Below are 144,179 nucleotides of genomic sequence, written 5' to 3' on the forward strand. Positions count from 1 at the left end.
TAGAGGTTTTTTTCACCCTAACCAAAAAGCTGTATTTCTGTCCTAAATGTGACAGTCACTTATGCTTGTCTAATCCCAGATGTGCAGTATATTAGAGGGTTTTTTCACCCCAGTATGCCAAAGCTGTATTTCTGGATTTGCAGATAGCCTATGCTGGTGCACTATCATTGCATAAAATGACTGCCGATCAGGTATTGATATTGATGAAATGAAATGAAGAAAAAAAAGTTAGTTTTCAGCAGTAGTTGGCTCAGGGCAGGCTTAAAAAAAATTGTGCACTGCACCCACAAAAACTTTTTCTGTAGATCGTTGAGTACATAAACCAGTTCTTGATAAGATTGCTCTCTGATCTCTCCCTCACAGCAGCTGCAGCCTCTCCCTACACTAATCCGAGCAGAGTGATGGGCGGCGCTAAGTGACTTCAGCTTAAATAGAGGCTGGGTCACATGCTGCAGTTGGCCAATCACAGCCATGCCAATAGTAGGCATGGCTGTGATGGCCTTTTGGGGCAAGTAGTATGACGCTTGTTGATTGGCTGCTTTGCAGCCTTTCAAAAAGCGCCATAAAAATCGCCGAACACCGAACCCGAACCCGAACTTTTACGTAAATGTTCGGGTTCAGGTCCGGATGCCGAAAAACCTAAAGTTCGGTACGAACCCAAACTTTACAGTTCGGGTTTGCTCAACTCTAATGCTGTGCCATCACATTTGGTAAATGGTGGATAGTATTGTGGCGAAACCAACCTCGCCACGGTGTTTTGGAGGGGGCTGTTTGCCAGCCTCTTGCCTCAGGATTATGGCCCATACTAACTTTAAAGGAGAAGACAGACCGGCCGCACAGCTTAAATCTGTCTTTGGAATTGTATTTTATGTTATTATGCGTTCGGTTAAATTGTATGTTATGTGAGGGTACCCAGATAGCTAATAGTATTGTATTCGTGTATTCACCTAATGATATGCACTCAGACTTGAGCTATCTGGGGATATGTTAAATGTCTGTGTTTGCTGTGGGGGTGTGACATTGTGTGTTTGGGTGGTGATTCCTGTCCTGTGGTCTCCACATGTGTATTGGCGATTTCCCTTTGTCCTGAGACATAATTGGATTGCTCCTCGGGTGTCGCCAGGGCAGAGAGGAGGAAACCATGATGCATTGTGGGGATGTGTTGTGTCTGTGTATCCTGAATTGCTGCATATCTGTCCTGTGTCACAGTCTCCCTTCTGGTCCCCTAAGGGCGTGGCCACCAGATGGGGACCTGCATAAATACGGGCGAGTAGCCCTCAATAAAGTGTTCCTGTTTTATCCTTCATCATGTTGGGAGTGGTGTTTGGATAACTGATCAAAACTGGGGGATTACTATACGCTGAAGATTTGCTATACTCCCCTGGCATAACTACTAGCTCTTGTAAGAGCTGTTCCTGCTCTCTGGTTGTAGGAGAGGTTCACCCACTGGAGCCTGGAGCCTTGTCGTAGGTCCAGGGTGGGTAGGAGACGGTGAGACCTCAACCAAGCTACGGCGGTTCGTGGGGTCTGCAGTGCGTACGGTGTCAAGTGGAGTGCTTGGAGTCCTCGGACAGCACTAGGAGCATCTAGCAACGGAGGTACTCAGTCGGGGTGCCAGGTGATCCGTTACATTGGTGGCAAGCAGTGGGATGGCGTCCTAGTGTGAGGAGAAGCAGCTCGGAGACACCATTCGTGGAGTATATTGAGGGCAACGCTAGTATCCGTACAGCGCCCTTGGCTACAGCAGGATGGAATCGGCTAGTCTTCGAACAGCGTTCCACTACGAGGATGATCACCCGGACTGGAGGGATGCAGTCCGGAAAGGCGTCTGGCACGAGGCCCTGGAAGATGTACAGCGTCGGCGGGGCGAGTGTTTCCCCAGTGAGGAGCAGCAGTTGCGGATGCGAGTGGCTCTGCGAATGCCCCTTCTGGGAGAGAAGCCCCTGAATGAGTGGGTGACAGAACTGGAGAGCCTGGTATGGAAGGAGCTTTGGCTAGATGAAGCCTACCAGGCACTCTGGTGGTATGTGATTCGGAACTCCCCCAGGATGGCTGAGCACGTCAGACCCGAGGGTGAGGATTATGATGGCCCTGGCCTGTTGTTTGAGGCCTTCTCAGAACCGGAGTTCGGAGATGCTGGAGGGTCCCGGTTCTGGGATATCTATGACCACAGAGAGGCTATGCATGATTGGGCTACAGCGAGAGAGGTGAGACAAGACCTGGCATCTCTAGTGACAAAGGAGTGGGAGCTGGAGCAGGACTACCAATACTTCTTCAGCTCAATTCGGTCCCAATATACACTGCCAGAGAGCTGGGTGGCAGTCCCAGACCTTCAACTCTACAGCTGGGAAGACCCGACTGAAGCATCCCCTGCTTCAGTACCAGCTACAGAGGTAGGGGTCCTCATAGACTGGTCCTGTGAGAAACCACAACAGGCAGGTGGAGACGGGACCGAGGGATCTCCACCGGGATGCTGGGCAGCTGGCCCAGACCCTCAGCAGCAGCCAGAGTTGCCAGGTGTGGACGCAGGTGGTCCTTACTCGCAAATGTTGAGGGACCTCACAGACTGGTCCTGGGAGGACCCACAGATGGCAGGTGGAGATGGGATCGAGGTCTCTCTACCGGCCCTACAAGGATGCTGGGCCGCCTGCCCAGATCTCCAGCGGCAGTGCATATCACAGGGAGAGGAGACAACCGGTCTCTCTCCCCAGCCGCAACCTGAGTTCCAGGGGGAGGAGATGCGGGGTCCCTCTGCCCTACAGCAACCAGAGTCCTGGGGAGGAGAGGCAACCGGCCTCACCTTCCACCAGCAGCTGGAGATACCGGGAAAAGGGGAACACAAGCCCCTCTGCATGGGCGCAGATGAGACCGCGGGCTCGGTGCCAGTCCTACAGGGATGCTGGACAGTCGGTCCAGATCCCCATCCATCTCCGCAGGGATACCAGGAGGAGGAGGTAAGCGAGCCCTCCCCTTCCCAGCTACTTACCAACAGAGTTCTGGGGGCAGGGGATGAGCCTGCGCTACCCACTGTTCCCTTCCCAGCGGAAGAGCTGGCATCAGGGCAGAGAGCCGCTAGCCTCTGCTCCGCCGACCCCCTTGTTACAGGACTGGCTTGTACCCCCCTCACCCCAGAAGAAGAGCTGGCATCAGGGCAGAGCGCAGTCGGCCTCTGCCCTCCTCTATCCTCTTCTCCAGAGGCTGACTTTCCACAGGCTACCCCAGCGGAAGTGCTGGCATCTGGGCAGAGCGCAGTCGGCCTCTGCCCTCCCCTATCCTCTTCTCCAGAGCCATACTTCCCACAGGCTACCCCAGCGGAAGAGCTGGCATCAGGGCAGAGCGCAGTCGGCCTCTGCCCACCAAGTACCTACAGCTCCAAGCTAGAGAGCAACAAGGAAGCAAGGAGTCGCAGATGCCCACTCAACTCAGAGCCAGGCCCCAAGATTCAACAGGTCCAGTACTGGGTTGTGGTTGGACTGCCAGACTACCTCAGGTACTGACCGTGAGGTCAGGTATCTGGTTAGTCTTCCCTGGGAGGGGGAGAGGTGTGGCGAAACCAACCTCGCCACGGTGTTTTGGAGGGTGCTGTTTGCCAGCCTCTTGCCTCAGGATTATGGCCCATACTAACTTTAAAGGAGAAGACAGACTGGCCGCACAGCTTAAATCTGTCTTTGGAATTGTATTTTATGTTATTATGCGTTCGGTTAAATTGTATGTTATGTGAGGGTACCCAGATAGCTAATAGTATTGTATTCGTGTATTCTGAGTGCCATTCACCTAATGATATGCACTCGGACTTGAGCTATCTGGGGATATGTTAAATGTCTGTGTTTGCTGTGAGGGTGTGACATTGTGTGTTTGGGTGGTGATTCCTGTCCTGTTGTCTCCACATGTGTATTGGCGATTTCCCTTTGTCCTGAGACATAATTGGATTGCTCCTCGGGTGTCGCCAGGGCAGAGAGGAGGAAACCATGATGCATTGTGGGGATGTGTTGTGTCTGTGTATCCTGAATTGCTGCATATCTGTCCTGTGTCACAGTCTCCCTTCTGGTCCCCTAAGGGCGTGGCCACCAGATGGGGAGCATAAATACGGGCGAGTAGCCCTCAATAAAGTGTTCCTGTTTTATCCTTCATCATGTTGAGACTGGTGTTTGGATAACTGATCAAAACTGGGGGATTGCTATACGCTGAAGATTTGCTATACTCCCCTGGCATAACTACTAGCTCTTGTAAGAGCTTTTCCTGCTCTCTGGTTTTAGGAGAGGTTCACCCACTGGAGCCTGGAGCCTTGTCGTAGGTCCAGGGTGGGTAGGAGACGGTGAGACCTCAACCAAGCTACGGCGGTTCGTGGGGTCTGCAGTGCGTACGGTGTCAAGTGGAGTGCTTGGAGTCCTCGGAAAGCCCTAGGAGCATCTAGCAACGGAGGTACTCAGTCGGGGTGCCAGGTGATCCGTTACAAGTATATTATCTATACAGAAATGTATATTATTCTAATAATCTCTGTGATGATAATGAGACTGCTTGTTCTGCCCAGCAGGGTCAGGGAAAATGATTCTATTTCACATCTGCTTTAGTTTCGCTATTTCTGTGGTGATTAGTGTGGTTGTAGCACCATCTAGCAGTTTTAAATTGCATTACACTTTGTTTTTCTTGTTACAAAGATTGCTGCATTGTGGGTGGCACAAGGCACTGTAGGAGTGCAAAGCATCCTGGGAAAGAGAAGTCTCTAGGACACAATACAGAGCTGTCCTCCTGCATATCTCCTTCTTAAACTCCACCATCCTGGTAAAATCATATCTGATGAGAGATCTATCTTTGTTTCAGGTAAATTATGTTATGCAAATCTGTTCACCTAGTTATCATTGTTACTCAGGGACGTGGTTATAGCTGTTAGATGTTAGACATGTAATCTTATGTACAGGCAGCCATTTTACCATGTGTTTCAGTGTTAATGCAAATGTTATAGTACAAGCTATATATACTTTATACTGATACTTGCTATTTTTGTTCTTGTAGTTTTACCAATCAAATATTCCTGTGTTACCGATAAACAAGTTAGACTACAAAGAACAGTCCTCTTATTTGGAAGACAGGAATGGTTTATGCTGAATGTCAGACTGCACACTGTGTGAACGTGTATCGAGACAGAATACTGCTGAAAATCGATCCCTACGGAACAGGAAGAGCTTCCTTCTATAATTAGACTTAGGGCTTATGCACACGGCTGTTGCCTGGCCGTGCTTGTATTGCAGCCCGTAAACAGTGGGTCTGCAATATACGGGCACCGGCCATGTGCACACTGTATCACCTATCAGTTGAATGGGTCTGTAATCTGGGAGATACGGTGCGGAACAGAGGCACGGATTGGAAGCCCACGGAAGCACTACGGAGTGCTTCCATGGGGTTTTTCTCCGTGCCCCCGCACTGCAAAAAAGTAGTGCATGCGCTGCTTTTTTGCGGTGCAGACCATCGGATGCAGATTGAGGACCCAATTCAAGTGAATGGGTCCTGCATCCGCATACGGCAGCCCTACGGTCGGTGCGGTGCATTGCGGACTGTATTTTGGAGATTTTTTTTAAACAATAATTTTCTGATGACACATTTCATTTAATGCTGATCAACAGAGATACATTGGGGAGATACATTATTATAGGCATTGCTATTTGTAAATTAAATGTTTAATAATAGTGAATACTCAATATATAGCCCAATCGCAATTGTAATTCTGCTGTGATCAATAACATGGTGTTAATGGACTTGGCACTTAAGACTGTGGACAGAGAGATTTTTAATGAACTCATTAATATCAGCCCCCTGTCAGATTTGTTTCAATTGTATTCCAGGATACCACATAATGCATTTGGGAAAGAGGGTTGTAAAGATTAATTGCTTTAGCTTCATTTTGTTCTCATTGACAGGAAGAGCCTGCAAGGCGAGACTCTGTGGAGAATAGTTTTTATGAAGTTATGTCACTCACTGGAATTTCACAAGTTTACTTGTGCCCTGTCCAAGAGCATATGGTGCAGAGCCTGAAACATGTCACAAACAAGGACCTTAATCAACATTTATTTGCAAGTAATTATGCTTGTTTGCTGTACAGGTTTTACATAGACTCTTCAGTGTATATATGGTTATAATAACGAGGATAATTTAATACTTTATATTTAAATACTGATACCTTAAAGGAGTTGTCCCACAAATAATATACTGCACATTTCAAACCAGCACCTGGATCTGAATACTTTTGTAATTGCATGTAATTAAAAGTTTATTATAGCTACACAGTAATTCAATAAAATCTATCTGTATAGCGCCACCTGCTGTTTGCTTTTTTCTCCCCCCACTTTCTCTGTCCTGCTCACTGAAATGGAAGCATATGGTTAGTTCCATCCTTTAGCTGGCTTCAGCTGCAGCAGAAAAGATGCACCCTCTGAGAAAGGACACACACCATGAGCTTCCTGCATGTACCACCAGGCAAGCACACAGCTTTCCCACATCTTGAAGATGGGAGGGGGAGGAGCGCATTCCAAAGCCCTGGGTACAGGTCAATGTGGGAACTGCGCTGTTAAATTATTTCTTAAGTCAGCCTGATGAAAAAGAAGCCCATTGAATGCTTGCTATTGCTTCCCAGTAACCAATAAAAATGCACCACATTTCACACTTACAAATAAACTGAAGATTTACTTTGACTTAAATTTTCTACTAATTTGGAGTAGTACATCAACCTACCTGGTACCCTGACCAGATCCAAAACAGTTGGCTGCCCAATGTGGGGCTTGAAGGACATGACCCCCTGATCCAGTACCCCCAATTACCAGATGAGGAGGACCTCACTAACGGACACCGAGACTGTAGGCCCGTGATAAAAGGTAGGACAACGTATTATCTTGTCTCCATGTGTCCTTTGGTGTAGTCCATCCATGTCTGTCTAAGGGAAGGGTGCCGTGTCAGCTTGGGGCGTCCTCGAGGGCATGAAAGTAGGAACCCCATGTGTTTTAAAGTCTTGATGTTGTCGGGAAGTAATAATTCAATCAAGAACTATTAATTGTGGTCATAAAAATAATTAACCATAATAAAAAAAATGATAAAATTTGTCATAAATTCTTAAAATCATGACCTGGTGAATTGTAGACAATTCACATCTGAGTCTGACTATTCCCTCAGATAAATAAGTTCTTTTGACGTGAGATGACGCTAATGACAAACATGTAGTTCTGCATTATACAATAATACACAGGTTTATTGGTTACAAGGTTATAAACATATATAGGTAAATAAACACAATGATATATGCAAATGAATATATATAGCATTGATATAAAGCATTACAAGCTTAACAATACATGTGAGTGGAAAATAACTTGTCACATTATAACCAAGCTATTATTAGGTTAGGATATCAAAATAGGAACATAAGTTATATATATTACTTCTGTTCAGAGGTGACCTTATGATATCAGGATGGGCATGTCTAATCCTAGACATCAATATGGAATGTTAAATACATTCCACCCCCCTCTAACCAATTACACATCACATGACTTCAGGCATGGGCAAATCCATCCAAGGATATTACTTAGAGGAGATAACTGTATCCTTCCGCCCCATCCTGGACTATTTTCACACATATGACTTTGGTAAAAATATTAAGACAAATAACAGGGATCTAGGATCTTTGCTAGACCATATCTTAAATGGGAAGGACTTGAAACAGGTCTTTCCTGTGGGAATCCATCACTTAGCTTGGCAAAGAATGTTCTATCAATATATATATATTGTTTGATTGTATGCATGTATCCATGTCCATAGTTATGTGACCTGTCCATTCCCCATGATGAATGTGTGGTAACAGCTCCTTATTTTAACCAATTGTTTCCTGGGTCATTGCACAAGTGCACTTTACATACATGAATTTTGCATTTATTTAGATAATGTATTATGATATGCAATCGTATCACGGTTCTATTTTATGTCTAAGCACTGTGTTCACCTGATGTACACATGTATCATTATTATCATTTAATTATCACCTGTATAGGCATGGGTTAATGCTAATTATGTTTGATGATGTCACTTCCTCACACTATAAGTATGTTCAGTTGTATTGCCACATTGCTTGAGAAAGGCTTCATGTTGGAGCCGAAACGTCGCGTCACCACTGGGTGAATAAACCCAGTGGTGGAGTGCTGCTCTGTTTTTCATTGATATTATCCTGGGACGCTATTCCCACTGGAGCTTGCACCCAATCTCCAATATTCCAAGGTTGGTGCTGCCATTTATTATAATATATATATATATGTGTAACTATTTAATGCTTTGCTAGATTATGAGTCTTGATTATTCTGCAGGTAGAATGAAGCCTCACAATATCCTAATACTACATCTCAATATGAAGATGATCAATTCATTAATTCATTTATTTATTCGCCAATCTAGATGGTATAATTTCACCAATACTTATCAATTAGTATTAATAAAATGAAATATAATTTTCTGTGTCTCTTACCAAGTCCTAGTAGGAATCTTACTTCTGCTCCTAGGAAAGCTGGCTGGTCCATCATAGCACATCTCACCATGGCTTTCATCTTGATAGACCCCTCTACAGTGCTCAACTTTGTCTCTTTCCTCCTTTTATTTCTTTTTTTCTTTGTGTGGTTTATGACCACAAACTTATCAGTTAGGCACACCTTCCTAGTTTGGAACTTTCCAATCATTATCGGATGTGCGTGACCAGAATGCACTTTACTACTGTTGTAATGTCACCTACTCATACCTAGGTGGCACTGCTGTATAAGCTATTTGCATCAAAGTATAAAGGGTTAACTTATGTAAGTCTGAATAAAACATATTTTATACATTTGACCTTAAAAGCTTTAATTCAAAGCTATGCGGATTAATTCTGACACTTTTAGCAATTAGAGACAGACCTCTAGGCGTCTCTCTGAATGTTTCTCACACTGTTGATTTATGTACCATAATAATATGAATGGCCTTGTTTTCTCACAGAGATATCAGTACCTCCTGTCATACCAAAGATGTGATTCATTGTTACAAAAGACACATCTTTACAGACACTCTTTTAGAGACGAATATTCTCCTAATGAGAAATATATATAATATACTGAATACATTTTGTCTTCATAACATACAACCATATAATATAAAGTTATATATATATATATATATATATATATATATATACAGTACAGACCAAAAGTTTGGACACACCTTCTCATTCAAAGAGTTTTCTTTATTTTCATGACTATAAAAATTGTAGATTCACACTGAAGGCATCAAAACTATGAATTAACACATGTGGAATTATATACATAACAAAAAAAATGTAAAACAACTGAAAATAAGTCATATTCTAGGTTCTTCAAAGTAGACACCTTTTGCTTTGATTACTGCTTTGCACACTCTTGGCATTATCTTGATGAACTTCAAGAGGTAGTCACCTGAAATGGTCTTCCAGCAGTCTTGAAGGAGTTCCCAGAGATGCTTAGCACTTTTTGACCCTGTTGCCTTCACTCTGCGGTCCAGCTCACCCCAAACCATCTCGATTGGGTTCAGGTCTGGTGACTGTGGAGGCCAGGTCATCTGGCGCAGCACCCCATCACTCTCCTTCATAATCAAATAGCCCTTACACAGCCTGGAGGTGTGTTTGGGGTCATTGTCCTGTTGAAAAATAAATGATGGTCCAACTAAACGCATACTGGATGGAATAGCATGCCACTGCAAGATGCTGTGGTAGCCATGCTGGTTCAGTATGCCTTCAATTTTGAATAAATCCCCAACAGTGTCACCAGCAAAGCACCCCCACACCATCACACCTCCTCCTCCATGCTTCACAGTGGGAACCAGGCATGTAGAGTCCATCCGTTCACCTTTTCTGCGTCACACAAAGACACGGTGGTTGGAACCAAAGATCTCAAATTTGGACTCATCAGACCAAAGCACAGATTTCCACTGGTCTAATGTCCATTCCTTGTGTTCTTTAGCCCAAACAAGTCTCTTCTGCTTGTTGCCTGTCCTTAGCAGTGGTTTCCTAGCAGATATTCTACCATGAAGGCCTGATTCACACAGTCTCCTGTTAACAGTTGTTCTAGAGATGTGTTTGCTGCTAGAACTCTGCGTGGCATTGACCTGGTCTCTAATCTGAGCTGCTGTTAACCTGCGATTTCTGAGGCTGGTGACTCGGATGAACTTATCCTCCGCAGCAGAGGTGACTCTTGGTCTTCCTTTCCTGGGGCGGTCCGCATGTGAGCAAGTTTCTTTGTAGGCCTTGATGGTTTTTGTGACTGCACTTGGGGACACTTTCAAAGTTTTCCCAATTTTTCGGAGTGACTGACCTTCTGTCACGGCTGAGGATGGGGGAAATCCTCAGCCGTGCGGTGGTGGAGGATGTCCAGTCGCTACTCGGCCAGGACCACAGAATTAGGGAGCAGGTCACCTCCTATTGCGTCCCTAACGCTGACCCTGTCTCCTGTCTGTATGAGCCGACCTTGGTGGTAGGAGGGCTCATACGCTGGAACCTTATAGTCCCTACAAGCCCTCAAGTCGGCCCTGACCTAGAGAACAGAGTAAGACAACCCACTCCTCCTAGGCACGGAGGAGCAGGAGTCTCACTGGCCAAGCAGCATGAAGATGGGGAACATAAACAGGACTATGGATAAGACAGGTGAACCAAACAGTTCCACACAAACCTGTCTCAGCCTTGCTGACTGGAACCCGTGGTCAGAAAACGCTGTCCACACAACATAAGAGAAACAGCACACACATACGAACACTCAGGAACCAGGACATCCATAGCCGCACTAAAAAGCAAAGACATAGGACATCAACAACACATCACGGTGATAGAACTTATGACCGGAAGGGTGGCCCTTACAAGAAGATGGAAATCACAGGAGGCTGCTACAGCAAAGCATGACTGAAGCAACCTACTGAGCCATGCCAAAGTGAGAGGCTTTATAGGCCTAAGAGGCCACACCCAACGGTCAGACACACCCAGTGACTCACACTCACTGGGAAGGGAGTTAACCCTTACAGCACCAGGGAAGGGAAACACCAACATAAAGAGAAAGTGTCCAACACTAGAACACACTGTGGCTGTTGCCGCTGGCAACGACATGGGTGGCAACCGTGTCCTGGGAGTCATCCCAAAGCCCGGGACACTGCCACCACATGTACACAATACCAAACGTTGCCACGGGCAACACAGAGTGCACACAGACAAACAACAGTGCATACATACACGCACACAAACTCCAAGGGAACCGCACACATAACTGTTGTCCGCGGCAACCGCACCTGAGCCAAACAACATCATGCCTCAAGCTGCGGTTGAAACAACAACCCAAACCGCGGGCAACTGTATGCGGCTCCCAAGGAGTCACGGCCATAACCGTGGCCGTGACACCTTCATTTCTTAAAGTAATAATGGCCACTCGTTTTTCTTTACTTAGCTGCTTTTTTCTTGCCATAATACAAATTCTAACAGTCTATTCAGTAGGACTATCAGCTGTGTATCCAACTGACTTCTCCACAACGCAACTGATGGTCCCAACCCCATTTATAAGGCAAGAAATCCCACTTATTATACCTGACAGGGCACACCTGTGAAGTGAAAACCATTTCAGGTGACTACCTCTTGAAGCTCATCAAGAGAATGCCAAGAGTGTGCAAAGCAGTAATCAAAGCAAAAGGTGGCTACTTTGAAGAACCTAGAATATGACATATTTTCAGTTGTTTCACACTTTTTTGTTATGTATATAATTCCACAAGTGTTAATTCATAGTTATGATGCCTTCAGTGTGAATCTACAATTTTCATAGTCATGAAAATAAAGAAAACTCTTTGAATGAGAAGGTGCGTCTAAACTTTTGGTCTGTACTGTATATATGTCCTACCGATTGTTTTATGCTAAGGACTAACTAAGGTTCATTAAATGAATTATATATTTTGCTTCATTAATAAATACCTAATTATATAGGTAATTATGACCAGCTGCATAGAGCTTATCTTTATCTCCCGTCATAAATTTATGAGTAAACAAGGAGTATTCTTCTCAGACTGGTACATTCATGAGAAGAATAACACTAAAAAGTATAAACCTTTGTGCGACCTTACTTAGGCCTACTCAAGACTTACAAAATTGTAACTATAGTCAAGCATGGTGTCACGACCGCTATCCCAGCAGCAGTCGTGTCGCACCAGACGGAGGGGAAGGGGGACCCTTATCTACGGATGGGAAATAGAACGGTCACCCCTGACTAACCCTAAGCTGGCACCTGTCTGCCCTGATACCCTAGACGGGGTGTGAACCCGTGCGGCGAGCAGGATGCCTAAACCCTCAGTCACCCTAACAAGACTAAACTGGGGAAAGGCAGATGGGAGCACTAGTCACCATCACTCATGTCTAGGAGAACAACAGGGGAAGACAGCAACAAACAAACAATCTATAACATAGATAGACTTATTCAGTCACGAGCAGAGAAGGTGATCCCAATAACGACAGTCCACGCCAGACAAGAGCTCCACAGCAATACCGTCAAACGATCTCCTTCAAAGGTCAGAATAGCACTGGAAGTAAGGACTATATCTGGCAATGACTGCAAGTGAAACTGAAACTAATATAGTAGCTGGGAGTGGCAGACAGGACTCACCTGAGAAGGATGCCTACAAACTCCCTGTCAGGACAAAAAGGTTCACAAGGAAAAACCCGGATGACATACCCTGAACCACGGAGCAAACTCACAAGCTATCGCGAGTAGCAAGTCGCTGCGACCTTCTCCTCCCAGACCTGTCTGGATCAGTCACAGTCGTGACACATGGCTCTTAAAGGTAATGAACATCCATCTTGACTAGAATAATTGGATATCAATGCCAGTGGCGTCTTTACAGGGGGGCCATTGGGGCAATCCCCCCCCAGGTCATTCCTTGCCCCCCGGGTGCCCACCCCGCTGATTCGCTGCTGCACCCAGCTGCCCGTACTACTGAGTGAGTTTTTCACAAATCACAACACAGACAACATATACACAGACATGACAGATGGGGGTACGGGTGGCGTTCAGACCCAGCTGAGGCAGAGCGTGCAGGGCGGGCGCAGGCTGGGAGTGCGGCAGCTGCAGAGTTGAAGTCACGACTCACCACGTAAAGCTGCATGCCTGCCTGCCCGCGCGAACGCTTGCTTCTGTTCTGCAGCTCTGCTACTGCGTCTGCTAGTGTCAGTGAGCCTGTCTGTGCCCAGCCCAGGCCCCAGCTTCGGACAGTAGAGGTCCAGAGGAGGACTGTGTGTGGCTCACTGTGGCAACTTCCCAAGAACTCTGCCTGGCCGGCCGGCCCCTAGGCAAGCTAAGAAGAAAACAAAGTAAGAATAAAAAGTTTTAAAAAAGTATGTACCCCCACTACCTCGCCTCATGGCCTGCCTGCTTGCGCCCAGCCCCTCCTCAACCCTGATACCCCTATAACTTAGGGGTATCAGGGTATATTATACAGGGGTAATATAACTAAGGACCTCTGTATAATGTCCCCTGATAGCACTGAGTCCTCCTCAGTTATATTACCCTTGTATAATGTACCCTGATACCCCTTAGTTATAATATTACCCATAATGTCCCCTGATACCCCTTAGTTATATAACTGAGGGTAATCAGGGTACATTATACAGGGGGTAATATAACCAAGGGGTATCAGGGTACATTATACAGGGGGTAATATAACTTATATTACCACCGTATAATGCCTGATAGGCCTCCTGAGTAACTTATATTACCCCTGTATAATAATGTACCCGGATACCCCTTAATTATATGATCCCGGCGGGGGCATATAACTAAGGGGTATCAGGGTACATTATTATACAGGGGTAATATAACTCAGGAGGCCTATCAGGCACTATACGGTGGCAATATAGCTTACATTACCCCTGTATAATGTCCCATGATAGCCCTCCTCAGTTATATTACCCTTGTATAATGTACCCTGATACCCCTCAGTTATATTAGCCCTGTGTAATGTACCCTGATATCCCTTAGTTATATAATATATTTAAGGGGTATTAGGGTGCATTATACAGGGGTAACATAACTGAGGAGTGCTATCCTATCAGGGACGAAATACAGGGGTAATGTAAGCTATATTACCCCTTTATAATGTCTGATAGCCCTCCTCTGTTATATTACACCCAATGTACCCTGATACCCCTTAATTATATTACCCCGGCACCAGGGGCGTAGCTGCAGGGGAAGCGGCTGCTTTGGGGCCCTGACCTAGAAGGGGCCCATCCAGGAGGAGGAGGACTAAAAGATTTTGTCAGGGCCTCCTCAACAGTATTACACTATGAAAAAATATACAGATAGTACAGACAGAGTAGGAAAAGGATGGAACAGCTGCCGGGCCTGGTCTGAAAGAGAGATCTTTACTAGGCACAGGAATGGGGGCGGCATGAAAGGAAGGGGCTGCGAAAAAGTTAGTGGGGGAGGGGGGCCCCATTCAAAAAATTGCTGTGGGGCCCAGTCATTTCTAGCTACGCCACTGCCCAGCGGGGTCATATAACTAAGGGATATCAGGGTACATTATTATAAAGGAAAATTATTAGTGCCCCCCCCATTTTTGATGCTGTATCTTCTGTGTCCCCCTATATATTGATCCTAGAGTCGCCACTGATCAATGCATTTACCTATGAAAAGGCACAACAATGTGTTTAAAAACTGTAAAGACTCTGTTGACAAGTTTCACTGACTGAGAGACAAAGAGTTCTCCTATCCTGTATCGGAGTGCAGCCCGGTTGTCTGACTCGATCACAGAAGGGGGGAGACCGGACCACAGCAGTCCAGAGTGTCCTTGTCCGGGACTCAAATTTTCATCAGGTCCAGTGATTACTCTATACAGAGGTCTCTAGACAGCTCCAGTAGGTGTGAGAGACAATAGGACATAACGCAAGTGTCCCAAATGGTTACTGCTCACCTGAGCAGTACATGGCGGACAGGAGAGGAAAATGATTTGTGAAGAGTCTGAGCAAGCTAGAGAAAGAATACAGTATATGTAAAGGTGGTACTTTGTGTTGTACTACATGGTAAACTTTGCTGACAGAAAAGAAAGGTAGATTAGAAGATGAGAAGTTAGTGGATACAGTCCGAATGTGGCTGGACTGTAGCAAGGAATTTGAAGAGACAGGAGGAGAGCAAAATCTTGATGAAGCTAGTGGCAGATATTATTGTAAACCTGGTAATCTTGTTGGGCTGGGGCAGCCACACCCTATAATGGCGCCGAGAAGAAAAGAAGTGGGTGGGTCTGTAATGTATGTTGTTAGCAAAACCCCACCTCCCGAGAGACTTGTTTTGCCTGTGGTGCTCCACGCCCACATAATCACACCCCTGCAAGCCCCCAAGCATGTCCTCCCAGTCCCTGCTACGGCGCCATCTTATTCCCAGCTGACGCCCACTGCTGGACCATTAATCTTCTTTAGCCCTGATCCTCCTGTCGCCCCTGTAATCTCACCAGTGGCTCCGTTATATCCAATGATAAATTCCAGACAGCACGTTTATGGCCCCTAGCAATCCTATGCCCTTTGTCAGGAAACTGTGACAGGTACATCAAACGTATGGATGTACATGGTCAGACCTACAGAGTATTGTGGAAAACTAGACAGTAGAGTATTCTTCACTAATAATGGACCATATTCCCACCCCTATCCTAAGGGGTCTGACCTTCAACTTATTATGAGTCTGGGGGATACTTCATAGAGAGGTTACACAAATGGGCAAAAGCAAAGTAAGCTGATCAATCTACCACATTGCAGGACATGGCTCAGGAGAAAACCAAAACTGTTGAGAGATTGCACAGAGAGTCAAGCAGAATTACAAGGACATGGGTTTCAGCCAGAATGAAGCTGTACTCCTCAGACTCCTGGCCCGCTCATTTGTCGATGGTCTGCGACCAGAGATAAACAAAGCCCTTGTGACCTGTCGTCCTGAGTGGAAATCCCTGACCTGGAAGTCTTGGAGCAAATTGCAAAGGGCTTGGAAAGCAACACTAAGAAGACTTGAGCGGCTGTGATAGCCGCATTGTCAGGAGAAGATGTTGGAGAACACCCGCCACGTTGTGTCTTTTATGGGTGTGGCAAGCCCGCACACATCAAACGGAACTTCCGTAGCAGACATCTGTGGCCAACCAATCAACAGCGACAGGGAGACACTCTGCCTCCCTCATCACAATAGGACGCTGGCAAACCAGTGCAGGGAGGGGACACTCCATGTATAGCAGTCCCCCCCCCCCTCCTGTCGGTCCCGCCCCTCGAGTCACCCTTGAGGTGGCAGGGAAGGAACTCTTATTCCTTGTAGACACTAGTGCAGACCGCAGTTTTTTATGTAAGACTGCAGTACCTCCTTCCTGGCTCACTGACATTCAATTACCCTGTTCTGGACTAGAAGGGGTCATGCAGCATAACCCCGTTACCAAGCCACTTTCAGTCACTTCACCTGGATTCTCCTGGACCAAAACTCCTCGGCTCAATCTTCCAGCAGGAGTCATGTCGCAATTTTTTGTCAGCCAAACATGCCCCTTCAATCTGTTATGCTCTGATCTTCTTCAGAAAATCCAAGCTGATATCCAGTTCAGAGAGGATGGGATGGTCACCCTTGGTGCAGCCCTATACCCGGAAGAAACTTGCCTCTTCATGGCATTAACAACTCTTTAAGTCACTGATTCATGTGAGCAAGGGGATTCGCTGCAAACCATTTTGCACCTCATCCCCGATACCCTCTGGGCCAAAGGACCCCAGGATATCGGACGCCTCAATGTCCCTCCAGTCACTGTGACCCTGAAGGACCCCAAGCTTTCTGTCTCACAACAGGATGCGATTACACTCCAAGTGCAGGCCATCCTGCAGAATGGGGCAATCAAAGTACCTCTCCCTGTAACTCGCCCCTTTACCCTGTGTAGAAGAATAGGGAGAAGGGACAACCTCCCATTTATTGCATGGTTCAGGATCTGTCAATGAGGCCACTGTCCTGGAGACACCTATTGTCCCCAACCCGCACAGCCTCCTCGCTAGCATCCCACCCACCGCCCCTACTTTCACCGTCATTGATCTGGCCAATGCATTATTTTCTGTTCCCTTACACGAGGACTGTCAATTCCTTTTTGCTTTCACTCATGCTGGCAAACAGTACACCTGGACTGTTATGCCTCAAGGGGCCCAAAACAGCCCTTCCTGCTTCAGCAAGGCTATGTCCTCTGTTCTTCAACCCTGGCAGTCTGACCACTCGGAAGCGGAACTCCTGCAATATGTGGATGACCTACTCCTCTGTGCCGTTTCTCCACAAGTCTGCCTATCCATGTCTGTTTCCCTTCTCCAGTTCCTGGCTGTCGAGTCTCACAAGCCAAATTGCAGCTGTGTGTCGCCAAAGTTGTCTTTCTATTGTATCTCTCAAGGTAGCAAGCACCTCACTGATGCCAAGAAAAAGGCCATCTCTGACATCCAACTCCGGGACACTCCTCATCAGCTGCAAACCTTTCTGGGACTCATCTCCTACTGCAGACCCTGGATCCCTTATGCTTCAGTCCTAATGCAGCCCCTATATGACTGTATACCCCGCAATGCTACTACTCCTTTCCAGATGACAATGGAGGCCAGAGAAGCCTTTCAGTCATTGAATGCCGCCACTGCTTCTGCCCCTGCTCTTGGCATCCCAAACTACAACCTACCTTTCCGAATGTATATCATGGAACGTCAGGGCCACGTAACTGGAATCCTTACTCAAATTAATGGTGGCCGCAAAAGTCCCCTGGGTTAATATCATAAGCGCCTTGACCCCGTAGCCAGAGTCGCCCCTTCCTGTGTCAGAGGCATTCATGCTGCCAGCTCTCTTCTGGATGTCACATCTGACAGTGTGCTTGGTCACCCCCTCAGTATTCTCGCTCCCCATGACATTTCTGCCATCCTTCAGCAGACTCAACCAGCGCCACCTCCAGCTCTAGTGTAGTCTGCTCCTGACAGATAGTGTCACCATTCGGAGATGCCACATCCTCAACCCTGCTGCACTCCTTCCTCTTCCAAGGGGGGAGTATACTGGAGATTCTGAAGATTTAATGTATCTACATGCTGAAGAGGATCTTCAGGAATATGAACTATGGCCTCAACTGACACTCTTTACAAGGAACAAGACCATGATTGCATCACAATGATGGAAGCTGAAGTAGGAACACCACCATTAGTCCAAGACACTCCTCTGACAAACCCGCATTGGACTCTTTGTGGATGGCTCAAGGTATGACAAAGGGAAGTTCCATACAGGCATAGCGGTCACTAGTGAGCATGAGGTGCTGTGTGCAAGACAATTGTGCCCAGACCAGTCAGCACAGGAGGCTGAACTCATTGTCCTCACTGAAGCCTGCCTCATTGCAAAAGACTCTACCGCCAATATCTACACAGACTCTAGATATGCCTTTGGAGTGGTTCATGACTTTGGAGTAATACGGAAAGCCCGGGATTATATCACAGCTGCAGGAACCCCAATCAAGAATGCTTCAGCAGTAGCGGCTCTAATGGCAGCAGTACTCATGCCCACCCAAGTGGCAGTGATCAAGATAAAGGCCCATACTCGAACTGACACCTCTGAGGCCAGAGGAAATGCTCTAGCTGACCAAGCAGCCAAGAAAGCAGTAGTGGAAGGGAAAAGAGTCCAGTCTGACCAAATTATGGTAGCATAGGAAGACCTGTAACAGAAAGAAGTCACATGGGACCTACTTAAACAAATGCAGAAACAAGCCAGTCCCAAGGAAAAGGAAACCTGGTTGAAAGAGTCAGCCCTCGAAGAAGAATATGGACTCTGGACACAAGGAAAGAGAGTGTGCCTACCCAGAGCCCTCTATTCCTTAAAAGCCTCAGTGGCCCATGAGCCCACCCACCAATCCAAAACCATCATGAAATAACTAATTGACAAAATATGGGTGGCCCCAGGAATCACCCCAGTCCTGGTAAGACATACCCAGTCTTGCCTCATTTGTGCTGAGTGCAACCCAGGCAGGACTGAACCCACGCCCACCAAGTGCCTTTCCAGAGCTTTGTACCGATTCCAAAGGATTCAAATCGACCACATCCAGATGCCAATGTTCCAAGAGTTTCAATATGTGCTAGTAGTGATAGACTTGTTCTCTGGGTGTTCAGAAGCCTACCCTGTCTGAAACCAAACAGCAACCACGACTGCTAAGAAACTAATGCAAAAAACTGTTTGTAGGTTCAGGTTACCTGAGGTCATTGAGAGTGATCATGGCCCAGCATTTACTGCTAGTCTAACCCAAGAGGTCTGGAAGATGGTAAGGTCACACCTAGCGTTTCACACCCCTTACCGACCCCAAAGCAGTGGCAAAGTTGAAAGACTGAACGGGGTGTTAAAATCAAATATGCTGAAGATGACCAGGGAAACAGGGCTTAATTGGGTTCAGTGCTTGCCTATAACACTCTTTTCAGTTAGGCACACGCCAAGGCCCCCACACAAACTGACCCCATACGAGATCCTATTTGGGACAGGGCCAAGAATGGGACAGTATTTTCCGCAGCAGCTACAAATGCATTATGAATCTTTTGCAAAATATGTGATAGCATTGAGCAAACAATTGTTTAACATACATGCACAAGTGCTCTCTTCCATTCCAGATCCTGACTACCTAGAAGGAAGCCACACTCTTAAACCTGGAGAGAGGGTGGTAGCCAAGAAACATGTCAGAAGCACCCTTGAACCACGATACGAGGGACCCTACAACGTGCTGTTGACTACCCCAACTTCCATGAAACTTGAAGGGAAACCCACCTGGATCCATGCCTCACATTGTAAAAGAGTTAAGGCCGTCCTGATGCCCCCGGAACAATAAGCCATGAGGATCCACCTACTTATCATGACTTTGACCGTAGGGATATCTGCAGTGTTCACGCCACTGGGTGATGAATAGGTCAATTCACTGATACAGCACCATCTAATTCTAGTCCAGGGGTGAAGGAGACTGAAACTCTGAGAGATTGTTGGATCTGTACCTACAGTTCCATGAGCTCAGCCAGTATGCCTTATTTTGCAATCCCCCTTGACCTTTCTGAACTGATTGACCTGTCTAACTCCACTATCTTTCTCACTAAGGCTACTTTCACACTAGCGTTCGGGGCTCCGCTTGTGAGTTCCGTTTGAAGGCTCTCACAAGCGGCCCCGAACGGATCCGTACAGCCCTAATGCATTCTGAGTGGATGCGGATCCGCTCAGAATGCATCAGTTTGGCACCGTTTGGCCTCCGCTCCGCAGGCGGACACCCGAACGCAGCTTGCAGCGTTTTCGTGTCCGCCTGGCCGTGCGGAGCCAAACGGATCCGTCCAGACTTACAATGCAAGTCTATGGGGACGGATCCGTTGGACGTTGACACAATATGGTGCAATTTCAAACGGATCCGTCCCCCATTGACTTTCAATGTAAAGTCAGGAGTCCCTATTAATATACCATCAGATCTGAGTTTTCTCCAATCCGATGGTATATTTTAACTTAAAGCGTCCCCATCACCATGGGAACGCCTCTATGTTAGAATATACTATCGGATTTGAGTTACATCGTAAACCTCAGATCCGACAGTATATTCTAACACAGAGGCGTTCCCATGGTGATGGGGACGCTTCATGTTAGAATATACTGAGAACTGTGTACATGACTGCCCCCTGCTGCCTGGCAGATGCTGCCAGGCAGCAGGGGGCAGACCCCCCCCCATCTCCTGTAATTAACTTATTGGTGGCCAGTGCGGCCCCCCCTCCCTCCCCAGTATTAATTGTAGCCAGTGCGGCCCCCCTCCCTCTATATTCATCTGTGGCCAGTGCGGATTCCCAGTATTAAATATGATCAGTGCGGCCTCCCCCTCCCTCCCCAGTATTAAATATGACCAGTGCGGCCTCCCCCTCACTCTATATTTATTGGTGGCCAGTGCGGATTCCAAGTATTATGACCAGTGCGGCCTCCCCTCTCCCCCCCCCCCTAATTAAAATCACCCCCCCCCCCCCAATCATTGGTGGGAGCGGAGAGTACCGATCGGAGTCCCAGTTTAAATCGCTGGGGCTCCGATCGGTTACCATGGCAACCAAGACGCTATTGCAGTCTTGGCTGCCATGGTTACTTAGCAATAAATACAAGCATTATACTTACCTGAAGAGCTGCGATGGCTGACCGGCCGGGAGCTCCTCCTACTGGTAAGTGACAGTTCTTTAGCAATGCGCCGCACAGACCTTTCACTTACCAGTAGGAGGAGCTCCCGGCCGGACACAGACATCGCAGCTCTTCAGGTAAGTATAATGCTTGTATTTATTGCCAAGTAACCATGGCAGCCAAGACTGCAATAGCGTCTTGGCTGCCATGGTAACCGATCGGAGCCCCAGCGATTTAAACTGGGACTCCGATCGGTACTCTCCGCTGCCACCAATGATTGGGGGTGGTGATTTTAATTAGGGGGGGGGGGGAGAGGGGAGGCCGCACTGGTCACAATACTTGGAATCCGCACTGGCCGGCCAAAAATGAATATAGAGGGAGGGGGGCCGCACTGGTCATATTTAATACTGGGAATCCGCACTGGCCACCGATGAATATAGAGGGAGGGGGGGCTGCACTGGCTACAATTAATACTGGGGAGGGAGGGGGGGCCGCACTGGCCACCAATAAGTTAAATACAGGAGGGGGGGGTCTGCCCCCGGCTGCCTGGCAGCATCTGCCAGGCAGCAGGGGGCAGTCATGTACACAGTTCTCAGTATATTCTAACTTGAAGCGTCCCCATCACCATGGAAACGCTTCTGTGTTTAGAATATACTGTCGGATCTGAGTTTTCCAAAGTGAAAAATCAGATCTGAAATAAACAGTTATGCAAACGGATCCGTTCTGAACGGATGCAAGCGTTTGCATTATAGGAGCGGATCCGTCTGTGCAGACACCAGACGGATCCGCTCCTAACGCAAGTGTGAAAGTAGCCTAACATATACCAAGTTAAATCATGTAATGATAAGGACAGGGAAGTGCCCTTGCCTGTTGCAGGGTGGGCAGATGCCCCATGGCTCATGATAAACAGATTAGGACCCTCAATAGATCATAGCTCTACCCCCTGGCAAGTGGGATACTGGGCTAATGTCACATGCTTTCCTAGCTGGACAAACAGTTATCGTCTCCAAGTACAAACCAAAGGCATGACATTTAGTCCACACATACACTGAGGTTGCAGTGACTCAAAAACAGACAGCCACATGCAGTGTATTGGTGTAGATGCCGAGAACGGAAAAGACCTACCCATTAACCGACGTACTGTACAGGATCTCCTGACAGGCACATTAGCTAATAACACCGAAGATCAGTTAAAAGGATATGAGCTGGCGAAAGGGATAAAATTAGCCAAATTAATTACTCAATTATTCAATAGCACAGCAGTGGCAGTTCCAGAGGACATATACTTAGTTTGTGGACACAAAGCGTACAAATGGTTATCCGAGAATGTCACAGGACTGTGCACCATTGTCAGGCTTACTCCTGCCACTTTTATAGTACCACACTCTAAAATTGACATAAATGCTATTCCTAAAAACACCCAGACGAAATGGTAAGCCACATGTTGTAGAAATGAGCATTCCCAATAAAGTTCTCAGTACCCTTTTCATATATCCCATGGTAATGCAGATGTGGGATCATTTGGTGGTAGCAACTGATTATCTAGATCAGGGGTCAGCAACCTTTTACACACCGAGTGCCATTTTTGAAACCATCAGACAACCGGGTGCCAGTGAACAACAGCGCTCCATAGTGTTAGTTAGATTTTCATTTTTATACTTTTTATACAGTACAAGTACATAGTTGTACTGCTAATAGTAAGTTAAACTCACTAATTAATTAAAGGTGTTTACCTTGCCATTAGCAGCACAGCTATAAGTGAAAAAATTGAATAACTGGTGCACACACAAAACATGTTCATTTTTACATGTGCTGAAAAGTAAACAGGACTTACAGTTTTAGTGTGATCCCTGTGCTTGTATTTCACGGCTCAGTTGTGCTATGTCTGGCCTGTAGGATGTTACTTTCAGCTGCACACACGCCTCCGAATTATCAGTTGTGAGTCGGCTTCGAGATGGACTTAACACTGTCTTCATGTGAGAAAAAATCTGTTCGCACATATATGTGGATCCAAATGCAGAGATTAATGCAAAGGCCACCTTTTTTAAACATACAAATTTTTCTGGTAAACTCTCCCAACAAGCCACAATGGATGCTGCTTGGTCAGTGTCAGGGTTTTCAAGTTTTTTGCGGAGCTCTGTGAATTTACATGTCCACAGCAAAGAGGTTTTAAACTCAATATGCTGCATTTCAAACTCATCAATCCCCATCCATTCAAAATGAAGTAAAGACAGGTCTTTCTCTTCAAAATGTTCTGGATGAATCAAAAATGAAAACAATGGGCCATTTTGCTCAAAGTCCCTAAACCTGGTGGAGAATTCAAGCTCAAGTCCTTCAACGTACTGAATGATGGCATCAGGATTGACAGCTTGTCGTGACGATAAACTCTTTAAGTGGCTGAAATAACGAAAGCTTCTAGTTTGAATATCACGAGAGAATACTTTAATTTTCACCAGAAATGCCTTCCATGCATCAAACAAAGCTAACACAGTTTGTCCTGCGCCTTGTAATTGCCGATTGAGTGTGTTGAGATGTCCTGTAATATCTGTCAAAAACATAAGTTTTACTAGCCATTGCTCATCCTCTAGCTCTGGGTAGTGCAAACCCTTCTCTTTTAAAAATGTGTGGATCGCATCAAAACACTCCACAAACCGCTCCAAAACCTTCCCGCCACTGAGCCATCTTACAGGGCAATGTAGAGGCAAATCTTTATAAACACTCTCCATTTCCTCCAGTAGTGTTCGAAACTGTCGGTGTATTAATGATGAGCGAGCAATAAGATAGTTAACAATTTTAACTACTGTGTTCATAACAGCACTCAAATCAGAATGAGATATTTTGGCACATAAATTTTCTTGGTGAATAATGCAATGAAATTTCATGACTGGGTGACCGATCTGACTTTCAATTAAACTCACAAACCCCTTTTGCTTCCCCACCATAGAAGGGGCACCATCTGTTGGTGATGGCAAAGATTTTCTTCATGTCTATATTTTTTTTGTTAAAATGGTCAGTAAATGCTCTTGCCACATCTTCTCCTCTTGTAGTGTCATACATGGGCCTAAGGCAGAAAAGTTCCTCTCGCATTCTGTTTCCACCACAGTATCGTGCAACAACAGCCAACCGTGGGATGTCATTGATGTCAACACTTTCATCCACAGCCACACTGAACACCGGTGCATCTGTCAGTCCATCAGATTGCTGGGAACAGATATTTTCTGCCATTAGTGAAATCCTTCGTTCTACAGTTCTTGCTGAAGCTGGCAAATCTTTAATTCTTGAAATAATTGTCTCTTTGTTTGGTAACCCATCAAATAAAATGTCTGCACTGCTTAGGAAGGTATCTTTCAAGTACTCTCCATCTGTAAATGGTTTTCCATGTTTGGCAATACATTCAGAAAGTTTAAAGCTGGCTTGTGTAGCCAGAGTTCTAGTGTTGCTTAGGCCTTTAAACAAAACACTTTGCTTTTCATATTTTGCCACAGCTCTCCTGATACTTTCTGCTCTGTCTGCTTCATCTTTGAACTTTTTCTCATGCTTTGTTTCAAAGTGACGCCGCACACTCGATGTTCGGCACACAACATGTTCACAACATAGAGAACATATGGCTCGATCTCCTCTCTTAACAAAACCAAAGTCATTTGTCCACGCAGTTTGAAAAGAACGACTGCTGCACTTGGCTGCCATTTTTGTACTGTATTAAGGTTCTGGCTAGCTGGTTATGTCAGGACTTCCGGAGCCTGGAAGAGTTAGGAAAAGATTAGGAATTGCTTTATGTGGCCCATGCTCTCTGTATACAGCCAATGTTGGTCCTCAAACCTGCACACACGCAGATCCCCACAAATGCACTGCAGTATCTTGATCCACAAATAGCTTTGATTTTATTCCTGTCCTAATATATAGGACCGGAATAAAATCAATGCTATTTGTGGCTGATACAGCTGTGCACTTGTATGAGTCTGCATGCCAGGGGAGACTTCCTCCCGTCACCCTAAGCTCAGTATAACGCGAGCTACAGCTATGTGCATGTGTTAGCTCACCTCCCGATCTACTGAGCCGACCTGTGACAGTCTCATTGTCACAGGTCGGCTAGAACTATGAGGTGAGTGAAAAGCACTCACCTCATAGTTCTCCTTTAAGGCAGTGAGAAATTCTATTCCACATTACAAAAAGACCTCAGATCAGCCCTAAACACTGCACCTTCATAAAACACAGGGTTTTTACTTACCTGATGGAGAGCTGAGACAAAAGACCGGAGGCGTGTGGGCTGTAGGCGTTCAAGCTGTAGACTTCTGACTGTAGGTTACTGGCAGGTATTTTCTTCTGGTAGACTGGAAGAAATACAAAATAATTATTACTTACAGAAAATAATTTCTAACAGGCCTACAGCATCACCAAAAGACCTCACGTCAGCCTCAAACCTTTTACCAGACCTCAGACCAGCAGCAATACACAGGAGACCTCAGAACACCACCAATGCACAGCAGACCTCAGATTAGCAGCAATGAGTGGCAGACCAACACCAATCCACATACTTCAGGCTGCAACAGCCCCAATTTTGAAATGAAAAAGAAAACAAGTATTGTAGCAGAAGTCTCCCCTGGCATGCAGACTCATACAAGTGCACAGCTGTATCAGCCACAAATAGCATTGATTTTATTCCGGTCCTATATATTAGGACAGGAATAAAATCAAAGCTATTTGTGGATCAAGATACTGCAGTGCATTTGTGGGGATCTGCGTGTGTGCAGGTTTGAGGACCAACATTGGCTGTATACAGAGAGCATGGACCACATACAGTATTCCTGAGCAGTATACGGAGAGCATGGGCCACATTAAGTAATCCTGAGCATACAGAAAGCATGGGGCACATAAAGTAATCCAGAGCAGTATATGGAGAGCATGGGGCACGTAGAGTAATCCTGAGCAGTATATGGAGAGTATGGGGCACATTAAGTAATCCTGAGCAGTATAAGGAGAGCATGGGGCACATTAAGTAATCCTGAGCAGTATATGGAGAGTATGGGGCACATTAAGTAATCCTGAGCAGTATAAGGAGAGCATGGGGCACATTAAGTAATCCTGAGCAGTATATGGAGAGTATGGGGCACATTAAGTAATCCTGAACAGTATATGGAGAGCATGGGCCACAAAAAACCTGAGCAGCATACAGAGAGCATGGGCCACATTAAGTAACCCTGAGCATACAGAAAGCATGGGGCACATTAAGTAATCCTGAGCATACAGAAAGCATGGGGCACATTAGGTAATCCTGGGCAGCATACAGAAAGCATGGGGCACATTAGGTAATCCTGGGCAGCATACAGACAGCATGGGGCACACTGGGTAATCTGGGCAGCATACAGACAGCATGGGCCGCATTAAGTAATCCTGAGCATACAGAAAGCATGGGGCACATTAGGTAATCCTGGGCAGCATACAGACAGCATGGGGCACATTGGGTACTCCTGGGCAGCATACAGACCGCATGGGGCACATTGGGTACTCCTGGGCAGCATACAGACCGCATGGGGCACATTGGGTAATCCTGGGCAGCATACAGACAGCATGGGGCACATTGGGTAATCCTGGGCAGCATACACACAGCATGGGGCACATAAAGTAAAACTTGGCAACATACATACAGCATGGAACACATAAAGTAAAATTGGGCAGCATACAGACAGCATGCAGAAAGCATGGGGCACATACCGTAAACCTGCAGGGTGATCCACTGCGCTCTGGCTCCTGATGAAACTGGGCAGGGAACAATTTCTGCTGCTGTACGAGGGAACCGCCAGGCACTGCAGACGGGAGATCGGGCAGACCGCTGAGAGCCTCCTCAGCGCGCCTTTGCAAGCCAATGAAATGCGGCAATGTCAGAGCTGGGTGGGCGAATCACGTAATTGACAGCCGCTCACACGTGCCAGCAGAGACAGACTCGCGTGCCATGCCGGGCACGCGTGCCGGGGGTTGCCGACCCCTGATCTAGATGATAAAATATGGGAAGTGATGAGACTTATGAATACATCGAACATCGTGCAGAACCAGTTGATTGTTGTCACCAACCAACACACATTAGTTCTAGACTATGTTACAGCTAAAGATGGAGGTACGGATGTAGTAGGGTTAAGACTTATGCATTATGAGATGTGTTAACTAAACTAAAGTTAACTAAATGCGTTAAGCAATTTCTTTTCAATGGCTTTTGTTTCAAGATAACCCGATAGCATAATGAAATTTGAGTTAAGGGTTTGAGTGTTATCCCTGCTACATGTGTATGTGCCAGGTTGTGAGACCCGTTTGTTGCCATTACATAGACCCGCAGGGTAATTTGCAAGTTAAGGTGGGTCTAGAGAAAATCGCGGATCTAAGGGATAAATGGCTGGATGCACATAAAGCTGATAAAGATACATGGTGGTCTGATACCTTTTCATTCCTTAACCCCGCCAACTGGTTTAAAGGTATTGGGGGTTGGCTCATGGGAATTGTCCAAGGAATATTTCAGGTAGCCCTAATACTATTGGTGATATATATGGTAATTAAGCTTGTTCTACTTGTGTGACCCGCCTTTCAAAAAGAATGAAGAAAACTGATGAGCAACCTATCATGCTTGTCTACAATGAGTAAGAACAAAAGAAAGCCATTAAACACGGTTCCCCCTCCCAGCTATGATGCCGTGCAAAGATAGGGTAAGATGAATGCCTGGGTACTACCATAAGCCCTGTAACTGGGAGCTTAACTATTAGAGATAAGTTGTCACCACTGCAGGTGAAGAGGATACGAAGGGTATGCCCAGTGGATTAGCTATGCTTTAGGCATAGCCTACAATCAATTTTCCAAGGGGGGACTGTTATGGACTAATGAAACAGTATGGATATTCGCTTGTTTTATACACTTGCGTCACACTGCTCAGACACCGCTCAGTAGAAAAATCCCGCTTCCTGGATGTACCACAAGGTGAGCACACAGCTTTCCCACTATTTTAAAGATAGCAGGGAGGAAGGAGAGCATTCCAAAGCCCTAGGTACATGTCAATGAGGGGGCCGTTGAGCTGCGCTGTTAGATGATTTCTTAAGTCAGCCTGATGAAAAAGAAGTGTAAGATTAACCAATTGAATGCTTGCTATTGCTTCCCAGTAACCAATAAAAATGCACCACATTTAGTCACCTCCCACCAGAAGGGTATATTTTGTGTGATCACTTTTTAAACTAGAGATTTACTTTGACTCCAATTGGGTGTGTCAGAGTTTGATTTATCTGTGCACGTTAAGATAATTTTCTCAACCTACTGTCACAACCAGACAGCTGAGAAGCTCTGACAGAGGCCTTTCAGAACCTCCCCCTTGAGTTTCTGTGTTGTGGTATTCAGCTCCTCCTCTCGTTAGTCTCTCTCAGCTGTCATGTGTTGGACTAATTGCTTCCCTTTAAATTCTTCCCCAGAAGGCTTTTCTGGGCGGCTTATATTTCTTCCTGGAGTATGTGTGCATGCCCATCTGGTTCTCCTCTCCTCTACTAAGTTAAGTGTTAAACTGTTATCTGTTATTTTCTGTTTGCTGGATCCCAGGTGACCCTGACTCCCTCCGTGTCTGGTGTAGGGAGCTGGTGGTCGTGTCCCCTCACTATTGTAGGGTGCTCAGGGGTTATATAGTCAAGGTACGTGGATATGCATACCTCCACCATTCGGATCTATGCATAGGCTGAGCAGCCAGGGAAAGTGCCAGGTCTTCTACAGGGGTCTCCCTTTCGTTCCTTAGCTTTTGGATCCAGCGAGTCATTTATGCATGTTGTTTTGCCTTGTTACCTGTACACATTCCGTGACACCTACCTGGTACCCTGAGCAGATCCAAAACAGAAATATATTGTCTTGTACTAGATTATGTACGATTTTCATTTTTTACAGGAATCATGGGATAGCCACTTTAATGTAAAAGCTCCAAATTTATAAAGATTGCCCTATTTTTTGTCCTATTAGGGCACTGGATGTCATGGAGGGGAGTCCTCAGCTTGGGTCTCCCTGAATAAACCACAATGAAGAGCTAATAATGTGGATCTATTGTGCCCTTGTTCTGATGGACCTGGCTCATCAAGGTATTATATGGGCAGCAGTCCAGTATGTAATTATGTTCTCACCTTCTGAGATGGATCCTCTAAGCCTTTGGTCTGGATGAGCAGCACAGACAAGTAGCACTGGTGCAGCAGGGCTGAAGAACATATTTAGTAGACCTGTGATGTAGTAGATGTGACCAAAAAGAAGTTAAAAAAGTGCAACATAATGGGTTCATTATAACATAACTGTATCCATAAGTGTCGTCAGTTTTTTATTTTTATTTTTTCCCCAGAGGAAGCGCTAAACCCTTTTAGGAATGAAATCGTGATCCAAAGCTAATAATGTGATGTTTGACTGATTGGGTCTAAATAATAACAGAGGGATCTTAGTGTTAGTCTGATGTGTCACTGTGGGGTGGTCTGGGTTATAATCCTTTCTCGTATCAGACTTCTTACACGGGAAATTGGTTCTAAATAACAAGTGTTAAAATGCATAGGAAAACATAACATAACGTAGGATAAACTCAAGACACCTTGCACCCCCTTGTACCCCCCTAGCCAGAATCGCCCGTAGAGTGGTGGATATTGATGGCAGCACAGGCTCTGGTGGCTTCTAATCAATTCATTTATTTGAAGATTCTGCTCAGAGAATAAATAAAAAACTGACGAAACTTATGATTACAGTTATGTTATAATGAACCCATTATGTTACTTTTTTTAAGTTCTTATTGGTCTTGTTTACACGTAGATTGATATCTACGTTGTTACCCCATTAGCTGCCTCCCCACATATTTCTGTGTGCTTCTTCTCATACATATTTTCTATATACACTAAATAATAGGGTTGTCCGGGTTCAGAGCTGAACTCGGACATACCCATAATTTCACCAAGGCAGCCCCCCTGATGTTAGCATAGGGCAAGGGCTCTTTTATTTACAATAACATACTGCCGGGCGAAGGCTTCCGCCCAGCAGTGTGTTCGGTGACGTCACTGGCTCTGATGGGCGGGCTTTAGCACTGTCTATCAGTGCTGGTGACATCACCAGGCTTACTGCTGGGCGGAAGCCTCCACCTGGCAGCCCGAAGGAGAGCCCGGTACATCACGGGAACTCCACAAAATACCTTTGCCCTGCGCGATTCAGTGCAGGGCAAAGGAGAGCATCGGAGAATGAACTGCTCCGATGCTCAAGTCAGGGGTCCAAATGGACTAAGTGAACAATTGATTTAGTCTGTTTTATTTGAGGGCCAAGATCATTGGCTTTGTCCTTGGTTTGCAATGATCTTTGTAGGACATGGTTTACATTATCACTGTTTTTAATTCCATTACTTTGAAAAAGGATATCATGTGATGATTTACCACACTGAATCATCACTGATTGGTAACATAATGTAAAAACACCCCAGGTTCTGATTTGGCCCGCTAGACTGTTTGGACAGCATAAGGTTGGGTTGTCCAAGCTACTGTGTCTATACGGACCGATGTCTATACTTTATGTCAATACATTATCTCTCTTTTCTTTACCTCCGTTTTAGACATCATTTGCATAGCCTTAATGTTACCATATTGTACTGTTATTTGAGGATAGGCCGGTGTAAAATGTTTCTATTTTGCCTTAGAAATGACACTCCAATAGGAATAACTATCAAATTTTTCAGCGCTGCGCCGATCCAGCTGCTAGTCATAAAGTGCTCTCAGCGCATCGTCCAACAGTGCTCCAGACTAAAAAAAATACCTAGTATCCAATGGCTCCTGAACTGAAAAATTTAGGAGCCAAATCAAATTTTTAGTCGCCAAATCGAAACCGAATCAAAGTTTTGGTATCGTGACAACGCTACGCCGATCAGATCGGTATAGGGTTGTTTTGATACCAAAATTTTGATTAGCTTTCGTCACCATAAAAAAGTATTGCGATACTCAATACCGCGCAAAAAATAAAAAATAAAAAACACCAAAAAAAGCCGCGGGCATTTCGCATTTTATGAAACATTCGGCCCATAATAGAACAGTCCTATCTTATTTTTTGGGGTGACAAGGTGACTAAAAAATGGCGAATGCTCGCCGCATAGGAGATATTTTTTAATAATGTAATAGTTTGGACAGCGCTATGTAATATATTTATTTATTGTTTATATATTTTATATGTAAAATTGGGAAAGGGGGGATTTAAAATATTTTAGGGTACTTTCACACTAGCGTTTTTCTTTTCCGGCACCGAGTTCCGTCACAGGGTCTCTATACCAGAAAAGAACTGATCAGGCATATCCCCATGCATTCTGAATGGAGAGCGATCCGCTCAGGAAGCATCAGGACGTCTTCAGTTCAGTCATTTTGACTGATCAGGCAAAAGATAAAACCGCAGCATGCTACGGTTTTATCTCCGGCGGAAAAAAACTGAAGATTTGCATGAATGCCGGATCCAGCATTTTTTCCCATAGGACTGTATTAGTGCCGGATCTGGCATTCAAAATACCGGAATGCACCCGCACTAAATCCGGACCCATTCACTTCTATGGGGCTGTGCACATGAGCGGTGATTTTCACACATCACTTGTGCGTTGCGTGAAAATCGCAGCATGCTCTATGTTGTGCGTTTTTCACGCAACGCAGGCCCCATAGAAGCTAGTGGGGCTGCGTGAAAATCGCAAGCATCCGCAAGCAAGTGCGGATGCGGTGCGATTTTCACGCATGGTTGCTAGGATGAAAGTCTATTCACTGTATTATTTTCCCTTATAACATGGTTCTAAGGGAAAATAATAGCATTCTTTAATACAGAATGCATAGTAGAAGGTCAATATAATAAACATTGGTGGCGCAGTGCGCCCCCCCAACACCCCAGTATGATAAACATTGGTGGCGCAGTGTGCCCCCCCTCAATATAATAAACATTGGTGGTGCAGTGCACCCCCCCAACACCCCAGTATAATAAACATTGGTGGCGCAGTGTGCCCCCCCTCAATATAATAAACATTGGTGGTGCAGTGCACCCCCCCCAACACCCCAGTATAATAAACATTGGTGGCGCAGTGCGCCCCCCCCCCTCAATATAATGAACATTGGTGGCGCTGTGGGCAGTGCCAATGAGGGTTAAAGATAAAAAAAATTATTAACTCACCTCCTCCAATTGATCGTCTCCTGTTCTTTCTTCACGACCTGTCAAAGGACCTGTGGTGACATCACTGTGCTCATCACATGATACATCACATGATTCATCACCATGGTAATGGACCATGTGATGAGCTCAGTGACGTCACCACAGGTCCTGAAGAAAGAACAGGAGACCGGCAGCTACACTATCAACTGGAGGAGGTGAGTTAATTTTTTTAAAATTATTTTTTAACCCTCATTGGCACTTCCCACTGAGCCACCAATGTTTCTTATACTGGGGTGTTGGGGGGGCACACTGAGCCACCAATGTTTCTTATACTGGGGTGTTGGGGGGGCACACTGTGCCACCAATGTTTCTTATACTGGGGTGTTGGGGGGAGGGGGCACACTGTGCCACCAATGTTTCTTATACTGGGGTGTTGGGGGGGGGCACACTGTGCCACCAATGTTTCTTATACTGGGGTGTTGGGGGGGGCACACTGTGCCACCAATGTTTCTTATACTGGGGTGTTGGGGGGGGCACACTGTGCCACCAATGTTTCTTATACTGGGGTGTTGGGGGGGCACACTGTACAGGGAGTCTAAGAAAGAATCGAATGAGTCACTAAGTCGGATCTTTAGATTCTTTTAACCTGTGACTCATTCGATTCTTTCTGACTCCCTGTACTTGTGTCAGTGACTCAGAGCTGCTAGTGCTTGCCTCAGCTCTGATTGGTTGGTGGGCGGGGAGGGGAGGGGCTGGCAGAAGCAGCTTCCACTCTAGGATCAGATTACACTCCTCCCAGCCCCTCCCCTCCCTGCTGCCAGCGTCTCTGCTGTTGTCTGTGTGCTGTGACTCACTGACCCAGACTGAGAAGAACATCGGCGGCGGGGCAGAGAACTATCAGCTCCTGTGCCCGTCGCTGTTCAACGGCAGAGCTGCCGCGGAGGGTCTAGTCGCAAATGGCGACAAGACTAAAATGTCTTGTCGCCATTTGTAAATTCTAAGTCGCATTGGCGACCATTTTGGTCGCCATCTGGAGCCCTGTCCAAGCCGCACCCCCTCAAGTGTCCTCCCCGGCTGCCAGTAATGTTCGGATGACGTCACGGGGACTCCCGGCGAGAAGGAGAGGTTTGCGCCTTATTTGTGCGCTCTTATATGCTGAGCGGTGAGACACGCCAGCTCACACTACACATGCTGAGGACAGGTCATACGCCGTTCTCCCTGCTGATAGTAGACCGTCTGAGCAACCAGTAGGGGGAATTTCTTATGTAGCCATATGCTCCAGTTCGCCTCTCCTGTTCTACATATTGTATTTTTAGGTGTATTCAGTTTTGCTTTCTACATCAGGTATCATCCTTTATATACCCTAGTAAAAGTGGGGGGCACTTCTAGTATACACCAGTTATAGGTGGCCAGCCCTCAATCCCCTGATGAGTCTGGGGCTTTAGTGATTATAGACGAAACACGTAGGGATTCTACCTGCTTTAGCGGTCCTTGTTACATTAGTATCCTTAGCTAGGGACGTCCAGGGCCTCTAATACTTTAGTGTTAGGTTCCGGACGGGCCGCCGTTGTTTGGGCTATAGGAATTTCTAGGCCCGACAGGGCATTCTAGGGACAGTGAGTCTGATTAGAACCCTGCCCGTGCTTAAAGATTGATCACTGGAACCACAAGACGGTATCCAGATGACCCCCATCTACTGGTAAGATTGTTCCTTTTGCAAAGTGGAATACATACCTGATTGGGAAATTGAGTTATTTGGCCGTGTGGTTGTGACTATGAAGGTCTAGTCACCCATGGCAATGTTATTTGTTTTTTGTGGGTAATGTTTGTTGCATGATTGTTGTCGTGCACACACTTAGCCCTATACGTCATTTTTGTATTTTCTTATCTAAGTATCCAAAAAAAGTTATGTTTTAATATTTAGCTACCTACAGTCCTTTCAAGTTGAATTAATTGTGGTAGTTGGGGAGTTATTTGAGATATTTTCATATATTTTCTCCCTTTTGGGCATTTTTTGTTTATTTCTAATTTTCAGGTTAGTAGTGTCCATGGAATTTGGATGTCAAATGGAGAGCAAAAAACGGACACATGGACCAAACATTGATGCTTCACGGACATCTTGTCACGGATGTCATCATGGACACAGAAGTGTGAAAGAGGCCTAGAGCAGATGAGAAGATGCCATCATTTGAGGTCCATTATTAAGGACTCCCAGCGATGGATAGGACGTAATTGCTATGTTCCCCTTTGAGCATCTGGGCTTCTTTCTGAATTAGTAACGAGGCTCCTGGGCCCCCCCGGCCCAAAACTGTCGGGGGTACAGTCTTGGCAGCGAGACCACTGCAGCCAATCAGTAGCCATACTGGTCATGTGTGCCATGTCAATGCTCACTGCTCAGCATGGTGTGCAGGCCCCTTTATGCACAGTGTGAATGGGGGTTCATCAATTCTTATCTGAGCTGAAGAAGTGCATGTGCATGTATCCAATATGCCACGAAGAAAAGCATAGCACTTGAAATTATTTAAAACAATATATTTTGCAATTCATAAAATCTTAATTTGCTCACTTTATATAATAATTTCGATTGATTTGATTTGAATTTTGGACCTCAGTTAAAGGAGCATTCTATAAACAATGTGGCTGGATGTGGCGATTCAGTTAAGAGATAATAGATACTATAGTTTTGTTTTGTTAGAATTGGCTCCTCTTTATTTGCACAGACTAATTGAAATGTCCACTAAGCAGCGATTATCTGATAGAAACCGGCCTGATACCGCGCAAAAGTAAACATGGCTTGGCTTTACTTATACCAATGTGATGTATTGGCTCGGCAAAATAAACTTAAAAAGAATTAATGTACCATGAAGCATCCAATCTACTGAGATATCACAGAGGAGAGAAAAACACTTATGTCAATCACTCTGTATTGTAGGTGTAAACATAAGATTTTTTTTAAGGACCTCTAAACCTAACCCTTTAAGAGGGTTTTTCCAGCCTGGAAATATATTGATGTCCTATCTTTAGGATAGGTAGTCAGTAAAAAATTGGTGGCAGGGGAGTATCTAAAGTCTCTTGGGCCCTGGTGCAGTAGTTCAGCTTGGACCCCCTTCCCTTGTTGCCAGGGGCAGAGAAAGAACATAGCCTTCATGCTGCCTGAGGCAAAAATTGAAACGGCACATCCCCCATGCCAAATTCTTGACCTCACCCCTTCCCTCCAGCCAGAGGCGTACCTTGACCAGCATGCACTTTCTATAATACCCGTGTTTGCTTATACAGCACAAGGGTCTTTGGGCCCCCTCAGGCTCCTTGGCCCCGTAGCGACCGTTACTTCTGCACCCCCTATAACTACGCCCCTGATTGGTGGAGAGCTGGCACCCCAACTGTCAGCTGCTGGCACCAGAAACAAAAAAATGGATGGCCAGAAAAAAAAAACTTCATTCACCGTGCAATGTTTCCAGCTCCATCAACTGTTTAGTATCCAGTACCGGTGGCTGCAGAAATCAGCAGATCAGTAAGGGTCCTGGATGTTGGACCCCAACCTATCTGATGTTGCCGACCTATCTTGCGGAAAGATCATCAATAACTCCATGCTGAAAAAACGGTATAACATACAGAATTTGTTATTACATTAATAACCACTACATTAGCATTGTTGTAAACTTTTAGCTTTGTAAGGAACCCAGATATCAGTTTCATATACTTGGCTTCCTAAGTAGAATCTTAGAGTATGGACAAGCATAATGTGCACTGGAGGGTCAATACGTGGCCACAATGTACGGTAGCTGAAAATTGTGCTGTTATTTTCATGAAAATAAGTGCAGCCATTGAAGGTCAACTCTTTTATGTCCACGTGATTTTGCAGGTTAAAAATGATGTGACCAATAAAGTGATTTTCAACTTAGAAAATATGAGACATATTTATTAAGACCGGCGTTTTAGACGCCGATCTTAATAAGCCCCTTAGCTGGCAGTGGATCCGCAGAAGTTGTCAAGAGGAGCCGGCCTATCCTTAACTTTGGCATATCTTGCGCTAGTTCTAAATGTAAGCCAGCTTCCTAGCTGTCTTATAGTTAGATTATTTTGTACTCCTTAAACAGGCGTAGAAAATGATAAATGTGATTGGCCTGCCGGCTCGTTCCCTTCCCACGCCACACCAACAATTGTAGTCCTGGCTTGAGCGGGGAAAAGTCGTAGATGGCGGCACAACTAACCACTGCACCACCATCTGCACCTGAAATACACCTAATTTAGGCATATTGCAGGTTAGTAAATGACTCCCTATGTCCTTTTATGTGCTAAACAGCAAGTTATGAATCTTACTAATATAAGTACTTATTCAAGGTTCCCTGATCTGGAGATATCTGCTTAAGTACCAGGTTCTGGTACCTCTACTTTTGGCATGTGCTCAGCACAGGACAGCATTTCCTATGGCAGCACATTGTCAGTGGTGTGTGTAAAGGTGGCTGTCTGGCTGACTGGCTTATTTCAATAGCTAAGGCTACTTTCACACTTGCGTTCGGTGCGGATCCGTCTGGTATCTGAACAGACTGATCCGCACCTATAATGCAAACGCTTGCATCCGTTCAGAACGGATCCGTCTGCATAACATCTTTTATAGATCTGAGTTTTTACATCGTGAAAACTCAGATCCGACAGTATATTCTAACACAGAGGCGTTCCCATAGTGATGGGGACGATTCAAGTTAAAATATACTGAGAACTGTGTACATAACTGCCCCCTGCTGCCTGGCAGCACCCGATCTCTTACAGGGGGCTGTAATCAGCACAATTAACCCCTCAGGTGCCTGAGGGGTTAATTGTGCGGATCTCAGCCCCCTGATCAGGGGCTGCCAGGCAGCAGGGGCCAGAACCCCCTCCCTCCCCAGTTTTAAATTCATTGGTGGCCAGTGCGGCCCCCCTCCCTCCCCTGTATTAAATTCATTGGTGGCCAGTGTGGCCCCCCCTCCCTCCCCTGTATTAAATTAATTGGTGGCCAGTGCGGCCCCCCCCTCCCTCCCCTGTATTAAATTATTGGTGGCCAGTGCGGCCCCCCTCCCTCCCTCCCCTGTATTAAATTAATTGGTGGCCAGTGCTGCCCCCCTCCCTCCCCTGTATTAAATTCATTGGTGGCCAGTGCGGCCCCCCTTCCTCCCTCCCCTGTATTAAATTCATTGGTGGCCAGTGCGGCTCCCCTCCCTCCCCCCCCCCTGTATTAAATTCATTGGTGGCTATTGCGGACCCCCCCTCCCTCCCCTGTATTAATTCATTGGTGGCCAGTGCGGCCCCCCCTCCCCCCCTAATTAAAATCACCCCCTTTATCATTGGTGGCAGCGGAGAGTTCCGATCGGAGTCCCAGTTTATTCGCTGGGGCTCCAATCGGTTACCATGGCAGCCAGGACGCTACTGCAGTTCTGGCTGCCATGGTTACTTAGCAATTTTAGAAGCATTATACTTACCTGCGCTGTCTGTGGCCGGCCGGTCGCTCCTCTTACTGGTAAGTGAAAGGTCTGTGCGGCGCATTGCTTATAGCACAGACCTGTCACTTACCAGTAGGAGGAGCGACCGGCCGGCCACAGACAGCGCAGGTAAGTATAATGCTTCTAAAATTCGGAACTCTCCGCTGCCACCAATGATTGGGGGGGGGGGTATTTTAATTAGGGGGGGAGGGGGGCCGCACTGGCCACCAATGAATTTAATACTGGGGAGGGAGGGGGGGCCGCACTGGCCACCAATGAATTTAATACAGGGGAGGGAGAGGGGGCCGCACTGGCCACCAATGAATTTAATACAGGGGAGGGAGGGAGGGGGGGCCACACTGGCCACCAATGAATTTAATACTGGGGAGGGAGAGCCTTCAAACGGAACTCACAAGCGGAACCCCGAACGCTAGTGTGAAAGTAGCCTAAGCCAGCTCCCCTCTTTGATTTGGATGTGATGGAGAAGGAGGCTGGCTTAGCTATTCCCTTTTGCACATCTTACTCATGACATGTCGACACAAAAAGCTTTGAAGCACAAGCTGAAAGTAGAGGTGCTGGGACCATAGCAATATTTTCAGATCAGAGCACCTTGGATAGTTGAAATGTATTCAGGGGCGGATTGACCATAGACCTTACAGGGAAATTTCCCAGTGGGCTGATGCCAAAGAGGCAACCTGAGCCCTCCTGACGGCCGGCCAGTGGAAGTTTTGGGGGATGTATTTTGTGCTGCTGGCAGTATTTTGTTATGGATTGTGGTATTTTCCTCTTTTGAGGTGGTATAATTTGCCACAATATGGTATTGCTGGCCCTGCCTTCCATGAATTTGGACTTGACTACAAAACGGGGCCACTTTTACTATTTTTCCTATGCCACAATAAGTTCCCAGTCCGCCCCTGATTATATTTGTAAGTTTTATCACATTAAATATAACCTGTCACCATGAAAGTGTTCGGTATTATACAGGCATCTTGGTATAGACCAGGAGAAGCTGAGCAGATTAATGTATAGTCTTGTAATGTAGTGATTATAATTTCTGCTCATTCTGAGTTAAGGAGTCCGGTATGCAGTCTCAGTGATTGACAGAGTTCACTGTATAAGCATGCATGCAGAAATAGCTGTCAGTCACTGATGAGACCGCCCACTGGACTTCTAAGCATAGAAAGAACAGAGATTTAATTCAATATACTTCACGTTACACTGAATATTTCCTCACAAAACTATATATATATATATATCTGCTCAGCTCCTCCTGCTGTATACCATGACTCCTGCCGATTAGACAGCATGTTCAACATAACAGCTTTCCTTTGAAGGCTATGTATACCTTTGAGGGCATTTTTTTTTTATTATCGCATTGTACTTATTTTGAGCTAAAAATATCTTTTTTTAATTGGTCTTTATTAACAATGTGGAATCCTTTTTGTACAGAGCCAACATGCTCTACTAGTTGAATGTGGATTTTCTGTCATCTGGGGAACTGACGGACCCCTTATCTCTGCTCTCTGACATTATAAACAATTATTAAAGTTTAATCCTTATTTTGCTGATTAATATGTGGCTTAAATAAGTGTTAATGACCTCTTAGGAGTTTAGAGATAAGGGTTATTAGATGCCCGACATAAAGTGAAAGTACAAGTCAGTACCAGTCAACCCTTTGTGACAGAATGGCTCAATATTTGTAATAAAAGCCAATTGAAAATATGATTTTTAGCCAAAAATGAGTAAAATGCAATCAGAAACAAAAATTGCCTCCAATAGGTGTACATAGCCTTTAAGGATATGTTTAAGGCCTTTTTGCAGTCACGCTAAACAGCATGGTCTGAAGCACGCAAGTGATCCAAGAAATGGCTGTACACTGAGAGAAAAGAGTACAATGCAGTTCTGGAATTCTATTCATGAACCAGGATGAATAGGTCATCTACAGAGTGCTGCAGAGCATGAAATTGTGGGTGCACAAAAATTGTGAATTTAAATGGTAAATCTATGGCATAAATAAACTACACTTACTTTGAATTAGAGATGTTTTAACCACAGAAAGGGGCATGCAAATAAATAAAAGGCGCCTAATTATTTAGAAACTGATGCAGTTCCCATGACTTTTTATAGATCCTATTTAGAAATTTGCATTTCTTTGCATTCTGAGCGTTTCCGTAAGATCATTCAGAATTAAGGATTTTCAATATATGGGGTAAGAAAAGCATCAAATTCATTAGCATGAAACATGAGTCCTGTGCTGCCTTGAATGTCATAGCAAAAATTGTCCATATAGTTTATATTTATTATATGATGAATTCATTCCTGGGATAACATTTTATTAGATGACCTTGCATGACAGGGTTGAAACGATGGCTGTAAATAGAGTTATATATTGCATGTGCTCTCTCGACCTGGAAAAAGAGGATTCAAACCAACATCCGTGGACCTCAATAGAAGATATAAGTATGTCATCTATATGTACATGGTGGTAGTCACAATGCTCAGTGCCTTGAATATTTATTATAGGGAAGTCTCTGCATCCTTGAAAATAAGTGTCTGCCCTTTCTCAAGGAGCTTATTCAATTCCATCTTGCCTTCCCTAATGAATTTACAGTCGCTGTGGGTAGAGATAGCAAGTTTTGTTGTCTTATTACTTAGGTGGAAAGGAACGCTGCTTGTTAACCCATCTGAATGTGATATTGATTGCGCTTGTAATGGGGCACTAGTCCTCATGTTTTATCCTGTGCTGTTGGAGAGAAGAGATACTGTGGCTGTTTCTGTGTTTATTTCGGCATACTCGCTGAATAATGCCTGCATACGTTGCCTGAGTAATAGGCAGCTTTATAGCAATTCCGCAGACATTGAGATCACTTCACAAGACGCTCAATGTCCCTAATGTTTTCCTACGTTACGATTTTTCTTCTTAATCAAAGCAGAAGAACAACATATCGCTCCATTATCCCATGCTCTTATCTTAAGTATTGTTCGTATGATTGCCATGCCATTATCCAGGGCCGTGTTAATACATTAGTGGGCACAGGAAATTGGGAACTTCAATGGGAACTTGCGGGGATCTAGACGCTCCCCAGCATTTATGCCAGGATTCAGCCGGACACGCAGTCGTATTTGTCCAGTCGAGTCCCTTTAAAAATGCCAGGGAGTGGCCGGATTCCTGCTGGATCCCATTATAGTCATGCCCGAATAGTGAAGCCCCTGTAGTAAAAGAAAAAAATCACTCTTCACCTAGCCACGGAATGGAGCACTTTCTAACCAGGCTGGTGCTTTCTGCCACTCAGAGCAGCAGATGCAATGACATCACTTCATCATTCCTGCTGATGGAGAGAGCACAGGCCGGGGAATGGTGAAGCAGATGACTACTCCCTGCTTCACCATTGCATTACACTGTAGCTGAGTCCTCAGGATGCAGATGAAAGCTGGACAAGATGCATTGTCCCAACCGTTCCATCAGACCCGGGCTAGTTGCGAGGCAGGAGTCATATGTGCTGCCGGCGGTGGGCCTGGTGTAGTTGCACTATTCGCTCTATGGTTACAGTGGTCCAATGCTACCAAGTGGAACTGATAACTTCTAACATCTTGTTCTTGGTCAATTTAAGTAGTTGAACCTTCAGGTAGTGCATAATGCAGGTCATTTTCACATTGGGTCATTTAGTAGTTTTTCTGTAATGGTGAGCTATGCAATGTTAGTAAATGAGAGTTCACATAGTCCTTTAGTCCTTAGCAGAATAATCTAGTATAAAGAAAGTAATTACGGCACTAAAACATTCTTTAAAGAAGAACTCCCACAAAAAATGTTATTCTCTGACCTATTAGAAAGGTGCATGATGTAATCTGTAGTAAATGTAATCTTCTCACCGGTGACTGTAGTTGTGACTTAACCTCCCTTCTGATCCTCAGCTGTGTCATGTGACCAACTCTCTAATCTCCAACTGATGCAGGACAGGAAGTCAGTTACTTCTCTATTTATTCCTATGAGACTGAGAGTGAGGCTCCCATAGGAATACATAGCTTAACCGATTTCCTGTCCACACATAAGATCCTGTGTTATTTGGAAAGTCTGATTGCTGTTCACATGGCACAGCTGAGGATAAGAAGGAAGGGGATAGCTCACTGGTAAGAAGATTACATCATGTACCTTTCTAACAGGTCAGAAAATAACATTTTTTGCAGGAGTTCTTCTTTAAATTAAAGGGGTTGTCTCACTTCAGTAAATGGCATTTATCATGTAGACAAACTTAATACAAGGCACTTACTAATGTATTGTGATTGTCCATATTGTCTCCTTTGCTGGCTGGATTCATTTTTCCATCACATTACACACTGCTCGTATCCAGGGGTTATGGCCACTGCTGCAGTGCAGATATACAGGGAGTGCAGAATTATTAGGCAAGTTGTATTTTTGAGGATTAATTTTATTATTGAACAACAACCATGTTCTCAATGAACCAAAAAAACTCATTAATATCAAAGCTGAATATTTTTGGAAGTAGTTTTTAGTTTGTTTTTAGTTTGAGATATTTTAGGGGAATATCTGTGTGTGCAGGTGACTATTACTGTGCATAATTATCAGGCAACTTAACAAAAAACAAATATATACCCATTTCAATTATTTATTTTTACCAGTGAAACCAATATAACATCTCAACATTCACAAATATACATTTCTGACATTCAAAAACAAAGCAAAAACAAATCAGTGACCAATATAGCCACCTTTCTTTGCAAGGACACTCAAAAGCCTGCCATCCATGGATTCTGTCAGTGTTTTGATCTGTTCACCATCAACATTGCGTGCAGCAGCAACCACAGCCTCCCAGACACTGTTCAGAGAGGTGTACTGTTTTCCCTCCTTGTAAATCTCACATTTGATGATGGACCACAGGTTCTCAATGGGGTTCAGATCAGGTGAACAAGGAGGCCATGTCATTAGATTTTCTTCTTTTATACCCTTTCTTGCCAGCCACGCTGTGGAGTACTTGGACGCGTGTGATGGAGCATTGTCCTGCATGAAAATCATGTTTTTCTTGAAGGATGCAGACTTCTTCCTGTACCACTGCTTGAAGAAGGTGTCTTCCAGAAACTGGCAGTAGGACTGGGAGTTGAGCTTGACTCCATCCTCAACCCGAAAAGGCCCCACAAGCTCATCTTTGATGATACCAGCCCAAACCAGTACGCCACCTCCACCTTACTGGCGTCTGAGTCGGACTGGAGCTCTCTGCCCTTTACCAATCCAGCCACGGGCCCATCCATCTGACCCATCAAGACTCACTCTCATTTCATCAGTCCATAAAACCTTAGAAAAATCAGTCTTGAGATATTTCTTGGCCCAGTCTTGACGTTTCAGCTTGTGTGTCTTGTTCAGTGGTGGTCGTCTTTCAGCCTTTCTTACCTTGGCCATGTCTCTGAGTATTGCACACCTTGTGCTTTTGGGCACTCCAGTGATGTTGCAGCTCTGAAATATGGCCAAACTGGTGGCAAGTGGCATCTTGGCAGCTGCACGCTTGACTTTTCTCAGTTCATGGGCAGTTATTTTGCGCCTTGGTTTTTCCACACGCTTCTTGCGACCCTGTTGACTATTTTGAATGAAACGCTTGATTGTTCGATGATCACGCTTCAGAAGCTTTGCAATTTTAAGAGTGCTGCATCCCTCTGCAAGATATCTCACTATTTTTGACTTTTCTGAGCCTGTCAAGTCCTTCTTTTGACCCATTTTGCCAAAGGAAAGGAAGTTGCCTAATAATTATGCACACCTGATATAGGGTGTTGATGTCATTAGACCACACCCCTTCTCATTACAGAGATGCACATCACCTAATATGCTTAATTGGTAGTAGGCTTTCGAGCCTATACAGCTTGGAGTAAGACAACATGCATAAAGAGGATGATGTGGTCAAAATACTCATTTGCCTAATAATTCTGCACTCCCTGTATGGTGGCCGGGATGGAAGCTGCTGCAGATACCTGCCTATGTGCACTACTATGGTCCCAGCCACCAGTAAGGCTGGCTTTTTTTCCAATAGTGTGAAAGCACGGCCACCGCTGCTGGATTACAGAGTGGTCATAACCCCTGTATAATGTGATGGAAAATGAATCAAGCCAGCAAAGGAGGAAATATGGACAATAACACTACATTAGTAAGTGCCTTTTATTAACGTTCTTTACATGACAAATATTACTGATGCAACCGCGCCATTACACTAGAATATATATATATAAGAGGAAGATACAGAGGGAATCTACAAAAAACTGTAAGCTTTAAAGGCAATGGAGGTCATTTATTATTCAGAAATATTAGGCATATTTCAGGTGAATAGTGTGGTTGGTTACATAGTAACATAGTACATAAGGCCGAAAAAAGACATTTGTCCATCCAGTTCGGCCTGTCATCCTGCAAGTTGATCCAGAGGAAGGCAAAAAAACCCTGTGAGGTAGAAGCCAATTTTCCTCACTTTAGGGGAATAAAAATTCCTTCCCGACTCCAATCAGGCAATCAGAATAAATCCCTGGATCAACGATCTCTCTCTAGTAGCTATAGCCTGTAATATTATTACGCTCCAGAAATACATCCAGGCCTCTCTTGAATACCTTTATTGTACTCACCATCACCACCTCCTCAGGCAGAGAGTTCCATAGTCTCACTGCTCTTACCGTAAAGAATCCTCTTCTATGTTTTTGTACAAACCTTCTTTCCTCCAGACGCAGAGGATGTCCCCTCGTCACAGTCACCGTCCTGGGAATGAATAGATGATGGGAGAGATCTCTGTACTGACCCCTGATATTTTTATACATATTAATTAGATCTCCTCTCAGTCGCTAAATGCGACTTCGCCCCACTCACGTCAGGTCTACAATTGTGGGCGTGGCGTAGGCGAGGAAAGGGACAGCCCGGCAGGCCCGTCTTATTTACCATTTTCTATGCCTGTTTCAAGCATAGAAAAAGGTCTAAATGTAAGACAGCTAGGAAGCTCTCTTACATTTTGAACTGGCGCTGGACGAGACGAAGTTATGGAGAGGCCGGCGCCAGCTTTGGGCTTTATTAAGACTAATGTCTAAAATGATGGTCTTAATAAATGCGCCCCCACTTGCCTCCTTCACAACCATTTTAATGTGTCTAAATTGAAAATCTAAGCAATGATGTCTTCATTAAAATATCCTATTCTTTTTTTGTTGACAGCTTCTATACAGGCTTATATGTATCCATGGTGACAGACAATAAGCAACAAACCATGTAGTCGGATTTTGCAATAAGAAGAAGACAGGTGGAAAATAATGGAACCAGACTGATCACTCTGTTACCTCTAAAATCTACTGCTCAAACCTCCAACAAAGCATGTAAGAATGTCTCGAGCTGAAAAAAAATAAAATACACTCTATGTCACTGAATGTTGAAGAAATTAATTCTAGATAGCTGTTCAAACTTGAAAATTCATATAATTCTGCAACACTTAGCTGATTGATGGCGTTGCTGCTCTCTTCTTCCGGTTGCTGGGTACTGTTGCAATTTTCAGCAAGTCCCTGCTCCACACCTTCTGGATAGCTTCCAATGCACTGAAGAGCACCACTGGTTTCGACAGTCATGGCTTCTTCTGGGGCTTTCAGACTAGACACAGTTGGTATTGAATAATGTGGCCCTCACTCACTGGTGTGGGTCCAACACACCCCTTCAAGCTGAATGATGATCTATGAAGAAGAAGGTAAAGCAAGAAGCGGTTGCACAATGGCATGGAGCCCATATAGCAGTGCACAGACTTTCTACAGCCTTGTGCGTAGGAGGTCATTCTTGATCTATACACTACCTTCCATGACCTCCCTACATCCATGAACAATGCCACATTTGATTGTCTTTGGTCCCCTGGTAGATCACCTAACTCAGGCTCCACACAGAAGACTTTTGGCCACTCCTGTTTTAGAGTTTCATTTCTTACTCTAATGCAATTTTTTTTTTTCATTCCAACACCCTGCTCTCAGTCTCAAAGAATTATTAAAATTGGAGAACTTAAAGTGACTGACAAATGACAGGCGGATGGCAGCATAAATTGACTCTCTTCAGATGTATTAGTTGATGTCTGATTACAAGATGTTCCTCTACTACATTATTGTGTCATTTGCAAGTCTCATGTGGCTACAATTTTACTAGAGAAATGTAATCAGTGTATGTAATCGGGTTTAGGTCAACTGAGCCTTGTTGTCGTTGCGTTAAGTGAAATTACTTTCCTAAGAGAAGTTAGGCCTAATGAATTATTCAATCAATTAATCAAAGAATATCATTTGCACAGCAAAAATGCTTTTTGACCAATATAAACTATGGAGAATACATTTCAGCTGAAATAAAAAATTTGCCTCAATTGAAAGTGGATCTTCAAAACACAAACAATTTTCAGCCTAAAGTGAATAGATATGGTCCTTCTAAGGAAGCAATGAGGGACAATGTTTGGAGTTTGATACTCACTATTCTAAGGTACGATTTATTTATATTATTTGTAGAATTGCTCAATCAAGGTAAAGAGGAGCTGTCACCACTCCTGACATGTCAGTTTTACAAAGTATTTTTGTTCGCCATGCAATAACGATTCCAGTGCATCTTTTCATATAATTCTATGTTATTCTGTTTCTCAGTTATTGCTACTAGAAGTTTTTTAATTAATTTACAACTAGGTGTTAACAGTGTGGCAGCACTGATTGGATAGTATCATTTAGTGCGGGGACACACCCCTAACTGATAACACCCAGTTGCAGATTAATTTATAAACTTTTAGTGGCAATAACTGGGGGGAAAAAATAACAGAGCTGTTTGAAAAGATCTTCCTTGTTATTACATGGGAAATTAAAGTAGTCAGTCAAACAGACATGTCAGGGGAGGGGACAGGTCCTAATTAAAGAAATGGGCACAGTTAACCCTGAGTCATGACCCCCAATATCCTTTAAAAAAACTATTTTGCTGATGGGAATCACAGAGGGGATGACCTTAAAGAGAACTTCTTAAGACTATATAGAGCAGTCAAATGCTCCTGCAGGATCCTATTAGGCATGTCATGTGGCCAATGCACTTGCTTAAGATAACACATGATTGTTCGTCATTTAAAATGAATGTTATGGAATATGGTTGGGAAAAGCCATTCTGTTCATTAATGGTCCATCACATCACACGTGCTGTGCCATCACTTCCTAGGAAACATCCTATCATAACTTTGAAGGGTATTTCCAATGCTCTAAGGAGTTTTGTGGTCATCATAGAATTGCCTCGGGAATGGTGGTGCCTGATCTACCACCTTTGTTACCTTCATTAGAGTTCTACCTCTGGTGGGAAAGAAGAACATTAGTAAAAGGGAGATACACGTCCCAGACAACCCCTTTAAATACAACTTTTCTAAAAGTTCAGAGCCTAGCATTTGAGCTGAGCCATATGCTACATATAGAGATATCTTTTAGTGCAATATCAGCTCTTTCTGCTCTATGAACGTGGAAATAGTTTACTCTAATATCCAAAATGTCTTGGCAGTACCTCTTACAATTTACGAACAAATGTATTTGGCGCCGACAGCTGTCAGTCTTCAGCCCAATAGTCTGCACAGATTTTAAAAAAATCCATTGCTTTCATGTACTTTAGTTTCTGCAAATAGGTAGTGTATATTCAATGTGTATTTGCATTAGAACCAGATTGTCCTGCTCAATTCACTTCTTCAGTTATATCAGGTTGGTACTGCATGCCCTCAAAATCCACTTTGTCAGTGGCAAATCCAGAAGTTAATATGCTGGAACCTATCCAATCCAATCTGTACCTGGCAGATAAAGTAAATTTCTTTGCTATCATGCTGGTTGGCTAGACTTGTGAAAAGTTCATGGGATTTGCAGGCACATACAACTCAGAGACAATGTAGGAAAGCATACTGTACATAAACATTGCAGCATTTATAGCACTAGTGGCCTTTGGTGCTCCTCTGGGTCCAGGTATGATGGTTACTTCTACGCCCTATATAACTTTGTGCTTGATAAAGGCAATCAGTACAGTGATAGAATTAAACCCACATACGTGTGAAGCAAATAACAATTATTATATTATTACAGTGGCTTATAGAAAACATTCAGTTGTTAGAGTCCATGTGCTGGAATGAAAAGAAATCAGCAAGTGGTGGAAGTGAGTGATTCTAACAAGGACCAAATTGAGATGGCTAGATGAATGGGTCCTCAAAGCATCGTCAAAGCAGCTGGTCTTATGGGGTGATCTCTGTATGCAGTGGTTAGTAGAGATGTCCCGAACTATTCGCCGGCGAATAGTTCCCGGCGAACATAGCTTGTTTGCGATCGCCGCTGCGGGCGAACATATGCGATGTTTGGTCTGCCTCCTATACGTCATCATTGAGCAAACTTTGACCCTGTACCTCACAGTCAGCAGACACATTCCAGCCAATCAGCAGCAGACCCTCCCTCCCAGACCCTCCCACCGCCTATCAAAAAGCAAGGACAGCATCCATCTTAGATTCATTCTGAAGCTGCAGTGTCACAAAGTTGTAATCGCAATGCGATTAATACAGGTTATATTAATCGCATTGCGATTACAACTTAGAGCTGGGTTCCTAATGGTTATATTGATAGAATATAACGAAGATTGAGAATATAGTGCTATATTCGTTGTCAATTCTAGCAATACAACCATTAGGAACTCAGATCTAAGTTGTAATCGCAATGCGAATAATGCAAGTTATATTAATCGCATTGCGAATTCAAGCTAGCGAATGCAAGTTCCTAATGGTTGTATTGCTAGAATTGATGAATATAATGAATATAGCACTATATTCTCAATCTTCGTTATATACTAGCAATAAAACCATTAGGAACCCAGCAGCTCTAAGTTGAATTTGCAATGTGATTAATATAACCTGCATAAATCGCATTGCGATTACAACGCAGAAGCTCTAAGTTGAAATCGCAATGCGATTAATTCAAGTTCTATAAATCGCATTGCGATTTCAACAGAACTTCTGCTGACTTCCGTGCTCATGGAGCGTCCCCATCACCATGGGAACGACTCCATGCTAGAATGTACTGTCGTATTTGAGAAAGTTGAAATCGCAATGCGATTAATTCAAGTTCTATAAATCGCATTGCGATTTCAACAGAACTTCTGCTGACTTCCGTGCTCATGGAGCGTCCCCATCACCATGGGAATGACTCCATGCTAGAATGTACTGTCGTATTTGAGAAAGTTGAAATCGCAATGCGATTAATTCAAGTTCTATAAATCGCATTGCGATTTCAACTTTCCACACTCTGCGTCAACTACGTCATTTTCCATGGGTGTTTTGCCATGGATCCCCCTCCGGCATGCCACAGTCCAGGTGTTAGTCCCCTTGAAACAACTTTTCCATCACTATTGTGGCCACGAAGAGTACCTGTGGGTTTTCAAATTTGCCTTCCTATTGATGTCTATTGCGGTTCGCCCGGTTCGCACACATTTGCGGAAATTCGCGTTCGCCGTTCGCGAACGGAAAATTTTATGTTCGCGACATCACTAGTGGTTAGTTCCTCAGCAAAAGAGGTCCAGGAAAGACTGTCTGAGAAACTGGAAAAAGGGTGCCCAAGGGTTTTTTGAAAAGAGAAGGCTATCCAGACTGCTTCAATCCCACATCAGCGCTTAATTTCTGAAAAACTCATGGTGGATACGATAGAAAAGTGTTGCCACACAGGGCATTACTGCTTTCTATGTATGGGGCTTTGTAGCCAAAGACCAGTCAGAGGGTGTTACGATAAGTGTGTGGACCCACTATACCAGCTAAGCGGTTTGATTTTGGGCTAGTCCTGAGGCCTCATTCACACATACGTGGGCCACGGTCCGTGAAAACCCAGTCTGCCATCCTGCTGAGTGCACTAGCACACTGCATCATTGGTTGCTATGATGCTGTGTGCTTCATGCTGCTGCTGTACAGTAATATACTTGCATGATCTCAGCAGGATGGCAGGATGGTTTTCATGGACCGTGGTCCACGTATGTGTGAATGAGGCTTAAGGGTGTTATTTTAAAAATCCCCTGGTTTACACCTTTTAACCTATACAGGGATCTGGCCTTAGCTGCAGAGGACCCACCAGGCTGCTCCCTCTTGGAATAGTCCAAAAAGTTCAGTAAATGGGCAGAAAATCAGAATACCACCCCTTCATTGGTTAAAATAGTAAACTAGGAACCTAAGCTCAGGCAAGGAGTGAGAATGCAGCCAAGAATTTATAGCAGAAGCAATTAGACGCAGCTGTGCAACTGCACGCAGAGCAAAGAGAGGAGAGGAGTGATGGTGATGGCAAAAATAGGAGTAGTAGTTCAAGGAATAATGTTTCTAATAGAAGTAGCAGGGCACTGACGGACATGGGCAGCTTATGTAACAGAGTGCTCATTCTGAACCCTGTGCAACTTTGAAATTACCTACAATGGACATGCGAGCAACTAGACCATGGGGCAATGGAAAAGGTGGCCCGGCATGATGAAGGATATTTTATTTTACATTGTGCAGAAGGGTGGATTCATGTGCATCACTTACTTGAGGAAAAGATTAAACAAGTTTGCACTATGTAAAGAAGGCAAGATGGCGGACACAGGGTCATGCTCTATGTATTTTCTCCTGGGGAAACTTGGATCCAGGCATTTATGTGAATGTTACTTTCACAAGTTACACCTCCAGTACCAAGTGTAGGGGCCCAGAGCAGGAACTACCATTCCTTTACCCTCCTACTGTCTCTAATGGTTAACAATAATGTCATCTGTGTATTTATTTCAGTTCCTCCTACATTGTGCCTTAATATTGCTATGTAACTGTTATGTATTGTTATTTAATGCACTGTGCCTGGTTATCATGCAGGTGGCAGTGTATCTGACAGAGAGAGAGAGAGAGATCTTTAGATATAATGTAACTTGCTATTCCATTTGCCCCCTTATGGCCATATGTGGGGTAGTCTTTCCTACCAACGGAGTGGTTGCAGGAAGCTATAGTCAGTCTAGTCTAGTTTAGATTTGATAGTGGAGCTGAGAAGATGAAAGATAGCGTAGTGAGGGGAATGGCTCCACCCCTCCTGCAGCAGGAGTCTCCAAAGGGAAGCAGCTCATAGAGCACCATGACTCCTTACAGATACACATAGAATATCACAAGGGTGTCAACAGCCAAAGGCACCCCGCGCAAAAGGTATCAGAACTGTCATAGAGTCCAGCTACCAGACCACAGCAGAGAAAGATAATGCAAGGTATCAAACTTTGCCTGCCAGTTTACCCCAAAACCTGCTGGAGCCAAGAGAAAGACTACTTTTGTATTGTCTGGATGCAAGTTTATTCAAATAAAGTTGTTGAACTTTATAAAGTCAGGACTCAACTTATTTTCCACCTCCTACAACTCTCCCCTTTAGGTAGGAGCAGTGTGACATGCACAGAATTGTTAAGGCTGCATCAGCAGTCGGCATTCCTACACACTGGGACCCCGATCGTGACCTGGGGGGTGGCGCATTGCACATGTCCCCCCCCCCCCCCCCACCCCCAGTTCATGGCAGCATTATTCCCTAACTCTTTCAACAAGATAACACCGGCCACATTGCAAAAATTGTTCAGTAATGGTTTGAGGAATGTGACAAACTGTTCAAGGAATAAGAGTTGTAGGTGATAGATAACTTGGCCTCCAAAATCCCTGTATATCAATACAATCAAGCATCCAAGCATCTGTAGGATGTGCTGGAAAAAACAAATCTGATCCATGGAGGTCGCATCTAATAACTAATTTGATTTGGTGCCAGATACTGCAGGACACCTTCTGAGGTCTCGGGGAGTCCATACCTCTATAGGTCAGAGCTCTTTTGGCAGGCAGTTGGTTTTAATATTATGGCTCAATCGTATATTCCTTGCATAATATTCTTTGCAGCGACCAGACAGTAAATTTAATGTGAAGTATGAGGTGTTGCCCGTCACAAGTACATAGAGGAGAGCTATGCAGCTGTACCTATTTCCTGCAGACAGCCTAGGGAATTATTCCAGAGCATCTGGAGAAGAAGCAGATTTATGTGATATATAAACCCAGCCCTGACTTAGATATTCCAGCCTGTTTCTCCTTATCATGCACAGCCCCATTAATTTAGTAACAGTGTATTCTCATTGCAGAGATATGGCAGATAAATCCATCTTAATGTGGACCACATAATTTCCTGCAGGCTACAAAGCTTACCCAATGTTTCACTGAACATTTTGTTTTAGTAATTCTCACTGTTACTTTTTAATCATACTGTAACTCTCATGTTTTAACCCCTTGCATGGCTGCTAGCTTTCAACAGCAGTGGCTTACAATGCAGTGTATTGCTGCCCCCTCCAGCACTGCAGAGTTTAAAGCAGTCTCCTGTCTACGAGCTGATCCCTCTATAATTATTTTTCTAATAAAATTGTGAAATCCAGTTAATGTGTCAGATTAAGGCTAGTCGTATCCTCGCTGCTCAGAGTGTTGATGGATTAAGCGCCAGAAACAATTTATGTCACATGAGTTCATTGACACATAAGTTTGTTTTGCTTGAGCTTCTGAGAAAAGCAGTGTTTCAACATCAAAAATAAGATACGTCTTCCACATCAGCGGGTTTGGTATAAAGTCAGCCATTTTCTTAATGGGCCAATACTTATTGGGTTTGGCTTGTCCAATGCAGAAAATTGCTTAAATGTATATTTATTTATGCATTAATGTATATTTGTTTTAGTTTTATGAATTAGATGTAAGTATGCAGAAGAGAAATAATAGCCCTAATGTATTAAGACGACCTTGATGGGACCTGCACTTCTGGAGAAGGTATTTAAGTTATGGCAAGGGCAGGCTTCATTCTAAATTAAGTTAGTAGCAGCGGCATACATATACAAAGAAAAGATGTAGACGTGTTATATATCAAGAAAAAAATCCCATCACTGAACTTGGCGTTAATACGTAGTACAGTTCCCACCATTAGAAAGGGATTGGGTGAGTACCCATAATTGCTAGTGCAAACCCTTCCATACAAAAGTTCATTAAGGGAGACAGTCAAATTGTTATTTGATATGAAATTAATAAAATATATATTTGAATTAATTACATACTCTGTATTTACAGTTCTTGGCTTGGTGTGGAGATTCTAATGTGCTTTGCACAGTGGTTATCAAGTTGGAGCTATTCTATATTGGTGTAGATTGTAAATAAATTAAGAGCCTTCTGTGGCACCAGCCTGAAATCTACTCCAGCTTGTAGCTGGTAAAGGTTTCAGTCATTATTTATACCAGTTTCTGGTGTAAATATTGAAAAATGTGTTTGGGCGGATGGCACCACTGACAACCCACCCTCATCATGACCTCCTTTTGAAACTTTGTGAAAGTAGTGTCAAAATGTAAGGTGTGGTCACAATGTCATTTGAAAAGTTAAAAAAGTGGGATTTGTGACCTTTTCACGCCATAAAACTATGGGGGAATGGTAAACCCCCCAAAGTGTTTGTTGTTTGGCCAGTGAATGGTCGGAACAGAGGTGAATCTGTGTGTATAGTATAGCATTGCTAACCCGCTTTATGTAGGTTTCTATAAATATAACTCAGCTGCTATTTAAACACCTATTGTCTAATAATAACGAGATCACTCTGTTTACTCTCTCCCAGTCTACACAGAAAATCTAAGTGACTTACAGAAAAGGGGTGTCAACCTATAGTGTATGCTTCAGTGGCCAGTGTCAAAACAACATATATTTTTTTTATATATGAGTAATCAAGTAAAACAATAATAATAATAATAGTAATATCACCAACACTTGTTTTAAATAATATGTCATCTTTTGATGATATATTCTCTTAAAAACTGGTCTGACATCCAAAATTAAGGCCTTTTGCACACTACAATATGTATTTTTCATATTTTGTTTCCATCTGCTAATTATAAAACATGTCCTCTTGTGTTCTGCAAATTGCAGACCATGGACCAATGGGTTGGCAAAAAAAAAATCGGACGGCACAAGCACGGTATTCATATTTTGCGGAACTGTGGTTTGTGGACTGCAAAATACATATGTTGTGTGCACAAGGCCTAATATGTGGGCCCTCATTACCAGAATATTGGAAGAATCTTAACTTATCACTGGTCAGTATTCTACTACAGAGCGCAGCAGTTCTACTCATACTTACCAGCCTGTTAGTACTTCAGGTTTTAAAAGGAACTGTATGAGAATGGAAAAGTATAAGTGATTCTCACAGAAACAGCGTTATTAGTCTGTATCTGTTACTGCCCAAAAAAAAAAGGTTGACCTGCAATATCCGATACTTAGCCGTTGGACAAGAATATCGCTGTTCCTGGAAGACTTGCTTATGCTTTTATTATCCTAACAATGCCTTATGGAGAATCAGAAATCAGGACAAAATTTAAATATAGAAAATAGTTTTTTTTTCCAGCACTCCATGGCACAATATAAAAATCCAAATTATGTACAAAAATAGACAATAAAAAAAAAAAAAAAACAGTGGCTTATGCATTTCGAGCACACCGTGGATTCTTAATCATAGCATACCTTAAACACAGACCGTGCCAAAATACCACCTAACGAATTATCTTTTACCTGAGTGCAATACATCTAGCTAGGTATGATGAGTGCTGCAAGATCCAATTCTCATAAAGGTTGAAGGTTGGGTTTAAACTTTGCATTTTATTTTTTTAGCAAAACACTGCATCAAAAACTCTTTGCAAAAAATGCATTTTCGCAGTGATTTTGCAATTTTGCAAAGTTGTAATTGACATTAATTGAACTAATATGTCACCTGTAGTGTTGATCGAGCACCAAAGTGCTCAGGTAGAACACTTTGCGATGCTCGGGTGCTCTACACCCAAGCACAATGGAAGTCAATGGGAGAAACTGAGCATTAAACCAGGCACCCCCTGCTCTGAAGAGGGGAGGATGCCGGGTCCCCAGCTTAGAAGTCCCTGCTCTGATTCCATATATAGCTATGTCTATATATGGAGTCAGTGCATGAGGATACCCAGTGTATTTAAACCTAATTTAGCCTCTATTTCTGAAAAACTTCTGCCAGGATTTCAACTAACAACCTTCTACATTATAGGCAAGGACTTTAACCACTCAGCTATAAAGCTGAATGATAAACTATGTCAGAAAAACCTCATAGTAGTTTGACATGTAGTAAGTATTCCTATACAGCAGAAGTATCATTTCATATTTCAGTGCAGGTTAACAGGTAACTGTAAAGCATAGTGGTTAAAGTTATTGGCTCTAATGTAGAAAGTTGTGAGTTAAAATCCCGGCAGAAACATTTCAGAAAGAGAGGCTACATAAAATTTATATATTTTATATTTTTTTTAGTAATTGTAAAAAAAGTAGGGCACAAAATAAATGTGTAATTACTAGTTCGGCTCGAGCATCGCGATGCTCGGCACATTGCGGTGTTCGGCCGAATACTGCGTGTACTCGAGAGCGATGCTCGAGTCTCCTTCCCGCACGTTAGTTGGCTGCTACGAAGGTAGGTACTGACATTCACTGTAATGCCGTAGCCATGTTGGCTGCTGGCATTACAGTGATTGGCTGGCCGGAAAGCATCATCGGGTGCTATATATATTTTTAGCGCAACCTGCGCTAAATTGCTAAAACTTGTTAGAGACACAAAAGTCCTTTTAAGGACTATTGTGTGTGGCAGCAATATATATTTTTAGTGCAACCTGCACTAAATTGCTAAAACTTGTTAGAGACCCAAAAGTCCTATAGTTGTATCTGGCAGCAATATATATTTTTAGCGCAACCTGCGCTAAATAGCTTGCAATTGTTTGGCCGCTGCAGACAGCGACATTATCTGCGCTACATCTCCTGTCTAACGTGTGCGCAGCCTAAATATATCTGTGACATCCAGTGTCCTTTTTTGTAGACGGTGTCCGCTGTGGACAGTTATATTACCTGCGCTACATCTCCTATATAACATCCGAAATATCAGTGGAGGAGGTGGAAATGGGGGAAGAAAGTACACAGGGTGATAGCCAGACCACCCTCAGTTCGTCTTCTCAGCACCAATTGGATGATGAGGAGGAGGAAGAGGAGCAGGAGACTGTTGCATCTGCTACAGAGGGTAGTACACATGGAAGTTTTACTCCATCTATTCAGCTTGGATGGGTAGAAGAGGAGGAAGAGGAAGCGAGATTGAGAGTCATCCTCTTGATGAGGACAGCAAAGTCTTGTCTGTTGGGACTCTGGTACACATGGCTGACTTTATGTTAGGCTGCCTTTCCCCTGACCCTCGCGTTGTACGCATCTTGGCCAACACCGATTACTGGTTGTTCACCCTTCTTGATCCCCGCTACAAAGAGAACTTCTTATCTCTCATTCCTGTGGTGGAGAGGATGAGCAAAATGGTGCAATACCAGAAGGTCCTTGTGGAAAAATTGCTCCAAAAATTTCCAGCTGACAAAGCTGGCTGCAGAGTGCGTAGTCCCTTGGCCAACCGAGGAGGGGAGACGAGGGGAACACACAGCAGTTTCAACAGTAGCAGGGCAACACTCTCCAAAGCCTGGGACAGTTTCATGACACCCCGCCAGCACCCTCACCCTGATGCGTGGCCTAGTGTCACAATGAGGGAAAATTTGGGGAAGATGGTGAAGGAGTATATAGCAGAACGTGTCAGCGTCCTCAATGATCCCTCAGTGCCTTACAACTACTGGGTGTCCAAGCTGGACACGTGGCACGAACTGGCGCTCTATGTGTTGGAGGTGCTGGCCTGCCCCGCCGCCAGCGTTTTGTCACAGCGTGTATTTAGTGCTGCTGGGGGTATAATAACTGATAATCGCATTTGCCTGTCAACTGAAAATGCTGACCGGTTGACTCTTATAAAAATGAACAAGGCCTAGATTGCCCCTGACTTCTCTACTCCACCAGAGGAAAGCGGCTGAACACAAAGGCACTCTAAATGTGGCTTTTATGGTGTATTGAATACACTGTATTCCCATGCACCCCTTCCACCACTAAAAAGGCTATATGGTTCAATCTCCCTTTTCTCATCCTCCTCCTTCCTCCTCCATCATATCAACATGCTTATTAGGCTGCCCTCGCTCCTATCTGTTACAGTCATATCAGTGTAGCGATGATAGGGAGGGTCTTCCCTTTACAGAGAGGTATTCTGGTAACAGAAAACAAACATAAAACAGTATATTAACACTGCTTTGTTCTATGCATCTACTATTCGGGCCCGATGGGAAGAAGATGGAGAAGAGTATCAAAGAGACTATTTACTAAGTCAAAGTGTATACTGACCACTAATATGATTGAGTGAATACATATCTTGTAGTATTAGATTAGGGGAGACATCTAAATGATCTCCAATTTTCCCAGATAGGTCTAAATTTGTGGTGGGATCTGTTTTCCCAAGCCGCAATTTCCTTAAATCTGTGGATAGAGTCTATCTTATTGAACCAGTGTTCAAGAGAAGGCAGATTAGGAGACAGCCAATGTGTGGGGATTAGGAGTCTGGCAGTTATAAGTAAAATCCTAAAAAGAGGGGGAATTTTTGTTTCGTGATCTTGCGGCAAACTCAATAAGGCTAATGTAGGAGAGGGGGTGATGTTGGAATTGCAAATTTTGTTGCATTTAATAAATATACTATTCCACCAGCTAAGGATAGGAGGACAAGTCCACCAAATATGGAACATAGTTCCTCGCCCCTCACCACATCTCCAACAGACGTCCGATCCATTTCTATCATAAGGGCAGGTGATATCAGGTGTTTTGTACCATCTAGTTAATATTTTATATCCATTTTCCTGGATTCTGGTGCATCTAGAGGATGTATGTGGCGTTTTGAATAGGAGTGTTTGGTCTTCTGGCGAGAATATGGTATTTAACTCCTTTTCCCATTGACTTATAAAGGAAGGTTTTGGAGGTAAGATGGGTGTACTAAGATATTTGTAGAGTGAGGATATGGGTTTTTGTGGGGAAGAATGGTTGTGGATAAGGCTCTCGAACCAGGTGAGAGGTCTGAATAAAGAATCTAGTGGGATGTTTTTGTTTATGTAGGCAAGTAGAAAGGCTAACAAGTGAGGCTGGGATTTAATTCCTGGGAGGGAGGAGATAATGGAGTCCTGAACTATTTTGTCTGTCTTGTTTTTTGAAAAAATGGAAAGAATAGACACCTCAGAGAATCGAATGTTATGGGGGACACTTTGTCTGAGTTCCAGAGGGGCCAAACCGATAACATCTCTGACTTGGATCAGGGGTGAGGGAGATGGAAAACCCCATTTAGAGCTTTGAAGCCATTTCCAGGCCTCAAGGGTTGCCACCACCAAATTGTTATATTTGTGGGATGCGAAGATGTTGTGGTGAGGGTCCACCAATAAGGCTCTTAAAGTCGGGAGGTATTTAGGGGTTTCCATGGTGACCCATGATTTTTGTTCGGGGCATCTAAACCAGTCAAGGGTTCTGGAAAGGAGTATGGCCCTATTGTATAATAGGGGATTTGGGAGGCCTATTCCACCAAAGGTTCTAGGTCTCTGTAGGGTATTGATATTGATTCTTGCCTTTTTGCCATTCCATATAAAAGAGCGAATGGCTTGTTCCAAGGAATGAAAAAAGGAGTTAGGGATAGGGATAGGGAGGACCTGGAGAAGATAGTTTAGTCTGGGTAGGACCAGTGACATGACCATATTTTTACGACCAAACCAAGAGAGTAAAGGGGGGTTTAGGGATTCTAGCTGGTCTTTAATGGCGTTGAGTAAAGGGGGAAAATTTAGTTTATATAATAATGAGGGATCTGGGTGGATTTTTACTCCTAAATATGTGATATGTGGCGAGTCCCAATTAAAAGGTGAGGAATGAAGTAATTTAGACCTAAGCTTGTAGTTGAGTCCTATACTGAGAATGTGGGATTTTTTCATGTTTATTTTAAAATTGGAGAGAAAACTAAAATTGTCCAAGATAGTATATATGTTCTGAAGGGAGTTTTCAGGATTGGAGGACATTATTAGGAGGTCATCAGCGAAAGCTGCTATTTTATGCTCTTGATCCCCTAATTTAAGACCTGCAATCTCTGTCTCTGATCGTATTAGGGTGAGAAGGGGTTCAATTGTTAAGACAAAGATTAAGGGGGAAAGGGGGCATCCCTGTCTAGTCCCATTTCTTATGGGAAAGGGTTGTGAAGTGGTGTCATTAATCAGCACCGACGCCGAGGCATTGGTGTACATAGCTTTGATAGAACGTATAAAAGCTAAAGGAATACCCAATTGTATCATAGTGCTGTACATGAAGTTCCAGTGTATTCGGTCGAATGCTTTTTCGGCGTCAGTGCTGATCAGGACTAAGGGAAGGTGGTATTTTGAGGCGTGAAGTATGGCATTTATTACTCTTGCTGTATTATCCTTTCCCTCTCTACCCTTAACAAAACCAGTCTGGTCCCTATGTACAATTTTGGGTAATAGAGGTGCAAGACGGTTCGCCAAAAGTTTGGCCAGTAGTTTTAAATCTATGTTTAGAAGGGATATAGGGCGGTAGTTACTACAGTCGCTGGGGTCCTTTCCTTCTTTGGGTATAATAGTGATGTTAGCTTTTGTCATCTCTTGAGAAAGAGGATCACCTTGTAAGGATTGTTACATACATTAAGCAGGTGAGGGAGGAGGGTGGTTTGAAAAGAGCGGTAATAGAAAGCTGGGAATCCATCTGGACCAGGGGCTTTCCCTTTAGGAAGCTGTTTAATTGCCAGAAGAAGTTCGTCACTAGTGAATGGGGAGTTTAGGGCCTTTGACTGACTACTGTCAATGTGGGGTAAGTTAATAGAGCGGAGGAAGATATCTATCAAGTCCTGATGTGTATGATCCATGGTGTCGCTTTTCTGGGGAGGTAAGTTATATAGGGAACTATAGAAAGATTTAAATCTCTGAGCTATGTCTTGAGTGTTAGTGAGTGGGGTATTATCACTATTGCGAATTTTACAAATAAAGTTTTGTGCCTTTCTTTTTTTGATTCTAGACATCATAAATTTAGACACCTTGTCCCCATGGGCGAAGTATTTATATTGTGCATGAAGAAAATATTTAGCAGTTTGGGTGTTTAGATGGTTTTTGAGTTCATTCCTTAATATTACTAACTTGGATAAATGGGAGTCCAGCAGGGATCTCTTATGGAGAGCCTCTATATCTTTAATTTCCTTCAGGAGGGAGTCGATGCGGGCAAGTCTTAATTTTTTTGTATATGAGCCTAGACTTATCAATTGCCCCCTAATAACGGCTTTGTGGGTGTCCCAAAGGGTATATGGATGGATATCCGAAGTGTTGTTGGTTGAGAAAAAGTCATTCAGCCATTTATGGACTTTTTCTATATTTTCTGGGGTTTGGATTAGCTGTTCATTTAATTTCCAGTGGAACATTTTTAGAGGTCTATTAGGTATGAGTGGAAAAAAAGGTATAGTCCCTATCGTTGGGATGCAAGGTTCTCCAGACGTCAACCAGGCGCCGGTCATATAGAAGTTTTCTCAATTTGCTTAGAGCTTTATTAGAGATAGCAGACCTTTGAGAAGAGTAGTCAACCGGGGGGACCAAAGTAAGATTGAGGTCACCTCCTATAATAGTCACACCCTCTCTAAAGTGGTCAAACGTCTGAAGAGTTCTGTTGAGCCATGTAGCCTGGTTGACGTTTGGAGCATATACATTAATAAATGTATAAACCTGATTCTCTATATTACCCTTAACCCCTTAAGGACACAGGGCGTACAGGTACGCCCTTGTGCCCTGGTACTTAAGGACACAGGGCGTACATGTACGCCCTGTGCATTTTCGATCACTGCCGTGCGGCTGGCAGTGATCGGAACCCGGTGCCTGCTCAAATCATTGAGCAGGCACCTAGGCTAAATGCGCGGGGGGGTCCCGTGACCCCCCCATGTCGGAGATCGCGGCAAACCGCAGGTCAATTCAGACCTGCGGTTTGCTGCGATTTCTGCAGTTTCTGATCCCCGCGGTCAGAAACTTTAGGATTAAAAATTGTTTCCTGTATCCCTCCCCCCTGCACCCCTGAGTTATTCGAGCACGGTGGGAGGTGCAGGGGGAGGGTTGCGGGCGGTGCGGGCGATTCGGGAGGCGGTCGGTGCGGTAGGCGGGATCGCGATCCCCCGCCCGCCTCCCATTGCGTAATCGTTGGCGTCTAGTGGGTATACCAGGGTGCCAGCACATTGCTGGCACCCTGGTATAAACGGCTGACATCGGTGATGCGATGTCAGCCGTTTAACCCTTTCCATACAGCGGTCCGTACGGACCGCTGTATGGAAAAGGTTACCAGTAAGAGGGAGCTCCCTCCCTCTCCGATCGGGGGACTGCTGTGCCTTTGCAGTCCCCCGATGGAGAGGGAGAGAGCCCCCAGACAGCCCCCCAAGCCCCGTCCTTACCCTTCCCCGTCTGCGCAGTTCTGGCCACTACTGAGCAGACGGGGAAGGTTCCCATGGCAACAGGACGCCTTCTCAGGCGTCCTGCTGTCCATGGTTCTGAACAGATCTGTGCTGAAAGCATAGATCTGTTCAGACAAAGTGTAAGTAAAATACAGTACAGTACAATATATATTGTACTGTACTGTATTATGCAGACATCAGACCCACTGGATCTTCAAGAACCAAGTGGGTCTGGGTCAAGAAAAAAGTGAAAAAAGTGAAAAATAAAGTAAAAATCAAAAAACACATTTATCACTGATTAAAAATGAAAAAAATAAAATTCCCTACACATGTTTGGTATCGCCGCGTCCGTAACGACCTGATCTATAAAACGGTAATGTTACTTTACCCGAACGGTGAACGCCATAAAAATTAAAAATTAAAAACTATGATGAAATTGGAATTTTGCCCACCTTACTTCCCAAAAAAGGTAATAAAAGTGATCAAAAAAATTGCATCTACGCCAAAATTGTAACAATCAAACCGTTATCTCATCCCGCAAAAATCATACCCTACCCAAGATAATCGCCCAAAAACTGAAAAAGTTATGGCTCTTAGACTATGGAAACACTAAAACATGATTTCTTTTGTTTCAAAAATGAAATCATTGTGTAAAACTTACATAAATAAAAAAAAAGTATACATATTAGGTATCGCCGCGTCCGTATTGACCGGCTCTATAAAAATATCACATGACCTAACCCCTCAGATGACCACCGTAAAAAAATAAAAATAAAAACAGTGTAAAAAAAGCCATTTTTTGTCATCTTCCGTCACAAAAAGTGTAATAGCAAGCAATCAAAAAGTCATGTGCACCCCAAAATAGTGCCAATCAAACCGTCATCTCATCCCACAAAAAATGAGACCCTACTTAAGATAATCGCCCAAAAATTTAAAAAACTATGGCTCTTAGACTATGGAGACACTAAAACATTTTTTTTGTTTTAAAAATGAAATTATTGTGTAAAACGTACATAAATAAAAAAAATTGTATACATATTGGGTATCACCGCGTCCGTGACAACCTGCTCTATAAAATTACCACATGATCTAACCTGTCAGATGAATGGTGTAAATAACAAAAAAAAAAACGGTGCCAAAAAAGCAATTTCTTGTTACCTTGCCGCACAAAAAGTGTAATATAGAGCAACCAAAAATCATATGTACCCTAAACTTGTACCAACAAAACTGCCACCCTATCCCGTAGTTTCTAAAATGGGGTCACTTTTTTGGAGTTTCTACTCTAGGGGTGCATCAGGGGGGCTTCAAATGGGACATGGTGTCAAAAAAACCAGTCCAGCAAAATCTGCCTTCCAAAAACCGCATGGCATTCCTTTCCTTCTGCGCCCTGCCGTGTGACCGTACAGCGGTTTACGACCACATATGGGGTGTTTCTGTAAACGACAGAATCAGGGCCATAAATAACGAGTTTTGTTTGGCTGTTAACCCTTGCTTTGTAACTGGAAAAAAAATATTAAAATGGAAAATCTGCCAAAAAAGTGAAATTTTGAAATTGTATCTTTATATTCCATTAAATCTTGTGCAACACCTAAAGGGTTAACAAAGTTTGTAAAATCAGTTTTGTATACCTTGAGGGGTGTAGTTTCTTAGATGGGGTCACTTTTATGGAGTTTCTACTCTAGGGGTGCATCAGGGGGGCTTCAAATGGGACATGGTGTCAAAAAAACTGTCCAGCAAAACATGCCTTCCAAAAACCAAACGGCGCACCTTTCACTCTACGCCCCGCTGTGTGGCCGTACAGTAGTTTACGGCCACATATGGCGTGTTTCTGTAAACGGCAGAGTCAGGGCAATAAAGATACAGTCTTGTTTGGCTGTTAACCCTTGCTTTGTTAGTGGAAAAAATGGGTTAAAATGGAAAATTAGGCAAAAAAATGAAATTCTCAAATTTCATCCCCATTTGCCAATAACTCTTGTGCAACACCAAAGGGTTAACAAAGTTTGTAAAATCAGTTTTGAATACCTTGAGGGGTGTAGTTTCTTAGATGGGGTCACTTTTATGGAGTTTCTACTCTAGGGGTGCATCAGGGGGCTTCAAATGGGACATGGTGTCAAAAAACCAGTCCAGCAAAATCTGCCTTCCAAAAACCAAACGGCGCACCTTTCACTCTACGCCCCGCTGTGTGGCCGTACAGTAGTTTACGGCCACATATGGGGTGTTTCTGTAAACGGCAGAGTCAGGGCAATAAATATACAGTCTTGTTTGGCTGTTAACCCTTGCTTTGTTAGTGGAAAAAATTGGTTAAAATGGAAAATTAGGCAATAAAATGAAATTCTCAAATTTCATCCCCATTTGCCAATAACTCTTGTGCAACACCTAAAGGGTTAACAAAGTTTGTAAAATCAGTTTTGAATACCTTGAGGGGTGTAGTTTATAGAATGGGGTCATTTTTGGGTGGTTTCTATTATGTAAGCCTCGCAAAGTGACTTCAGAGCTGTAGTGGTCCCTAAAAATTGGGTTTTTGTAAATTTCTGAGAAATTTCAAGATTTGCTTCTAAACTTCTAAGCCTTGTAACATCCCCAAAAAATAAAATATCATTCCCAAAATAATTCAAACATGAAGTAGACATATGGGGAATGTAAAGTCATCACAATTTTTAAGGGTATTACTATGTATTACAGAAGTAGTGAAAATGAAACTTTGAAATTTGCTAATTTTTCCCAATTTTTGGTAAATTTTACATTTTTTTATGCAAAAAAAAAATTTTTTTTTTAACTTTATTTTACCAGTGTCATGAAGTACAATATGTGACGAAAAAACAATCTCAGAATGGCCTGGATAAGTCAAAGCGTTTTAAAGTTATCATCACTTAAAGTGACACTGGTCAGATTTTCAAAAAATGGCCTGGTCCTAAGGTGTAAAAAGGCTGTGTCCCTAAGGGGTTAAGGATTATAAATCTACCTTCAGGGTCTTGGATATGATCTAAGTAGGTGAACGGTGTATTCCTACTGAAACCTATACTGACTCCTTTAGAAGCCGACGATTCAGAACCACAATGATACCAAGTGGAGAAGTATGCATGGGAAAGATTTGGGTAATGGTTAAGTCTAAAGTGTGTCTCCTGGAAAAGAACTACGGAGCAGCCCCTTTTTTTTAAATCAGAGAAAATTTGACAGCGTTTAGAAGGGGCATTAAAGCCCTTTACGTTGTATGAGGTAATTTGTAAATCCGCCATTAGTTTATAAATTAGAGGCTACTGCACCACTGCTCCTTACTACAGAAGGCATACGTTCAAGGTTCTCTACACGGCTCGAAGAAGACACATAGTACCCCCTCCCTCTGTGGGGAATCAAGTAATCTATAGTATAAATTACATCCTGAAATAAAAAGAAAGAGTTAACAGAAAAAACAACAAGTAACAGTATTAGCAAAGCTAATTTGAGAGTAGGCATGGTTTGCCTGGGGTTGGTAAGGGGGGGAAAGAAGAAAGAAGTAATCTAAACCATCTAAATTGTTAGCAGAATGCTGTAGATCCACAGATGTGTAGCTAAAGTACATAAAATGCACATGACAAGTGTACTGTCGAGTCGTTCTCCCCTAAGTCCCCCCATTCCTAACCAAATAAAGACACAGCACCATAGGTGGCTTTTATTGGCCACAGCAGCCAATTTATTAAATAACAAACATACAATAAATAACATGACTAACCAACCCCAAAAGGCCTTCCCATCTGAAGGCCCGACCAAGGAACACATAAAAACACAGGGAGGGTCTTTGGAGCCCCGCAACCTGACGGGTAACTGACCCACCCCTCAATTAAATTAAATTTCCTCTAGCCGATAAACGCCAGTTTAGAGGCAGAAAATGGTAACCATGGGCAACAAACATGGGCAGATATCCGCCATATCACGCCTCAAATTCCAGTACCTGCGGAGTCTAGAGCCCACTTGGCTCCTACCCACCACGCCAGATCCACCATAACCACCAACTCCAAGGACCAACCACCGCCCCGGCCGCTATGATATTCAAAAACAGTCCCTGCTTGACCAAACCAAAATCCACCCATAACCACTCTACCATAATCCAAGAACCTCAATCACTCCAGGAAACCAAACTACCTCTTGAAAAACTAAACCCGAAGGGTGGGTGGGGGCTGCTGCAGATCCGCCGTCCCCTGCAAAATGGCCCCTTTCCCGCTCTTCCTACCCCATTTAAAACCTTAACCTCCCCCCCTAATGCAATGCCCACACTTAACCTACCAATTAACCCCATAATTCCCTAACCGCTCCACTCCCTCCAAGCCTCTGTCATGCCAGGCCTCCCCCAGGCTTGCAGCCCTAGGTCCGGCCTGTACTGGAGAGGCTATAGGCTGTGCACTGTGCAGCAGCAGACATGCCACAGGCAGTAGAGAAATTTCAACCTACTGCTGTGAGAGGCATAAATGGTTGTCTACCAGTGCATTTTTGGATCTTAGATTCTATTAATTACAATAAGACTCATGCACAATACTCACAATACTCGGGTGTTGTATGGCTGTCTTGACAATTGTACCACCTAGTACTCAGTTGCATCTCTCCATGTCCAATGTCAGAAGGAGTGGGAGAGTATCCCCGAAGGAACACTTTATAAGCAATTGTCAATGCAAATTGGTGTTGTTCTGTCCTCTTTTTACCTTTCTGTCTTAAAGCATAAGGGTTAAATAAGACAGCTTCACATGAAAATTAAGGCTTAATGATTAATGACTGAAGCATATGAAGGACATATTTGTATTTTTTGCTTCATTAGGCAAGAAGGGAGGGTTCCAATCTGATCCAACTGTGCTCTGAAGCCACCATAAGGTATAGCAACACTTGCAGGCTTAGAAGTGCAAAAGAGGGAATAGGTACAAGAAACCTACTTTTCCCAAAATAATTAAAAGTAAACTTGGTAAAAAATCCAAGGATCTTCAGCAGTAAGTAATATAGTTTATAAGTAAAGAGCAATCATTGTGTCAGCAGAAATCTCAGGGGTTTTCTTTAATAACAGAGAAATGAGCTACACAGAGTAAAGGCCAATATATGGTGCAAGTCTTGTTAAGACCCAAGCAAGCCTAGTATTGGTAAAGGAGGAACTTCCAGCTTCAGCTCAAAATCAGTTTGGGAAAAGTTAATTTGATTCCTTATTGACTCAATGCAAGTTTTAAGCCACATGAATGAACCTTTCTTGAGCGATTTCGATTTCACTGGAGTGTTATCGTTTTCTCTATCATGGTTTTGTAGGTAACACTTTAGTGATTTGGTCAGTAATTTCCATCAGTGATTGTGAACCAAAATCAGGTGCACTTTGACAACTCAGAGCAGGTGCAGATCTTTTCATTATACCTTATCTCTATGTTGCCTCCACTACTGATTTTGGCTTACAATCACTGTTGGAAATCACTGACCAAATAACTGAAGTTTGAACTAGGGCTTTTGTAGGATTATGGATTTTATATATAAAATATGTTGCTCACACTGGAAAGATGCTAGGACACGTGACACTTGAACAATTCCTACTTGTTAGAAAGGTTCTTACATAGTAAGTTGATCACAACATGTGCCATTGCTGGGACCCACAGAGGTTACTCATCCTCTGTGGGGAAATCTGGCAGTAAGTGTTCACTTTTCATACAGTGTCCCTGCAGAAGAAACAAAGCATTCCTCAGTTCCCATATAGATCAGTGGGAGACGTCTTCGGGAGGAGACAATATCTATATCCTTTGCTGGATATTGCTCACTGGTGAGATACCCCGCTATCAGCTTTAACATAGAAAGAATTGTTTAAACATGCTTAAGCACCCTTACAGAGGAAATATAGCATTACATAGTTCCTATTAAAATCAATGAACTGTCTCTGTAATGGACCTGACGAGTCTTCTACAGCAAGAGTTGCATGTTCCGCTTTGGCTAATTGAAGGTAGTCATGAATGACAGATCCTGATCTAATAAACTAGAATATCCAAATGAGTATTTTCAAATTTACTTAGTAGGAAACCCCTTTAAAATGTGTATTGATTGTCATTGTGCTAGAGGGGTTAAAGGCTATGGACAACTTTGTGCACTAAAAATCTGTAAACCTATATCTTACCGTAATGCAGCACGTAATAAAATTGCACTTGTTTGTTTACTGGTTTTAGCTTTGCTTCACATGCTCTCAGAAATGCTCCGATATGATTTTTGCTCAGTGCTATCATCTCCTGTGAGAATCTGTGGGCGTTCCTGTTGATTTCACATGCACCAGCACAAGCTCTGCTGCCCTGCCCCCACATCCTGTTACACAGCATAGCTAGCAGCCACTTACATATAGGCTGCTGGAACTTGTAAGATTTTATTCCAATCCACAACATGGTGAGTCTTAGGATACTTTCACACTTGCGGCAGAGGATTCATCAAAACGTATGCAAACTGATGGCATTTGCCAGACAGATCAGGATCCTGATCCGTCTGACAAATGCATTGAAATACCGGATCCATCTCTCTGGTGTCATCTGGAAAAACCGATCCGTCATATTTTTTTTTTAAATTTTTTGCGGTCTGAGCATGCGCAGACCGCAATGCCTGATCCGTTTTGCCGGAACACTCAGTGCCGGATCCGGCATTAATGCATTTCAATAGAAAAAAATGCCGGATCTGGAATTCCGGCAAGTGTTCCGGAATTTTGGATGAAGATAAAACCGCAGCATGCTGCGGTATTATCTCCGTCCTAAAAAGTCAAAAAGACTGAACTGAAGACTTCCAGATGCATCCTGAACGGATTGCTCTCCGTTCAGAATGCATTAGGATAAAAATGATCAGTAATTTTCCGGTATTGAGCCCCTAGGACGGAACTCAATGCCAGAAAAGAATAACGCTAGTGTGAAAGTACCCTTACAGAATGCTACAACCTGTAATCAGCAGATCTATTTCTCTCCATTCTGTAGAAAGTCAATTGTTTGTAGACACAATACATATTTCGGCTGATAATGTTAGTGCAGCGATCTACAGTCAGAACCATGGCGTTATAAGCAGAATATAGATCTCATTACTGACAGCTCTCACTACGTGCACTCTCTTCTGAATACAGTATTGTATGCAGTCCGCACAGTGAGCGGTCGCTTGCCCCACAGAGATTAGTACAGTGACGACACACAATGCTATGTACTACTGATGATCGAGCATGCTCGGCCAAACACCTGTTCTGCTCGAGCATCTTGATGCTTGGCACATGGCGGTATTCGGACGAATACCGATTGTGGTCGAGCTCAATGCTCGAGTCTCCGCCACGCATGTTTCTTGGCTGCTACGCAGCCAATAAACTTGCAGGTAAGAACTGCCCTCACTGTAATGCCGTAGCCATGTTGGCTGATGGCATTACAGTGATTGGCTGGCCGGAACACGTCAACGGGTGCTATATAACACCCGATCACGCATGTTCGGCTCATTCTTAGTCAAAGAGAGCTGTGCTGAGGAAAGGACAGACAGTGTAGGGAGTGATTTAAGAATATTATTACCACCAAAACTTTTCAGAGACCCAAAAATCCTTCTAAGGACTATTGTGTGTGGCAGCAATATCTATTTTTAGCGCATCCTGCGCTAAATAGTGTACAATAGTTAGGCCACTGCAGACAGCGACATTAGCTGCGCCACATCTGACATCCAGTGTACTTTTTCAATAGACGATGTCCGCTGCAGGGAGTGTGATATTAGCTCCACCACATCTCCTTTGTAAAGTGTGCGCATCCAAAAAATATCTATAACATACAGTGTACTTTTTCCGTAGACGGTGTCCGCTGCGGACAGTGACATTAGCTGCGCCACATCTCCTGTGTAAAGTGTGCGCATCCCAAAAAAATCTGTGACATACAGTGTACTTTTTCAATAGACGGTGTCCGCTCTGGACAGTGACATTAGCTGCATCACATCTCCAGTGTAAAGTGTGAGCATCCCCAAAATATCTGTGACATCCAGTGTACTTTTTCCGTAGATGGTGTCCGCTGCAGACAGTGACATTAGCTGCGCCACATCTCCTGTGTAAAGTGTGCACATCCAAAAAATATCTGTGATATAGTGTACTTTTTCAATAGATGGTGTCCGCTTCGGACAGTGACATTAGCTGTGCCACATTTGCAGTGTAACGAGTGCGCTTCAAAAATTTATCTGTGACATACAGTGTATTTTTTCCATAGACGATGTCTGCTGAGGACAGTGACATTACCAGCGCCAAATCTGCAGTGTAAAGTGTGCGCTTAAAAAATTTATCTGAGACATACGTACAGTGACATTACCGATGGTACCTCTCCTGTATAACATTTCCTCATCCCAAATACCTGTGACTTTCCCTGTAATTTTTCATTAGCCACTGGTGACAGCATTGACATTATCTGCGGGATATCTCCTGTGTGACGTTTCCACACCCCAAATACCTTTTTAAATACACTTCCAAATCCTAAACTACTGTACGTGTGACAGACTTTCCATCATATATAACATTTAATATGAATAAGGCGAGCAGTAAGGGACGGGGCAGTGGCTGTGATGCTGATGGTGCACGCAGAGGCCGTGGCCCTGGGAGCGGTGAAACTGTGCCTGCTGCCAGAGCACAAGAAAAACTATCATCCACGATACCTAGCTTCATGTCCCATTTTGCAGGGCAGTGCAGGACACCACTCTTGAAGTCAGACCAGTGCAGCAGATAATGCTTCCAGTCGGTTAAGCACCACCCTGTCTTCTACCAAGTCCAGTCTCAGTAGCCAAGAGTCTGGTCAACCCAATCTTCACCCTGATCCTCCTTCCTCCGTCTGGGCAAACAAGTGATCCCACATTCGGATATTCAGAGGAGCTCTTTTTAGCTCCATTCATTGATTTGGCCCTTTCGTCAAGCACGCTTGAAGAGGGACAGATCTTGTGCCCTGATTCTCAAACTCTTGAGCATCCACAATCACAAGAAGATGACAGTGGGAAACAGCAATTACTGTTTCATGAGGTGGATGATGATGAGACACAGTTGGCAATAACTCAATGGCAATTACTGTCTCAAGAGGTTGAGGAAGAGGATGAGGCACAGTTGTCAATCCCTGAGGTAGTGGTTAGGTCAACAAATTAGGAGGATGATCAGAGTGAGGAAGTGGAAGAGGAGGTGCTGGACGACAAGGTCACTGACCCAACCTGGGAAGGTGGCAACAAGCCGAGCGAGGAGAGCAGTACAGAGGGGGAGTGATCAGCAGCACTGCGACAGGCTGGAAGAGGCAGTGGGGTGGCAAAAGGTAGAAGGCGGGCACCACCGAACAGGCCTGCAACTGTTCCATGGAGCACCCCCTAGCGTAAATCTCCCTTGCCAAGCAGTAGGTGTTTGGCAATATGGTGCTTTTTTGAGGAAAGTGCGGACGACAAAAGAATAGTAGTTTGCAACCTGTGCCACATCAAAATGAGCCAGGACGTGAACACTAGCAACCTCACCACGACCAGCATGATCTGCCACATGGCATCAAAGCATCCTAATAGGTGGGCTGAACGCCTGGGTCCACAATCTGTGTCTGCGGGTCAACCACTGCCTCCTCTTCCCCTGTGTTACGTGCTGGCCAATCCCCTGTCGAAGGCGCAGGCCCGGATGCCTTCCACCCTGCACCTGGACCTTCACAAGTACCATCAGCGACCACATCCACTTCCGTGTCCCAACGCTGTGTACAAATGTCTTTACCCGAGGCATTTGAACGCAAGCGCAAATACCCAGCCATCCACCCACAGACCATAGCACTAAATGCACAGCTTTCCAAATTACTGGCCCTTGAAATGTTGCCATTTATGCTTGTGGACACTGAGGATTTCCACAGCCTCATGTCGGCGGCTGTCCTGCATTAAGCAGTCCCCAGCCGCCACTATTTTTTAAGGTTTGCCGTGCCCGCCTTACACCGACATGTGTCCCGTAACATCACACGTGCCCTGACCAACGCAGTTACTGGGAAGGTCCACTTAACCACGGACACGTGGACAAGTGCATTCGGTCAGGGACGCTACATTTCCCTGACGGCTCACTGGGTGAATGTTGTGGATGTCGGGAGCGAGTCGTACCCTGGGATGGCACAGGTGCTACCGACGCCAAGGATTGCGGGCCCTACATCGATCAGGGTTTCCGCCAGCACCTTTTCCGCTTCCTCCTCCACTTCCACCTCTGAATTCTCCGCATGCAGCACCAGTCAATCATCAGTCAGTAGCTGGAGGCAGTGTAGCACTTCAGTGGGGAAGCGGCAACAGGCCGTGCTCAAGCTGATATGCTTAGGGGAAAAACAGCACACCGCCGCAGAGCTGTGGCAGGGGATAAGAGACCAGACTGAGCTGTGGCTCTCGCCACTCAACCTAGAACCAGGCATGGCTGTGTCTGATAATGGCCGTAACTTGGTGGCGGCTTTGGAGCTCGGCAAGCTCAGACACATCCCATGCTTATCCCACGTCTTAAACTTAGTGGTTCAGCGGTTGCTAAAAATTTACCCCAATTTTCCTGAGCTACTGGTAAAGGTGCGCCGCATGTGTGCACATTTCCGCAAGTCATCGACAGCTTCAGCCGGTCTCTCAACGCTGCAGCAGCGCTTGAAATTGCCAGCTCACCGGCTGTTGTGCGACGTGAGCACGCGCTAGAACTCGTAGTTCCACATGTTGTGCAGCAGACTGTAGTAGTGTCAACTCAAACGCTCGCTGCTCACAATTAAGGACGACGCTTTGCATGTGGAAGAGGTGGAAATGGGGGAACCCATTACACAGGGTGATAGCCAGACCACTCGCAGTTCGTCTTCTCAGCGCGAATTGGACGATGAAGAGGAGAGGAGGAGATGCTGGAGACTGTTGCCTCCGCTACAGAGTGTAGTACCTATGGAAATTTAATTCCATCTGTTCAGCGTGGGTGGGCAGAAGAGGACGAAGAGAATGAGGAGATTGAGAGCGATCCTCCTGATGACAACAGCAAAGTCTCGCCTGTTGGTACTCCATTTGGCTGACTTCATGTTAGGCTGCCTTTCCCGCGACCCGCGCGTTATATGCATTTTAGGCAACACGGATTACTGGTAGCATGCTGCCTTGCTTGGAAGTGGTAGCCGTAGCTGTTTCTCAGGCTCCCTCTCTGCTATTAAACCCTGATTCCCCGTTACCCATGGTCACCGTGGTTCGCGCTGAAAATAACATCGAAAGTTGATAGGGCAGACATCCAAAGGGATTGTCGCCTTCACGGGAACATGCGATCGTGCCCAGGTTATCTAGAGTCACCATAGTGGCAGCAGGCCCTCGCCCATAATGTTTTAGATCAGGCATCCTCAAACTGCGGCCCTCCAGCTGTTGCAAAACTACAACTCCCAGCATTCCCGAACAGCCTACAGGTATCAGCCTACAGCAGGGCATTGTGGGAGTTGTAGTTCTATAACAGCTGGAGGGCCGCAGTTTGAGCATGCCTGTTTTAGATGGTCAGATCAGCAGGCCCTTGCTCCAAATGTTTTTGAGGTCAACAGCAGGCCATAAATCATAATTGTTCAAGTCTGTGTATGATGCCATCCTTTATGTGTAACAAAGGGTTTATTGTAGTGCCGATTCCTTGTAATTTTTGGCAGCCCTTTCATTTAGGGCATAGGCTTTCTGAGTGTAACGTATGAGTCCCACTACCTGAACAATTGTACCACAATGTGAATGAGGCCCTCCTTTATGTGATATACAGGTTGTATCGGAGTGCCTCTTTCTTGTAATTTTTGGCAGCACTTGTACTTTATATACAAGTAAATATACAGGAAATAATGTTTCCTAACAATTTTTCCTCTAAAATCAATTTTATCTTCGGTTTTGTGTGTATTATTGTCAGTCTGTAAAAGTGGCGTACTACTCGGACAACATCGTTCCCAGCAGCGACCTAGGAGTCCAAGATGCATCAAGACATCCTCCCCATGCTGTTCCCGAACCATTTCTGTGGTGTTTCCATCAATTTCTCACCTTTTCCTATGAACCAGACACCCTCTCCTCTTCAGAGCAGGGGGTGCCTGGTTTAAAGGGAACCTGTCACCGGGATTTGGGGTATAAAGCTGAGGACATGGTTTGCTAGATGCCCGCTAGCACATCTGCATACCCAGTCCCCATAGCTCTGTGTGCTTTTATAGTGTAAAAAAACTGATTTGATACATATGCAAATTAATCTGAGATGAGTCCTGTCCCTGACTCATCTCACGTACAGGACTCATCTCAGGTTAATTTGCATATGTATCAAATTGTTTTTTTTACACAATAAAAGCACACAGAGCTATGGGGACTGGGTATTGAGGATGTGCTAGCGGCCATCTAGCAACCCATGTCCTCAGCTCTATACACAAAATCCCGGTGACAGGTTCCCTTTAATGCTAGGGTTCTCCCATTGACTTCCATTGTGCTCGAGTGCTCGGCCCGAGCTTCCAAGCACCCGAGCGCTATGGTGCTCGATAAACACTACTATGTACACATATAAGTACATAGTGGGGGAGATTTATCAAAACTGGTATAAAGTAGAACTGGCTTAGATGCCCATAGCAACCAATCAGATTCATCCTTTCATTTTCCAATGAAGCTGTGAAAAATGAAGGGAGGAATCTGATTGGTTATTATGGGCAACTAAGGCTACTTTCACACTCACGCTTTGTGCGGATCCGTCATGGACGGATCCGTTCAGATAGTACAGCCATCTGCATCCGTTCAGAATGGATCCGTTTGAATTATCTTTAACATAGCCAAGACGGATCCGTCTTGAACACCATTGAAAGTAAATGGAGGACGGATCAGTTTTCTATTGTGCCAGAATCTGTCCCCATTGACTTACATTGTGTGCCAGGACGGATCCGTTTGGCACAGCTTCATCAGACGGACACCAAAACGCTGCAAGCAGCATTTTGGTGTCCGTCTCCAAAGCGGAATGGATACTGAACTGATGCAAACTGATGCATCCTGAGCTGATCCTTTGCCATTCAGAATGCATTAGAATGCAAACTGATCCGTTTTGGACCGCTTGTAAGAGCCCTGAACGGATCTCACAAACGGAAAGCCAAAACGCGAGTGTGAAAGTAGACTAAGCCAGTTCTACTTTACACCAGTTTGAAAAATGACTATATATATATATATATATATATATATATATAAAAAGAAAAAAATGTCCGCACCCTCAAACACTTTATTCACTCCTGTGGTCGCAATGTTTCCAGCTCATTCACAGAGTCTCTTTTCAAGCTATGCGCTAAAACGTTGCGACTAGTTTTGAGTGAACTTGTGTTTCAAGTTCAGCATACAAGGCTTAGGTCATCTAAGAATTCCGTTATGGATTCTGCTACCATGGACCATAAGGTTCCATTCACACGTCCACAACTTTTTTCAGTCCGCAAATTGCGTATCCGCAAAACACGGACACCGGCCATGTGCGTTCCATATTTTGCAGACCGCACATGGCTGGCACTATGATAGAAATGCCTATTCTTGTCCGTGGCTGCGTACAAGAATAGGACATGCTCTATATTATTTGCGGGGCTGCGGAACGGAAGTGCGGATCTTTTGCGGCCCCAATGAAAATGAATAGGTCCGTACTCCTTCCACAAGATTGCGGAACAGATTCAGACCTATTATGCGGACGTGTGAATGGACCCTTAGTTATGGTCCGTGGTAGCAGAATCCATAATGGAATTCTTAAAGAACCCGAACCAGAACCTTGTACGCCAAACTTGAAACACAAGTTCGCTCATCCCTAGTTGCGACCACAGGGGTGAATAAAGTATTTTTCTTTTCACAAATTTTTTGTGAGAGTGCTGTCATTTTATAAAATTCTTATATTGTCCTGGATTTGTTGCCAGATCCATTGGCCTGCACCTCCATATTGAGATTTGGCCTGATGTGCTGCCATTGTTTTATATATATATATATACACACACACTGCCTGTCCCAAAAAAAAAGTCGCCACCAAAAAAAAAGGTCACACACTCTAATATTTTGTTGGACCGCCTTTAGTTTTGATTACGGCACGCATTCGCTGTGGCATGGTTTCGATAAGCTTCTGCAATGTCACAAGATTTATTTCCATCCAGTGTTGCATTAATGTTTCACCAAGATCTTGCATTGATGATGGTAGAGTCTGACTGCTGCGCAAAGCCTTCTCCAGCACATCCCAAAGATTCTCAATGGGATAAAGGTCTGGAAACTGTGGTGGCCAATCCATGTGTGAAAATTATGTCTCATGCTCCCTGAGCCACTCTTTCACAATTTGAGCCCGATGAATCCTGGCATTGTCATCTTGGAATATGCCCGTGCCATCAGGGAAGAAAAAATCCGTTGATGGAATAGCCTGGTCATTCAGTATGTTCAGGTAGTCAGCTGAGCACATACTTGGAGCACATACTGTTGCTGAACCTAGACCTGACCAACTGCAGCAGATCATAGCCCTGCCCCCACAGGCTTGTACAGTAGGCACTAGCTCCCGAGCAATTTGAAGCCTTTTTTTCTGGTTTGCCTCACTGATTAGTAGTTTTCGAGTTCCCTTTGCATTGTGCGTGTGGAAATGCTCTTACTTTCACTATTAAAGATAGCCCTCAGTTCTACTGTTGTTTTTCTTCAATTTGATTTCACCAAACGTTTAAGTGATTGCTGATCACGATCATTCAGGATTTTTTTCCCGCCACATTTCTTCCTCGAATACGATGGGTCCCCACTATCCTTCCAGTTTTTAATAATGCGTTGGACAGTTCTTAACCCAATTTTAGTAGTTTCTGCAATCTCTGCTTGCCAATGATTTGACCCTTCTCAAATAGACTAACATATTTTTCACGACTACGAGATGTGTCTTTCGACATGGTTGTTTAAGAAATGAGAAGCAACTCATTGCACCAGTTGGGGTTAAATAACTTGTTGCCAGCTGAAAGATAATCGCCCATGCAGTAATTATCCAATAGGAGACTCATAACTATTTGCTTAGTTAAATCCAGGTGGCGACTTTTTTTTTGGACAGGCAGTGTATATAGGTTATTAGGTGTGTGTATATATATATATATATATATATATATACACTGTATACTAGCAGAAGGACCCGCAGTGTATATAGGTTATTAGGTGTGTGCATATATATATATATACTGTATACTAGCAGAAGGACCCGGCTTTGCACGGGTATATTTAATGTATTTCATTTAATGTTTGCGTGTGTCGTTAAAAGATATCAACAATATCCCCCATAAAAGTGACCTCTACAGCACCCCGCCTCTTTAACAGTGAGTTTCACAGCACCCCACTCCCTTGACAGTGACCTCCTCAGGGGCCCACCCCCTTTTTAGTGGCCTCCACAGTACCCCTCTGCCTTAACAGTGACCTCCACAGCAGTTGCCCCTTTAATAGTGGCCCCTGCCCCCTTAACAGTGACCTCCACATTGTCCTCCCTTTTAACAGGTACCTCCACAGCAGTCTGTTCCTTAACAGTAACATCCACAGTGCTCGGCCCTTTACCAGTGACATCCACAGTGCCCTGCCCCTTTAATTCTAGGGCTACACGACGCCATGTGTCACGCAACATTTTGTCTCAACAATTTTTAAATTGATATGCTATTGTGTCGCACTGCGACATGTGACATGCTGCGACTGCGAAACTAAAGTTGCAAAAAATCAATCCAAGATGGATTTTTCAGCGACTTTCACATTACAGTTGCAGCATGTCACATGCCGCAGTGCAACACCATAGACTATCATTATAAAAATTGTCGCGCGACATTGGTGCGACATCACTGTCGTGCGAAACATGTAGCAGTGTAGTTGTGCCCTATTTGTCATGCGACTTGTCGCGCGACACATGTCATGTAGCCCTAGCCTAAAGCTGACCTACAGCAGTGAAGCAAAATGGCTGGGTTGTTATGGAAACCTGGAGTAAAACTGTGTGTATGTGGAGACTAAGGCCCCTTTCACACAGGCGAGAATTCCGTCCGGGTGCAATGCGTGAGGTGAACACATTGCACCCGCACTGAATCCGGACCCATTCACTTCAATAGGGCTGTTCAGATGAGCAGTGATTTTCACGCATCACTTGTGCGTTGCATGAAAATTACAGCATGTTCTATATTCTGCGTTTTTCATGCAACGCAGGTCCCATAGAAATGAATGAGGATGCGTGAAAATCGCAAGCATCTGCAAGTAAGTGCGGATGTGGTGCGATTTTCACGCATGGTTGCTAGGAGATGATAGGGATGAAAGCAACCCGGGACCCCAATAAAGTCAATTTACTGTATTGTTTTCCCTTATAACATGGTTATAAGGGAAAATAATAGCATTCTAAATACAGAATGCTTAGTAAACTGTAGATTGAGGTGTTAAAAAATAAATAAAAATAACTTACCTGTTCCAATTGATCATGCAGCTGGCATCATCTTCTTGCTTCTTCTTTCAGGACCTGCAAAAGGACCTTTGGCGACGTAATTGCGCTCACCAAATGGTGAACGCGATGACCTCACCGAAGGTCCTTTTCCAGCCAGGTCCTGCAAGAAGAAGAAAGAAAGAAGACCAGCCCAACTGCGCGATCAAGTGGATGAGGTGAGTTAAAAAAATATATATTTTTAACCCCACAATGGACCTTTTACTTAGCATTCTGAATTAAAGAATGCTATTATTTTCCATTATAACCATGTTATAATGGAAAATAATAAAATATACAGAACACCGATCCCAAACCCCAACTTCAGTGAAGAAGTCCGGGTTCGGGTCTGGGTACCACAGTCAGTTTTTTATCACATTTGTGCAAAACTGAACATCGGGACGCAATCACAGTCAAAACTGACTGCAATTGCGTAGCTACTCGCATGATTTTCCCGCGACGCACCCACATCCTATCCGGCCCTCACACGCGAAGCCTGTGTGAAAAAAGGCCTAAGGGCCTGTGAGCTTCTATTGGCTGATAAGGGACATGTGACCGTGTGTATGGCAGTTGGGATATGAAGAGAAAGACTTGCAGGCTTGTATTGGCTAATGCAGGTCATTTTTTGGGAATATCTCGGGAACGGTACGTTCTAGAGAGCTGTGACCCCCAAAAGGTTTCTTTCCAGGTAGCAAGGGATGTGTATACCAAGTATCGTTGAAATCAATGGTTGCGTTTTTGAGTGATCGAGGAACATACATACATACATACACACATATATACGTCCTTCTTTATATACAGTTGCAAGAAAAAATATGTGAACCCTTTGGAATTATATGGATTTCTGCACAAATTGGTCATAAAATGTGATCTGATCTTCATCTAAGTCACAACAATAGACAATCACAGTCTTCTTAAACTAATAACACACAAAGAATTAAATGTCACCATGTTTTTATTGAACACACCATGTAAACATTCACAGTGCAGGTGGAAAAAGTATGTGAACCCCTAGACTAATGACATCTCCAAGAGCTAATTGGAGTGAGGTGTCAGCCAACTGGAGTCCAATCAATGAGATGAGATTGGAGGTGTTGGTTACAGCTGCCCTGCCCTATAAAAATCACACACCAGTTCTGAGTTTGCTTTTCACAAGAAGCATTGCCTGATGTGAATGATGCCTCGCACAAAAGTACTCTCAGAAGACCTGCGATTAAGAATTGTTGACTTGCATAAAGCTGGAAAGGCTTATAAAAGTATCTCCAAAAGCCTTGCTGTTCATCAGTCCGCAGTATGACAAATTGTATATAAATGGAGAAAGTTCAGCACAGCTGCTACTCTCCCTAGGAGTGGCCGTCCTGTAAAGATGACTGCAAGAGCACAGCGCAGACTGCTCAATGAGGTGAAGAAGAATCCTAGAGTGTCAGCTAAAGACTTACAAAAGTCTCTGGAATATGCTAACATCCCTGTTAGCGAATCTACGATACGTAAAACACTAAACAAGAATGGATTTAATGGGAGGATACCACAGAGGAAGCCACTGCTGTCCAAAAAAACATTACTGCACGTTTACAGTTTGCACAAGAGCACCTGGATGTTCCACAGCAGTACTGGCAAAATATTCTGTGGACAGATGAAACCAAGGTTGAGTTATTTGGAAGAAACACACAACACTATGTGTGGAGAAAAAGAGGCGCAGCACATCAACATCAAAACCTCATCCCAACTGTGAATTATGGTGGTGGGGGCATCATGGTTTGGGCTGCTTTTCTACGTCAAGGACTGGACGGATTGATATCATCGATGAAAAAATTAATTCCCAAGTTTTTCAAAACATTTTCCAGGAGAACTTAAGGCCATCTGTCCAGCAGCTTAAGCTCAGCAGAAGATGGGTGTAGCAACAGGACAACGACCCAAAGTATAGAAGTAAATCAACAACAGAATGGCTTAAACAGAAGAAAATACACCTTCTGGAGTGGCCCAGTCAGAGTCCTGACCTCAACCCGATTGAGATGCTGTGGCATGACCTCAAGAAAGCGATTCACACCAGACATCCCAAGAATATTGCTGAACTGAAACAGTTCTGTAAAGAGGAATGGTCAAGAATTACTCCTGACCGTTGTGCACGTCTGATCTGCAACTACAGGAAACGTTTGGTTGAAGTTATTGCTGCCAAAGGAGGTTCAACCAGTTATTAAATCCAAGGGTTCACATACTTTTTCCACCTGCACTGTGAATGTTTACATGGTGTGTTCAATAAAAAAATGGTAACATTTAATTATTTGTGTGTTATTAGGTTAAGCAGACTGTGATTGTCTATTGTTGTGACTTAGATGAAGATCAGATCACATTTTATGATCAATTTGTGCAGAAATCCATATAATTCCAAAGGGTTCACATACTTTTTCTTGCAACTGTATATAGATATATATAAGGCCTCATGCACATGGCCGTTGCCGACTGTGGCTCGTATTGTGGGCTGCAAACAGTAATCCGGAGCTACGGTACGGTAAAGAGGCACGGAACCGTGTTTCTGTGTGTGCCTTCGCAACGCAAAAAAATAGAACTTGTTCTATTTTTTTATGGTGCGGACGGATAACGGACCCAGTCAAGTTGAATGGGTCTTGATCCGCCCCAGTTGCTGCTTGGATGTTTCCCGTGCATTGGGGACTGCAAATTGCGGTCCCCATTGCACGGAATTACCGTACAACGGCTGTGTGCATGAGCCCTTACTCTTTTTGTGAGGCAAGGTAACCAAAAAATGGCTGTTCTGGCACAGTTTTTATTTTTAGTTTTTTACAATGTTCACCTGACAGAGTAGATAATTGTTATTTTTATAGAGCAGGTCGTTTTGACGCGGCAATACCTAATATGTTTATTTTTAAAATTTTATTTTGGATTTACACAACAAAAAATATTTTTTTCGTGTTTTCTGAAAGCCATAGTTTTTGGGCTCATTTTTTGCGGGATGAGATGACGGTTTGATTGGTACCATTTTGGGGCATATATGAATTTTTGATCGCTTGGCATTACACTTTTTGTAATGTAAGGTGATAAAAAATGGCTTTTTAGGCACATTTATATATTTTTTTATGGCGTTCACCAGACGGGTGGGATCACATGCTATTTTTATAGAGCAGGTTGTTACAGACACAGCGATGCCTAATATGTGCAGTTTTAAAATGTTATTTTACACAACAAAAGCATTTTTGAAAAAAAAATCATGCTTTTGTATTTCCATTTTCTGAAAGCCCTAATTGTTATCTTTTGGGCGATTGTTCTAGGTAGGGTCTAATTTTTTGCGGGATGGGGTGATGGTTTGATTGGTACCATTTTGGGGCAGATATGACTTTTAATCGCTTGATATTAGACTTTTTGTGATGTAAGGTGAAAAAAAAGGGTTTTTTAGACCGAATTTTTTTTTTTTAAAAATCCTGTTTTTGTGTCTATTTTCTGAAAGCCATATTTTTATTTTTTGGATGATTGTCTTATATAGGGGCTAATTTTTTGCAGGATGAGGTGACGGTTTGATTGGTACTAATTTTGGGTACATATGACTGTTTTGACCACATTCTATACAATTTTTGGGGAAGTGAGATAGACAAAATTGCAATTCCATCATAGTTTTTTTTTGTTAATGGCGTTCACCATAATGGCGTAACGTGATCCTTTGATAGATCAGGTCATTACGGACGCGGCGATACCAAACATGTTTAGTGTTTTTTATTTTAAAATTTTTATTTTAACCAATTATGTTATAATTATAATATATACAGTGGATGTAAAAAGTCTACACACCCCTGTTAAAATGTCAGGTTTCTGTGATGTAAAGAATGAGACAAAGATAAATCATTTCATAACTTTTTCCACCTTTAATGTGACCTATAAACTGTACCACTCAATTGAAAAACAAACTGAAATCTTTTAGGTGGAGGGAAGAAAACAAAAAACTAAAATAATGTGGTTGCATAAGTACATGCACGGCTAGCTGATCGGGCGGGCACCAGAGCGGTGCGCGCCCGATCACTGCAGGGGTCCGGTAGCCCGATGCCTGCCTTCTACGGGTGCCTCAGGCTGGGTCTCCTAGGCAACCTGTTTGTGTTCTACTTACTGTAGTACACAAACAGGCAATGCATTACAATACAGATGTATTTTAATGTATTGCAGAGGGGATCAGACCCCCAAAAGTTGATTGAAAAGTGTTTTCAATTTAAAAAAAGTTTTACGTAAAAAAAACTAAACACCCCTTTCCCCTGATTTTTATAAGAAAAAAAAGAAAAAACACATGTTAGGTGTCGCCGTGTCCGTAACAACCGGCTCTATAAATATATATTACATGATCCATCCCTTCCGATAGACACCATAAAAAATAAAAACTGTGTAAAAAAAAAGCCATTTTTGTCACCTTACAGCACTAAAAGTGCAACACCAAGCGATCAAATAGGTGTATGGCCCCCAAAATACTACCAATCTAACCTTCACCTCATCCCACAAGAAATGAGCCCCTACATAGGACAATCTCACCCCCCAAAAAAAATATAGCTCACAGACTATGGAGACACTAAAACATGATTTTTTTTGTTTCAAAAATGCTTTTATTGTGTTACATGTAAAAAAATAAAAATAAAAATAGTATACATATTAGGTATCGCCGCATCTGTAACAACCTGCTCTATACAAATACCACATGACCTAACCTCTCAGGTGAACACCGTCAAAAAAAGTGTAAAAAAAAAAAATATTTACTTCACAAAAAGTGTAATAGCAAGCGATCAAAAATTCATATGCACCCGAAAATTGTACCAATCAAACCGTCATTTTATCCTGCAAAAATGATACCCTACCTAAGAGAATCTCCAAAAAAGTAAAAAAACTATGGCTCTCAGACTATGGTGACACTAAAACATGACTTTTTTTTTCTTTCAAAAATGATATTAGTGTTTAAAACTTAAACAAAAAAATAAGTATACATATTAGGTATCACCTTATTCGTAACAACCCTCTCTATAAAAAATATCACATGATTTAACCCCTCAGGTGAACATCGTAAAAAATACAAATAAAAACGGTGTCAAAAAGCCATTTTGTCACCTTACATCACAAAAAATTTAATAGCAAGCAATCAAAAAGTCATATGCACCCCAATATTGTAACAATCAAACCGTCATCTCATCCCACAAAAATTATCCCCTACCTAAGAGAATCTCCCAAAAAAATAAAAATAAAATATGTCTCTCAGTCTATGGTGACAATAAAACATTTAAAAAATGATATTAGTGTATAAAACTTATATATATATAAAAAAGTATATATATTAGGTATTGCCGCGTCCGTAGCAACCTTCTTGTGTTCTGTCCAGCCGCGTTGGTGGAGGGAGGGTAGAGGGAGAAGGGGGAGGGTTACCCCTTAAAGCGAACCTTTCACCACATTTTCACTTTATAAACTAGCAACAGTACCTTATAGATTATCTTGAGTGTGTTGTTATCCATGTTACTGCCGCTTTCCTGCGCTGTTTATTCATTAAAAAATCGTCTTACATTTCGTGCTCAAACAGTCAAGCAACAAGTCAAGGGGGTAGCCCTTCCCTCTCCTCTGGCCGTACCGCCCCTGCCCTAACGCCGCCTCTATGCCTTGTAATTGACAGCCGGCTCAGTCGCCGGGACGGTGCTTCTGAATCCTGCGCATGCGCCGTCCTCCTCATTCGCCTGAAGATAGTGGAGCGCGCGCACGGGAGGGAGAGCAGACAGGCAGGCATCTCGTACGGCGCATGCGCGATTCTGTTACATGGTCGCGCTTGTGTCCGCCAGAAAGACAGGATCGAGCGGCGAATGAGGAGGACGGCGCATGCGCAGGATTCAGAAGCGCCGTCCCGGCGACTGAGTCGGCTGTCAATTACAAGGCATAGAGGCGGCGTTAGGGCAGGGGAGGTACAGCCAGAGGAGAGGGAAGGGCTACCCCCTTGACTTGTTGCTTGACTGTTGGAGCACGAAATGTGAACTTTATAAGACGATTTTTTTATGAATAAACAGCGCAGGAAAGCGGCAGTAACATGGATAACAACACACTCAAGATAATCTATAAGGTACTGTTGCTAGTTTATAAAGTGAAAATGAGGTGAAAGGTTCGCTTTAAAGTATCAGGCCGCTGCAATAGTAGAGCATCGGCCAGATGGTTAGCCCCTTCCATACAGATATCCCTAAGGACCACAGCATGGAAGGGGTTATATCTGTTGTTTCAAGCAGAGTGTCATTGACACGCTGCACCCTCAGCCATTCTGTTGGGGGGAAGGGAGGGAGAGAGACAGTGCTTGCTCCCGTGTGGAGCCGGGAGGAGTTACAGAGAATCCGTCAGATGACGGATTCTCTGTAAATTCACTGAGAGCAGCATGTTGTGCATAGGAAGCACAGAGGCTGTAGAATTAAAACGATAAAACAAAAATAAATACAACCAATTGGAGAAATGATTTTCTCCACATAAATTAATTCGTGTAAATTGATTTTAATTTTTTAACAAAGGTGTCCATATCCTTTAATGGAGAAGGAACATAAGTCTGTATAGTGTAAGGTCATGAATGATTTGGGAGACGAGACATTCCCAATACTTTTCATCAGAATATTCGCTATGATCAGTATTGTTTAACCGGAAGCATAATTTGTCATGTTTTACTTTGATGATACAGGCTAAGAGAAACCTTACAATATGATTATAACGTTGTGAGGAATCCAGTTATTACATAATGTTGGCTAATTTACCAAATTCAGATATGTAGGTGGATTTGCATAATGCACTTCGATGACATTATGCAACCTAATAAATTATTCTCAATGTTAATAACATACGTACTTGTTTTTCAGATCACACCACAGGAAGATCTCTTGTGATGTTGATTTCTGAAAGCATCTGAAAGCTGTGCAAATATTCAAGGCCACTAGAGGGACTTCTGCATTCAGAACTCCTTTCCAATGCTGTAAATACAAATGTGAAAGATGCGTCTGTTATAAAGGAAATTACTCAACTAATGTACACAATTGATCAAGAGGTATACAAATTGAATATGGATAGATAAATAAGAGATAGATAACAGATAGATAGATACATAGATAAAGAGACCAGCACTAGGCAAGGAACTATTCAAAGTACGGAGCTCAAAATCCAGATTTGATCATATAGTCCCATATAGCATGCAGAAGGTGGGGGGCTGAAATATTTGTTGTGGATTTTCATATTGATTTTCTGTTTACTTAAACAACTGTAGTATGCTACCCCCAAAGGCCGATCGGGTCCCAGTGTTTAGGAATACCGAGTGGTATGTTGCGTCCCTAATAGTTTGTGTCACATGCTCTTACCTGGATACTGTCACTCCACGGGGTTAGGCTCCGCAGCAACAAAAGAGTTCTATTTGGTGGAGTAAGTAGAGTCCAGACTTGGTGAAGTTCAAAAGTTTTTACTTGAATAAACTTGCGTCTTCCAAACATTACTTGATCTTTCTCTTGGCTCGAGCAGGCTAGGGGTAAACTGGCAGGTAAACTTGAATATTTTGCTTTATCTCTCTGCTGCTGTGCTAATCTCTGGCTTTAGTCTGGTTCCTATCAGCTTCAGTTACTGTTTCTTGTGAAAGTGAGGTATCCTGTGACCTGTTTGGCTGAGTAGGGGTCTTTGACTTTGTTTTGCCTCTCAGAGGTACTAATAACTTTTATATATAAGGAGTGTGCTGCTCTCAGAGCTACTTTCCCAAAGCTCCTGCAGCAGGGAGGGGAACCGCTCCATCACCACACTGCTTCACAATCTAGGACCAACTCTCCACTCCATTTCTCAACTTTTACACTCTCTTCTCCACTATATCTTCCTCCAACCCCTCCCTTGGTAGGAAACAGGACTAGCATACTTCTGCCTAAAAGGGGGAGAATGGAATAGTAAGTTCCATTCTACCTAAAGGTACTCTCTACCAGATACACTGCCACCTGCTGGACAACCAGGCTGTCACGGCCTATGGTGAACGCTGTGACACTGTTGCCACACTTGCGGTTGCCCGTGGCAACGTGTTTCTGTTAGAGCATGCGGTGGCAGTGTCTCGGCCTTCTGGGTGATTGCCGTGACATGGTTGCCACACATGCTGTTGCCGGTGGTAACGTGTGGCTTAGTTTGCTTGTGTGTGCACTTCCCCTTTAAGTGGCTTCCTTCCTCTGTCTGGTGTTGGAAGGGTTAACTCCCTTCCTAGTGTTTTGTGAACACTGGCTTTATGTGTTTGTGGATGTGGCTGCTTGGGCTATTTAGTCTCTGCTGGAAGCCTGTAGCAGATTGTTTCTCCAGGCTTGGTGTGTGCTGGTGGTTCACTTCTCCTGGCTTTACCATCTTTCCAGTGAAGGCCACCCTTGTGGTGATAGATGTTCAATGTCATCCCGGTGTCTCCTTCCCTTCCTGTTCCTATTTTTATGGAGTGGGTTATGTTCAGGGTGTTTATATGTCTAGCTTGGTGTTACATGTCTGGTGGTGTTTGGTGTCATGTTTTCTAGACATTCCCGTCTCATGTCATTGCAGCTATGGTGTCCTGGATTCTTATGTGGTTTGTGGTGTGTGCTGTGTCCTTTAACGTTGGTGTGGACACCAGCACTTGTGCACGGGTTCCAGTGAGTGTGTCTGTGGCAGGTAAGTGTGTTATTGGTTTTATTTGCCTGCCATCTCCTAAGCTGTATGTGTTTCCTTTTCCCTGCTTCTAGGCCTTTAGAGACTCCTGTTCCTCCATGTTGTGGATGAACAGGTCGTCTCTCCCCTGCTCCTTAGTGAGGGATTTCCAGGGCGAGTTAGGGAGAGGACTAGGGATGCAATAGGAGGTGACCTGCTCCCTGATCCCGGCGCCCTGGCCTAGTAGCTACCATTATCCGTCTTAGGCCTCATGCACACGACAGTATTTTTTCACTGTCCGCAAAACGGGGTTCTGTTGGTCCAAGATCCGTGACCGTTTTTTCGTCCGTGGGTCTTCTTTGATTTTTGGAGGATCCACGGACATGATGGCCGTGCGGAGCCAAACGGATCCGTCCTGAATTACAATGCAAGTCAATGGGGACGGATCTGTTTGACGTTGACACAATATGGTGCAATTGCAAACGGATCCGTCCCCATTGACTTTCAATGTGAAGTCTGGAGTCCCTTTTATACCATCGGATCGGAGTTTTCTCCAATCCGATGGTATATTTTAACTTGAAGCGTCCCCATCACCATGGGAACGCCTCTATGTTAGAATATACTGTCGGATATGAGTTACATCGTGAAAACTCATATCCGACAGTATATTCTAACACAGAGGCGTTTCCATGGTGATGGGGACGCTTGTAGTTAGAATATACTACAAACTGTGTACATGACTGCCCCCTGCTGCCTGTCAGCACCCAATCTCTTACAGGGGCCCGTGATCAGCACAATTAACCCCTCAGGTGCCGCACCTGAAGGGGTTAATTGTGCGTATCATAGCCCCCTGTAAGAGATCAGGGCTGCCAGGCAGCAGGGGGCAGACCCCCCTCCCCAGTTTGAATATCATTGGTGGCCAGTGCGGCCCCCCCTCCCTCCCTCTATTGTATTAATAACATTGGTGGCCAGTGTGCGGCCTCCCCCGGCCCCCCTCCCTCTATTGTAATAAGAACATTGGTGGCAGTGTGCGGCCTCCCCCGGCCCCCCCTCCCTCCCTCTATTGTAATAAGAACATTGGTGGCAGTCTGCGGCCCCCCCGCCCCCGATCATTGGTGGCAGCGGAGTTCAGATCGGAGTCCCAGTTTAATTGCTGGGGCTCCGATCGGTAACCATGGCAACCAGGACGCTACTGCAGTCCTGGTTGCCATGGTTACTTAGCAATAGTAGAAGCATCATACTTACCTGCTGGCTGCTGCGATGTCTGTGTCCGGCCGGGAGCTCCTCCTACTGGTAAGTGACAGGTCTGTGCGGCCGGGTGGAGGCTGCACACTGCCACCAATGTTCTTATTACAATAGAGGGAGGGAGGGGGGCCGGGGGATGCTGCACACTGCCACCAATGTTCTTATTACAATAGAGGGAGGAAGGGGGGCCGGGGGGCGCAAACTGTGCCACCAATGTTATTATTACAATAGAGGGAGGGAGAGGGGGGGGGCCCGCACTGGCCACCAATGAAATTTAAACTGGCGAGGGAGGGGGGTCTGCCCCCTGCTGCCTGGCAGCCCCGGATCTCTTACAGGGGGCTATGATACGCACAATTAACCCCTTCAGGTGCAGCACCCCTTCGGGTGCTGCCAGGCAGCAGGGGGCAGTCATGTACACAGTTCGTTGTATATTCTAACTAGAAGCGTCCCCATCACTATGGGAACGCCTCTGTGTTAGAATATACTGTCGGATCTGAGTTTTCACGAAGTGAAAACTCAGCTCTGAAAAAGCTTTTATGCAGACGGATCTTCGGATCCGTCTGTATGAAAGTAACCTACGGCCACGGATCACGGATGCCAATCTTGTGTGCATCCGTGTTCTTTCACTGACCCATTGACTTGAATGGGTCCGTGAACCGTTGTCCGTCAAAAAAAATAGGACAGGTCATATTTTTTTGACGGACAGGATACACGGATCACGGAGGCGGATGACAAACGGTGCATTTTCCGAGTTTTCAACGGACCCATTGAAAGTCAATGGGTCCGCAGAAAATCACGGAAAACGGAACAACGGTCATGGGTGCACACAATGGTCGTGTGCATGAGGCCTTACATTGTATGGTGGGGGTTTTCCCCGACTCCCCGCCGTGACACAGGCACATTATATGTAATAAGTGTTGCATAACAATTTTATTAAGGCACATTATCAGAGGATCTGGAATTAAATACACAGATGACATTCTTTGCTATTCTTTGCTAGCCATTAGAGACAGTAGCTAGGTATAAAAATGGTAGTGCCCCCTCTGGGCTACTACACAACCCCATTGAAGTCTATGGGGAAACCACTCTACAGAAGGTGGACAAGAATAGCACAAACAATTGACATGCAGTGAATTTTAAAATCCACACAGAAGGTCAATTTCCGCATCTAAGAAAAAAGCAGTGTACATCAGATTTGTCACACAATATCTCATTCACTTTTTTAGTACTGTATTGGGCCTCATGCACACGGCTGTTGTTTTGGTTCAATGGGGCCGCAAAAGATGCGGACAGCACTGCGTGTGCTGTCCGCATCCGTTGCTCCTTTCCATGGCCCCGCAAAAAAAATATAACCTGTCCTATTCTTATCAGTTTGGCGGACAAGAATAGGCAGTTATATCAATGGCTGTCCGTGCCGTTCCGCATATTGCAGAACGCACATGGACACCATCCGTGTTTTGCGGATCCGCAATTTGCGGACCGCAAAACACACAACGGTCGTGTTCATGTCGCCTTAGGTCCCTTTCACACGAGCGAGTTTTCCACGCGGGTGCAATGCGTGATGTGAACGCATAGCACCCGCACTGAATCCTGACCCATTCATTTCAATGGGTCTGTGTACATTAGCGTTGTTTTTCACGCATCAGTTCTGCGTTGCGTGAAAATCGCAGCATGTTCTAAAGGCCTCATGCACACGACAGTATTATTTCAATGTCCGCAAAACGGGGTTTCGTTGTTCGTGTAGGCGTGTGCAAACATACTGCCCCACCATGTCGCACTTCTCCGTGATGTGCACGATCCAATTGGATATCAGCTCTATCAACTTTCAATGTTTTTTTCTGCGCCTACCATGTAGATCATGGTTAGCGGCGATTCAGGGTTCCACGCCGGAAAGGGAGCACAGGAGAAAGAGAGACCACATCCAAGGGAGATCAATGGATGAAATTTAATTGTGATCGAGCGGCAATGTGGGGCAAATTATTAAAGCAGAAGAATTGAAGGAAAGGAGTGGGCGCGCAGCAATTACCCGCTCCCGACTCGGGGAGGTAGTGACGATAAATAACAATACAGGACTAGGGATGAGCAAACTGAACTGTATAGTTCGGGTTCGTACCGAATTTTGGGGTGTCCTTGACACGGACCCGAACCCGAACATTTTAGTAAAAGTCCGGGTTCGGGTTCGGTGTTCGTTGTTTTCTTGGCGCTTTTTGAAATGCTGCGAAGCAGCCAATCAACAAGCGTCATACTACTTGCCCCAAGAGGCCGTCACAGCCATGCCTACTATTGGCATGGCTGTGATTGGCCAGTGCAGCATGTGACCCAGCCTCTATTTAAGCTGGAGTCACGTATTGCCGCACGTCACTCTGCTCTGATCAGTGTAGGGAGAGGTTGCAGCTGCGACTGTTAGGGTGAGATTAGGCAGTGATTAACTCCTCCAAAAGACTTAAGTCAGTGATCGATCTACAGCTGTGGATCATTGAACTGCTGCTATTCAATTGCTCACTGTTTTTAGGCTGCCCAGAGCGTTTTTCATTCACTTTTTTCTGGGGTGATCGGCGGCCATTTTGTGTCTTGTGGTGCGCCAGCACAAGCTGCCATCAAGTACATTTAACCATCAATAGTATGGTTATTTTTTGGCTATATCCTACATCAGGGGCAAGCTGTCACCAAGTGCATTTAACCATCAATAGTGTGGTTATTTTTTGGCTATATCCTACATATGGGGCAAGATGTCACCAAGTGCATTTAACCATCAATAGTGTGGTTATTTTTTGGCTATATCCTACATCAGGGTCAAGCTGTCACCAAGTGCATTTAACCATCAATAGTGTGGTTATTTTTTGGCTATATCCTACATATGGGGCAAGCTGTCACCAAGTGCATTTAACCATCAATAGTGTGGTTATTTTTTGGCTATATCCCACATCAGGGTCAAGCTGTCACCAAGTGCATTTAACCATCAATAGTGTGGTTATTTTTTGGCTATATCCTACATCAGGGTCAAGCTGTCACCAAGTGCATTTAACCATCAATAGTGTGGTTATTTTTTGGCTATATCCTACATCAGGGTCAAGCTGTCACCAAGTGCATTTAACCATCAATAGTGTGGTTATTTTTTGGCTATATCCTACATATGGGGCAAGCTGTCACCAAGTGCATTTAACCATCAATAGTGTGGTTATTTTTTGGCTATATCCCACATCAGGGGCAAGCTGTCACCAAGTGCATTTAACCATCAATAGTGTGGTTATTTTTTGGCTATATCCTACATCATGGGCTTGGCTGTGCTTGCTATTTTATTGAGGGGTGAAATACAATTGTCAAAATAGCAGTACCCTAAATCTGGTGTTTCAGCTGTGGCCAGCCAATTGTAATACTGTCTGCTGTCTGGCAAAGGATATATTTTTGTTCAGGGTTGAAATACAATTCCCAACTTAGCAATTTCCTAAATTAGTGGTTTCTGCTGTATCAGGGCTACTTTAAATCTATTCATTAAAAGGGTATATTAGATTCAAGGTGCTGATAGGGTCATTCTCAATAACTTCACATACACGCTACTGTGCAATTCCAAGTCTAATTCTGTCTGTAAACGTATACCTGTCACCCAGCGCCTAAATAATAGGCCTCAAATTTATATCCAGCTAAATCTGTGGTTATTGCTGTGGCTGGTCAAGTTATTTAGTGTCCGTCAAAGCACAGTTTTTGTTCTGGGTTGAAATACAATTCCCAACTTAGCAATTCTCTAAATTAGTGGTTTCTGCTGTATCAGGCCTACTTTAAATCTATCCCTAAAAGGGTATATTAGATTCAAGGTGCATATAGGGTCATTCTCAATAACTTCACACACACGCTACTGTGCAATTCCAAGTCTAATTCTGTCTGTAAACGTATACCTGTCACCCAGCGCCTAAGTAATAGGCCTCAAATTTATATTCAGCTAAATCTGTGGTTATTGCTGTAGCTGGTCAAGTTATTTTGTGTCCGTCAAAGCACAGTTTTTGTTCTGGGTTGAAATACAATTCCCAACTTAGCAATTTCCTAAATTAGTGGTTTCTGCTGTATCAGACCTACTATAAATCTATTCCTAAAAGGGTATATTAGATCACGGTTATCGGCGAATCAGGGTTCCACGCCTGAGAGGAAGCGTGAGAAAGGGAAACATCATCCAAGGGAGGTAAATGACTGCAATGGAATGAAGCGGAAATGTAGGACAAGTTATTAAAGCAGAAGGATCGAATGAAAGGGCCAATTAAAGACGAATTTTAGAAATTTAAGTCCCTGTCACCTATGCAGAGCAGGGTGTTTTCATCGCCAGAAATGGGTTAATGTCACCCACCAATGGAACAGATTATTTTTAAAAATTTTGGTCCCTGTCACCTATGCAGAGCAGGGGTTTATTCACGGCAAAAATGTTTAAATGTCAACCCAAGAATGTTACAGAAAAATTCGTGAAATTTATTAACCTGTCTACTAGTTAGAGCAGGGGTCTCTCACAGCCAAAAATTGTTGAATGTCACCTGAAAATGTAACAGAAAAATTAGTGAAATGTATTAAGCTGTCAACTAGGTAGAGCAGGGGTATATCACAGCCAAAAATGTGTAAACTTCACCCGAAAATATAACAGACAAATTATATAATATTTTTTTTTACCTGTCTACTAGGAATAGCAATGGTATATCACACGCAAAAATTGGTGAATTTCACCCGAAAATGTAACAGACAAATTAGTGATTTTTTTTTACCTGTCTACTAGGTATAGTAGTGGTATATTACACCCCAAAATTGTTGAATTTCACCTGAAAATGTAACAGACAAATTAGTGATTTTTTTTACCTGTCTACTTGGTAGAGCAGTGGTATATCACACAAAAAAATTGTGAATTTCACCTGAAAATGTAACAGACAAATTAGTAATTTTTTTTTACATGTCTACTAAGTATAGCAGTGGTATATCACACCCAACAATTGGTGAATTTCACCTTGAAATGTAACAGACAAATTAGTGATTTGTTTTTACCTGTCTACTAGGTATAGCAGTGGTATATCACACCCAAAAGTTGGTGAATTACACCCGAAAATATAACAGACAAATTAGTGAATTTTTGTACCTGTCTACTAGGTATAGCAGTGGTATATCACACCTAAAAAAATTTGAATTTCACCTAAAAATATAACAGACAAATTAGTGAATTTTTTTTACATGTCTACTAGGTATAGCAGTGGTAAATCACACGCAACAATGGGTGAATTTCACCCAAAAATGTAACAGACAAATTAGTGATTTTTTTTACCTGTCTACTAGGTATAGGAGTGGTATATCACACCCAAAAATTGCTGAATTTCACCCAAAAATATAACAGACAAATTAGTGATTTGTTTTTACCTGTCTATTAGGTATAGCAGTGGTATATCACACCCAAAAATTGGTGAAGAAAATGAAACAGACAAATTAGTGATTTTTTTTTACCTGTCTACTAGGTAGAACAGTGGTATATCACACCCAAAACGTTGCGAATTTCACCAGAAAATGGAACAGACAAAGTAGTGATTTTTTTTTACATGTCTACTAGGTATAGCAGTGGTATATCATACCCAACAATTGGTGAATTTCACCCGGAAATGGAACAGACAAAGTAGTGACATTTTTTTTGCCTGTCTACTAGGTATAGGAGTGGTATCTCACAGCCAAAAATTGGTGAATTTCACCCGAAAATTTAACAGACAAATTAGTGAAATGACATAAAATAAAATACGTACAAATGAAAAAAATAAAATAAAATTGATTTATGAGGTAGAGGTCCATATGGAGTAGGAGTTTGAGGAGGCGGTGGACGTTGCGGTGTAGGTGGAAGCAGCGGTAGAGGAGGACGAGGTAGCCAACACTGGTTTTTGGTTTTAATATATATATATATATATATATTTTAATTATGGTACACTCCAAAAGAGTGTGAAATATCCAAAATACAAGAATAAGCAATTGTGCTGTATTATAACAATGGCTGGTTAAGGCCGGTATACATGTCTATTCTGCACAAGGTACGGAAAAGTCCTGTGGGATCCATGCCTGGTTCATTCTAATGAACGTGAGCTTGTCCACATTGGCTGTAGACAGGCGGCTGCGCTTGTCTGTGATAACAGCCCCTGCCGTGCTAAACACACGTTCAGATAATACACTGGCTGCAGGGCAGGCCAGCAACTCCAAGGCGTAAAGGGCAAGCTCAGGCCATGTGCCCAATTTGGAGACCCAGAAGTTGAAGAGGGCAGACCCATCATTCAGTACGTGTAGATGTGTGCATACATACTGCTCCACCATGTTGGTGAAATGCTGCCTCCTGCTAAGACGTTCCATATCAGCTGGTGGTGTTGGTTGTTGTGGCGTGCTGACAAAGCTTTTTTTTTCACATTTCGACCATGCTAACCCTGCCTTCTGAGGTGCTGGCGGTGCCCCAGCCGTGTTGGCGACCTCTTCCTCCTGCTCTGCCTTCGCCTTGTGCTTCCACTGTGCCCCCGCTGTCAGGTGGGAATGCCTTCAGCAGTGCGTCTGCCAGCGCATCTTACGATCACGCTCCAATGAGGGAATTAAGAATAGTATGTTGTCCTTGTAATGGTGATCCACCCAGTAATCAACACAAGTTAGAATGTGGGCATCTCGGCGGTAGTTGCAGAGACACTGCAGCATGTAATCGCTCATGTGTGCCAGACTGCCCAGAGGCAACAAAAAGCTGTCCTCTGTGGGAGGTGTATCGTTTGTGTCCTCTGTATCCCCCCAGCCATGCACCAGTGATGGCCATGAGCTGGTTTGGGTGCCACCCTGCTGTGAACATGGTTCCTCCGCCTCATCCTCCACCTCGTCATCCTGCAGAACTGTGCCCTGGCTTGACAATTGTTATACGGTGACCGCCTAATGTAGCTCCAGCCACATAATCACTTGATCTTTTCTATGCAGTGAATGCCTAATTGTTGGGGCCTCGGAGGAATTCAACACCTGTGACGACCACCTATCATCATTTGGGGTTTATTCAAGAGGGGGGATTTCATTAGCCATGTTTTTAATCAAATTTAATATTTTTGTAGGGATGAGCGAACCCGGACTGTATAGTTTGGGTTTGTACCGAATTTTGGGGTGTCCGTGACACGGACCCGAACCCGGACATTTTCGTAAAAGTCCGGGTTCGGTGTTCGTCGCTTTCTTGGCGCTTTTGTGGCGCTTTCTTGGCGCTTTTTGAAAGGCTGCAAAGCAGCCAATCAACAAGCGTCATACTACTTGCCCCAAGAGGCCATCACAGCCATGCCTACTATTGGCATGGCTGTGATTGGCCAGAGCACCATGTGACCCAGCCTCTATTTAAGCTGGAGTCACATAGCGCCGCCCGTCACTCTGCTCTGATTAGCGTAGGGAGAGGTTGCAGCTGCGACAGTAGGGCGAGATTAGGCAGATTAACTCTTCCAAAGGACTTCATTATTGATCGATCTGCAGCTGTGGGTCATTGAGCTGCTGATACTCAATTGCTCACTGTTTTTAGGCTGCCCAGACCGTTTGTCAGTCACTTTTTTCTGGGTGATCGGCGGCCATTTTGTGTCTTGTGGTGCGCCAGCACAAGCTGTGACCAAGTGCATTTAACCCTCAATGGTGTGGTTGTTTTTTGGCTAAAGCCTACATCAGGGTGAAGCTGTCACACCAAGTGCATTTAACCAGCAATAGCCTGTTTATTTTTTGCCCATATACTACATCAGGGGCAAGCTGCGCCCGTCACCAAGTGCATTTAACCCTCAATGGCGTGGTTGTTTTTTTGGCTAAAGCCTACATCAGGGTGAAGCTCCCACACCAAGTGCATTTAACCAGCAATAGTCTGTTTATTTTTTGGCCATATACTACATCAGGGGCAAGCTGCGCCTGTCACCAAGTGCATTTAACCCTCAATGGTGTGGTTGTTTTTTGGCTAAAGCCTACATCAGGGTGAAGCTGTCACACCAAGTGCATTTAACCAGCATTAGTCTGTTTATTTTTTGGCCATATACTACATCAGGGGCAAGCTGCGCCTGTCACCAAGTGCATTTAACCCTCAAAGGTGTGGTTGTTTTTTGGCTAAAGCCTACATCAGGGTGAAGCTGTCACACCAAGTGCATTTAACCAGCAATAGTCTGTTTATTTTTTTGCCATATACTACATCAGGGGCAAGCTGCGCCCGTCACCAAGTGCATTTAACCCTCAGTAGTGTGGTTGGTCAAGCTGTCACACCAAGTGCATTTAACCAGCAATAGTCTGTTCATTTTTTGGCCATATACTACATCAGGGGCAAGCTGCGCCTGTCACCAAGTGCATTTAACCCTCAGTAGTGTGGTTGGTCAAGCTGTCACACCAAGTGCATTTAACCAGCAATAGTGTGGTTATTTTTTGGCCATATCCCAGTCTAATTCTGTCAGTAAATCTATACCGGTCACCCAGCGCCTAAATACTAGGCCTCAAATTTATATCCCGCTAAATCTGTCGTTACTGCTGTACTGTTGTGGCGGGGCAAGTTATTTAGTGTCCGTCAAAGCACATTTCTTGTTCTGGGTTGAAATACAATTCCCAATTTAGCAATTTAAAAATTTTGTGGTTTCTGCTGTATCAGAGCTATTTGAAATCTATCCCTAAAAGGGTAGATCATATTGAAGGTGCACATAGGGACATTCAGAATAACTTCACACACCCGCTACTGTGCATTTCCAAGTCTAATTCTGTCACTAAACCCATACCTGTCACCCAGCGCCTAAATACTAGGCCTCAAATTTATATCCAGCTAAATCTGTCGTTAGTGCTGTAGCTGGGCGAGTTATTTAGTGTCCGTTCAAGCACATTTCTTGTTCTGGGTTGAAATACAATTCCCAATTTAGCAATTTAAAAATTTAGTGGTTTCTGCTGTATCAGAGCTATTTGAAATCTATCCCTAAAAGGGTAGATCATATTGAAGGTGCACATAGGGACATTCAGAATAACTTCACACACCCGCTACTGTGCATTTCCAAGTCTAATTCTGTCAATAAACCCATACCTGTCAGCCAGCGCCTAAATACTAGGCCTCAAATTTATATCCAGCTGAATTTGAATACAATACATTGGGCCAAATAATATTTTTGTTGTTGTGGTGAACGATAACAATGAGGAAAACATCTAGTAAGGGACGCGGACATGGTCGTGGTGGTGTTAGTGGACCCTCTGGTGCTGGGAGAGGACGTGGCCGTTCTGCCACATCCACACGTCCTAGTGTACCAACTACCTCAGGTCCCAGTAGCCGCCAGAATTTACAGCGATATATGGTGGGGCCCAATGCCGTTCTAAGGATGGTAAGGCCTGAGCAGGTACAGGCATTAGTCAATTGGGTGGCCGACAGTGGATCCAGCACGTTCACATTATCTCTCACCCAGTCTTCTGCAGAAAGCGCACAGATGGCGCCTGAAAACCAACCCCATCAGTCTGTCAAATCACCCCCATGCATACCAGGGAAACTGTCTCAGCCTCAAGTTATGCAGCAGTCTCTTATGCTGTTTAAAGACTCCGCTGGCAGGGTTTCCCAAGGGCATCCACCTAGCCCTTCCCCAGCGGTGAAAGACATAGAAGGCACTGACGCACAACCACTTATGTTTCCTGATGATGAGGACATGGGAATACCACCTCAGCATGTCTCTGATGATGACGAAACACAGGTGCCAACTGCTGCATCTTTCTGCAGTGTGCAGACTAAACAGGAGGTCAGGGATCAAGACTGGGTGGAAGACGATGCAGGGGACGATGAGGTCCTAGACCCCACATGGAATTAAGGTCATGCCACTGACTTTCACAGTTCGGAGGAAGAGGCAGTGGTGAGACCGAGCCAACAGCGTAGCAAAAGAGGGAGCAGTGGGCAAAAGCAGAACACCCGCCGCCAAGAGACTCATCCTGCTACTGACCGCCGCCATCTTGGACCGAGCACCCCAAAGGCAGCTTCAAGGAGTTCCCTGGCATGGCACTTCTTCAAACAATGTGCTGACGACAAGACCCGAGTGGTTTGCACGCTGTGCCATCAGAGCCTGAAGCGAGGCATTAACGTTCTGAACCTTAGCACAACCTGCATGACCAGGCACCTGCATGCAAAGCATGAACTGCAGTGGAGTAAACACCTTAAAACCAAGGAAGTCACTCAGGCTCCCCTGCTACCTCTTCTACTGCTGCCGCCTCGGCCTCTTCTGCTGCTGCCGCCTCGGCCTCTTCCTCCGCCTCTGGAGGAACGTTGGCACCTGCCGCCCAGCAAACAGGGGATGTACCACCAACACCACCACCAACTTCGTCACCAAGCATCTCAACCATGTCACACGGCAGCGTTCAGCTCTCCATCTCACAAACATTTGAGAGAAAGCGTAAATTCCCACCTAGCCACCCTCGATCCCTGGCCCTGAATGCCAGCATTTCTAAACTACTGGCCTATGAAATGCTGTCATTTAGGCTGGTGGACACAGACAGCTTCAAACAGCTCATGTCGCTTGCTGTCCCACAGTATGTTGTTCCCAGCCGCCACTACTTCTCCAAGAGAGCCGTGCCTTCCCTGCACAACCAAGTATCCGATAAAATCAAGTGTGCACTGCGCAACGCCATCTGTGGCAAGGTCCACCTAACCACAGATACGTGGACCAGTAAGCACGGCCAGGGACGCTATATCTCCCTAACTGCACACTGGGTAAATGTAGTGGCAGCTAGGCCCCAGGCGGAGAGCTGTTTGGCGCACGTCCTTCCGCCGCCAAGGATCGCAGGGCAACATTCTTTGCCTCCTGTTGCCACCTCCTCCTACTCGGCTTCATCCTCCTCTTCTTCCACCTGCTCATCCAGTCAGCCACACACCTTCACCACCAACTTCAGCACAGCCCGGGGTAAACGTCAGCAGGCCATTCTGAAACTCATATGTTTGGGGGACAGGCCCCACATCGCACAGGAGTTGCGGCGGGGTATAGAACAACAGACCGACGAGTGGTTGCTGCCGGTGAGCCTCAAGCCCGGCCTGGTGGTGTGCGATAATGGGCGAAATCTCGTTGCAGCTCTGGGACTAGCCGGTTTGACGCACATCCCTTGCTTGGCGCATGTGCTGAATTTGGTGGTGCAGAAGTTCATTCACAACTACCCCGACATGTCAGAGCTGCTGCATAAAGTGCGGGCAGTCTGTGCGCGCTTCCGGCGTTCACATCCTGCCGCTGCTCACCTGTCTGCGCTACAGCGTAACTTCGGCTTTCCCGCTCACCGCCTCATATGCGACGTTCCCACCAGGTGGAACTCCACCTTGCACACGCTGGACAGACTGTGCGAGCAGCAGCAGGCCATAGTGGAGTTTCAGCTGCAGCACGCACGGGTCAGTCGCACTACGGAACAGCACCACTTCACCACCAATGACTGGGCCTCCATGCGAGACCTGTGTGCCCTGTTGCGCTGTTTCGAGTACTCCACCAACATGGCCAGTGGCGATGACGCCGTTATCAGCGTTACAATACCACTTCTATGTCTCCTTGAGAAAACACTTAGGGCGATGATGGAAGAGGAGGTGGCCCAGGAGGAGGAGGAGGAGGAGGAGGAAGAGGGGTCATTTTTAGCACTTTCAGGCCAGTCTCTTCGAAGTGACTCAGAGGGAGGTTTATTTCAACAGCAGAGGCCAGGTACAAATGTGGCCAGCCAGGGCCCACTACTGGAGGACGAGGAGGACGAGGATGAGGAGGAGATGGAGGAGGATGAGGATGAAGCATGGTCACAGCGGGGTGGCACCCAACGCAGCTCGGGCCCATCATTGGTGCGTGGCTGGGGGGAAAGGTAGGACGATGACGATACACCTCCCACAGAGGACAGCTTGTCCTTACCCCTGGGCAGCCTGGCACACATGAGCGACTACATGCTGCAGTGCCTGCGCAACGACAGCAGAGTTGCCCACATTTTAACGTGTGCGGACTACTGGGTTGCCACCCTGCTGGATCCACGGTACAAAGACAATGTGCCCACCTTACTTCCTGCACTGGAGCGTGATAAGAAGATGCGCGAGTACAAGCGCACGTTGGTAGACTCGCTACTGAGAGCATTCCCAAATGTCACAGGGGAACAAGTGGAAGCCCAAGGCCAAGGCAGAGGAGGAGCAAGAGGTCGCCAAGGCAGCTGTGTCACGGCCAGCTCCTCTGAGGGCAGGGTTAGCATGGCAGAGATGTGGAAAACTTTTGTCAACACGCCACAGCTTACTGCACCACCACCTGATACGCAACGTGTTAGCAGGAGGCAACATTTCACTAACATGATGGAACAGTACGTGTGCACACCCCTCCACGTACTGACTGATGGTTCGACCCCATTCAACTTCTGGGTCTCTAAATTGTCTACGTGGCCAGAGCTAGCCTTTTATGCCTTGGAGGTGCTGGCCTGCCCGGCGGCCAGCGTTTTGTCTGAACGTGTATTCAGCACGGCAGGGGGCGTCATTACAGACAAACGCAGCCGCCTGTCTACAGCAAATGTGGACAAGCTGACGTTCATAAAAATGAACCAGGCATGGATCCCACAGGACCTGTCCATCCCTTGTGCAGATTAGACATTAACTACCTCCCCTTAACCATATATTATTGGACTCCAGAGCACTTCCTCATTCAATCCTATTTTTATTTTCATTTTGCCATTATATTGCGAGGCTACCCAGAGTTGAATGAACCTCTCCTCTGTCTGGGTGCCGGGGCCTAAATATATGCCAATGGACTGTTCCAATGTTGGGTGACGTGAAGCCTGATTCTCTGCTATGACATGCAGACTGATTCTCTGCTGACATGAAGCCAGATTGTCTGTTACGGGACCTCTCTCCTCTGCCTGGGTGCCAGGGCTTAAATTTATGACAATGGACTGTTACAGTGGTGGGTGACGTGAAGCCTGATTCTCTGCTATGACATGCAGACTGATTCTCTGCTGACATGAAGCTAGATTCTCTGTTACGGGACCTCTCTCCTCTGCCTGGGTGCCTGGGCCTAAATTTATGAAAATGGACTGTTACAGTGGTGGGTGGCGTGAAGCCTGATTCTCTGCTATGACATGAAGACTAATTCTCTGGTGACATGAAGCCAGATTCTGTGTTACGGAACCTCTCTCCTCTGCCTGGGTGCTGGGCCTAAATTTATGAAAATGGACTGTTGCAGTGGTGGCTGACGTGAAGCCTGTTTCTCTGCTATGACATGAAGACTGATTCTCTGGTGACATGAAGCCAGATTCTGTGTTACAGAACCTCTCTGCTCTGCCTGGGTGCCAGGGCCTAAATTTATGACAATGGACTGTTACAGTGGTGGGTGACGTGAAGCCTGATTCTCTGCTATGACATGCAGACTGATTCTCTGCTGACATGAAGCCAGATTCTCTGTTAGGCTGGGTTCACACCTGAGCGTTTTACAGCGCGTTCCTACGCGCTGTAAAACGCACAACAGGCAAGAACCAATGATTCCCTATGGGAATGGTTCTCACCTGGGCGTTTTACAGCGCGTACGATCGCGCTGTAAAACGCCCGACGCTCAAACAAGTGCTTGAGCTTTTTTTTTGGGCGTTTGTCGCGCGTTCCCGCACATAGAAATTCGGGAACGCGCGACAATGTGTGAACGCCAGTCTCTGTATGCGCGATTGTAAACGCCCGTACAATCGCGCATACAGAGCGCTCGTTTCAGAACGCTCAGGTCTGAACCCAGCGTTAAGGGACCTCTCTCCTCTGCCTGGGTGCTGGGCCTAAATATATGACAATGGACTGTTGCAGTGGTGGCTGACGTGAAGCCTGATTCTCTGCTATGACATGAAGACTGATTCTCTGCTGACATGAAGCCAGATTGTCTGTTATGGGACCTCTCTTCTCTGCCTGGGTGCTGGGCCTAAATTTATGAAAATGGACTGTTACAGTGGTGGGTGACGTGAAGCCTGATTCTCTGCTATGGGACCTCTCTCCAATTGATTTTGGTTAATTTTTATTTATTTAATTTTTATTTTAATTCATTTCCCTATCCACCTTTGTTTACAGGGGATTTACCTACATGTTGCTGCCTTTTGCAGCCCTCTAGCCCTTTCCTGGGCTGTTTTACAGCCTTTTTAGTGCCGAAAAGTTCGGGTCCCCATTGACTTCAATGGGGTTCGGGTTCGGGATGAAGTTCGGATCGGGTTCCGGTCCCGAACCCGAACATTTTCGGGAAGTTCGGCCGAACTTCTCGAACCCGAACATCCAGGTGTCCGCTCAACTCTAATTTTTAGTTCTTTTAAATATATGTATTTGACATTTATTTGTACTGGCCTGCAGTAAAATTTATTTCCAATGACCGTCTAATATACCTCCAGCCACATAATTACTTGTTCTTTTCTGTACATTGAATGAATAATTTTTGGGGCCTATACTCCACTGGCCTGAAGTAAAATTGTTATCCAATCACCGTCAAATATATCTCCAGCCACATAATCACTTGATGTTTTCTGTCCTGTGAATACCTAATGTTTCTGTCCAGTGGGGCCTAAAATAAAAAATTTCTAGGCTCCAGCAGGCCACATTTTTGACAGAATAAAAATGTCCCCTGATTAAAATACATATTTTTTGTGGGAATGTTTGCCATTGATCCCCCTCTGTTATGTCACTGTCCATGTTGTGGGGCGATTTGTGCACTTCTTGTAAGTATTTGGTGGCTGCAATAATGACCTGAAGGTTTTTCAGGTTCACCTGCCATTAAAGTTAATGGGGCCTACCGCGAACTTGCGGTTCTCGAACTATTAATCGCGTTCATGCGATCGCTTTCGCGAATTGTCCCAGCCAATGTTCGTCCATCACTACTGCCAACTCTGTATTGGCGAGGACACAGGAGTATGGTGGTACAGGAGTGCCCAATCTAGAGGATTACCACACCTCCTTTTTGTAGGATCAAATTCAACGTTGGACGGACCTGAAATCACAAAAAATATAGCCTTATTTAGAAGCTTGCTTAGCGGGCATTCCTTGCCTGGATAAATTGCTTCCCAATACCTCACAACTAAGATCCCATACGGTCCCTCTGTCTGTTATAGCATCTTTACTTGCATGGCAGTATGGTTGTTTAGTAATGGATGGCTCGAACCCTAGGAGTAAGGTTAGGTTGCCTCTGAAGGAGCTGGTGGCCTTCCTGTCTGATCTTGCCCTTTGAAACTGGACGGATAAGGGGATGGCATATATATCCGACTTAAGTCAGAACAATAGCACAATGTAAATTTTGCAACTTCAAAAATAATTCCACTTACCAAGTTCTACACTTACAATTGGCCCTTCAATAGTAGAGGCACCAGTTATCATGGGCTACCAATTAAAACCAAGAGGGGGGTTTCGGGGTAAGGGGATCAAGAGGTTCTACTCCCCTTTAATGTAAAATATCTCTTTTTCTAAAAGCACTGTGATTGCTAGATGGGAGCTTGATTCCTTTAAACAGTTACCAGAGTTACTGTACACTGGGCACATACGACCACAAGATGCGCCTCTCATTGGGAGCAATATAATAAGCTACTGCTCCTTTGGCAGGGCTGCACCTCCAATTAGGCAAGGTGAGACGATTGGCTCAGGCAGTGCGGCCCTGGTGACAAGGACAGGGTAGAGGTGTCTCACTTCCCCTTTTCCTCTGATAGGCTGCAGGACAAAGTGGACTTTGATCTGAATCTCAGGGAAAATGTCATTTGGCGAAAAAAAATTTTTTGTAAAATTCAATGAAGCAGCTGAATCTAATTTTTAAGAACTTCACTCATCTCTAGACATAATGGTGATATGGCAATTATTTTTCAGAAAGGTTTAAAGATTTTCAGGGAATGCCCTGAAGAACATCGCTGAATTTAAGAATCCCTCAAATAATTTCTTACTAACATGGTCCTAATTTAAATTACATGTGAAACACATAATTTGTCCTGCAAAAGTTAAAACAACATATATTTCTAGCCTCTTGGAAAAAAAGGATTTTTTACTTGTCTCTACAGTGAAATAATCACAGGTCTACTATACATAAGAAGACTGATTTACTGATGTCAAGCATGTCATCAAAATGGGTTATTCAGAGTAGAGGTATTTTTTTGTATTTTTGTATGTATTCGCCCATATAGCAGATGTGGTAACAGAATAGTTTTATTCAAAAAGACTTGAAAAAGAACTTTGTTGGATATTCTGAATGGTCTTTAAGGTGTATTCCCATCTTAGATATTTAGGGCATATCCATGGAGTCCACTCACATGCCTGGGCACCTCTCTGTTCATCCACAGCCTATATGCAGCAGCCAACAGCCACTTCACCTGGAGACAAAGTTATGAAGGTCTCCATTTTGGAGATAGGTGTGGATCCTGGAAGTGGGGCCCACTTCTATCATTAATATATAGCATATCCTAAAATGGGGAAATCCCTTTAATATAGAATTTAAACCAGTTGCATTCACATAGAAATATGTACTTGCCCTAATTTTCCCACATTGTCAATAGTACTGTATATGGAATTTTTTCATGAATTTCTACTTTTTAGTATGTACTGAAATACATTGATTTGTTTTAACGTTTTTCTTCTGTTCAAATTGATTGTGAAGCAAGATTCCCCATTGGACATCACAACCAGCACTTGATACATAAGTATCTATTTAGTGGAACATATATCTGTTACAGCAGTGGGTGTGGAACTACGTTATCAACCAACAGATCTGACTTAGGGTTAATCCTAAGGACATTATCCTTGCAGTCCTTTTGTACTTACCCTTAAATCCCTATACAGGGATCTGGACTTCTCTGCAGGGGAACAACAATCCCACTACCTTCAGTACTATAGTAGTCTCTGTGGTTGACAACTGACCTACAGGGGTTCCAGACACAGGTGCAGGGCACTAATAGGTTAGGCAAAATCATGGCCAGAGACAGGCTGAGGTCAGGGCTAGTGCAGTGCATGCAATATGCAAAACAATTTGAGGTCAGAGCAGACAGCTTACGGTCAATACAGAGGTCAGGCACAGGTCAGGTCAGGCAGCAGAGGGTCAGAATACAGTAGGCGGGCAAAATATCCTTAACGGTATTGGCAGACAATGGGAAACAGCTCACCTATAAAGGGACTTAGCTAAGGAACCTATTGCTCAGGCATCTCTCACTGGAGAAGATGCCTTAAATACTCCAGTTTCCAGCCCTTGGCTTGTAAAGATTTTGATGTGCACACTGACCCAGTAAAGTGACTGGCAGAGGGGAGAGTCCAAGGAGAACGAGGGGAGAGGTGGATTAACTAGGCAGCAGAAGTAAGGATTGATTGGAGGGGTGCTAGAGTGTTAGTTGGAAAGCCACAAAATAGGATGTTGTAACAGCCTAGCCAGAAGATGATGTAGGTAGGCTCAAGCATTTTAATTGACTGAGGGTTCAGGAAGGAGCTGAAGGAGCTGATACAAGTGTGTTAGAGTTGGAAGTGACAGAAGGTGATAAAGGCTTGGATGTTTGGTTTGAAGATCAGAGCAGAATGACATTTTCAATAGCGTTGATCGAGCACCAAAGTGCTTCGGTGCTCTGGCCGAACATATCGGGATGCTCGGGTGCTCTACCGAGCACCTGAGTATAATGGAAGTCAATGGGAGAACCCGAGCATTAAACCATGCACCCCCTGCTCTGAAGAGGGGAGGGTGCCTGGTTCATAAGAAAAGGTAAGAAATTTATGGAAACACCACCGAAATGGTTCGGGAACAGCATGGGAAGGATGTCTGGATCCATCTTGGACTCCCAGGTCGCTGCTGGGAACGACGTCCGAGTAGTACGCCACTTTTACAGACTGACAATAATACGCACAAAACCGATTTTAGAGGAAAAATTGTTAGGAAACATTCTTTCCTGCATATTTACTTGTATAAAAAGTGCAAGTGCTGCCAAAAATTACAAGGAAGAAGCACTCCGATACAACCTGTATATCACATAAAGGAGGGCCTCATACACATTGTGGTACACTTGTTCATGTAGTGGGACTCCTACACTCATAAAGCCTGCCAAAAATTACAAGGAACCGGCACTCCAATACACCCTTTGTTACACATAAAGGAGGACATCATACACAGCAGTTTCGAAAAATTATGATTGATGGCCTGCTGGTGACCCTCAAAAGCATTTGGAGCAAGGGCCTGCTGATCTGACCATCTAAAACATTATGGGTGAGGGCCTGCTGACGCTTTGGTGGTGACTATAGATAACCTGGAGCCGATCGCACAAACCATGGTGACTACGGGTAACAGGGAATCAGGGTTCGATTCTAGAGAGGGAGCCTGATAACGACTACAGCTACCACATCCAAGCAAGGCATCATGAGCGCAAATTACTTATTAGGTATAATTAGGTGAGGGCCTGCAGATGAGCTGACCCTGTAAAAGATTTTAGGTGTGGGCCTGCAGGTGAGCTGATCCTGTAAAAGATTTTAGGTGCAAGCCTGCTGGTGAGCTGAACCTCTAAAAAATTATATGCGAGGGCCTGCTGGTTAGCTGACCCTGTAAAACATTGTAGGTGAGGGCCTGCTGGTGAGCTGACCCGCTAAAAAAATGTATGCAAGAGCCTTCAGGTGAGCTGACCCTGTAAAAGATTATATGCAAGAACCTGCTGGTGAGCTGACCCTGTAAAACATAATATGCAAGGACCTGCTGGTGAGCTGACCCTGTAAAACATTATATGCGAGGGCCTGCTGGTGAGCTGAATCTCTAAAAAATTATATGCGAGGGCCTGCTGTTGAGCTGACCCTCTAAAAAATTATATATGAGGGTCTGCAGCTGAGCTGACCCTGTAAAACATTATATGCGATGGGCATATATGCAAGGGCATTATCTGCGACGAATAAGCATGTTGATATGATGTAGAGGAGAAGGAGGATGACAAAAGGAAGATTCAACCATATACCATTGTTTGTGGTGGAAGGGGTGCATGGGAATACGGTGTATTCAGTACATTATAAACAACACATTTAAGTGTCTTTATGTTCATCAGCTTTTCTTTGGTGGAGTTGAGAAGTCATGGTCAATCCAGGCCTTTTTCATTTTTATAAGAGTCAACCTGTCAGCATTTTCAGTTGACAGGCAGATACGCTTATCTGTTATAATTCCACTAGCAGCACTAAATACCCGCTCAGACAAAACGCTGGCGGCAGGGCAGGCCAGCATCTCCAAGGTGTAGAGCGCCAGTTCGTGCCACATGTCTAGCTTGGACACCCAGTAGTTGTAAGGCACTGAGTGATCATTAAGGACACTGACAAGGTCAGCTATGTACTCCTCTACAATCTTCCTAAAATTTTCCCTCATTGTGACACTAGGCCGCACATCAGGGTGAGGGTGCTGGCGGGGTGTCATGAAACTGTCCCAGGCTTTGGAGCGTGTTGCCCTGCCTCTGTTGGAACTGCTGTGTGTTCCCCTCGTCCCCCCTCCTTGGTTGGCCAAGGAACTACAGACTCTGCCTCCAGTGTTGTCAGATGGAAATATTTGGAGCAATTTTTTAACAAGGATCTTCTGGTATTGCACCGTTTTGATCATCCTCTCCACCAGAGGAATGAAAGTTAAGAAGTTCTCTTTGTAGCGAGGGTTGAGAAGGGTGAACAACTAGTAATCCGTGTTGTCTAAAATGCTCTATAACGCGTGGGTCTTGGGTAAGGTAGCCTAACATGAAGTCAACCATGTGTGCCAGAGTAATAACAGGCAAGACTTCGCTGTCGTCATCAGGAGCATCACTCTCAATCTCCTCATCCTCTTCCTCCTCTTCTGCCCACCCACGCTGAACAGATGGAATTAAACTTCCATGGGTACTACCCTCTGTAGCAGAGGCAACCGTCTCCTGCTTCTCCTCCTCCTCGTCTTCCTCTTCATCGTCCAATTCGCGCTGAGAAGACAACCTGGGTGGTCTGGCTATCAGCCTGTGTAATGTCTTCCCCCATTTCCACCTCTTCCACATGCAAAGCGTCATCCTTAATTGTGAGCAGCGAGCGTTTGAGTAGGCCAACATTTGGAATGTCGAATTCCAGTGCGTGCTCACGTCACACAACACCCGGTGAGCTGGCAATTTCAAGCGCTGCTGCAGGGTTGAGAGACCAGCTGAAGCTGTCGATGACTTGCGGAAATGTGCACACACGCGGAGCACCTTCACCAGTAGCTCAGGCAAATTGGGGTCGATTTTGAGCAACCACTGAACCACTAATTTTAAGATGTGGGCTAGGCATGGGATGTGTCTGAGCTTGCCAAGCTACAAAGCCACCTCCAAGTTACAGCCATTATCAGACACAACCATGCCTGGTTGTAGGTTAAGTGTCGAGAGCCACAGCTCAGTCTGGTCTCTGATCCCCTGCCACAGCTCTGCAGCAGTGTGCTGTTTGTCCCCTAGGCATATCAGCTTGAGCACGGCCTGTTGCTGCTTCCCCACTGCAGTGCTACACTGCTTCCAGCTACCAACTGATGACTAACTGGTGCTGCACGTGGATAATTCAGAGGTAGAAATGGAGGAGGAGGCAAGGGAAGAAAAATGGGGGTTGGAGCCACTAACGAAGGTGCTGGCGGAAACCCTGATCGACATAGGGCCCGCAATCCTTCTCATTGGTAGCACCTGTGCCATCCCAGGTTACGACTCGCTCCCGGCCTCCACAACATTCACCCAGTGTGCCATCAGGGAAATGTAGCGTCCCTGGCTGAATGCACTTGTCCACTTGTCCGTGGTTAAGTGGACCTTACCAGTAACTGCGTTGGTCAGGACACGTGTGACGTTAAGGGACACATGTTGGTGTAAGGCGGACACGGCACACCTTGAAAAATAGTGGCGGCTGGGGACTGCCTAACGCAGGACAGCTGCCAACATGAGGCTGTGGAAGGCCTCAGTGTCCACAAGTCTAAATGGCAACATTTCCAGAGCCAGTAATTTGGAAATCTGCGCATTTAGTGCTATGACCTGTGGGTGGGTGGGTGGCTGGGTATTTGCGCTTGCGTTCAAATGCCTGGGGTAATTACATTTGTACGCTGCACTGGGACACGGAAGTGGATGTGGTTGCTGATGGTGCTTGCAAAGGTCCAGGTGCAGGGCGGGAGGCATCCTGGCCTGCGTCTTGGACAGGGGATTGGCCAGCAAGTAAAACAGGGGAAAAGGAGGCAGTAGTGTGACCCGAAGACACAAAATGTGGACCCAGTCTTTTGACCCACCTATTACAGTGCTTTGATACCATGTGACGGATATGCTGGTAATGGTGACGTTGCTCATTTTTGTATGGAACAGGTTGCAAATTTGAATTCTTTTGTCGTCCGCACTTCCCTCAAAAAAGCGCCAGACTGCGGAACACCTGCCCCTTGGCAAGGGATATTTCCGCAAGGGTGTGACCCGGGGAACAGTTGCGGGCCTGTTTGATGTGGCCCACCTTCTTCCTTTTGCCACCCACTGCCTCTTCCAGCCTGTTGCGGTGCAACAGATCCCTCCCCTTCTGTACTGCTGTCCTCGCTCGGATTTCCACCTTCCCAGGTTGGGTCATTGACTTCATTGTCCACCACCTTCATTGTCCAGCACAGGATCTGTCCCTCTTCAAGCGTGCTTGGCGAGAGGGCCAAATCAAAGAATTGTGCTGGAAAGAGCTGCTCGGAATATCCGAGTGTGGAATCACTTTTTTGCCCAGACTCTCCATGGTCAGAGGAAGGATGATCAGACTCTTGGCTACTGAGACTGGACTTGGTGGAAGACAGGGTGGTGGTTAAGCGACTGGAAGCATTATCTGCTGCAATCCAAAAGAGTGGTGTCCTGTGCCGCCCTGCAAACTGGGATAGGAAGCTAGGTATCATGGATGATTGTTTTTCTTGTGCTCTGGCAGCAGGCATAGTTTCAACGCGCCCAGCGCCGCGGCCTCTACGTGCACCATAAGCATCATGGCCACTGCCCTGTCCCTTACTGCTCGCCTTCTTCATACGGTATTAAATGTTATATATGATTGAAAGTCTGTCACACATACAGTAGCGTAGGATTTGGAAGTGTATGTGCACACAAATTTATTTTGGATGTGGAAACATCACACAGGAGATATCCCACAGATAATGTCAATTGTGTCACCAGCGGCTAATGAAAAATTATAGGGAATGACACAGGTGTTTGGGATGAGGAAACGTTATACAGGAGAGGTACCACCGGTAATGTCACTGTCCGCAGCGTCTATGCAAAAAAAATACACTGTATGTCACAGATACATTTTTGAAGCGCACACGTTACACTACAGATGTGGCCCTGGTAATGTCACTGTCAGAAGCGGACACAGTCTATTGACAAAGTACACTGTATGTCACAGATTTTTGAAGCGCATACATTACACTGGAGATGTGGCGCAGCTAATGTCACTGTATGCAGCGGACACCATCTACGGAAACAGTACACTGGATGTCACAGATATTTTAGGGATGCGCACACTTTACACAGGATATGTGGCGCGGAAAATTTAACTGTCCGCAGCGGACACCATCTATGAAAAAAAGTACACTGGATGTCACTGATATTTTAGGGATGCGCACACTTTACACAGGATATGTGGAGCGGATAATTTAACTGTCTGCAGCGGCCTATTAGATGCTATTTAGCGCAGGATGCGCTAAAAATATATATTGGTGCTGTCATCAGGAGGAGGCCAGATGGATACACAGATTACAAACTATGAGTCCGGGCGGCCTAAATGAGGGTTTCTCATATACGGCCTTTATCTGACATAGCACAATTTAAGGAAATATACATATTTGATTGCAAACTAAAATAATTTGTGATATAAAAAATTGAAGCAATAAACTAGGAAAAATTACATCTCAGACCCCAGTTTAATTGAGGAAGAATTGTGGCCCGATTATCAAAATACCACCCAATCCATATTAAAAGAGACAGCCGTAGCATCATACGCATGGATGGATATATACAGTCATGTGAAAAAATTAGGACACCCTTTGAAAGCATGTGGTTTTTTGAAACATTTTTAATAAAAGGTTATTTCATCTCCGTTTCAACAATACAGAGAGATTAAAGTAATCCGACTAAACAAAGAAAACTGAAGAAAAGTCTTTTCAAGATCTTCTGTAAATGTCATTCTACAAAAATGCCTATTCTAACTGAGGAAAAAGATAGGACACCCTTGCCCCTAATAGCGAGTGTTACCTCCTTTGGCTGAAATAACTGCAGTGAGACGGTTCTTGTAGCCATCTACCAGTCTTCGACATCGGTCTGAGGAAATTTTACCCCACTCCTCAATGCAGAACTTTTTCAGCTGTGAGATGTTTGAGGGGTTTCTTGCACGTCCAGCCCTTTTCAAGTCACCCCACAGCATCTCAATGGGATTCAAATCTGGACTTTGACTTGGCCATTCCAGGACTCTCCATTTCTTCTTTTTCAGCCAATCTTTGGTTGATTTACTAGTATGTTTTGGGTCATTGTCATGTTGCATGGTCCAGTTCCGCTTCAGCTTTAATTTTCTAACTGATGGTCTCACATGTTCTTCAAGCACCTTCTGATACACAGTAGAATTCATCGTGGATTCTATGATGGTGAGCTGACCAGGTCCTGCTGCAGCAAAGCAGCCCCAAACCATGACACTTCCACCTCCATGCTTCACAGTTGGTATGAGGTTCTTTTCTTGGAATGCTGTGTTTGGTTTACGCCAAACATGTCCTCTGCTGTTGTGTCCAAATAATTCAATTTTGGACTCATCTGTCCAAAGAACATTATTCCAGAAGTCCTGGTCTTTGTCAACTTTATCTCTGGCAAATGTCAGTCTGGCCTCGATGTTTCTCTTTGAAAGCAAAGGTTTCCTCCTTGCACACCTCCCATGCAAGTTAAACTTGTACAGTCTCTTTCTGATTGTAGAGGCATGTACTTCTACATCAACAGTAGCCAGAGCCTGCTGTAGTTCTCGAGATGACACTTTAGGGTTTTTGGAGACCTCTTTTAGCATCTTGCGGTCTGCTCTTGGGGTGAACTTGCTGGGGCGACCAGTCCTGGGCATGTTGGCAGTTGTTTTGAAAGCCCTCCACTTGTAGACTATCTTCCGGACAGTGGAATGGCTGATTTCAAAATCTTTTGAGATCTTTTTAAATCCCTTCCCAGACTCATAGGCTGCTACAATCTTTTTTCTGAAGTCCTCTGACAGCTCTTTTGCTCTCACCATGGTGCTCACTCTCACTTCAACAGTCAGGAGCACACCAAACTAAATGTCTGAGGTTTAAATAGGGCAAGCCTCATTCAACATGCAGAGTAACGATCTACTAATTATGTGCACCTGGTGTGATATACCCGTGTGAGATCTGAGCCAATTTAAGAGGGAATACATGTGAGGGTGTCCTATCTTTTTCCTCAGTTAGAATAGGCATTTTTGTAGAATGACATTTACAGAAGATCTTGAAAAGACTTTTCTTCAGTTTTCTTTGTTTAGTTGGATTACTTTAATCTCTCTGTATTGTTGAAACGGAGATGAAATAACCTTTTATTAAAAATGTTACAAAAAACCACATGCTTTCAAAGGGTGTCCTAATTTTTTCACATGACTGTATGAATTAGAGCAAAAGAGCTCTCTTGGTCATGTATAAAGTATGGTGGACAACTGATATAGGCAGCTCCGAGAATGGGTCCAAATACAGGTCAGATGTCTGTGGAGCCCTTGTGGACATATCCTTAAAAATAGTGGGGACTCCATATGTTATATTGAAAATATAATTAATATTAAAACATTAATCCATTGTGACTGACAGAGTGTTAAACCCCATACTCCAAAAACGCTGCTTGTCCGTCCCCCTCATACAGAATGTAAATTGCAGACCAATTTTGCACCTAATGGTGTATATAGTAAGGTGGCATGCATTAAATATAGTATGTCAGTGAGGGATATGGATGGGTTAAAAGTGTAATTAAGGAGAAGGAGATGGGGTTGGGCGAACAAAAGGTGGAGAGAAGTGACGATCTCACCTAATTCGCTTTGGTGGGTACCGCCCCATTAGTCATCTGACGAAACAAGTGTGACGTCAGCAGTGAGTCACAAAGGGGGAGGAGAATAGCGCACAGTATGTGCGTCAGGGAGATATCATGTGCTTTGACCTGAGGACCTTACCGGGTACTACCCTGGTGGGTACCGCCCCAATAGTCATCTGACGAAACAAATGTGACGTCAGTAGTGAGTCACTAAGGGGGAGGAGAATAGTGCACAGGATGTGCGTCAGAGAGACATCATGTGCTTGGACTTGAGGACCTTACCGGGTACCGCCCTGGTGGGTACCTCCCCATTAGTCATCTGACGAAACAAATGTGACGTCAGCAGTGAGTCATCAAGGGGGAGGAGAATAGTGCACAGGATGTGTGTCAGAGAGACATCATGTGCTTTGACTTGAGGACCTTACCGGAGCGCCCACAGTGATTGGCTGTAGGGAAACTTGGGATAGGTGGGCGGGACCTAGAAAGTTATTTAGGAGGGTCGAGACATGCGCGCGGCGTCCACATACCCCACATCCCCTAACGAAGCCACCGAGTGTGGCGAAACATGTCGGGAGGGGTGGTATGACGTCCTGTATTTTAAACAGTGCCTGAAATGTTAGGGACTAGCAATAAAAGAGTACGCTGCAGAGACAGCACCAGACATTGAGGAGTGGAATTGAGCATGCCACATGAGCGGTTTAGCGCGAACAGTGACTTCTATGGATGAAATAGAGCAGTCAGTAGCACAAAAATGTAGAGTGTAGCCTAGAGACAAGTTAATGGAGCAGACTAGTGGCAGCTTCAAAAGTACACACAAACCTAGCAACATTGTTTACTGTTGTCCAGCCTGAATATAAAGGCCGAACGATAAAAGGATCTTAATAGGAGCGCCCAATCTGCCATCACATTGTATGAATGCACAAACAAAGTAACAGCAGAGGCTTGTAAGTGCAGCTATACCCCATATAAATGAATGGGAGGCACTGCACTCCATAGTGGCTACATGTGACAAAGACAAATACATTTATACACTCCAATTGTACCCTCCATCAGACACTGATAATTTTAATAGTTTTCTATAGTTGTTTGCTTCATCTATTTTAAAATAATAACCAATAAAGAAATATTTTTATTTTCAGTTAGGGACCCCTACAGGGAATTTAGGGTCTGAATAGACCATAGATGTGTCATACACAATAGTCCTTAAACTGACTTTTGGGTCTCTGAAAGGTTTTTCTTTAAAAAAAAATCTTCCAATAACACTCCCTACGCGCAGGTAAAAGGACTTTTGGGTCTCTGAATAGTTTTCAAATAAAAATCTTCCAATTTCACTCCCTACACTATCTGTCCCTTCTTCAGCACAGCTCTCCCTGACTAAGACTGAGCCGAACACGTGTCATCGGGTGCTTTTACAACTGGTGTTCGGCCGAGCATGCTCGATCAACACTAATTTTCTATATTGCTATTTTTACACAATTCATTATTTATTATCTTTAATATCTTATACAATCATATCATATGTTCTCTAATGGTGCTGTGATGATAATATAATTATCATAACAACTATTTAAAGCCATATGACATAGATAGATAGATAGATAGATAGATAGATAGATAGATAGATAGATAGATACTACTACATCCATTCTGGCTAGAAAGCCATCAATAAAATATTCCCTAAATACAGATTTGCTAAAATAAATGATTACTGTCCTCAACTTTAGAAAGCTTGGCAGTGGCACCGGAGCATGCGGCCTGCCTGCACTGCTCTGACTGTGCCAGTTATGTCAGGTCTCTTGCCAACTTAGTGTAGGCATCTTGGTATTCCATCTGGTCAGTCTTATTTAATCCTAACAGGTGCATCCTTTGATTGTATGAAGAAGAGCCAAAGTATTATGTGTTATGAAAACCCTCAGATTCCTTTTATGTCATCTGAGTAGTCTCTTTGTATGTGACAAAATGGCAAAATCAGATTCACAGGAGCAATGTACAGTCTGAGTCTGCAGAGCTGCAAGCACAATCTACAGCGCTGGAAGCAGGGAAACATGTAGGATAAATGTAAAAACTATTCTAAGAGGTGGTGTCATTCGCAAAGCGGAAGAACATGATATATTTATCACACAGATACTCACTAATTGCAGTCCATCTGCCTGATTAATTAGTTTTATATTTTCCAATGTAGCTATTTATGTGTGGAAGAAAATGAATGCCTGCCCATGGTGCTTGGAATCAGTCAGCCAGAGCTGCCCGGATGGCAATATAACTGTGAATGGGGTTAATTTGGTTAAAATCAGGTGTTATATGTGAATTAGGAATGGGAGTTACTAAATGGTTTTCAGGGAAATGCTACCTTGTAACAAAGTTCTGCAAAATAAAGATGTTTCAGTGTCTTCAGTCTTAATTGAAGTTTCTGACATTAATACCTATTACATGTAATTGATGACTTTTATAAATATGTATGGGAGGCTTATAGGAAGTTGCCTACAATAAAGAATACTGTGGGTGATGATTTGCCTGGCAGATCTTGTGCTGCCATTCCAGTTCTCCCAGCAGGGCTCCAATTTTCTGGCTCAGCCATAGAAACTCATGCCATAACTCTCCCGGTCCTCAGATTGCAAATGCACCTTAATAAAGGGGACCGATATGTACCCCAAAATGGTGTCATTGAAATAAACACTCTGTAAAAAATAAGGGGTATTGCTTTTGTTTGTAACCAAGACCATGACAGCTCTCCTGGATCTGTTTTGAAACACAAATTGGTGAACCTGGTGGACCCAGTTAACAGAAAACACAGCAGTGATGCTCATAGTGACTGAATAGATGATATTTTGAATATATATTGTATCTAGGTATACTTTGACTTTGGAAATGTCCCTTTTTTGCACAACTTATCATTTACAGCGCCCCCAAAAAATTATCCCTGATTATTATTTAAACCCTTAAAGTTTAACTGCCATTTTATTTTTAATTTTGTAATGTACATTGTAGGGGCAGTGATGTTGACCATTTTTTTTTATATACTTACTTACTGAAATCATACATTTCTACTAGAAAACTTGCTCTGAAGTGGCCCTTTTTGAGCCTTAGCAGCACTCCTCTGTCTTCTGTTTACATAACATTGGAGACTTGCGTTGCTAAGGCTCAAAATGGGCCACTTCAGAGCTATTTTCTAATAGAAATGTACAATTTCATTAAAGTATATTACAAAAATGATAGGTATCACTGCTCCTATACATTATGACTCATTCAGATGGCCGTAAGTTTTGTTCCGCACCCGTTCACACATTTTTAGGAGGAATTTCAAATAGATGCAGAATTTCACGCAGAGAAACTGTGCCTGCTGCCAGAGCACAAGAAACACACTCATCCATGATACCTAGCTTCATGTCCCAGTTTGCAGGGCGGCGCAGGACACCACTCTCGAAGTCACACCAGTGCAACCAGGTGGTCAGTTGGATTGCAGCAGGTAATGCTTCCAGTCAGTTAAGCACCACCCTGTCTTCCACAAAGTCCAGTCTCAGTAGCCAAGAGTCTAGTCAACAGAATCCTCACCTTGATACTCCTTCCACCCACCATGGAGAGTCTGGGCAAACAAGTGAGCCCACACTCGGATATTCCGAGGAGCTCTTTTCAGCGCCATTCCTTAATTTGGGCCACTCACCAAGCCCACTTGAAGAGGGACTCGAGGATTGCCCTGATTCCCAAACTCTGGAGCATCCACAGTCCGAAGAAGATGATGGTGGGGAACGGCAATTAGTGTTTCATGAGGTGGATGATGATGGTGAGACACAGTTGCCAATAGGTCAACCGCAATTAGTGTCTCAAAAGGTTCATGATGAGGATGAGACACAGTTGTCAATAACTGAGGTTGTTGTTAAATCAACAAGTCAGGAGGATGACCAGAGTGAGGAAGTGGAAGAGGAGGTGCTGGACGATGAAGTCACTGACCCAACCTGGGAAGGTGGCAAGCCGAGTGAGGACAGCAGAACAGAGGGAGAGGGTTCCACAGCACTGCAACAGGCTGGAAGAGGCAGTGGGGTGGTAAAAGGGAGAAGGCGGGCCACACCAAACAGGCCCGCAACTGATCCCCGGAGCACCCCCTTGCGGCAATCTCCTTTGCCAAGGGGTAGGTGTTCCGCAGTCTGGCACTTTTTTGAGGAAAGTGCGGATGATAAAAGAATTGTCATTTGCAACCTGTGCCATACCAAAATGAGCAGGGGCGTGAACACTAGCAACCTCACCACCACCAGCATGTTCCGCCACATGGCATCAAAGCACCCTAATAGGTGGGCTAAACGCTTGGGTCCACAACCAGTGTATGCGGGTCACACCACTGCCTCCTCTTCCCCTGTGTTACATTCTGGCCAATCCCCTATCCAAGACGCAGGTCAAGATGCCTCCCGCCATGCACTTGGAACTTTGCAAGCACCATCAGCTAGCACATCCACTTCTGTGTCCCAGTGCAGCGTACAGATGTCTATACCCCAGGCCTTTGAAAGAAAGCGCAAATACCCAGCCACCCACCCTCAGGCCATATCAAGAGAGTATTCATGTTTTCCAATAATACTCATGCAGATTGTCTTAATGTTTCGGTCTAATCAGATCATCTTCAGCTTTTATCTTCTGAATATACAGTAATACATTGAGTGCCGTGGTATGACCCCTTTATCATAATTGGCTCCAACTGGCACCACAAACACTTTTTTAAGTGAAGGTGTTAATCTATTGAGATGTGCTTTATAAGGTTTAAACTTAGAAGGCTCACCGGAATAAATGCTGGTGCACAGCCTGCTATGACCATTAAGCTACAAAAAAAAATCATATAAAAATGTCTCACAGCTAAAAAATTATGCAGTTTATTTACTCATATAAAACATTCCAAAACATATATATATATATATATATATATACAGTACAGACCAAAAGTTTGGACACACCTTCTCATTCAAAGAGTTTTCTTTATTTTCATGACTATGAAAATTGTAGATTCACACTGAAGGCATCAAAACTATGAATTAACACATGTGGAATTATATACATAACAAAAAAGTGTGAAACAACTGAAAATATGTCATATTCTAGGTTCTTCAAAGTAGCCACCTTTTGCTTTGATTACTGCTTTGCACACTCTTGGCATTCTCTTGATGAGCTTCAAGAGGTAGTCACCTGAAATGGTCTTCCAACAGTCTTGAAGGAGTTCCCAGAGATGCTTAGCACTTGTTGGCCCTTTTGCCTTTACTCTGCAGTCCAGCTCACCCCAAACCATCTCGATTGGGTTCAGATCCGGTGACTGTGGAGGGCAAGTCATCTGGCGCAGCACCTCATCATTCTCCTTCATAGTCAAATAGCCCTTACACAGCCTGGAGGTGTGTTTGGGGTCATTGTCCTGTTGAAAAAAAAATGATGGTCAAGCTAAACGCAAACCGGATGGAATAGCATGCCGCTGCAAGATGCTGTGGTATCCATGCTGGTTCAGTATGCCTTCAATTTTGAATAAATCACCAACAGTGTCACCAGCAAAGCACCCCCACACCATCACACCTCCTCCTCCAAGCTTCACGGTGGGAACCAGGCATGTAGAGTCCATCCGTTCACCTTTTCTGCGTCGCACAAAGACACGGTGGTTGGAACCAAAGATCTCAAATTTGGACTCATCAGACCAAAGCACAGATTTCCACTGGTCTAATGTCCATTCCTTGTGTTCTTTAGCCCAAACAAGTCTCTTCTGCTTGTTGCCTAGAGTTGCCTTGTTCTAGAGATGTGTCTGCTGCTAGAATTCTGTGTGGCATTGACCTGGTCTCTAATCTGAGCTGCTGTTAACCTGCGATTTCTGAGGCTGGTGACTCAGATGAACTTATCCTCCGCAGCAGAGGTGACTCTTGGTCTTCCTTTCCTGGGGTGGTCCGCATGTGAACCAGTTTCTTTGTAGCGCTTGATGGTTTTTGTGACTGCACTTGGGGACACTTTCAAAGTTTTCCCAATTTTTCGGACTGACTGACCTTCATTTCTTAAAGTAATGATGGCCACTCGTTTTTCTTTACTTAGCTGCTTTTTTCTTGCCATAATACAAATTCTAACAGTCTATTCAGTAGGACTATCAGCTGTGTATCCACCTGACTTCTCCACAACGCAACTGATGGTCCCAACCCCCATTTATAAGGCAAGAAATCCCACTTATTAAACCTGACAGGGCACACCTGTGAAGTGAAAACCATTTCAGGTGACTACCTCTTGAAGCTCATCAAGAGAATGCCAAGAGTGTGCAAAGTAGTAATCAAAGCAAAAGGTGGCTACTTTGAAGAACCTAGAATATGACATATTTTCAGTTGTTTCACGCTTTTTTGTTATGTATATAATTCCACATGTGTTAATTCATAGTTTTGATGCCTTCAGTGTAAATCTACAATTTTCATAGTCATGAAAATAAAGAAAACTCTTTTAATGAGGTGTGTCCAAACTTTTGGTCTGTACTGTATATATATATATATATATATATATACTAGAAATATTCACAGTCACGGTCCCAGCTTTCCCCTACTTGTGGAGCTCATGCATGAAGGAGATAATATTAATTAATATCAGGCAGTAAAATATCGTATATAAAAAGATATATAGAAAATATATGAAAGATATCTATATATAACATTCCACTGTTACTTTGTTTTATCGTTCTTCCAGATTGTTGTAGATATTGTGGCAATGTGAACATTGAGGTGTGCAGTAAAGTCATAGGGAAGCAGGATAAAAGGGGTGTTGTGTGCATCTGGAGCGTGTCACCAAGGGGCCCGTCATTGGTGGAGTAAAAGCCCTAGTTCAGGAGTCCACTAAAATAGTTAGGGGACAACATATAGATAGTGTAGCTGGTTCAGCTAGTTCAGGGCGGGCTTTTACTGGGAACAGGCAGTGTGTTGGGTGGGTGCCTGTTCCCCAGGTTCCAGTCTGGGACTTGAGGCATGCTCATGTCCAGGGATCCTATTTAATCCTGCTACTGGATCTTGGGTGTGTCTCACTCTGGAGAGTGTGCAGACAGAGGCCTGGTGAGGTTCTATCAGTGTGGTCTCAGCTAGGCAAGGCTGAGGGGCCACAAAGCTATGCAATAGCCTGAAGTTTGGGGGACCTAGCGACGCCTAGAGAACGAGGGTTGCACGGCCAGCCTCTGAAGGACTACTGGGCCACCACACTCCCCCAAAAGGTACTGTAATTGCCACAGCCTGGAGGCTGCTGTGTTGAGGTTGGCTGATGAAAGCCGCATATGATGTCCATGTGTGAACTGTGCTCTACGAGTGAGGTAGGGACGTATTTTGTTTAGGTAGCGCCTAGACGGGCAGGAGTTTATTTGTATGTTTTTCTTTATGCCGTGTGCCACAATAAATGCACAGTTTGGACATGAAAATCCGTTGTCTAGTGAGATATACAGTACAGACCAAAAGTTTGGACACACCTTCTCTTTCAAAGAGTTTTCTTTTTTTTCATGACTATGAAAATTTTAGATTCACACTGAAGGCATCAAAACTAGGAATTAACACATGTGGAATTATATACATAACAAAAAAGTGTGAAAAAACTGAAAATATGTTATATTCTAGGTTCTTCAAAGTAGCCACCTTTTGCTTTGATTACTGCTTTGCACACTCTTTGCATTCTCTTGATGAGCTTCAAGAGGTAGTCACCTGAAATGGTTTTCCCTGCACAGGTGTGCCCTGTCAGGTTTAATAAGTGGGATTTCTTGCCATATAAATGTTGGGACCATCAGTTGCGTTGTGGAGAAGTCAGGTGGATACACAGCTGATAGTCCTACTGAATAGACTGTTAGAATTTGTATTATGGCAAGAAAAAAGCAGCTAAGTAAAGAAAAACGAGTGGCCATCATTACTTTAAGAAATAAAGGTCAGTCAGTCCGAAAAATTGGGAAAACTTTGAAAGTGTCCCCAAGTGCAGTCACAAAAACCTTCAAGCGTTACAAAGAAACTGGCTCACATGCGGACCGCCCCAGGAAAGGAAGACCAAGAGTCACCTCTGCTGCGGAGGATAAGTTCATCTGTAGTGTCCCACTAGGTAGGGGTGGGCACTACACAAGGGTCAATTGGTGTGCGCGTTACTCCTACTCACAAGGAACAGAAATGTTATATTTAATTGTGCATTTAATGTATGTTCTAATGTGTTTTTATATGCAATGTACCCGTGTATGATGCAATAGCAGGCCTAGTTGGGTGTAGTTAGACATCCCAGACACTAGAGGGAGATAGGGAGCCCCTAGTATAAATGTCCAGGCCTAGACAGGGAGAGTCAGGAGTCTGAGAAGACAGAGGTTAGAAAGCCTTCTCCCGACATGCAGCTTGATAGCCCTGGCTGCTAGCTATGACCAGGAGGCTAGTGAGGAGACCTAGCCTGCCTGAAGCCAAGAGAGCCTTAGTTAGCTCTGAAGACACCCCAGTAGCAGGACAGAACCTCCTGGGAGAAACCCACAGTCATTCACCAGACAAGTAAGGAAAACACAGGGAAAGATAAGTAACCCTGATGGGCAGATGCATTAGAAAGTGAAGCAAGGATTTAATTAATACCAGAGGAAGAGATATTTACCAAGGATTTAAGCCACCATTTAGGCATCCGGGCCTTGGGATAGAAAGCCAGACAGGAGTTCTAAAAAGAACAGTGTACGCTATTTCTGAGGAAAGGTACAACCTGTTTCTGAGTGCATTGTGAATTTACCCTCTGCGTATCTTGCATAGTTAATACCTGCCATTTTGTGGAGAAAGCCTACTTGTGAAGCTGTGAACTAAGAGACTGTGTACCACCTGCATGTACAAAGTTGGACTGTTTAGTAAAGCAACGTTTGGTTCACTATACTACCTTTGTACCTCAATTATTCCAACTATCATCCGGTGTGCCACCGTCAAAGGCACTGGCGTCACGAACCTTAAAGGGACCTTGCCCCAGGCACTCAAAATACCCGTAACATCCAGGGCACCTTATCCACCATCAGGCCTGGTCCCTCCATCCAGAGTGTGCCCCAGAGGAACCGTGTCTACCTCTCCTTCACTGCCACATGCCTGCCCAGGGTTCTCCAATACAGTGAGTAACCCTCGATTGCCCATAACCGTGACCTCACTTCGCTATACCCTGCAGGTCTGGCGTGTTGCATAAATTGGCGTCACGAACAGGATACAAACATTCCTGCGCCATTGCGGATATAAAAACTGTGTGCTGTTTATTGCCTTAAAGTGACAAGCCCTAATTGTTTTATTGAAAATTGCTGGGCCAAAGTGAACTATGATAATTGCGGTGTGAAGATTGTATTATATGGACTGTTTTCTGCTTATTTAAGCCACCGCTTGCTGTCAATGAACAGACAGCTATTTTGCTCAAAGATGGCCGCTTAGCTTGATTGGATTTGTTTGCTGCGTCATCTTCACACTGAATTGGCGGTAAAAATTGGCGCCTTCTGCTGAAAAGTGCGGGAAGGCTATCTGCTGGCGCCACCGCCCTGTCTGGACATTTGCATGTCTGCTGAAATGGACTCCGCCTCCCCCATACTGGAGTACCTGGGGGGCGGCCTCCCAGTGCAATGGGAGGTTCTGTCTGCAATTGTTGGCGCCACCCTGTCGCTCTCCAGAGAAGGATCGAGCATGTTGAGGAGTGAGGACTGCTCTGCTGAGATGTCTGCGCCTGATCTATTGACAATGAACATTGTTGGTGTAGAGCAAGAGGACGCTCCACCGGCCTACTCTCCGGGACCGGAGAGACCCGCCTGCCCGCCACCGAGGACGCTACCGGAGACCTACTATGGCTCCTGGAGAGACTTTTTCCAGCCCTCATTCAAGTGGTCAGCGTTGATGGCAGAGATTCGGGAAGCCGCAATAAAGAAGACTACTAAAACTAAAATCTACTACGAAGAACTGGCAAAGACCGTTCACGAGTGCCACACTGACACCCAACCCCGCCTGGAAAGGAGAATGGGGTTGGTTGTGGCCTTTGACAAGGACCGAGGCTTCGGTTTCATAAAGGACTATCTTACTGGAAGAGACTTGTATGTTAATCGGAGGTCCGTCAAGCGGAGCTACCTCGCAGAACATTTGCATAACCTCCGCGAGGGAGAGGAGGTCGAGTTCACCCCTGCTGAGGGCCTGCGAGGCCCCTACGCCACTGCCGTGTCCCGTCCTAAAAAGAAAACGGAGGACTGGGACCTTGATGAGGACCACCCTGGCTGCGAGCGCGAACCTGTGTGCTCTCCAGAACCGGCCCATCATGACTTTCAGGAACGGGGCTCTTTCATTGGCCCGAATGTATTTTGGCAACCAACAGTGGTGGAGAAGAGGGTTAGCCCATGGCCCTCACCTGAGCTGCCTCGCAGGGAGAAAACTGTCCGTGAACTACAAGATGCAGAAAGATTTCGTGCTACCCTGGAGAATATCCGAAGAGGGAGAAAAGCGGACGCCTCACCTGAACCAGCAGCGGCTGCGCAGGACGTGCCACCCACCTTACAAGTGCCAGCGGCGACAGCGGAGGACAGCGATCCCGACTCTGAAAGCCTGGACGACCAGATCGTGCGGCTGGAGATGAAACTACGAGAGCTGCGCCAGATTGCCTCCGCCAGGATCCAGACTCCACCTGACCTAAAAGAAAGTGCACTTAAGGACTCGGACGTCTCCGGGTCTAAGGTGAGAGTACCTGTCCCTTCCAGCCGGCCCTCGTTAGTATCGGCACCTGCGGTGAGGTCTTCCTACGCTGTGCACCAGCGCACAGAGCCAGTCGTCCAGGAACCCACCGGACCGCTTGCAGCAGCGGTACCCAGGCCAGTGCAGCAGCCCACTATTGTCATGCCTGCACCGGTGCGGTCAGCAACTTCGATCACCCCTTGGCCTATGGGGCCTATGCCTATTAGGGGTCCATTCATGCTGCAGTTGCCCCCCAATACTGTGTTGTGGGCACATCCGTCTGTTGATCCTCAATAAAAGCCCAATATACAAATGGAGCCAGGGAGCACCACTGAGATGCCTAGTGGATATGACATGCCCCTGTGAATTGGCCTGCTAGGCCCTTGATGTTTGATTTATTTTGCCATGGGACCCTATAAAGAAGATTTAACCCTTTCAGGACAGGAGTCCTTCGTTGTTTTGGCCCTCTGTTGCTGCGGCCAGTTACCCACGGCTCAGTGGAGGCGGCAAACCACTGAAATACCACGTGCAGCAAGGCCATCTTGTTTACAAGACCTCCTGCCTGCTTTCTCAGAGTGAAAACCCAGTTGTGCCTATTTTCATATGTTGCACCTTTAACCCCCTTTTCAGGTTGATTAAGGGTATTACAGCACTTATTTCTATATGGATGCCATTTGAATAATGTGGACTATTTTATGTGCTGCTATTTTATTATGCAACTTAAATTCCAAGGATTGCGCCCAGGGATAGACTCAAATGCACATGAGCCTCTGAGATTTTGCTACTATTTTAAAGAAATGTGCCCAGAGATGGACTCCACCATATGCGAGCCTCTGTGATCCTTGTACTTCTGCCCTTACTTATCTTTGTCACTTTTACTGAACAATTTTACAAGAAGAGAACCTGGGTACGGACTGTTTATTCTTTGAGCCTCCAAGAATTGTTATTTAATGTTTTTACATTTTCTATGGACTACAACTGTTCTATTATGGACAATTTGCACTTGAAAGTATTATTATGGACTATCCTGGTATTTATTGTTACGCTGTGCCAGGTCAGCGCCCCTGTTCCCTCACACTATCCTGAGAGAAGAGAACGACGCCCCTTTTCACCGTTACTTGTTCCTAAGCCAGTGGAACTGCCTGATATATGCATATAATGTATTTTTCGCAAATGTAGATGTATTTTCCTGCTTTGCATTATTCTTCTATTACAGGTGCAGTATCCAGCTGTGCAGGGCCCCCTCCATGTTGCGCCGAGGACGGGCAACGTTATAGCGTGGGGGTATGTAGTGTCCCACTAGGTAGGGGTGGGCACTACACAAGGGTCAATTGGTGTGCGCGTTACTTCTACTCACAAGGAACAGAAATGTTATATTTAATTGTGCATTTAATGTATGTTCTAATGTGTTTTTATATGCAATGTACCCGTGTATGATGCAATAGCAGGCCTAGTTGGGTGTAGTTAGACATCCCAGACACTAGAGGGAGATAGGGAGCCCCTAGTATAAATGTCCAGGCCTAGACAGGGAGAGTTAGTGCAGAGTCAGGAGTCTGAGAAGACAGAGGTTAGAAAGCCTTCTCCTGACATGCAGCTTGATAGCCCTGGCTGCTAGCTATGACCAGGAGGCTAGTGAGGAGACCTAGCCTGCCTGAAGCCAAGAGAGCCTTAGTTAGCTCTGAAGACACCCCAGTAGCAGGACAGAACCTCCTGGGAGAAACCCACAGTCATTCACCAGACAAGTAAGGAAAACACAGGGAAAGATAAGTAACCCTGATGGGCAGATGCATTAGAAAGTGAAGCAAGGATTTAATTAATACCAGAGGAAGAGATATTTACCAAGGATTTAAGCCACCATTTAGGCATCCGGGCCTTGGGATAGAAAGCCAGACAGGAGTTCTAAAAAGAACAGTGTACGCTATTTCTGAGGAAAGGTACAACCTGTTTCTGAGTGCATTGTGAATTTACCCTCTGCGTATCTTGCATAGTTAATACCTGCCATTTTGTGGAGAAAGCCTACTTGTGAAGCTGTGAACTAAGAGACTGTGTACCACCTGCATGTACAAAGTTGGACTGTTTAGTAAAGCAACGTTTGGTTCACTATACTACCTGTGTACCTCAATTATTCCAACTATCATCCGGTGTGCCACCGTCAAAGGCACTGGCGTCACAAACCTTAAAGGGACCTTGCCCCAGGCACTCAAAATACCCGTAACATCCAGGGCACCTTATCCACCATCAGGTCTGGTCCCTCCATCCAGAGTGTGCCCCAGAGGAACCGTGTCTACCTCTCCTTCACTGCCACATGCCTGCCCAGGGTTCTCCAATACAGTGAGTAACCCTCGATTGCCCATAACCGTGACCTCACTTCGCTATACCCTGCAGGTCTGGCGTGTTGCACATCCGAGTCAACAGCTTTAGAAATCGCAGGTTGACAGCAGCTCAGATTAGAGAGCAGGTCAATGCCACACAGAGTTCTAGCAGCAGACACATCTCTAGAACAACTGTTAAGAGGAGACTGTGTGAATCAGGCCTTCATGGTAGAATATCTGCTAGGAAACCACTGCTAAGGACAGGCAACAAGCAGAAGAGACTTGTTTGGGCTAAAAAACACAAGGAATGGACATTAGACCAGTGGAAATCTGTGCTTTGGTCTGATGAGTCCAAATTTAAGATCTTTGGTTCCAACCACCGTGTCTTTGTGCGACGCAGAAAAGGTGAACGGATGGACTCTACATGCCTGGTTCCCACCGTGAAGCTTGGAGGAGGAGGTGTGATGGTGTGGGGGTGCTTTGCTGGTGACACTGTTGGGGATTTATTCAAAATTGAAGGCATACTGAACCAGCATGGCTACCACAGCATCTTGCAGCGGCATGCTATTCCATCCGGTTTGCGTTTAGTTGGACCATCATTTATTTTTCAACAGGACAATGACCCCAAACACACCTCCAGGCTGTGTAAGGGCTATTTGACCATGAAAGGAGAGTGATGGGGTGCTGCGCCAGATGACCTGGCTTCCACAGTCACCGGACCTGAACCCAATCGAGATGGTTTGGGGTGAGCTGGACCGCAGAGTGAAGGCAAAAGGGCCAACAAGTGCTAAGCATCTCTGGGAACTCCTTCAAGACTGTTGGAAGACTATTTCAGGTGACTACCTCTTGAAGCTCATCAAGAGAATGCCAAGAGTGTGCAAAGCACTAATCAAAGCAAAAGGTGACTACTTTGAAGAACCTAGAATATGACATATTTTCAGTTGTTTCACACTTTTTTGTTATGTATATAATTCCACATGTGTTAATTCATAGTTTTGATGCCTTCAGTGTGAATCTACAATTTTCATAGTCATGAAAATAAAGAAAACTCTTTGAATGAGAAGTTGTGTCCAAACTTTTGGTCTGTACTGTATCTGTGAGTGTGATCCCCTGAAAAGAGACGATCCCTTACAATATGTATAGATATTGTTGTTTCAGTTTAGCTCTTCATAAACTGTTTACATATCTGAGATAGTTTCAAATGCAATAGTGATACTGAGTCTTCAATAGCAAGATTACTTGTATCAGAATATAACACTTTTTTTTTGCCAGTGTCTTTTAGAACTCTTTTCTTTGCTATGGAGATGATTTAGAGCAATGTGATACCTCGTTAGTCTTGTATCGCTCTATTCCTGTGGTAGTTATGTTGATACTGCTATCGTTTTATCTCTCTTACCACGATGTATAATACGGCAATGTCGATTACCAATATGCAGGATGCTCAGTTCAGCTGTGTAGTTTATAACTAGGCCGAGGGGGTTTTGTGGCCACATTGGTTTGGCAGATGGTAGCTCAACTCCACTCACTTCTATTTATAAGGTTGCATCTAAACAGCAAAAACAAATAACAGTAAATTATAGTAAAATTAGAGTAAAATCACTGAAGCTAAGAAATTCAAGTTATTCAATTTTTTTTGCAAAAATTGTAAGATTATGTAAGATTACCGTAAGTTTCTTCTCATATTGAATGATTAGAATTGTGACCACAATTTTACGACCACTTATTAAGCCATATTTTAAAGGCGATGGACAACTTGGGTGGCAATTTATTTTTATTGTTGCATTGTACCCATTTTGAGCTAAGAATCCTTTTTTCATTTGGATTCTCTAGTAGCATGCTCTGTGTTTTTATTGTGTTCTGTCAGGCAGCTCAGCAGACAACTCCTTATCTCTGATCTCTGACCTTTTAAACAGTCATTATAGCTCAATTCTTATCTTACTGATAAGACTGTGGCATAAAGGGTTTGTCTCATCTCAGATATTGAGGCATATTGCTAGGATGCAGGATAGGTGAGACCCCTCTAGTGAGTGCATTATTATCTGTTTGCTGTACTTTATTCTCATAAATGTAGCCATGGACATCCGCATATTTATTTATCATATCGTGCAGGATGTTTTTATCTTAGTGTTTTCATTTTTTTTCTTTTTTTTTAGATGAGACCCACACCTACCTTTAGACCGGAGCCCGCAAATAGCTTTGCGCTCAGCACAAGCGAGGCCACCACTTCATTAATGGAGGGCAGCCTGGCATGTGAGGTGTCCTCTCCTTCACTTATACAAAAAGGGCACTTATCGAGGGGTTTCGTGGATTGGTTTGTGGAGTCATCGGACGCGCTAGATTCGAATTCTGTCGTCCAGAAATCGCTCTTAGGTCTCCGGAACGGGCGACGTTTCTTAAACTTCTTTTTTTTCCAGTCAAAAATCTGCCCCATATCATAGTCCGCTTTGTCTCGTAGGAACTTGTCCTTTTTCTTCTCTTTAATTTCAGTCTGTGTTACAACTAGCTTCCTATTTAGACGTTTTTCAAAGGCAGCAAATTGAATATCAGATAGGCGAGATTTTAATTCATCTTTCGCTCTTTTTAATTCCGTATCCACAGTGTCATACTCTTTCTCATTTCTATTCATGACAACTTGTAGGATTTTTTGTGAAAAATCTTTATGCAGCTCTTTCCATTCATTTAAAAAGGATGCCCCCACTATCACAGGGAGGTGATAGAAATCGCATCCTGCTCCAGAAGGAAGCTCGGTTTATTATTGAAACCGATGCCACTGGTTGCTTGGGCCTGAATGAACGTAATGATTTGTAAGCATTTATTGAATAAGATCCTGTACTAATGTGTCTCTCTTTCTGGAATGTATTATTTATTGTGGGGAATTAGTAGTGTATTTTGTATGTAATTTACCCGTGATGGATATGCAGGCACCATTCTCTTTATATGTGTCAGCCTTGTATTACTTTTGTATAACTCTTTTTGCATCTATTTTCTTACTGCTTTTAAATGGTTGATAAATGTATCCATGTATCTATGTTTCGTGGTGTGCGCTGTTGTTGTAGCGTCCTAGGTCTTTGAGTGATGGGTTGGTTTAACCCTCCCCTAGGTGACACTATAAATCAGCGCACACACGATCCTCAGTGTGATTGAACAGCCGGAGGAAGCGGTGTATACCGCGAAAAGGCCATCGCTGTGCATTGAGCCTCCATGTGAGTCCACCCCCTGTCTGTACTCTGCAATAAAGAAGTGAAGATTGATGGTGAGTGCGGCTGATCTTTATACCTCGTATCATGTTACCTTTCTAGGTCATATTCCCTGTTTCAGCTGCACACCTAGATGCATTTCACACAGAAGCAGGATGTGTGTCCCTTCCATGGAATTCTGCCAGCACTATACTGCTATGACTTCCTTTCCCTTTCTTCCCACTATATTTGTTTTCTGCTCCAGAGCTCACAGAACAGATATGGCGGGGGAATCACACTTACCGACAAACAGGAGGCTCCTATAATCTTTAAAAGCTGTGTAGAAGCAGTTCTTTTATCAGGCATAGGATCTTAGCTCGTAGCTCTGATACATACCCATTTCCTGTGAGCCATCTCCTGAGTCTGCTAGTAGTGATGGATCTTGCCTGACAACAGGCAGTGGACTGCAAATTAGCGAGACCCCTAGAGGCCATAACTTTATAGATTTTATTTTTAGGTGAATGCAGTTATACTGTATTTATTTATTTTATTTTTTTATTTGCTAGTTACACCATTCTCTATTAAATGAAGTCAATTTGTGTGAAACTACAGTACAGTGACTCTTTAAGGACACAGACAATTTTATCTTTTGCATTTTCATGTTTCCTACCCACCTTCCAAGAGCGATAACATAGTCATGTGAGGACTTATTTTTGGCGGGATAAGTTGTATTTTATTAATGTCATCATTTATTTTACCATAGCTTGTATTGGAAAATGGGAAAATGTTGTGGTAGAAATAAAAAACAAACAAAAGTATAATTATGGCAATACTAAATATATATAGTTTGTATAATTTTTTACTACTTTGAAAATTAAAAACCTTTAAAAAAATGTATCTTTGCATTGCCATGACTTTTTTTTTTATTTTTCTGTCCACCGAGCTGTGTGATGGGTCATTTATTTGACTTTTTTAGGAGGTGGGCAATGTGAGCAAAAACTGCAAATTAGCTACTTTTATATTTTATTAGTCCAGACATTTTCAGATGCAGAGATATCAATGAAGTTTATTTTTTTTACCCCACACAATCAGTTGTGTTTGGCATTCTGCATGTGTTAATGAACAAACACTTAAAGGGGCTGGCCACTCTTTAAATACTCTCCACTATAGTGTGGCAGGCAGGGAAAAAATGAAGTGACTAATATACTTCATTAAACACATCTGTCTGCTTCTCTTTTAGTTATAAGCCTCTCCCCCTCAGCCCTGCTCTACCTTGCAGCCGAGTTCGTCCATGGCTACACGCGACATGGAGGAGCTTGAGAGGTAGCTCGTCCATGCGCATGTGCAGTCTGCTCCTGTCAGTGGTCGGCTCCCTGCTGCCCGCTCCAACTGTGATAGGAATCAGATGCTTGTTCCCTCTATACCAGGCATGTCCAAACTGCGGCCCTCCAGCTGTTCCAAAACTACAACTCCCAGCATGCCTGGATAGCTTACAGCTGGAGGGCCGCAGTTTGGACATGCCTGCTCTATACAAACAGCTGATTCCTGTCAGAAGCTGGCTGTGATAAAAACCTTCCGAGTCCCTACTGCAGAAGCTACTTAGTCAATCCCCATCCCGATCACCACACAGCTGACCCGCTAAGCCACGCCCACCGGTTCCGTTATGGCACACCCCCTGCAATCAACAGGGAAAGCAAGACATCTAGCCAGGAACTATGATTTTGTGTGTGTGTGTATATATATATATATATATACATACACCTTTACCTTGGAGTGCTGCCTGCTTTTTGGATTATATATATATATATACATACATACATACATACAAACATCGCGTCCACATGGGTGAATAATCTTTTTTCTATTTTCATCTAATGAGTGCTGCTGTTTTTGGCTTCCTTTGATGTCACGAGCCTATACACTTCCATTGATCACATCAGGGGAATGTCTGTGGTCCGGAGACAACTATCAGGCAGCAATCACTCTCGGGAATGTCAGGATTTCATTATTCAATTGTTGGACTTGGTTCTGAGGAACAATTATTTTTTGTTCATGGAAAGTTTCTTTCTGCAGTTACGAGGGACCGCCATGGGGTCAAATGTGGCGCCCACTTACGCCAATGTCTTCATGGCGGCCCTCGAGGAGGACCTTGTCTATGTATCCTACCACTTCAGCAAAGTGCTGGGGTGGTGGCGGTACATAGATGATGTCTTCCTTGTTTGGCATGGTGACTCCAGCTATTTGGAGTCTTTCCATCATTTTTTGAATAATGTTGACCCGGACATCACTTTTACCTTGGTACACTCTGCCACTCATGTTCAATTCCTCGACACTACTGTCACCATTGTGGGTAATAAATTATCCACTGATATTTTTACTAAGCCTACTGATTGTAATACTCTGTTACACTACAACAGTTGTCACTCTAGGTCTATCATTGATTCATTGCCTTACAGTCAATTGCTTAGGGTCAAGAGGGTGGTACAGGATCCAGATATATTACCAACTCGGTTTGCGCAGATGGTACATAAGTTTAAAGAACGAGGTTACCCGACTCGGGTGATCAATAAACATCTCACCAAGGTGAAAGGTCCACAGCAGGTGTTACCAAATATTACATGTAGTAAAGTGGAAAGAATTCCATTTATATCTACATACTCTGAACAGAGTGTAAAAATTGCCCAGATTGTCCGCACACATTGGCACATACTGAAGAGTACTCTTCCTAATATTACAGCGTTCTCTGTGCCTCCCCTGTTGTCTTATAGGCGCCCCACCAATTTTCGTGATAAATTGGTTCGGGATGATACTCCAGCTAAAGTCTTGGTTCAAACTCATATTGGTTCTCGGAGGAGGGGTTCCTATCCTTGTCTTAGTTATGTGAACTGTTCATACATGATTAAGGTGGATAGATTCACTCATCCTGTCACGGGAAACCATTATGATATTGATCACTTTTCAACATGTGATAGTTCATATGTTGTTTATGTGCTCTCCTGTCCTTGTGGTCTCCTATATGTTGGGGAGACCACATGTGACATGAAGACACGTTTAAACAATCATCGGTTCAGAAGAAAAAGGAAAGACCTGCCAGTCCCTAAACATTTTGTTGAGGCCAATCATAGGGAAAAGGATTTAAAATTCATGATAGTGGATCAGATCACTCCATCCAGAAGGGGAGGTGATAGGACATTGGCTCTCAAACAGAGAGAGCTTCGATGGATCCATCGCCTAAACACTCTGAGACCGGGTGGCCTCAATGTCGATTTTAAGTGGAGTGTTATTTAGTGTGGGGCTGCTCATGGTTCCCTCTTGATCCTCTCCGTGTTGTGCCCTGGAGATATGAATTCAATTGGTGTCATCTATTAATTATGATAACTGGATCTACAGTTAATTTTATACTCATTTTTATATTTTTCTTTTTTTCTAGATTTTTTTCTATCAATGCTTTTATGGCGGTGTCTATGGATGGCGGACGCGGAATTCTACGTCTCTCCTTTGATATTTAGGGATGGAGGGGATCCATGGGGCGCATAATACTAATTACATTGTTAATCATGATTGTCGACTGTATAGGGTGTCAGTTTAATGAGTGGTGGTCTCTCTTTGGGTCTATGGTCCTGGTCGTGGGAATGACATGACCACTGGCTCCTCTCCCGTTTTCTCTTTATGAGTATGGCACATATTTTGAAGGCGTTTTCCTTCTAGTGCCGATATACTGTACATACCACGTTCACTCTGTCTCTTATACCTGAATACAGTGACTGTTTAGGGTGTTTCTATACATTCATTTGTCTATTCTTTAACCCCTTCTTCTATAATGTTGTGCCCTTTGTTTCTCCCCCTCCCCCTCTATTTTGGCTGCGCCGGCCCTATTTCTCTAGTTTGGGCTCGTCTTTGCCTGCGGTGGGTGGCTTGTAGTTGCTGGGGCAACGACACCAGTATTACTGGCGTCGTTGGCCTCGCGGCGCTTGCCCCTCTCGCTGGCGTGACGGTGCCCGACGCCACCCCTGGACTGGTCTCGTGATAATCGCATGGGTCATGTGATTGCTCACGTGTCCTGTGTGACGTCTCCTGACTGCGTCTGTGTGGGCGACGCTGCTGGGTTTCCGGGCATGCGCAGTCCGATTGTGAGGATGCGGACTATTGGCGCTGTAATCCTTTCACCGCCGAGTGAGTTTTTTAACTTTATTGATTATGACTATTATCAACATGGACACACAGGTGATATCACATTACAATGATGTATCTTGTTTACACAATTTAGGGTACAGCTATGTGTGGATTATGATTATTATTTATTTACACGATGGATTATACTATGTAGACCACTATTGATATATTTTTTACAATATTGAGATGTTTGTTGTAATATTACACAGTTTTTTTTATATATATATATCTTTTAAATTGAATTATTATCACTTGAGCTGCTGCTATCTATTCCGGTTATATATACCCTTGTATGACACCTTGTTTTATGCTTGATAAAGACCGCATTGAGCAGTTGAAACGTTGCAGAGGGGAATAAAAGATCCACTATTTTTTCACTTTATGTCTGGAGTGCTGCCTCATCCTTTTAAAGTTATGTATATATATATATATATATATATATATATATATATACAGTGGGATGCGAAAGTTTGGGCAACCTTGTTATTCGTCATGATTTTCCTGTATAAATCTTTGGTTGTTACGATAAAAAATTTCAGTTAAATATATCATATAGGAGACACACACAGTGATATTTGAGAAGTGAAATTAAGTTTATTGGATTTACAGAAAGTGTGCTATAATTGTTTAAACAAAATTAGGCAGGTGCATAAATTTGGGCACTGTTGTCATTTTATTGATTCCAAAACCTTTTGAACTAATTATTGGAACTCAAATTGGCTTGGTAAGCTCAGTGACCCCTGACCTACATACACAGGTGAGTCCAATTATGAGAAAGAGTATTTAAGGGGGTCAATTGTAAGTTTCCCTCCTCTTTTAATTTTCTCTGAAGAGTAGCAACACGGGGGTCTCAAAACAACTCTCAAATGACCTGAAGACAAAGATTGTTCACTATCATGGTTTAGGGGAAGGATACAGAAAGCTGTCTCAGAGATTTCAGCTGTCTGTTTCCACAGTTAGGAACATATTGAGGAAATGGAAGACCACAGGCTCAGTTCAAGTTAAGGCTCGAAGTAGCAGACCAAGAAAAATCTCGGATAGACAGAAGCGACGAATGGTGAGAACAGTCAGAGTCAACCCACAGACCAGCACCGAAGACCTACAACATCATCTTGCTGCAGATGGAGTCACTGTGCATCGTTCAACCATTCGGCGCACTTTACACAAGGAGATGCTGTATGCGAGAGTGATGCAGAGGAAGCCTTTTCTCCACCCACAGCACAAAAAGTGCCACATTTGGACAAGCCAGCTTCATTTTGGAATAAGGTGCTGTGGACTGATGAAACTAAAATTGAGTTATTTGGCCATAATAAGGGGCGTTATGCATGAAGGAAAAAGAACACAGCATTTCAAGAAAAACACCTGCTACCTACAGTAAAATATGGTGGTGGTTCCATCATGCTGTAGGGCTGTGTGGCCAGTGCAGGGACTGGGAATCTTGTCAAAGTTGAGGGATGCATGGAATCCACTCAGTATCAGCAGATTCTGGAGACCAATGTCCAGCAATCAGTGACAAAGCTGAAGCTGCGCCGGGGCTGGATCTTTCAACAAGACAACGACCCTAAACACTGCTCAAAATCCACTAAGGCATTTATGCAGAGGAACAAGTACAACGTTCTGGAATGGCCATCTCAGTCCCCAGACCTGAATATAATTGAAAATCTGTGGTGTGACTTATAGAGAGCTGTCCATGCTCGGAAGCCATCAAACCTGAATAAACTAAAGATGTTTTGTAAAGAGGAATGGTCCAAAATACCTTCAACCGGAATCCAGACTCTCATTGGAACCTACAGGAAGCGTTTAGAGGCTGTAATTTCTGCAAAAGGAGGATCTACTAAATATTTCATATTTCATTTCATTTTTGTGGTGCCCAAATTTATGCACCTGCCTAATTTTGTTTAAACAATTATAGCACACTTTCTATAAATCCAATAAACTTAATTTCACTTCTCAAATATCACTGTGTGTGTCTCCTATATGATATATTTAACTGACATTTTTTATCGTAAAAACCAATGATTTATACAGGAAAATCATGACGATTAACAAGGTTGCCCAAACTTTCTCATCCCACTGTATATATATATACACACACACATACATATTTATTTATACACAAAATATAACACACGTGTTTAATATATTTATATGTGTATATACACTGCAGTCCGCAATGCATGGGCACTGACTGTATGTGTATATATATGTATATATGTGTGTATGTATCTATATGTATGTGTGTGTGTATGTATTTATGTCTAAGGGTCCATTCACACATCCGTGTGTGTTTTGCGGATCCGCAAAACACGGACAGTGGCAATGTGCGTTCTGCATTTTGCGGACCGCACATTGCCGGCACTAAGAGAATATGCCTATTCTTTTACGCTATTGCGGACAAGAATACGACATGTTCTATTTTTTTCAGGATCGGAATTGCGGACCCGGAAGTGCGGGTCCGCAATTCCGGATCGGGGCCGCACGTCGTGCGGCCCCATAGAAATGTATGGGTCCGCAATTCCGTTCCGCAAGATGGGGAATGGAATTGCGGATGTGTGAATGGAGCCTAAGTATGTGGACATATAAATATATATATATATATATATATATGAATATACATACACATATGTATATATACATATATTTACACACATGTGTGTGTGTGTGTATACATTGCAACTCATGGGCATCGACAGTGTGTCCACTGTCTGCAGACATGAACCCATTCATTTAAATGGGGTCTGAAATCTGCATCCGACAGTACTTTTTTGCAGTGCGGAGGCATAGACAGAAAACCCATGGATGCACTCCATAGGTTTCCGATCTGTGCTTCCATTCCACACCACACTGTATCTTTCGGATTTCAGACCCATTACTTGATACGGTGCGCACACGGCTGGTGCCTGTATATTGCAGACCCCCTGTTCACTGGCCACAATACAGGCACAGGCAAGCTATGGTCATGTGCATGAGGCCTAAAGCCGTACCTCCTTCCAGTATCCGGCAGGACAGTCCCGGATTTCAGTGGTGGTCCTGGTATGGGGGAGGTATGTCGAAAATGGATCAGTTTTGCCCTAATGCATTCTGAATGAAAAAGGATCCACTCAGAATACATCAGTTTGCCTCCGATCAGTCACCATTCTGCTTTGGAGGCGGACACCAAAACGCTGTCCGCCTGATGAAACTGAGCCAAACAGATCCGTCCTGGCACACAATATAAGTCAATGGGGATGGATCAGTTTTCTCTGGCACAATAGAAAACGGATCCGTCCCCCATTCACTTTCAATGCTGTTCAAGATGGATCCGTTATGGTTATAGAAGACCTAATACAAATGGATCCGTTTATGACGGATGCATGCGGTTGTATTATTGTAACAGAACCGTTTTTGCAGATCCATGACGGATCCGCAAAAAACACAAGTGTAAAAGTAGCCCTGGGCACGTAGTGTCCCTCTTACTTCTATTCTAAAGTTGGGAGGTATGCTAAAGCACTGATGAAATGACACCTAATGTGCTGTGGTCACTATGGCATCACAAGTAGGCAGAGATGTCATGTGACTGCTCCCCTGGAGACGCTTTGCTGTGATGCATGCTGGGATTTTTACTTTCACTTTGCAGCTGCTCCGCCCACACAGCCTCTCATCAATGGGAGCACGCTACGCCGAATGCAGTAGAAAAATGATATATACACAGTATATCTGTCATGATACAAATTCCTCTTGGCTTTATTATTGTCTGGGGCACTTTATTGTTTTTTATACTTATGGTGGCCAACCCCTTTAAGTTGCTTCTATATTAGACTGAGATACCCGTGACTCGGCTTTTAAACACGTAGAGCATTAGGAGTGCAGAATTTTGCAGGCCACATTATGAGGGGAGTTAGTGACACCAACGTAACTGGTAATGTAAGGTAATCACGGGCATATTCTGTCTCCACTGTCGGCTGAGAGTGTATTTTAAGCTGGTTACTATGTATCATCACGTAAGCCAGCTCCATACATCCCCTTAATGCTTATGATGTACAGGTACATCATATTGCATTAAGGGGTTAAGCTACTGTCAAATCCCAGCACTGTACATTTACAGTGATTGACCTTAAAATGGTTGTCTCACCTCAGAAATTGGAGGCATATCACTAGGACTGATTCTAGCCTTTCTGCTTCCTGAGGTTAAAATTTAAATGGCACCCATCTAAATTATCAATCCAACCCACCTCCCAGCCCTACTGTTAGGCCTCCTGCATGCGACCATATCCGTTTTGCTGTTCGCAAATCACGGATCTGCAAAATATGGTCCATGTGCATCCCACACTAGAAATGCCTATTGTCTGGATGCAGACAGCACACAGAATTAGAAATGAATGGGTCTGCATCCGGATCCAAACAAAGTGTGGATCAAACGCGGACTGAAAATATGGTTGTGTGCATGAGGCCTTAAAGACATATTCAGATAGATACATACAGAGCTGCTAAACATACAGGGTAATGCAGCCCCACATAGCTCTTAGTGATGCATTCTAAGATGTAGACATTCTCTTTCTTCATCCTATCTATAAGTGCCATGATAACTTCTTCCAGCTGTGTCTTCTCTGCAGAGTTTGACACACACATCTGATTCCTCACTTTTCCATCATTCTCTCCCTCCTGGTGCCCCAACATTATCATCCTGGTGCTACTTGCAATACTATGCCCGCTATGCTTTCCAATAACCCCTACAGTACCCCCAATAGCAACCCAATTAATAGTAGTGCCCTCCATATTGTGCCCAATAATAATGTCCCCACAGCATCCCTAATATGAAAAATTTCACCATAGGGCTTTAAAGCCACCCTGTAGTTCCCCCATATATATAATGCTCTTCCCCTCTAGTATAATGCTCTAATGCTCCCATATATAATGCTCTTCCCCTGTAGTATAATGCCACCATATATAATGCTCCCCCCCAGTATAATGCTCCCCCCTCTAGTATAATGCTCCCTTATATAATGCTCTCCCCTCTAGTATACTGCCCCCATATATAATGTTCTGCCCCTCTAGTATAATGCTCCCATATATAATGATCTGCCCCTCTAGTATAATGCTCCCATATATAATGCTCTCCCCCTAGTATAATGCTCCCATATATAATGCTCTCCCCCTCTAGTATAATGCCCCCATATATAATGCTCTCTCGCTGTAGTATAATGCTCTCATATATAATGCTCTCCCCCTAGTATAATGCTCCCATATATAATGCTCTCCCCCTTTAGTATAATGCTCCCATATATAATGCTCTCCCCCCTAGTATAATGCTCCCATATATAATGCTCTCCCCCTCTAGTATAATGCCCCCATATATAATGCTCTCCCGCTGTAGTATAATGCTCCCATATATAATGCTCTCCTCCTAGTATAATGCTCCCATATATAATGCTCTCCCCCTTTAGTATAATGTTCCCATATATAATGCTCCCCCCCCAGTATAATGCTCCCCCCTCTAGTATAATGCTCCCATATATAATGCTCTCTCCCTCTAGTATAATGCTCCCATATATAATGCTCTCCCTCTAGTATAATGCTCCCATATATAATGCTCTCCCCCTCTAGTATAATGCCCCAATATATAATGCTCTCCCTCCTAGTATAATGCCCCAATATATAATGCCCCCATATATAATGCTCTCCCCCCTAGTTTAATGCTCCCATATATAATACTCTCTCACTGTAGTATAATGCTCTCATATATAATGCTCTCCCGCTGTAGCATAATGCTCCCATATATAATGCTCTTTCCCTGTAGTATAATGCCCCCATATATAATGCTCCCCCCCCCAGTTTAATGCTCCCATATATAATGCTCTCTCACTGTAGTATAATGCTCTCATATATAATGCTCTCCCTCTGTAGTATAATGCTCTCATATATAATGCTCTCCCGCTGTAGTATAATGTTCCATATATAATGCTACATCATATTCACCCATGTCCTTTGTCCATCTGTAATGCAGGCCACAGACCTCTTCTTTCTTCAGGCCACAGGGCCTGAGTTGCCACTTCCCAGCACAGGTGGTCGCGATGACATCACTCCTGTGACCTGTCATAGGAGGTGGAGATGATGTAATTATGACTGACTGGGCTGTTCTACTGCCTCATAGATCTATGCAGCCGAATGGCAAGATGCTCTCCCCCCACCAATACACAGGTCAGCTGCCGCCTGATGCAAGATTGAAATTTTGCCTCATTGCAGAAGTGGGCCTGGCTCGCATTCACTTTGGGGGCCCCAATCTAGAGATCCCAGAGGTAGGACCTGTACCTATCTGACATTGGTGGCATCTTCTAGCATTATGCCACCTACATAGCACCAGCACTGTAAATCTATGGTCAGTTACATTATATTACATTTATTTTCTTGTCTCAACACAGTAGTTTATTATGGATGATATCTCAAATTGGAGAATTTGCAACAGCATGCAACATATTTCAAGCTGTCAAGTAAATGAAATATTCACGGCTAATGTAGCAAACTGAAATCATTTTCAAATTTAGGCTCCATTCAGACGTCCGCAAATGGGTCTGCATCCGTTCTGCAATATCGGAAACGGGTTCGGACCCATTCATTCTCAATGGGGCAGAACGGAATGCGGAGAGCACACTATGAGCTCTCCGCAACCGCATTTCCGGAGTGCGGCCCCGAACTTCCGGGCTGCGGCTCCGCAAAAAAAAGAACATGTCCTATTCTTGTCCGCAGTTCTATGGGGGGTGCCGGCCGGGTGTATTGCGGATACACAATACTCCACAGACGTGTGAATGGACCCTTAGTGTGATATTAACCCCTTAGTGACCACTAATACGCCTTTTTACTGACTTAAACGTAGGGGGTTTTAGCTAAACAGCTGGTTTTATTCAATCTTTACATGCAGTCAAAATGGTGCATTAAAAACTAGAAGTTGTCCTGCAACAAATAGGACCTCACACAAGTTCATTGATGAAAAAACAAAAAAGTTATAGCTCTTGGAATGTGTGTGGTCAAAGGGGTTAAACATGTTTTATTCCTGTAATGAAATAACTGCTAATCTAATGTATGACGGTTTAGCAGTAAAACATGGTTTGTTATTTTCTTACCTGACATTCTCTGCAATAGTTCTAAGATTTCATAATTATCTCAAGTACACTGCTTCCCATTGCTATAGCACTCCTTTAAAGAGCCTCTGTAAACATGATCAACCCTATTAAAGTAGACATACCGCCAAATAGGGTTGATCATGCTGATTAAAATGATACCTTTTGTTATGCCCCAGCACAGGGAGATTAATTTCAGATCACGTCTATTTCATTTCTAATTCATTCTTCTGCAATTCCTGTATTCCTGTAGTTATTAGTTAGGTAACAGCACCATCTAGCGGTTGTAAAAATGTATTGTATCTTGTTTTCTTGTTAATGAAGATTATTGTTTTGTGGGAGGTGCTAGGCATTGTGGGTAGTGAAATGCATTCTGGGAAGGAAAAGCAACAGTCTTCAGTCTACATATAGACTACAGGACATCAGCAGAGCTGTTCCATGCAGTTCTCCTTCTTAAACTCCACCATCTTTGTGCAAGTCTATCCGGTGAGTGACATCCACCTTGTTTAATGGACATTATGTAATGCAGAGCTGTTTAGCTAGGTATAAGTGTCACTCAGTGAGTTATTTCTGTTAGCTAGACATGCAGTTCTATGTATAGGCAGCCATTTTGGACATCTGCTTTCTTTGTCAAGGTATTACTGTACATGCTATTCTATATGATTTACTTACACAAGCCATTTGTATTCTTGTAGTTTTACAAATCCACAATCCTGTTGACCAATAAACAAGTTAGACTACAGAAAACAGTCCTCTTATTTGGAAGACAGGAATGGTTTATACTGAATTTCAGATTGCACACTGTGTGAACGTGGATGAAGACAGAACACCTTTGTTAGACAGCTGCAGAGATATCTGTGTTTTTATTCATATTGTAGATTGTAAGTTCTTGTGGCAGGGTCCTCTCCCCCACTGTACCAGTCTGTCAATAGTTTGCATTCGTATTTTTTTTATATTAAGTATGTGTAGCCCCCTCTTGATGTATAGCACCATGGAATTAATGGTATTCTTCTACCCCAGGACAGTTTTCACCCTTATGCCCAGGACATTATTTGCAAATCTGACGTGTCACTTTAAGTGTTAATAACATTTGAACACATTTACTTATCTGGTAAATGTAGAAGAGGATTGCGCTGCAGGAAAGGAATCTTCTTGTAAACGTGAGTTCCCTTTTAAAAGTCTTAAACCAATGGGATCACAGACCAACTTTACAAACCTTCACTGGTATGGAAATCTGTGGTATAGAAAAAACGCACTATGGTGTAGCGAGTTCAAACATCTGACGCACCATGTGAACAGGATATACTCACAAGATTCCAGATAGGTAAGTGCACGTAGAGATCTAAAAGATGTTTCCTATAGGGCTCTGCTAAGAGGAGACAACTATAGTGTAATATGCAAAGACACGGTGCACGCTTGCAAGCCAATTATACTCACAGAACTTCACTGGAAAAATGCCTGCAAAATCCTGGCAAAAACTTCACAGGCAGCTGGGCAGATCGAGCAGACGGAGGTCCAGGAGCGTCGGTATAGGAAATCGATCAGCAGATTGAATACTCCTACACCTGGATGGTATCGGACCGCAGCTTTCAAAAAGATCTCAGTAGAGGAATCGCAGATGTAATACGCACCAAAGGGTCAGATGAAAATATATTAAATATTTGATAAAAACAAAAAGTTACAGCTAAAACTGTTTTAAAATATCTCTGTGAAAGCCCGACCCGGGTTTCGCAATGCTGCTTCGTCTGGGGCATTGATAGGTAACAAGATACCGCTGGGTTTTAAATTAGCAGGAAAACCTCCCCCATCCCACGTCATGAACATCCAAAAAACTGGGCATGGAACAGACATAAATAAACAGACTAAAATTGAACAAAAAATGCAGCAGAAAGACAGAACCTAATAGACTGGCGAAAAATAAACATTAAAATAAACATTAAAATAAGCAAGCATTAACGTCGCACTCAATATTTAACCCTTGCGGTTGGATGGTGCCCAAAAGGAACATCCATTCCACCTCTTTTTTATTTATTAAGGCAATGAAAGTCCCCTCCTCGAATGGGGGTATGTACTAATTCTAATCCAAAAAACCGCAGACCTTTGGGATTTTTATTGTGATGAATCTTAAAATGTAATGAGACACTATGGGTCTCAAGACCCTTTTTAATATTACGGATGTGCTCCTGCACCCGAGTTTTGAGACTCCGTGTGGTCCTGCCGACATATTGGAGCCCACAAGGGCATTCCAACAGATAGATTACACCAACATTATTGCAGGAAAAACGGCCTCTGATTTTCAAGGTAGTATCTTTTGTTTTTTTAGTTGAAATGGTGTCTACAGATCTTGCTCGATCTTTTAGGTTGCGGTTTTTGCATGGTAAGCAAAAACCGCACCATGTGAACCTGCCTTTATTGGTACTAATTGGGATTTTTGCTAGTGGCAAGACTGGCACTACGAACTAATTTGTTGGTAAGATTGTCCGCTCTTTAAAAACTACAGGAGGCCTTGCTGGCAAGTCTTTTTTCAGAATAGGGTCATTTTGAAGGATATGCCAATTTTTTTGAATCATATTTTTAATACAGCCCATTTTGCTGTTATATTGGGTCAGAAATGTATATTTAAAATCCTTATTAATTCTTTTCTATTCTTGATTGTCTGTGGTTTGGTATTGGTGCGTCTTTGTTCTATTTCATCCTTACAATTATCTAAAAATTCTTTTTCGTATCCTTTTTCCAGAAACCTATTTTTGACCATCTGTCCCTGTTCTCTATAGTCCTCCACCTTACTACAGTTTTTTGAGATGCGTTGGAATTGGCTTTTGGGAATATTTTTAAGCCATGATGGATGATGGCAACTTTTAAGCTCAATGTAAGTAGTTCACATCCACGCTTTTGAAGAAAGTCTTAGTCTTAAATCTGCCCTCTTCAATAAAGATGGTCAAATCAAGGAAATCTACAGCAGTAGCATTAATACTGCTGGTGAATTTTAAATTAAATTATTGACGTTAATGCCTGCTATAAAGGCATCTAGACCCTCCCTCTCACCAGACCAAATGAGAAGGCAATCGTCTATATACCTTCGCCACACTAATAGCTGCCCCCCTTCTTGATCTTTTTTGAGGATTTGATCAATATTCTCCCTCTCCCACATAGTCATAAAAAGGTTGGCGAGGCTTGGGGCGAATTTCGCCCCCATCGCCACGCCTGAGTGCTGCAGATAAAAATTATCTTTATAAAGAAAATAATTATGAGTGAGACAGAAAACTACACACTCCAAAATAAAACTTTTTTGTTCTGACCCCATCTCTAAATCTTGATCCAATGCTTCCTGGACCCCTCTGATACCCAAAATTTGAGGAATACAGGTGTAGAGGGATGAAACATCAACTGTGGCCAACCACACTGGTCCATGTACCTCGCCCATATCATCCATAAGATCAATAACATCTGTGGAATTGTTGAGGTAAGAAGGAGCCACTGTCACATATTTTTGCAAAAAGAAATCTATATACTCAGATACCCTACTGTTCAGGGAATTAATCCCTGAAACAATAGGTCTCCCTGGTGGATTAATGGGATCCTTATGCATTTTTGGCAAAAAATAGATGACAGGAGTAACAGGGCATTTATGGAAAAGGTATTCAAATTCTTTCTTATTTAACACTTCCTTCTCCAAACCCTTCTTTAGGATAACCTCCAGTTGTCCCTTGAACAAAACAAGTGGATTATTTTTCAAAACTGAATAGGTATCTTCATCAGAAAGCAGTCTATCCATTTCCCTAGTATATTGGTCAACATCCATTATGACAACTCCTCCCCCCTTGTCGGCCGGTTTAATCACTATGGTATCATTTTTTTCCAGCTGTTTCAGTGCCTCCTTTTCCCCCCTAGAGAGATTTTGTTTTTTAGGTTTGTGATCTATCTTCTCTAATTCATTTAGGAGGCTACATTTAAACGCATCAATGCACTCGTTATTTTTATTTTTTGGGCAAAATCGTGATCTACTACGTAGATCGGTATGTACGACCCCTGCAGTAGTCACAATGTTTGCCGGCAGAGATGGTTGTGAATTTAAATGATACTTTGCTAAGTTCAATTTTCTGATATATCTATGTATATCAAGGAGAGAATAATCAAAACGCCCCAAAAAAGAAGCTACATCGAGGATGTAGAGGTAGGGGACTGAAATCCCATCCCAGGAGGGAAGAAAAGCAAGGGGAGCCAATAGGAATTTTCAACTTAAGCAGACATCCGCTATCTAAAGAAGAAAAATTGGTCTTACAGAAGGGATTAAAATTTGCACCCAGTAATGGCATCAATAAGTTCAGTCTATTCCTTGATATACATAGATATATCAGAAAATTGAACTTAGCAAAGTATCATTTAAATTCACAACCATCTCTGCCGGCAAACATTGTGACTACTGCAGGGGGGGTCCAGGAAGCATTGGATC

The sequence above is a fragment of the Bufo gargarizans genome, chromosome 3 (assembly GCF_014858855.1).
Source record: "Bufo gargarizans isolate SCDJY-AF-19 chromosome 3, ASM1485885v1, whole genome shotgun sequence".
Classification (NCBI taxonomy): domain Eukaryota; kingdom Metazoa; phylum Chordata; class Amphibia; order Anura; family Bufonidae; genus Bufo; species Bufo gargarizans.